Source organism: Prionailurus bengalensis, chromosome B1 (assembly GCF_016509475.1).
Source record: "Prionailurus bengalensis isolate Pbe53 chromosome B1, Fcat_Pben_1.1_paternal_pri, whole genome shotgun sequence".
Lineage (NCBI taxonomy): Eukaryota > Metazoa > Chordata > Mammalia > Carnivora > Felidae > Prionailurus > Prionailurus bengalensis.
In genome coordinates, this window is record NC_057344.1 from 117808312 (window position 1) to 117952490 (window position 144179).

At 37.4% G+C, this 144179-nt stretch overlaps 1 protein-coding gene and 1 non-coding gene across 3 annotated transcripts; one reads left to right on the forward strand and one right to left on the reverse strand.

Annotated features, from left to right (window-relative positions):
- The first annotated feature begins 1503 nt into the window (after nt 1–1503).
- PPA2 (inorganic pyrophosphatase 2) lies at nt 1504–93885 on the forward strand. 2 transcript variants are annotated; one of them, XM_043571260.1, is made up of 12 exons: nt 1504–1930; nt 18139–18203; nt 20092–20136; nt 24734–24787; nt 26220–26339; nt 34590–34676; nt 46096–46222; nt 64330–64457; nt 67289–67374; nt 74886–74955; nt 92316–92352; nt 93669–93885. In XM_043571260.1, exons 1-12 carry the CDS (start codon nt 1519–1521, stop codon nt 93701–93703), a joined length of 1266 nt encoding a protein of 421 aa, XP_043427195.1. In that variant the 5' UTR covers nt 1504–1518; the 3' UTR covers nt 93704–93885. The 2 variants fall into 2 exon arrangements, with proteins under 2 accessions (XP_043427195.1, XP_043427202.1); XM_043571267.1 differs by lacking the exon at nt 20092–20136.
- LOC122479247 lies at nt 63224–63327 on the reverse strand. Its single transcript, XR_006296308.1, has one exon. It is a non-coding gene; the product is annotated as a U6 spliceosomal RNA (small nuclear RNA).
- Nucleotides 93886–144179: the final 50294 nt, after the last annotated feature.

Genomic DNA, 144179 nt, shown 5'->3' on the forward strand with positions numbered 1-144179 from the left:
TTCTTACTAGGTGACATGAAGATGTGATGGCTGGAGCTGTAGTAGTCATTTTAAACTATTAGGGTGATCTTAGCAATGAAAATCAAACACAGAAGAGCAACGAAATAGAAGTAATTTGGCTCTCTAATATGGGAGAGCTCTGTTTCACCTACCTCCAGACATTTATGTTGATCATAATCCTGACCACCATCTAGATATAAGTATTATTCTCTCTCTATAAAGTTACATGATAGCTATAGAGCCATCTTGGTAACATTTCTGCCTACAGAATTTTGTAAGTAAAGGTTTGTTTCAGCCAATTTTTAAAAAATCTTGTCTATCTTGTTAACATCGAGAACCAGGGATGTACTTGTAGCTATAGAACAGAGGAAAAAAAAACTAGTTTAGACTGGAATCAGATCCATAATCATGACTTAATCAATGTAACTTAATTAACAATCTGTGCAAAGATGTTTGTCTTGTAAGAGGTGTGATTTTAAGTTAGAATTATATTTTTCATGAATTTATGTATTCATTGAGCACAGGAATAGTTCACTTAGAAGCCAATTTTTATTACAGTGCTTTAAGAGATGATTTTAAAAATGCCTTCTCTTTTCATTAAAACCATTTCACTTAGTTTTCGCAAAGATCTTAAATGCATTTTTTTGACTCTTTCTGTAAAATTGCTACTCTTTTTGCTTTCACTTTTAACTGAATAACAGATATTTAACATTAAGTTTTAATTTCTAATGAAAAAACCTTTTTTACTGCTTTCTTCTGGATTCTCTCTTTGATATGTGAGAATTGAACTTTATATTGACAAGGAGGACATTGATGATCTTAAGAAGGTGGAGGAAGCTCATCTGAATTGAGATGGGGAAAGAATGTGAAGTGGAGATACTACTTAGCAACAAGTGTTTTCACAAGTTTTTCTGGAAAGTGAATAACTAGAATTTCATATGCTAATAGAAAAATTTGGTAAAAAAGGACTTCCAGGAGCAATTTACCGCCACGACAAAGGAGCCATTATTTTATGCAGGGCATGCTGCCACAACCAGCAAGGATACTAAATCTTAATTCCTAAGTGTTTAGCACATTAACAATCCAGTGGGTTGGTCAGGGTGAGATATGTTTACAAAGACCTGGGTACAGTACCAAGTGCCACTGTAGAAGTGAAAATATACGAAAAAGAAAGGCTAAATCACCTTTAGTTTGGTTAAATAGGAAAGGCTTCATGGAGGAGATACCATTGATGATACAAACATCTTTGCACAGAAGTTAATGTTGTTTTTTGCTCCAGAAGTCAGTGTCAAGGTCAAATCTTCACAAGGAGGTCTGATCATTCTTACGATGTTTTTGTGTGTGTGATGCTTGTCTCCTACATTGGACAGGATCTAGAGCAGGGCCTGGCACATAATTATCATTCAATATATCATTATAATAAAGATAATATTATGACAGTAAATATTGACTGGATTGGTGAAGGCACGAACGCATATACACATTAATAAGTGACCATGAGCTCCTCAGGGGTGATGGATGTTGTCTTGTTTACCTTTGAACCCTGACCTCACTGCTCATATAACAGTGTACCTTACTGCAATTTGCTGGGCACTCCCATTTCTCCCGTTTCTCCAACCAGAGATTGGCTGGGGTGGGGGATCCAGATCCCGACCCGGGGCCAGAGTGTTGACTCCGGCCAGTAGGGGACGCCGGCGCGAGGCTCTGCCAGGACCCCAGCACCGCCCAGCGCAGAGCCGGACCGCCGTCTACGCCATGCGCGTGCTGCTGCCGCTCCTGCGCACGGGTTGGGGCTGGCGCGCGTGGGCCCCAGCTGCTGCCCGCTTGCCCCCGGGAACGAGTACAGGGCCCGGGCCGCACCGCGCCATGGCCCTCTACCGCACGGAGGAGCGCGGCCAGCCCTACACCCCCGATTACCGCCTTTTCTTCAGTAAGTAGCTCGCGGGGACTCCCGCGGACGGCGCGCCTAGAGGAGGCTCGGGCTGGAGCCTGTATGGTCCGCGCGGCCTCCTCCCTCCTTCCTTCGGGTGGCCGAGCGGCCCAGGCCGCCTGCCCGCACGCGGGGGCCCGCGCAGAGCCACGGAGCAGCCAGCGAAGGGGACGGCGAACCCAACCCCCAAATGCGGAGCGCAGAGACGCAGGGCAGCCGGCGGCGCCGCGCCGAGTCGCCCTGGGCGCTGCCAACCGCCCTCTCCGAGCCGGGCGCGGAGCGCGCAGGGGCGCCCGCGGTACCCCGCTGCGGCCGCGCAGCCTTAGGCGAGTCCCTGCCGCCATTCCGGGCTCAACGTAATTTAGTCGTGGGAGGGAAGCGCAGAATCCGCCCTCTGGACGGCTTCCTCGGGCGCGTAATCAAGCTCCTCCTCCCGGGGAGGGCCACCTGCAGTTGGAGAGGCAGGCAGAACTTTGGAGGTTCCTCGTCCCGTGGGTCTTTTTCTGGGGCGACTCTGGCCAAGGATCTTGTCTCAGAAGCATGAATTTATACTCAGAGGTTGGCACTTTGAATGCTGTGCTGCGTCAAGAGCCTAGTGGGCCTCAGGGTAGCCAGTGTCCTCCTCACATTGAACAAGCCCCAGAGAGCGACACGAATTGCAGGGCGCTGAGCTGGCCGGCCGAGTCGGAAAATGACCCGGGTTCCCGTTATTCTCATTTTTCTTTGCAGCCCCATGTTGCACCGTGTAGGTTAGCAATAACGTGAAAATAGCGAGGTTGGTCGAGTTGCTTTCATGCCTCATTGATTTCAGAGCCCTAAGGGGAGGAGTACTCTTTCTGTGAAGTCGGCCTTGCCTGATCGCCCATCTCGTAGGAGCACCAGCTTTGGAGGCTTTCAGATTTAAGCCCGAATCCTGGATTTTTCAGCTCTTGGCTCTGTGACCTCTGATGAGTTTCTGACTTTGCTACGCCTTGTTTTTTGTCTTATCTGTGAAACAGGGCTGTAAAGATTACAAGGTGAAGTGTATGTAGTGATTAGTCAGTGTATAGAATATAAATTATTAATAATACCTATCTCATTATTGATACCTGTAATTTATAAAATGTTTACACGTATCCTTAACTGAACTTAGCGTCGAAGGGTATTTTATGGAAGAGGAAACTGAATTTGTATACTCTTAGGATTATGATGCAACTGATAGTGAAATACCCATATTCTTCAAAATTGATTGCTTTTTTCCTCTTTGGTACATATTTTTTTTTACATCCTTGTTTAGTCAAGACTGATCAGGTGGAGAGGAACCCTTAACAAGAAGTCCCAAGGGGGCGCCTGGGTGGCGCAGTCGGTTAAGCATCCGACTTCAGCCAGGTCACGATCTCGCGGTCCGTGAGTTCGAGCCCCGCGTCAGGCTCTGGGCTGATGGCTCGGAGCCTGGAGCCTGTTTCCGATTCTGTGTCTCCCTCTCTCTCTGCCCCTCCCCCGTTCATGCTCTGTCTCTCTCTGTCCCAAAAATAAATAAAAAAACGTTGAAAAAAAAATTAAAAAAAAAAAAAAAAGAAGTCCCAAGTTTCTGAATGGATGTGTTACCAAAGGTTATGTATGATGTGATGACTTTGGGCACCATTTTCTATTGAAAGAGTGTTATGAAATGGCATTTAGGTTTTTGAGTAGATAAAAGCTTGTCTAACATACATGGCATGGTAAAATTATTCTAGATTTGCAAGAAGTACAGTTAATAGTAGACCAAAAACGTCAGTACGTATTTATGAAGTGTGCTGGACGCTGTTAGACATGGCACTGGGGAGATTTTCATTATGGGCCCTGCTCTCAAGAGAGTCATAATACCAATATATTATATTATTATATAGTAATTAAGGAAAATATAAAGACACTGAAAAATATTTTACTTGCATGTTGGCTGAGAAACAATATCTTGAGGAGCCTAGAGCATATGACATAGTTGACTGAGCACTGGCTTTGGAATGGAGAGTCCTTAATCCTGACTTTGCGGTATGAGCTCTCACTTCCTGTTATTTGGGCAGGTGATTGCTTCATTTCATACAGGGCCAATGTCTTTAGTTGTAAAATAATGCAGTTGACCTAGCATTTGATCTTCAAGGTCCTTGTTGGTGCTGCCATTCATTGATTGAAGGTGTTGGATCAATATTAGATATTCTGGCATTCTCTCTTGGACAGGGCCTCTATTAGGCCATCTCCAGGGCGGAATTGGCCACTCACCATGGTTGGTTTCTCTAGCTACAAGTGTATTTCAGACTCATGAGTTGTCCTTAACTAGAATGTCAGAGATATCTTTTTTACCCAGTTAGGATAAATGACAGAAAACAAGAAAAAAAAGGTTTCCTGAGGTAAATGTGCAAGAATTGGAAGGAAGGGTGGTTTGGGGGAGGGGCCAGGTGGTGAGGTTGTAATTGGAAGGTTATGTGGGGTTAAACAGTTCCTGAACCAAAACACCAGATGGCATCCTTGGCCCAGGACTGAGTACTGCTTGCTGGCAGGGGTAGGACAAAGTGAAAGGAAGCCCCTTCAGTGTGAGGGAGTGCGAGGAAAACAGTGAACACATTGCTCCTTTTAAAGATGGTCTCAGATTGGGTATTTTGAACTCTGGCAGTGTCTACATGCAGTAGTAGAGTGTAGTTGTACGTGACTTCAAAGAAAAATATGAGGGGCGCCTGGGTGGCTCATTCTGTTAAGTGTCTGACTTCGGCTCAGGTCATGATCTCGTGGTTCGTGGGTTCAAGCCCCGTGTCAGACTATGTGCTGACAGCTCAGAACCTGGAGCCTGCTTGGGATTCTGTGTCTCCCGCTCTCTCTCTGCGCCTCCCCAACTCATGCTCTGTCTCTCTCTCTCAAAAAAAAAATAAACAAGCATTAAAAAATATATACGAGTGTAGCACCACTTGGCTGAATAGTGTTATTCAGCATTATTAGAGTGGAATCATTTCTCACATTTCCAAATATATCCCAATTCCCTGAAATACTACTTCATTGGGAGGTAGACCATTTTTGAGCTTCGTATCTGCAAATGCTTTCTCTTTACTGCTATTCAGAAGAATCAGAATAAATGATAACTTTAATACTTTCTTTATTTTTCCTTTTTAATTAGTGTGGACTTTTTAGAAACAGTAGTGAAGTGAGACAGAATGATGTAGAGGAAAAGGGATCTTGCAGGGAATCACCAGGCCCCTTTGGTGCCAGCCCTGTCCCTTTATTAACTTTCTGTGTGGCCTTGAGTGAGTCATTTAACTTATCTGTAACTCATTTTTTTAAACCATAGAAAGAGGAAATTGGACTAGATGATCATTTCCCAAACTGTGCCGAGTTGAGCACAGATGTACCATAGTTTATTATTAGGTTTCTTTAAACAGAGGGCTTCATGGTTTAATAAATGAGCAGAACACTTCCCATTTTATCACCATCTTGGAGAGTCACAGTGTGTGTATTAAAGTTCTGGGAAATTCTGATGTGAAGTAACTTGTCCTAAAATTTTGACTCCTAGAGCCCTTATTTCTCATCACATTTGTTAATATTGTAGTGACTCCAGAGTTTTTGGAATTAAGTTGGGGAAGCACTGGGTGAGATGATTTCTGAAACTTCCCAAAGCATGTGTGTATCAAAGAAACAATTCTACACTAATAGGCATGTCTTAACGGTCTTGGGTCTCAGCTCAATTTCTCCATCAGCAAAATGGGGATAATGCTAATAATATTATAGAACTGCTGTGGTAGTTAAATGTGTAAATATGATCAGTGTCGCACACATGGCATATGGTAAATATTTAACTTATGTTATTTCCTTTTTTTTTTTTTTGAGTTCAAGATATAAGAACAAAATTCTTGTCATAGTCTGTGAAGGGTGAAAACAACAGGATGCGGATAAAATTGAATCTTTTGAATATGTCTCGATGTATTAATACCTAGGCCTCAGTTTTAATGGATACTGCCCTGCAGTCTTTTGAATTAATTGTGAAATCATGATGAAGTTAGACTTGTTTATATGGGACCAAAGATAAGCACTGCATGTCAATGTTCCTTTGATAGTCTGTATGTTTTTGTTTTGCTAATAACTTGAAAATTCATTATTTCAGGTTTTTTACATTTTCTCAAAAGATGAGTAGAAGTTATGCTTTTCATAGTTTGCACTTTTGTTACTATGGGATAGTAGGGAGCAAGTGACTGGTTTATTTAGAAAAACAATGCTGTAGGTAATTCATATTGCTTTTATTTAGCATGAGAATGAATCATGCAGTTCTTTAACAATGAATTTGTTTTATCATTTATAGTAACTATGTGCTTAAGTTAAAATTACTATTAGTTTTCTTTTAAGTACATCATTTCAATGGTAGGTGATAGAATCTGCAGTTGAATGTACCATACATTTGAACTTACTAAAATTTTCTGTGAATAATCCACACAATGTGTGTTTGAGTCTTAAATATATGAGTTTTGTAACCTTTTTTTTAAAGTTGGCTCATACCATGGAATTTGAACTCTGTGTAGAACATATAGAACATTATGGTTATTGTGTGAATATTGAAGAATTATTTGTACTTGGTATTCTTCATTGTTAAAGCTTCCAGTAAGTCTCTAGAAATGCTTTTAGTAATAATATGTAATAGTTTGTTGGTACTTGGCATCCATGTAGCTATTTTGTATATATATATATATAACCAAATACCGGTTTTGCATTCCATTCCATTTTCTCACTTACTTATACCATTAATAAACTTACTAATACCATTAATAAACTTTGATCCTGATACAACTTGGTGTTATGAGAGAAAAACATAGGTAATTTACAAAATAATAGAATAAAATTTCAGTTCAGTCTAGTTGAAGGGAAAGTTTTGACATTGGCCATGTCAAGTGTATGTATATTGATGGGCCTGAAAGAATTCATTAGTTTATGCTCAGGGATGCAGTCTGATTTTTGACAAAGTGAAATATCAAGACAGGATGGTAGGGTGACTACAGTTGTTTGTTGGATTTTCCCTCTAATAAATTTCCTATTGAATTGATAGTAAGTGAATAAAAAAGGATAACCCTAAAACAACAAATAAGAAGGACTCATCAGAGTGGGAGATTTCAAAATATTTATGGAACATGAAAAATAGATGTAACTGTGGTTATTGATGAAACAGCATGTATGAAATCCCAGCTTGTATATGTGTCAAGGGTCTGTAGTTTAAGAAGCCAGACTCCTTGCAGAACCTCAGAGTGGTTGTGGGTGGGATGTGGCACTTATCGAGGGGTCGATATGAGTTTTATTATGGAATAGCACACAGATGCTTACCATGCAGGTTTAGGACTTGTGGGATTGGCTGGCTTCCTCTACAGAAATTGAAGAAAGTGTTTGGAGGGAAGTAGAACAACCTGATGGTATTGCCCCAGCAGAGCCTTCTACATTCTAGCACTTAGGCTCCTACCGACCCCAACCCCCACCCAGTGCAATAGCCAGCATCTTAGGCATTAGGTGCCTCTCCTGGTTACACATCCGTTTTTCTAATCTCTTATTTTTTCAAAAAAAAATTTTTAACGTTTATTCATTTTTGACAGAGACAGAGCATGAGTGGGGGAGGGGCAGGGAGAGAGGGAGACACAGAATCTAAAGCAGGCTCCAGGCTCTGAGCTGTCAGCACAGAGCCCCAGATAGGGCCCGAACCCATCAACCGTGAGTCATGACCTGAGCCAAAGTTGGACACTTAGCCAACTGAGCCACCTAGGCACCCCTCTAGTCTCTTACTCTTAAATGTCAACGAAATTGTTAAGGATCACCCTCAGGCAGGCTTTCATCACTACTATTCTACCAAACTGCTTTTGTCAAAATGTGACTTCCATGTGGCAAATATAATGACCAGGTTTTTTTTTTTTTTTAATGTTTATTTATTTTTGAGAGGGTGAGTGAGTACAAGCTAGGGAGGGGCCGAGAGAGAGGGAGAGAGAATCCCAAGCAGGTTCCGTATTGTCAGTGCAGAGCCCAGCTCAGGACTCGATCTCACAAACCACGAGATCATGACCTGAGCTAAAACTGAGTTGGATGCTGAACTGACTGAGCCACCCAGGTGCTCTTATAATGATGTTTTAAGTTCTCATCTCACATGAATTATCAATAGAACTTTTCAGTTGATTACTTTGTCTTCCGTGAAACATTTTTTTTCTTTTATCTCTAGGATAACATTCTCTTTTATTTTGATGGCTTCTCCAGCAGTCTTCTTTTCTGGATCCTCATATTTCTGAACTCTAACTTTTGAAATGCTCCAGGATTCAGTACTTAGCTCACATCTCTCTCTCTAGGGCAAGGGTTGGCAAATATTCTGTAAAGGGCTGTGATAGTAAATAGTAGCCTATGCAGGCCATAAGGTCTCTGCCACAACTACTTAACCCTGCCTGTAGCACAGGAGCAGCCAGAGACAGTAAAAGTCTGAACATGGCTTTGTGTTCCAACGAACCTTTATTTATACAGACTGAAACAGGCCATGGGCCAAAGTTTGCTGACTATAACCATTGCTCTCTGTGATCCCTTTTGGTCCCTTAGCTTTAGATACCATCTGTGTTTCCCAGATGTGTAACAGCCTGAATTTCTCTTGAACTCATTTTTACACATCCAGTAAGCACACTCTGTATCTTGAAACATTTTTACACATCCAGTAAGTGCAGTCTGTATTTCCATTTCATTGTCTCAGAGACATCTCAAGGTTCATGTGTACAGGACTCCTGATCCCAGTCTCCACTCGGTTGTGTCTGTCCTCATATGTGTAACCAGCAATTTAGGAACCATTCTTGTTGCCTTTCTTACTCTTACCTCCCTTCTAGGTCAGTAGTTTCTCCCTTCATCTGTGCTTTTGAGATGTATCCAGGTGATGTTTACTTCTCTCCACTTGCACCCTTGCCACTCTATCCATCTTTCCCTTGACCGACTGCAGTCACCTGATTCTTCCCCTGCTGTCCCCTGTGCCCTCCTGTAGCTGCTTTCCATACAGAAGTCCCCTTGATCCTTTTGAAGTGGCAGTCACCTCATGTCCAGGCTCTGCTCAAAACCCCAGTGACTTTTCATTTCACTCTAAATAAATTTTAAATATTCACCACAGTCTACAAGGTCCCGTATGACCTACTGGGGCTCCTCTCTGAATTTGTCATTTACCACTCTTCCTTTAGATCATTCTGCTCTGGCCATTTTGGCCTCCTTGCTATTCCCGTAGCATTCCTCCATGGATGTCTGTTTGACCTGCTTCCTTACTTTATTTCTGTCTGTGCTGAAATGTTACCTACCGGTGAGATCTCCATTCTTTCAGTTTAGATTTTATCCCTTCCCTTACTCCTTTCTTGCCCTTGTTTGTTTTCCTTTGTGGTACTTATTGTATCCCGTATAGTTAGAACATACCTTTTCATTGCTTCCATACCTACGCCCCTACTTGAATATAAATTTCATAAGAACAAGGAATTTGTACACCTACGACCTAAAACTGCTTGGTATAGTATATGTGTTTGGTAAATATCCAATGAATCCATTTAAGGAAATCTTATGAATTAAATAGGAAAAAGAGAAAGTAGAAAGAAGAGAATTCGAATTTTAAGTAGTCCAACGGGTATCCCGTGAGATTTTAGAAACCTACCTCCTTTAAAAAGGAAGAGGAAGCTATGAAGAAAAGATAATCACGGATGTATTAAAATGCTGTGATTGTAGAAACAAAGGACTCTGTAGAAGGTGTAGTGGGACAAATGGTGTTCTGTTGTTTTAAGCCACCAACTTTGTGATCATTTGTTATGGCAGTCCTGGAAAACTAATACAGAAAAGTTAGAATATAAGGTAAAGAAATCTATGAGAAAGTAGAACAAAATGTCAGACAGAAAAATGAGGTAGAAAGAGGAGACATAGAGATTTAATCTAGGAAGTCCCAACATTTGACTAATACAAGTGGCAGAAGGAATGGAGAGGTAATTACAAAGGGATAGATAACAGAAGAGATCTAAGAATTTAAGGACCTAAGCATTCCTAGTCCCAGACGCATTATAAAATCTCAGAAAACCGAGGCTTTTATAAAGAAGATTCTGCAAGTCCTGGGGCTGGGGACAGAGGAGGGAGGGAGAACAGGTCACCTGCAAAGGAATGATAATCAAACTGGTATGTGACTTACCAGCATAAATGAATGCTTAAAGACTGGAGTAGTGCCTTAAAAATTCTGAGAGAAAAGAATTTTCCCCCTACAATTTATCCAGACAATATTAATCTAGACTGAAGACCAAATAAAGATATTTCAAACATTTAAGGACGTGGGAAATTTACCTTGTATGCATCCTTTCTTACAGGACACAAATTAGGGATATGCTCCAGCAAAACAAGTAAGTAAACCAAAAAAGATGGATGAGTGCATGGGGTCCAGAAAACAGAGCTGAGCTGGAGACCAAAGAAGCAAAATGTTAGGGTGCCAAAAAAGCATTCAGTCCGTGTTGCACCAAGAGGATAGCGATTTCAAAGGGAACTGTATAAAGAGAGAATTCCATAGTCTCTGTAGAATCTGTGAGGCATTTGAATAATTTATAGATATGATTGTGACTGACAATGGAAGAAACATAATTAGAAGCACAAGTCAAAATAGAAGCCAAACAGGAAAGGAAATTTAACTGTAACACTAGGCCAAAAATCAGCTCATAGACAATGCTTCTCAAACTTACTTCAGTGTAAGAATTATTTGCGGGTGCTTGCTAAAAATCTAGATATCCAGATCTCTTCTTAAGATTCTGATTCCCCGGGGCCACCTGGTTGGCTCAGTCGGTTAAGCGTTCAACTTCAGCTCAGGTCATGATCTAACAGTCTGTGAGTTCCATCCCCGCGTCGGGCTCTGTGCTGTCAGTTCAGAGCCTGGAGCCTTCTTTAGATTTTGTCTCCCTCTCTCTCTCTCTGCCCCTCCCCCACTCACGCGCTGTCTCTCAAAATATTAATAAACGTTAAAAAAAAAAAAAAGATTCTGATTCCCGGGTCTCCTGGGTGGCTCAGGTCAGTTAAGCCTCTGTCTTCAGCTCAGGTCATGATCTCACAGTATGTGGATTCAAGCTGCTCCGCATGTGGCACTGTGTTGACGGCTCAGAGCCTGGAGCCTGCTTTGGATTCTGTGTCTCCCTCTCTCTCTGCCCCCCCTTGCTTGCTCTCTGTCTTTCTCTCTCTCAAAAGAAATAAATAAAACATTAAAAAATTTTTTTGAAAAAAGATTCTGGTTCCCTAGGTATGGGGGGTCTAAAGACTTTTCTTTTTTTTTGACAAGCACTCCCAAGTTTTTCCTATGATTAGAAAAATTTTGGAAATACACTAATAGGAAAAGCACAGAAAAATTCAGTGTGATTGTAGAACATTTATCAACCTTGAAATGAAAAAAAAAATGAAAATGCAGAAGATAGAAATTAGGAGAGAGAAAGAAGAATGAGGAGAATGAGATAAAAAGCCAGTTAGTAGGGTCAAGAAATACTGTGTTTGGTGGAACATTGGAATCAAGCTATAGTGTGTTAAGATTGGTCAGTAGAGAATTTAAGAGGAATACGTTGGGGTCAAATGAAACAAAATTGTATCTTAGCATTGGAAACAGTAGATAATCTCTAAAATTGGTAAAGTAAAAAATTATCATACAAATATATTATTTAGGGAGATGTAGATAATCACTAGACCTAAGGTAAGTTTAAGAGGTGAAAGTAGGTTGTTCTAAAAGTGGATCTGAATTAGAGAGAGGTGGGTACTGATGTCATTTTTTTTTAATTTTAATTTTTTTATGTTTATTCATTTTTTGAAAGACAGAGACAGAGCACAAGCAGGGGTGGGGTGGAGAGAGAGGGGGACACAGAATCGGAAGCAGGCTCCAGGTTCTGAGCTGTCAGCACAGAGCCTGACGCGGGGCTCGAACTCACGAACCGCGAGATCATGACCCGAGCTGAAGTCCGATGCTCAAACGACTGAGCCGCCTGGCGCCCCCTGATGTCATTTTTTTAACCATGTACATGCATTGCTTTGTTTAAACAACAAAATAGGTATTTAAAAAGCAAACTGATAGCAACAACTTGGTTTTAAATCTAAAGAAACAACCAGTCTGAACTTCATATAATGAAGTTCTCACTCAAGATTTATTAACTAATTTATTATTCTGAGACTCTGAGAAAGGGCTGTCTGTACTGTGCCTCAGTTCTGTTACCTTTACAAAGTGCCATACATTGCCACAGTGCTTGCTGCATATACCACATCTCTCTGTCTATGGCTCGTATGTATAATATAGATTACCCTTTTTGTTGTATAGAGAGGATCAGGATAGATTCTACCTATGTTTAAGTCTACTTTTAGGGGCTCCTGGGTGGCTCAGTCAGTTGAGCTTCTGACTTCGGCTCAGGTCGTTGTCTCATGGTTCATGGCTTTGAGCCTTGCATCGGGCTCTGTGCTGACAGCTCAGAACCTGGAACCTGCTTTAGGTGTCTCCCTCTCTCTCTCTGCCTCTTCTCCACTTTGCTCTCTTGCCCTCTCAAAAATAAATAAATAAACTTAAAAAAAAAATAAATCTACCTTTAGAGATTCTTCATACTCTTTATATGGAGCACACTAACATACTCATAGCACTGACCTTAGAAAACTTTTAATGGGTTCTCGTTCCTTCCTTTGTGCATTAGGTCAGTGATTAGCTTTCTGATAATGATGCCAGGAGGACCTTTGTCTTTGCACTTACTGGATAATGCTTATGTAGATGATTTAGTGCATTCCCTTTCTTGGCTGTGGATATAGCTCACTTTTAGCACGTTTGTATTCCAGCATCTAGTACATTACCTTTTATGTACAAATTGTACATTGCTCAATTGAAAAAATTGAGAAAATTAAGTTTCAGAGAAATTGAGTGGCTTTATCAAGCTCAGTAACTAGAAGTCAGGCTCTTGATCTCTGTATTCATTGCTCTGTGTGAATTTACTGGTGTATTGCTCATCAAAGCATTATCATTATCTGACATTTAAAGCCATATTTTATTTTTATTTTAGTATGTGTAATTCTTTTATTCTTTTTTCTTCATTAGTACATTTTTATTTATACTGTTTCGTGATCCAGATGGCTTCCAGTAGGTATGGTTATCTGAGACCACTCATTCACTAATAACTCTTTTTACCTTCCAAGATGTCAATTAGATACCATTTAAACATATGTATTGGCATTACCATAGTGTTTGAATATGATGTTTGTTTTTAAAAGTTTATTTTTTTTTTAAATTTTTAATGCTTATTTTTGAGAGAGAGAGAGAGAGGGAGAGAGAGAGACAGAGACAGAGAATGAGTGGGAGAGGGGTAAAGAGAGAGGGAGATAGAATCCAAAGCAGGCTCTAAGCTCTGAGCTGTCAGCACAGAGCCTGATGCGAGGCTTGAACTCACAAGCTGTGAGATCATGACCTGAGCTGAAGTCGGACGCTTAACCAACTGACCCATCCAGGCATCCGTATTTTTTAATTTTTTGACAGCACACACGTGTGCTTGTGCAGGAGAGGGACAGAGAGAGAAGGAGAGAGAAAATCCCAACCAGGCTCTGTGCTCATAGTGCAGGACTTGATCTCTCGAACTGTGAGATCATGCATGACCTGAGCGGAATCCAGAGTTGGATGCTTAACCGACTGAGCCACTCAGGCACCCCCGAATATAACATTTAGATTGCAATTTAAAGAGATAGGGACCTAAGCACACTTCACAAATCTTTAGCTTTTAGCAATCACAGCTTAGGCTAGTCCCATTTTTCGCTCAGACTTGAGTAACATGCATTCATCTTAAATCTTAGTTTGTTGGGGCTTGTCCCCAGTTAACAAGAGCATTGGAGCTCTAGAGAAATTTAACACCAAATCAGTGTACTAGAGGTATTTTTCACTCTTAATTACAAAGGCAGCCCAGCTATTTTGTCAAGTTTCCTATACTTCCTTAATTTTAATAATGAAGTTCCCTGGTCTGTGCAACATCCTGAATTCTTAGAGCTGGGATTATTGTTAATTCCCATCACAGTGATAGGTCTCAAATGTAATTATTGATATAATCTGCTAAAGGATTGCATTTTTCTCAAAACTGCCTTACCTTTGTGACTTAAAGTGAAGAATTACAGACTGATTGCTCATTGGAACAAGAGCTTCCATTTATACTTTTTTTAAATTAAAAAAAAATAATTTTTTTAATACTTGTTTATTTTTGAGAGAGAGAGACAGCGCGCACATGAGCAGGAGAGGGGCAGAGAGAGAGGGAGACACAGCATCTGAAGCAGGCTCCAGGCTCTGAGCTGTCAGCACAGATGCGGGGCTCAAACTCACGAATGGTGGGATCAGACCTGAGCTGAAGTTGGATGCTTAACTGACTGAGCCACCCAGGCGCGCCTTTTATTTATACTTTAATACATACTTTCCTTAACTGATTTTTTTTTGCTCCATATTTATTTTTTAAATTGCATACATTAGTTCACTTTTTTGTGTGAACAGTTCTGAGTTTTGATAAAATATAGATTCATTTAAATACTGTCATAGTCAAGGCATAGAACAGTTCATTACCCCGAAATAGTTTCCTTGTGGTCTCTCGTTAGCCCCCTTACTCTGCACCCTCAAGCCCTGGCAGTCACTGATCTGCTCTTTATCCCTATATAGTTTTGCCTTTTCCAGAATGTCATGTAAATGGAATGGTTTGAGTCTAGCTTCTTTCACTTGGCAATAGTTCATTCTTTTTTATTTGGGACTAATATATCATTGAGTAAAACACCCATTAGATGGGTGTAGCAGAGTTTATCTGTTTACTATTTGTACATTTAGTTTGCTTCCAGTTTTGATTTTGAATAAAGCCACCTATAAACATTCACTTATAGGTTTTCATGTGAACATAAGTTTTCATTTCTCTCGGTCAAGTGCTTAACAGTAGGATTTCTGGGTCAAATATTTAACTTTATAAGAAATTGCCACACTGTTTTCCAAAGTGTCTGTATCATTTTCAGTTTTCACTGCCATAATTTATTTTAATGGAAAATAAAGGTGACCCATTTAAGTATCTGTGTTACTTATAGGAAAGTAAATAATCAGGCAGCAAACTGATAATTTCGTTTCTTGTGTTACTCATAGAGGATTTTAAATTCAGGCAGAGAATTTGACGTTTGATCTGGTATGGAAAAGCATTTTTTTAAGATGCATCTTTTTTAACTAATGAAAAGAGCTTTATAGGTCATGGCAAGATTTTTATATATTTTGTCACTTATGTACTCTTAGTCATCTTTATCCTACCTTGTACATGATCTTTCATGCACAACTCCCTTGTTCCTAGAGTGGGAAAAGAAAAATTACATGAACTTTTTGGACAGAAAAATGAAATTGTAATAGAGATGTATTTATTGAATGCCTACTAAGTGCTGGGTACTTTCTGGATGCTGGGGACTGAGGAGAGAGCATAACAGAACAAATGAAAACAAACAAAAGAAACTCCTTCCTGCAAGAACTTTAGTAATAAGTGCTAAGGAAAGCCTGTGAGGCAGAAGAAGAAGAAATGCAGTTTTGGTGGAGTGAGGGCCATTGTTAAATTCTATGCTTCTCACTTTAGTGGGCTGACGCCACAGCTTGTTTTTGTTTATTTAAATTTTATTGTGAAATAATTTCAGATTTGGCAGAGTTGCAAAGATAGTACAGAATTCCAGTATATCTCTTACCAACTTTCCCCAAGTGTTAATATCTTTCATTAACAGTGTACATTTTTTAAAACTAAGAAACCAACATTGGTACCAACTGTGAACTCCAGGTTTTATTTGGATATGACTAGTTTTCCCACTAATGTCATTTTTTTCTTACAGAATCCAGTTCAGGGTACCACATTATACTTAGTTATTGTATTTCCTTACATTCCCCCCAATCTAACAGTTTCTCAGTATTTCCTTATTTGTTTTATGAGTTTGAGACTCTTAAACAGTATTGGTTAATATTGTGTAAAACGTCCCTCAGTTTGGATGTATCTGCTGTCATTCTTGTGATGAGAGTGGGGTTATGGGTTTGGGGGAAAAATACAAGTGAAGTACATACCCTTCTCATCACAGCATATCAGGAGGTACATGTTATTAACATGACTTTTCACTGGTGATGTCAACTTTGATCACTTGGTTAAGGGTACTTCTTGCCAGGGTTCTCTACTGTAATGTTACTGTTTTTCCCTTTCTATGTTGAAGTGAGTCAGTCATTAAGTTTAGTCTGCACTCTGGGAGAGCAGGGTAAGCTTTCCTTCTTGGAGGGGTGACATCTATATGTATATATTTCTTGGAATTTTTTGTAAGAAATGTTTGTCTCTTCTCCCTCATTTATTTATTTAAACAATCATTTATTTGCGTTAGTGGGTCTCTTGTATTATTTATTTAATAATTTGGTTTGTGATCGAATACTCTGTTATTTGTTCCTCAGTTTGTTCCACCTTTGACCTTTGGGAGCTCTTGTAGATTGGCTCCATTTCCTTTTGACATACCGCCAACCTTTTGTTTCTTTGAGCACTTGGTTGGTTTCTGGTCCTACAGGATCCATTGGGTTCATCTTGTATACTTTTTGTCCCAGCCTTAGAATCCACCTCTTCTTTAAGAAGTCCTAGTTCTCGGGGCGCCTGGGTGGCGCAGTCGGTTAAGCGTCCGGCTTCAGCCAGGTCACGATCTCGCGGTCGGCGAGTTCGAGCCCCGCGTCGGGCTCTGGGCTGATGGCTCAGAGCCTGGAGCCTGTTTCCGATTCTGTGTCTCCCTCTCTCTCTGCCCCTCCCCCATTCATGCTCTGTCTCTCTCTGTCCCAAAAATAAATAAACGTTGAAAAAAAAAAATTAAAAAAAAAAAAAAAAAAAAAAAAAGAAGTCCTAGTTCTTTTTACTGGAGAATGGTATTTGGAAACCCAAGATTTGGGAGCTGAGTATTAGGCTGTCAGCCAGTTCATGTTTTATTTTGTTAAATTTTTTTTTTTAAAGTCTAAATTTGAAAATTATGCCAAAGAGGTAGCAGGCCAGAAATAAAACATACCCTGACTTAGGTAATTATAAACTGAAAAATTTTTATGGCTGTATTAAGCCCAGCTTTTAAAATATGCATTTTTATATGCAGTGAAGATAAGACAGTTTTTATTATTAAAGTTTGTTTTTGTTTTAAGCTTACCTTAATATAAACATTCTTATCACTGAATGGAAACAAATGGTTTGTTCTTTTCTTTTAATTGGGTAGGATCTTTACATCCTGTTCATAGGATAGTAGACAGAAATTGGGAATTCTGTTGTTAGATTACTCCTTGGAAAAGTGACATCAGTTTTAATCCAGTCACTTATTAATGAGTATCTGTTCACAAGTGAGATATTTCATATTTGGGGCTTTAGTCAATTTTAGACATTTTCTGCTTTGGATGTGTTAAGCTAGAGAGAGAAGTACAGTTGATCCTTGAACAATGCAGGGTTAGGGGCACCTGCCCACTTCACAGTTGAAAATCCATGTATAACTTTTGACTCTTCAAAAACTTAACTTCTTTTTTTTTTTTTTTAACGTTGATTTCTTTTTGAGACAGAGACCAGAGCATGAACGGGGGAGGGGCAGAGAGAGAGGGAGACACAGAATCGGAAGCAGGCTTCAGACTCTGAGTCATCAGCCCAGAGCCCGACGCGGGGCTTGGGCCCACGGACGGCGAGATCATGACCTGAGCCGAAGTCGTACGCTTAACCGACTGAACCACCCAGGCACCCCTCAAAAACTTAACTTCTAATAGCTTATATTGACTGGTAGCCTTACTCATTACATAAGTAGTAGATTAACACACATTTTGTATGTTACATGTATCATATACTGTATTCTTACAGTAAAGTAAGCTAGAGAAAAGAAAATGTTACTAAGAAAATCATAAAGGAGAGAAAATATATTTACAGTATTATATAAAAAAAAATCTGTACCTAAGCAGTTCAAACTTATGTTGTTCAAGGGTCAACTGTAAATTATTTCAGTAAACCAAATGTGGATTACTTGGTATGTATTCTCTGTGGTCATCATATTGGGGCAAGTTTTAAAAGTTGAATTAAACTTTAAATTGGGAGTTAAAGTTAATTTCAAAAAAACTTTAAAAACTCCTTTTAGGTTTAAAAGTGGATAAGGATATAATTGCTCTGAAGAACAGGATAGTCCATTGCTTTAATTCTGTATTTTTATTTTTGTTTTTTGTTTTTCCTTTGCAGAGAATGTAGCCGGTGACTACATTTCCCCCTTTCATGATATTCCTCTGAGGGTGGACTCTACAGAGGTATAGTTCTTAACTTGTTTTGGGGGTGACAACATGTACTTCTAGTATCACCACAAAATACTTTTTGGAAGCATTCTGAAAGGAAAGAATGTGGGTTGGAAGTCAAGAAGGATAACAGAGTTATCACAACAGGATTGTAAACCTCCCTCATGAATTAGAATTAGTGTGAGAATAGGATCATTCCAGGAGGAAGGTTATGGAACACTGATGTGGGATTGGTGCTGCCTTCCAGCCCTTCAGAGGCCTGGACTGTCAATAAGATGGCTGCAGGGAGAATAATAGTGAAGATTTATTGAATGCTCATAGTGCTTATCCAAGCACTGTGCTCAGAGCTTGAGTTGCATCTGAGTACAGCTAGGGCTGCTGTTTTTACCTTTATTTTGCTAATGAGGTTCAGAACCTTGCCCCTGGTCACAAATCTATCATCTGTTGTGGGAAGTGGGATATGAATTTAGGTGCTCTAACTCCAAAGGTTGTATTCTTAATTGCTCTTGTGCAATCATTCCAGCTCATTACTTCTAAGTAGTATTCAGCTGCAGGACAGGAGGTCATATAATCTGGAGAGAGAAAGAAGGCAAAGAGAGGGCAGAAAGAACTCCATTTTACTGTATGTGTGTCCGTGTGTTTTGTTTTGGCCGGTGAACAGTCCAACCCAAATATCTCCTGTCTCCCAACACCACTGCTTGCTTTTGGCCAAAAGTGCATGCATTTATTTATTCACTTACTAATTTCTTCTTTCAGTAAACAGTTCTTGCAGGCTTATTATGAGCTAGACGGCATTCCAGGCACTAGGGTTGCAGCAGTGAGTAAGATAGATAGGAGATACAATTCCCACTGGATGGAAGGAGGTGGACAACCAGGAAACAAGTCAATCAGAGAATGTTAAGTGCTGTAAAACTAGAACAGGATAATGAAAGGAGTGATTGGTGGGTGCTGCTTCATGTGTGGGTGTACCATGACAAAATCTGTTCACCTAACAAAAAATATTTTGTGGAATCAGGTAGTAGGTAGGGGTGGCGGTGGAACAAAGAGTGGACTAGAAACATTCCAGTGGGCATGATATTGTGCCTAAGGAGAATGGGTTTTGGGGAATATGAGAAAGTTGAGAATAGGGCAGGACTAACATAGAACAGGATATGCCTGTGAATTCTGGGCACGTGGGGATTGGTACACACAGTGGTTGTGTACATAAGTTTCTCCCATCCTCAACTATAATGATTAGAACTGTTGCACCTTGTACTTTGGGAGGTGGTTATTTTAGGAACAGAAATAATGTTTCAGGGCCTACTTGGGATAGTCATTTTTCTGTTTTGTTTCCTTCTTTGGTGTTTTTTGGTTTTGTTTTTTTGGTGTGTAAAGGTTACATGTAAGTGTGAGCATTTGTGAATGGAGTAATTTTTCTTCTCAACCCATCATATAGTCTTTTTTAATTTAAAAGTGCTTGATGGAGGCGTAGTAATCACACCTCTGTGGAATTTACAGGCAGGAGGTGTAGCCGAGTACTTTCATGGCTTGTTAGTCATGCTCCCTAGAGTTTCATTTCAATAATGAAATGACTGTTTTAAGTGTAATCACGGGAGACTGACAGTCTTTCCTTTAAGACCGAGCAGAGCCTTTGCTTATTTTTATAAAAACTAGGAAAATATACTTGAAAGAGATTTAGCTTTTCTAATAATTTATTTTATGAAACACCTTGATGCTCATGCACTGGGGATGCAAATGCTGAGAGAAAAGAAACTGGGCATTCGGTAGTTCTCTGTTGAACCCGGTGTCTGGACAGCTTCTGTAGTGGAATATTTCTGCAGTAGGCTTACTTGGATTGCTTTTCAGTGCAGTTGTATTCTTTGATGAGATATTACAATCACAAATACCATCTTTTCTTTTATAGGAAAATGGCATTCCTACAAAGAGAGCACGAAATGATGAATATGAGGTATATCTAAAGGTTTTTATTTTTGTGAATCACTTCTGTTGTCCGTTAAAGACCTCGATGATTGTTTGCATTTGTAAAGTGCTTCTAAAGTTTTCCCCTCTATGAAGATTTTTGTGTGCGTTCTGATGTTTTTATTCTTCCAATATGTGTGTATGGCAGCTAGGGATGATCTTACCATTTCATTTCTTTTTCTTGTTTATAAAATCAAATTTACCGTTTTCTTCATTGCACACTTTTTAAAGTGTACAGTTGAGTGTAATCAGGTACTTCCGCATGTGCAGCCATCACCACCGTTCATCTCCAGAATTTCTTCTCAAACTGAAACTCTGCCCACTGAACAGTGACTCTCCGTTCCCTCCTTCACCCAGCCCCTGGTAACTACTATTCCATTTTCTATTTATGAATCTGACTATTCTAGGAATCCCCTTAACATTTCATCTTATAAGTGAAAAACCAGAGAGAGTCAGGAACAGAACCCAGGTTTTAGTAGCAAGTTACTTATCATGGTAGATAGTCTAAAGTAAAGGTACTTTATGAAAATTGGTCACTTTGTCATTTTTTTATTATAAGGAAAAAGGTGGTTTGAGAGGCTGTTTTAGAATGCAGGGACAAATCTTTTTGGGGATAGAGGAGGAAAAAAGACCACCTATATACTAGAATAAACATGTTCTAAATATATCTTTTAAATATGTGACTGTCAAACCTTCAATAGTTGTTGACTTAGGCCCAGAACGTCTGACTGATGTCTGTCATCTCATCTCATGTTGTTGATGCCTTTTTATCTTACTGATGCCAGACAGCATTTCCTATCACTTTCCTCAGCCTTCTTTTCCCTTCACCTTTATTTCCATCTTTTTTTTTCTCTATTTCAACTGAAACTCATGACCCCAGCCTTTGAATCTACTTCCACAAATAGCTCTGGGTGTTGTTCAGTCCCCACCACCATTGCCTGCCATCCATCTTGTATTCTCTTAAACTGGTGTTTGTTAAAATGGTCCTTAAACCACATACATTGGAATAATGTAGAACACTCGTTAAAATTTCAGATCCAGGCCTTAATTACATATCTACTACACCAGAATCTCTGCTTGATGGAGACTAGTTAGTCCACATATTTAATGAGTGTTTCAGGGCATTTTACACGTACTGAAGTTTGAGAACTACTGCCCTAGATGTTGGGTGAATGGGCATTGAGCGGTTCGAGGCTTTATGGTTTCCTAGAGACTTTATGTATCAACCTGGAAATAGTTTTCTCATTGGGGAAAATGTATTCTGAGAGCATATAGCCAACTTAAAATTTAATTCTTAGAACATGGTTCATTTGTCAGAGACTGCCTGATTTGAGCCTGTTTGTGGTTTGTGTGTTTATTTATTTATAATTCTGAACGATTTTTCCCAACCCCAAGCCCTTGGCAGCCACTTTTCTACTCTCTGTTTCTATGAATTAGGCTGCCCCCCCCCCTTTTTTTTTAAAGAATTCCATATATAAGGTTCCATATATAAGAATTCCATATAAGTGGTAAAATGCAGTATTTGTCTTTCTCTGTCTGGCTTATGTCAATGAGCATAATGCCCTAACAGTCTACCCATTGTTGTCGCAAATGGCAGGTTTCCTTCTTTCCCATGGCTGAATAATATTCCACTGTATATATTAAGCACATCTTCTTTATCTGTTCATTCATTGATGGACACTTAGGTTGTTTCCTTATCTTGGCTATTGTAAGTAATGCTGCAGTGAATATGGGGGTGCAGGTATCTTTCTAATATCCTTTTTTCTTTTTTTTCTCTCAGATAAATACCCAGAAGTGGGATTGCTGGATCATACAATAGCTCTGTTTTAATTTTTTGGAAAACTGCCATACTGTTTTCTGTAGTGGCTGCAGCAATTTACATCCCACCAACAGTGCAGTGTGTTCCCCTTTTTCCACATTCTCGCCCACACTTGTTATTTCTTACCTTTTTGGTGACAGCCATTCCAGCAGGTGTGAGGTGATATCTCATTCTCTGATAATTGTGATGTTGAGCACCTTTTCATGTCCCTGTTGACTGTGTGTCTCTTGGAAAACTGTCCAATTCCTCTGCACATCTTTTAATCAGATTGGTCTTTTCCTGTTGTGTTGCAGGAGTTCTTTGTTTCAGATATTAATCCTTATCAGATACATGGTTTACAAATACGTATTTTCCCATTTCTAGATTGTCTTTTTATGTTGTTAATGGCTTTCTTTGCTATGAAGAAGTTTATTAGTCTGATGGTATCACTTGTTTATTTTTGCTTTTTTGCCTTTGCTTTTAGTATCAAAACGAAAATTTATTTGATCTTTTAAGAGTTGGAAAGAGAAAAGAAGGGTGATTTCCTCCCATTTTTCCCGAAGGCATATAAAATTTACTGACTTTTTTTCGTATCTTATTATCTTTTTGGTTTTTGCAACAAAAATAGCAGGGAAAAATGGAGGAGATAACTGAAGGAGGTAAATGGTCCTAGCTCATACCCAACTTTCTCGGAAATGTGTCCCCTTGTGTCTTTGTGATTTTGTACTAGATGTCAGTAGACTGTTACTGGTTTATAATTAACAGTAGTCTTAGGATAACCCTACTAACACTGGCTTTGAAAAATTATAGATTATATGCATTTTATCTGGAAAGAAGAAAAGCAGACTGGAAATTTGTTCTTTAGAGATCAGAACAAATGATGAGGGGAGATGGTTTGCCGGCTTAAGATTCAAACCTTATCTTTTGTTCTTTTGGCCTAATTCAAGTCTCTGAGTGGTTTTGGTAGGTGTCATTGTGTAAAACAATTGCCACTAGCCTGGTCTTCTCTATCACCTCTGAGTATTCATCTGTATGCCTTTGTCCTCTTATAGCCAGGCTTTCAAGGATGAATAAATTATGTGAACATCTGCCATTTACTTAGGTTTTTCTTTTTAACAGCTACTTGAGACATATTTAAACAGGTGCTGGGATACCTCATGAAAGAGCATAGAAAATGAAACATAACAGCAAGACTGTGTATGAGGTTGCTAAGATAGGTATGAGACATACTTCTAAGGAGCAATTGTTGAGAATTCATTCTTGGCTTTGTTCTTCATCTCATTATGGATATGCAGTTCTGTCATTGGTAAACTTTAGTCTTACCTAGAAAAATTGAACAACCATCATTATTTTTTGCGGCTCAATTTAAATTTATACTTAGTTGTGTAAATGGCATCCTTTGAATTAATAATAGCATTTGTGTTTCACTTGGAAAGCCCTCAGATATTGTTCAGCAATGCTGCAAACCAGAAGTTCTCCACTCTGACTACGTATTAAAATTGCTTGGAGAGCTTTGAAAAATAAGCAGTGCCCTGCCTCAAAACCATTGAATTCAAATAAGTGGGTATGTGGGGGGTGGGGCTCTAGGAAGCTTTTTTTTTTTAATTGATAAAATCTCTCCTGGTGATTTTGACGTGTGGCACAATTGAGAGTAAGTATATTTAATCACTGCTTTCTCAAATGATCTGTACTAAAGGGTTAGTTTTTTGGTTTATTTCTAATCTGTTGTGAACTGATACTTCTAAAAAATACAATTATTATTAGAAAAGTGTAATTAAAGAAAAGTGTAATTCAGGGTTCAACAGACCTAAAAATTACTGCATCAGATTGCTGTAAATGTTTCTAAGTGAACCTATAACAGTCAGCTTGCAGTTAGCTCTGGTTCTTGGCCACAGTTGGTGTAACACTGTTTTAAACCATTACTGTGCTATGGTAAGCTGTTAGTTACAGATATCAAAATGGCATGCAAGGCAACCTTACCCTTGAGACTTTCTCTTTATAAGGCCCAAACTGCAGGAAATTATAGCCTTGTATTCCTAAGTATTGTGGGAAATTATTTTTGCTAACCATTGACCTATAATCTGCTTTGCTTTAAACAGTGCAAAATTCAAACATGATAAAAAGAAGTAGTAGTCCTTTTGTAACTTTAGGGAACCAGAGATCACTAGATAAGCAAATTAAGTGTAGAAAGGCGTTAGTCTGTCTCTTTGTAAACTTGATACCTACCTACGCAGATATCCTTAATTTCACATTATGATCATAGTAACTTGAATTTAAATAGTGCTTTGTGATTTTCAAAATATTTTATAATTTTTTTTGTATTTTCATTTAAATTACATAATTGATCTTTATAACAACCTTACGTAGGTGGTGAGTAGGACAGAGTATTTACACTTACTTTGCAGATTGGAAAAGTGAGACATTCAGCTCACAGGATGGACCCTGTCTATCACTCCTGTTTTAGTGGGAAAATAAAACTTGAAACTGGTTTCCTGACCCCATTCTAGTTGTGTCACTATACTGTGAAGGTATTTCCAGAAATATAGCAACTTCTGACACTGCAGCACTGTTCAAGTGACATGATGGCTTAAATTCTGCTGTGTTTTAGACAGCTTCTCTAATTTTTCAGAAGAAATTTAAGGCATATGCAGATGTATGATACAGTCTGCACACATTTTTGTAGGGAAAGAAACTAAAGCATTGTCACACAAGAGGTGAGTGATAAAGGATAGGTAAAATTTAAAAAACGATCTCTTTGTTTTTTGTTGTTGTTTTTTTTTAACTGCAGACTTTGTTTAATATGGTTGTAGAAGTACCTCGGTGGACAAATGCTAAAATGGAGGTATGAATATTTTCTATTAATATCAAATGGAAATTATAAGTAATAATGATATAAAAACTTTGTTTCAAGTCGTTTGGCATAATATTTTTGAATTTCGCATGGTTGACAAACTACTTCATGATACAAACAATTGAAAACACTTTTGTGAACTTTGAATCTCATTTCTAAAAGCAAAATAGAGCTGAATTTTTACTTTGAAGCACGTGTTTTCTATTTTTGCCGTTCTAGTTTGTTATACACATATTTATTTAATTTTCTTTGACTCTTCTGTCTTTGAAAATAACAAATCTTTTCAAGGTTTATTTAAACAGATTCTGAGATATATTTTTGTTCATAGATACAGTTGAAATATACTTATTTGGGAATCATGGCAAGTTTAGTTTGTAAGGACTTAATTGTCCTTTAGATTTTACTCTACCAGGAACGAAAACATTTTATTGGCCAACTCTTGATCAATGAACACTAAGAGTGTCTGCTAATTCCCCTGGTTACCTTTTTTTTTTTTTTTTTTCTTTTCTATCTTTTCATGAGGCATGAACCTATCAAGAACTTCCCTTTTGCTTTTCAGAATTTTATTGTTCCATCTTCAGTTAGGTAAGATCCCTTAAAGTTCTGAGTGAAATTTAATTTGTGGCACTTAGTTTCTTTCATTATTTAAGTCTTTTCCTATAGCTTTGGATGCAATGGCAAATACTATAAAGTATTTTAATTAAAGATTATTATGTAGGTATGTATTTTTCAGAATTTATATTTAGAGAATTGTCACTAATTACTAGCATTGCTTTGGTTAATATTTTGATAGGGAAAAGTAAAAATAATAGATTCTTTTTTTGGTCTTCCTTCAGAATGTTTCCGAATTCTGGCTACTTTCTACTTCAGGTATAGGATCAAGAATCTGAGAATCTACCTAATTTAAGCAGTGTTTATTCACTAAAAAATGGCTTCAGTTATTCTTTATAGGATAGATTTTTTTTTTTTTACAAGGCAGTTTGAGTATGTTTGATAGAAATAAAACAAATGAAATTACTTGGTGAAAATTAAGTTAACCTTTTTATCATAAGATTGATGATAAGATGCCCAAAATTAGTATTTTCACTAATTTTTACTAATTAAAAAAACAAAAACAAAACAGCAAGTAGGTTAATCTTTATCCTCTTGCCATTTCAGTCATTCTGTTATTTGTATTAGAAATGAATGCATAAATAATAGAATACCTAAATCTATAATGGGATGTTTCCTTTCCAGATGTTTTTTTCTACACAACACTGTAAATTAGAAATAAGAGCTGGCTTAGCTTATTTTACAGTGTCTTTGACCAGTAAGTTAGAATATAAATATTTAACCTGATAATACCAGATTTAAAACATACAATTTGAATATAGGATTAATCATTTCTCATTCTCCTTCCCCCTTTTTTCCATGATCTGTGTAGATTGCCACGAAGGAGCCATTGAATCCCATTAAACAAGATACAAAGGATGGCAAGCTACGCTATGTGGCGAATGTCTTCCCTCACAAGGGTTATATATGGAATTATGGTGCCCTCCCTCAGGTAATGTTCTTGTAATAATGGTAAAACTTCTCTGTCTTCTGAAAAAATTTTCTTGTAAATCCTGCGGACTACTTGAAGTTAAATTGGTTCTGAGGATGTGTCAGTTTGACAGATTGGTAAATTTAAAAATTTTTAATGGGGAGTTTCATTATATCTATAAATTTTTTTCAAACTATATATATGTCTGTACTCAAGTTCTTGGAGTTAGGAATATAGAACACTCATATTTGGCATTTTGAACATATTTCCTTTTCTGGGCTTGGCTATTAACAGTCAGTGAAAAATGTTTTATCTGCTTTATCTTCAGTCATTTCTTTGAATGTGACAAATTATGCTTTTATATACCTTCATATGTGATAGCATCCTTTCTTATCCCATTTTGTTTTCTTTTCATGTTTCCTCACTCCTGGAAAATGATATCTCCTTCCAAATTGTTTAGTGAGTGAAACTCAGAGTATATAGAATGAAAATTTTGTCTAGGCTTAGTGGATATAGAGAAGTATTTGTATGATTATAAGCCATCTATATTAGACCATCTATCTGGATATTTAAGCTTTCTATTTTTATTTTATCTATTAATTTTAATATTTTACATGAAATTCCAAAATTATTTTGGAGAAATATCTGAAAAAAGGGAGACTTGCTTTATCCAACTCAAAAAACCAGCTGCCCTTGTAGAATAAATATTTACAGGGGAAGAAAAAAGAAAATTGTTTTCTAAAGAGTCAGCCTGCCTTTGATGCATTTAGACCACCCACATGGATATGTTCTTGGTTAAAACAAGCCTTTCTAAAATGATGTACTAAGAAAAAGAACGTCTGGCCTGTTGAAACCATGAAGGCAGGTGTTCTGACTCCCCAGGTGCCTAAGTAGACATTCGGTTTGACCCAGCAGTAAAAGGGTAAAAAAAAAAAAAAAAATTTGTTAAGCTTAGGGGATACTGTCTGTAGGAGAGGATGTATGGATGAGGGGAAGGCCAAAGAAGCATTTGAATTAGAGAAAGACAAAAACAGAGACAAAGTAAGCAGGGGATAAACTAAAGTTGATGTATTTGTTTATTTCATTAAACATTTATTAAGTATTCATGTGCTAAGCAGTGTATGGGTGTTGGGTATACAAAGAAAAATGATATATTAATATAAGGCAGCAAATATATATTAATGAAGGCAGCAAAATACGTGACTGAGAATGTGGGTTTTGGAGCCATACTGCCATGTAATAGTAATGTGATTTTGGGTAACTTACTGTGTCGTTTTGTGCCTCACTTTCTTTGCCTGTTAAATAGAGATGATAAAATACCTATTGCATATGGTCATGTTGAGGTTAAGTGAGTTATCGCACATTCATCTTAGAAGAGTGCCAGATGGATAGGGATCACATTATTACATCTACTGGTACTTTTATTATATGATCTTTCTTCTAAAGGAATTCAGTCTCATGGGGGTAATCAGCAACTGAACCACTGGTTCCCATAGAGCATAATAACTGCTACTAATCATCTACTAATTATGAGCTTTTGTAGTTTATCTAAAGTCCTGACAAATTTTTTTACTCCTCCAGATATGTTTGAATTTTCAAGATGCTCCTACCTTTGATTATGTTAGTCTGTTAGGTACAGTAGCTCTACTTTAATTATAACAGAATTAGACTGTGGCAGTCTCTTAATGCATCCTGAACTATTGCCTACTGAAATTTAATACTCCATCCAGCATCCAAGATAACATTTTAAAACTTAAATCTGCTAATGTTTTCCTCCTCTAAGAACCTTTTTGGTGGTTTCATATTGCCAAAAGGATAAAACGTGATATTCTTAACATGGCTCTTCCACCCTGCCTAATCAGTCTAGCCTCTGCTTTGTGCTCCAGCCTCGTTTTGCAACAGTTGTCTTTTCTTGCTTCCATTTTACCACAGCGACTCCTTCAGTGTTTCCAATTTCTCTTGTTTCTACACCAAGCCTTCACAGAGCTGTTCATTCATTCAGTACATGTTTTTTGAGCGCCTGATGTTGCGAGGCAGGGTTGTCAGTACTGGAGTTAAAGTAGTAATCAGAATGACAGAGATCCTTCTGGGTCTTTTATTCTGGACAGAGTGACAAGGCAAAAAAATAATAAAATGTACAGTGTGACAGATGGTGATAAGTGTGTTGGAGAATGATAAAGCCGGGAATGGGGCTATAATATATTGGGATTGTTGCAGTGTTAGATAGGGGGAAGGCCTCAGTGAGTAGGTGTTGAGTGAAGACCTCAAGGAAGTAAGGGGACAAGTAGCATGGACCCCTAGGGGAATCCAGCAAGAAGCAGCAAGTTGTAAAGGTCCCAAGGTAGGAGTAGGCCTACTGTGTTGAATAACAGGAAAAAAGGCCAGTGTGGCTAGAATGGAAGTGAGGAAGAATAGACCTGTATTACACTCTCTGCCATTTTTAACCGGAAATTTTTACTATCTTTTTAAACCCAAATCCAAAAGAGTGTGTTAGTCTTTAGCAAAAGAATATACTGTCTATCGCATTGAAGTTACTTACCAAACAAAAATAACTAAGTTGATTAATGTTTTTTTTTTTTTTTAAGTTTATTTTTCAGAGAGAGTGTGAGCGGGAGAGGGGCAGACAGAGGCAGGGGAGAGAGAGAGAGAATCCGAAGCAGGCTCCACATTGTCAGCACAGAGACCATTGGAGGGCTCGAACTCACTAACTGTGGGATCTTGACCTGAGCTGAAATGAAGAGTGAGACACTTAATTGACTGAGCCACGCAGGCACCCCTAAATTGATTATTGTTTATAGAAAATTGAAATTAGACCAAGTGTTGATGGGACAGGATAATTGTATCTAATATCTTTTTGCTTCATTGTCAGTGTCAAGACAGAATTAATCTTTTAAAATGATAGCCAGCCCCTCATCCCATTTACGTTTTTTATTTCATCTCCAGCTTCCCATCCTTCTCCTCCAGCTCCCTCACTCTTACACTGGCCTTTGCACAATTCCTCTTGTTCCCCAGGCACACTTGTGCCTCAGGCCTTCACATCTGTTGTGTCCTCCGGCTTGGAACACTCTTTCTCAGGTACACACATGGCTTACCTCCTTTTTTTTTTTTTTTTTTTTTTTTTTTTTATGTTTATTTTTTTGAGAGAGAGATTGACAGAGTGTGAGCAGGGGAGAGGCAGAGACAGAGAGAGAGGAAGACACAGAATCTGAAGCAGGCTCCAGGCTCCAAGCTGTCGGCACAGAGCCCGACGTGGGGCTCGAACCCATGAACCGTGAGATCATGACCTGAGCTGAAGTCAGATGCTCAACCGACTGAGCCACCCAGGCACCCCACATGGCTTACCTCCTTAAACGTTTGCTCATAAATGACCTTCATGATGTCTGCCCTGATGATCCTCTAGAATTTTAACCCTGCCTCCTGAATTTTTGTTCTGCTTCATACTTTATTTTTTCCCTTTTCTATAGAACCTACCAACTTCTAACACGTTCCATAATTTAGTTATTTATTATATTTGTTGTTAATTTCTTCCAGCTAGAATGCAGACTCCAGGAGGATAGGGATTCTTTCTGTGTTGTACATTGACATTTTCCAACTAACTGCTTAGCTTAGTGCCTGGCACAGAGTAGGTGATTAATAAATATTTGAGAAAAGGTAATGAATTCATTGTGTGTGTTGCGTTTGTTTCATAAGCTTGTATGGTATTGGATTTTGTCGTTTTCTTATGCTTTGTCTTGTAACAGCAGGATATGTGTTAAGAGCAGTTACCAAGCCAACCGTGCTTGGAAGAACATTAAGCTGTAGAGTATTGTTTAAGTAGGAGTCTCTCTCACTTACTGGTGATTCATCAGTGTGCTGTGTTTAGTTCAGATCTGTTGAACTTCTCCCTCGCTGGCAGTAGTGCCGTCCCCAGAGGTTGAGTTTGACCTGAGCAGAAGCTTGCTTTGTTTTCTCCCAGTTATATTTCCATGTATAATGGATTATTCCAATGTTATATCTTCTGAGTGAATATTTAGAAGACCTGTTAATGTTAGTGGACTGGGTAGTGTTAAAGGACTAGAATCATGAAATTTTAGCTTTCTGTAATTTTTTTTAATAAACAACAGTATTTTTTAGTTGAAGTATAGTTGATACACACTATTACGTTACTTTCCGCTGTACAGCACAGTGATTGGACAGCTCTAAGTTACGGTGTGCTCACCACAAGTGCAGCTACCGTCTGTCACCATATAATGCAGTTACAATACCACTGATCTATCCCTGTGCTCTACCTTTCATCTCTGTGACTTACTCATTGCATAACTGGAAACCTGTACCTCCCATTCCCCTTCACCCGTTTTGCCCACCCCTTCCCTCATCCCCAAGATTTCTTCAGTATTAATGTAATGCTGTTGTGTTTATTATTCATATTTCATTATGAATGTGGTTTATTGACCCCAAGTATCGATTAGTACCACCTATTAGTTTTATAACCTGGAACCAGTGACTCAATCTCTTTAGGCCTATTTGTACATCTCTGTCATCATACCACCCACCCCAGAAGGTTATTGTCAATATCGAATGGGATAATCAAAGCAAATGTTTTAGTTCCATAGTTAGTTTTCAAGAATATTATTTCAATGTTGACACTGTTGCTGCTGATAGTAGCTGCTAATAGTAAAACATCTCATAGAGGCTTTTGCTTCAGATCGAATCTATTAAAATAGATAGTGGCTAGGTAGATCTTACTTCCTTTGATCTGGTTATAGGAATCCTGATTAATCAGGAAGTAGCTCTCAAGAAGCACCTGTATATACAGCTCTGTACAAGTCAGTTATGTTTTGACCTAAGGCCCAGAGCATGGTGACTACAGATGTATTGATTAATATTTATAGATTGTAAGTAATGATACCAAACACCTGCACAAGGTTGAGAAAGATTTATTTTAGGCTAGATCAATAATCTTTGTGTTTTGATTTATTTATTTTCATAGCTTATAGTCATCTTTTTTATGAGATTAACATTATTTATATTTCTGCTGATAGTTTCTCATTTTTTTAATGTTTTTCTTGGGTCCATGCTAAAATTTTTCTATATAGGTGGTATACATACGTATGTACTGGTAGGTATATACCTATAAGTCAGATTGCCTACTATGCGTTGCACACTTATTTTACTAGGTATTGTCAACTGTTTACAAAAGACATTGTTACAGTGTACACACCCGTTAGCAGTATATGGGGTTCCAGGTGCCTTACATTCTTACCAGTACAGTTGACTCTTAAACAACATGAGTTTGAACTGCATGGCTTTGAATCCACTTATATACAGAGTTTTTATAGTACATTATTATAAATGTATTTTCTCTTTATTATGATTTTCTTGATAACACTTTCTTTTCTCTAGCTTACTTTAAGAATATGGTATATAATTCATATAAAATATAAAATGTATTAATTGTTTATGTAATTGGTAAGGTTTCTGATCAACAGTAGATTGTTAGTAGTTAAGTTTTGGGGAAGACAAAGGTTACAGTCAGATTTCCAGCTGTGCAGGGGTTTAGCATCCCTAACCCCTACGTTGTTCAAGGGTCAACTATATTTTGCATTATTAGATTTTTAAGTTTTTGACACAGTGTCATGTTAATGGTTTTAATTTTTATTTTTCTGATCAGACTAGGTATCTTTTCATATATTTATAAGTCATTCATGTTTTCTCTTTAAATTACCTATTCTTGTCTTTAGCCCATTTTGTATTGAGTTGCCCTTTTTCTTATTTAGTTGTGGAAGTTATTTCTACGTTCTGAATGCTAATCTTAACTTTTGGGAAGCAAATACTAAGATTTGGAATTTCCTCTTGTGGATATTGAGGGTTTTTTTAGTTGTTTCTCTGCCTAGTTATACAGTTAGGACTCCACAAGAGGGCGTCATCAAAGTTTTAAATTTGTCAAGATTTCTTCTCCTGGTGATTACTTAAAATTATACTATATATTAAAGTTAAGTTAGAAACCATTTAGTGTGAATCTCTTTTTGTAATAAAAACTGAGGCCTGTGCATATAAAGCATTAAAGACAGGACTGGAAATAGAATGAACCAGTCTAGTGTTTTGCTGTAAAGGAAATCACGAAGAACTTGCCTTAGAAGTGGCAAGATTGTAGAGCTTGCACTTACGTACTTATTTCCTCAACAGGAGGAATAAATTGATAGATAATATGGAAAGTTGAGTTCTGAGAGGAATATAGACCAACCAATTAACAAATGGAAAGACTTACTAAAACCATATAGAGTACAAACTTATGTGACGACTATTTTTGTCTCAGTTCATGGAGAGAATTTCTTAAAATTAAAGCTGATCAAAATGAGCTAAGTTATCTCATGAATTTGTGAACTTCCTATTCACTGGTAGTATTCATGTAGATTATGAATGACCACTAAACTAACAATCATAGAACTCAGGACTGAGATGTATCTAGCAGTTGTCTCTAGCCATTTTTTTAATAGGTGAGGAAACAGGTCTGGATGTTCTGGCCAAGGTAGTTTGTGACTGAAGTAGGACTAGAATCTAGGTCAGAGTGACTTTAGCTTATCACATTTGTTGCCTGAGAGTGGAAGTGAAGTTAAAGGAGGTTCAAGAGAGGATTCCTGCATTAGGAAGGAAGAACCTTTCAGATATTTTTCTGCTTCTGCTTCTGGCTTTTCTGATTTCAGTTATAGTTCAGTCCCATCTTGGTTTCTCCAGCACATTAAGATTAATTTTATAGCATTTATGACAAATGCTGTACCATTTATTAACATGACATTCTTCAGGGTATTGACTGTGTCCTATTCATCTCTGTTCCTAACTCCTGGCCCAGAGTAGGTACTCAGTAAATATTGACTGTGTGAATGGATGCCTACTTGGGAGATTCTGAGAGTAAGAACAGGTATTTAAAAGAAGAGAACCATGAAATAGAATAAGGTTTTATCTGAAAGTAATTGCTGATCAGTTGCCATTGAAACTTGGGCATCATAGCCTAATAATTAATACCTTGAGTCTCATCCCATTGCCACCATTTAGAAAATGTGAGCTTGGGAAACTTAAATTCTTTATGCTTCAGTTTACTTATCTGTAAAATGAAGTTAACGTGTGTGTGTGGGGGGGGGGGGGTGGTTGTGTGTATCATGCAGAAAGTGCCTCTCACCTAGAACCAATGTGTTTATGTCAGTTCTTATATTTTGCTAGTAATATTAGTATTTGGGGTAGTGACATCTTGGTTTACTGATTTTTTTTTTTTTTTGGTAAGGGTGGGTTCATTTTATTCCTAAATATAATTAGCACCAGAAGGAAAATATTGGAGTTTATCTATAGGGTTTAGCTATAAATAAGGGTATATTTTTAAAATTATCTTTATAAAATTAGAAGAACCAAGCTTGGATAATCTGAAATTACCTCTAGATAACAGTCCTGAGGTAACACAGTCTCTGCGTATCTTGTAATGTAAATCTGAGGAAAATAATTTTGGGGAGCTTCCACATTTCCATTTAGAATTAGGTAATTATGAGGCTTTTTGGGAAGGATTGTACCTAGGAGATACTTAAATTTGGTAACATTTCTGTTAGTGGTGTGCATTTATAAAAATGCCCATGTGTATATTTTGTAACCAACAAGGTATATCTTTTAAGTAAACTATAGAGTTGACAATTTTTTGTGTTTTTGTCAAGGTCTTGAGATTTGATGGCAAAATAGAGGATTTTTTTTAACTGAAATGAAATGAGACAAAAATAGATTTTTCTTTTATTTGGTGTAGATACTATCTTGTTCTTTAGTTTATGAAGGCAAAGCTGTTTTTTGTTTTTTGTTTTTTTCCTAGTAGAAGTCATTTAAAGAATAGGAAGTGTATTTTCAAACACGGAAAGCTAGACTCAGTGCTGTTACCATGTCAAAGGAAGCAGTGAATGATGGAAGCAACAGTTTAGGCAGCCAGTGGAAATGGCATAGACAGTGGAAATCTCTGAACTGAAACTTGAAAAGTGAGCATGAATTTACATGCTGACTCAACTTGGAAGAAGAGTATGTTTGTATTTTCAGATGTGATTACACAGAAAAATGAGAGGCAGGAGGGAGGAAATACTGTAAATTTGTCTTAATTATTATGATGTTTAAGGTTTTACTGGCATGTTGGCATGGAGCTTGTGTAGTTTCTGAAAATGTTTCCTTTGGATTACGACTGCAAAACTTTGATCGTGTGAAAAAACTGAGATACATTTTAATGAGTATTAACCTATATTTTTGCCTCACTTCTCCCTTTTTTTTTAGACTTGGGAAGATCCCTGTCGAAAGGATAATAGTACAGACTGCTGTGGAGATAATGACCCTATTGATGTTTGTGAAATAGGCTCAAAGGTTTGTTTTCTAGACAATGCTGTTCTAATATATGTTCTAGTTTATTCATGCTGTAGAATTTCAGTTCTCTTTAGTTCGTCAGCTCTTCTAAGTTCTAGCCTATTGATCCCTCTGATACGAGTCCCTTTTTGTATCTTTATTTCTTTCTCTTACACTAGGGGTTGGTCAACTGCAGCCATGGCAAGTCAAATATAGGGCACCACCTGTTTTTATTAGTAACACATTATGCCCATTCACTTACGTATTGTGTATGGCTGCTTTTGCACCAAAGTTGGGGAGTGGTAGCAGAGATCGTGCCATCCACAAAGTCTAAAAATAACGACTATCTGAGTTTTTACAGAAAATGTTTGCTGAGTCTTGTCTTTAGTTTCCTTACCATTATCCAGACAGGAAATGTAATACTGAGTAAAGCCAGCTGGTACTCTTGTTTTTGTGTCTGCTTCCAGGTTGCCAAGACCTACTGAAGGAGAATAAAACCTACAGTTTCATCGGTTGCTGCTACTTCTAGAATTCTGTGTGTTTTGGGTCTATTCTTCTATCGCATTTCTTGCTAATATTTGTTGTTCTCTGCAGACATTCAACGGCTAGCACTTAAAGGTTCTCACTTAAAGGCAGAACATTTTGTCTTTAAATTTTGTAGAGCCCCTAGAAACCAGCAGATAAGAGCTCCCTTACCCTTCTTAGACAGCCAAACTACCTGGGTCCACACACATTATTTCTTCCCTTTCTTCTCTTACTGTGAGAACTGTCTTTCTTATGTGAGACCTGGGCTTCTACCTGTGCTCTAGATCCTGCCCCTTCCTGCCTCTTGAGTAACAGTTTTCTTATCCCTTCTCTGTTCTGTATTCACAACTTCTCTTTCTTTATTGGCTTCTTCCCCCTCACATGAAGACTCATAAAAAGAGTTTTCAACACTCATCTTCATCTGCTACTTTCCACTTAATCTTTAGCCTGCTTCAGAATTGTTTCCATCCCCCATTATTTCTGTGAAACTACTCTCACAAAGGTCCCTGCTAACTTTCTTTTAGCCAAATCTAGCAGGCCTGTTTCATAGGTTTTGTCTATCTTGAATTTCCCTTAGCATTTTATACTGTTAACTTTGTCTTTCTTCTTGAAACAGCCTCCTCACTGGACTTTGTGTCATAATATCTTGGTTGTGCTCTAATTCTGTTTTCTTCTTGATTTCTTTTTCAAGCTCCTTAATTCTTAGGTATTGGTTGGCCTGAGGGTCATGCCTTTGTCCAGCTCTTTTCCTTTAATTGGATCTACCTTTATTTTCCTTCCAAGGGAACAGAATCTTTGTTTTTGCCTGGTTTTGTTTTTATCTTTGACCCAAATTCCTTCAACATTTAGGACTTTGTTTTTCCTTTGGTAATATTTATTGTTCAAGAAAATTGTAGTTATGTTAATGGAAATGAAATCAAGCATAAACCTTCCCTCACAATCCTGCTGTCCCAATAATTCATTTTGTTTTTTATCTTTTCCATGTTTTCTTCCTCTTGGGATAAACATATAAACATTTTGATTTTGTTAGACATTTTTTCCAGTTTATTTTCTGTTATACAGTTAATAAAGTTAAAGGCTTTCCTGAATATAGCTTTTCCTTTTTTCATTTCTTTTGGGACAACTGGATATGGGGGGCAGGTTTTTTAGACTGGCCTCTCAAAGCTGTCTGCCCTAATCCCTAGAATCTGTGAATATGGTAATATAGCACTCCCTTGATAATATTATTTTATGTAGCACAGTTTACTTTCAAGTAGGATTATCCTGGATTTCCCGTGCAGACCCAGTGTAATTAAATGAGCCCTTAAAAGTAAGGAGCTTTCTCTTACTGGTGGGAGAAGAACTCAGAGGTTCAAAGTGTGAGAAGTACTGATGTGCCATTGCTGGTTTGAACATGAAGAAGGGGGCACATGAAAAAGAATGCAGTTGGCTTCTAGTTGCAGTGAGTGGTCCCTAGTTGACATCCAACAAGTTAATGGGGTCCTCATTTGTACAACTACAAGGAACCAACTTTATGTGGATTCAGTTTTAGAACCTTCAGATCGGAGCTCAGCCTGTGCAGCACCTTGATTTCGTCTTTGTCAGGCAGTAAGCAGAGAATCTAGCCATGTTGTGCTTGGACTTCTAACTCATGAATACTGTGAGATAATAAATTTAAACTGTTTTAAACCTTTAGGTTTGTCATAATTCATTATACTACAGTAGAAACACAGGATAACAGGCTTTAAGCCGTTTTACTTGCCATGGTTTTCTTGTATTGATTGGGTCCAGCTGAAGTTTTACCTCCTTCAAATTTGGAATCAGCACAGAACTTTTGTGGTAGACCACTGTTATATCCTGCTCATACCAGGCCCTTGAGAAGTTAGCAGTTGACAAGTGTGAGCTGGTAAATACAGGTAGAGCCCAGAGAGAAAAAAATATTATCTGTAGAAGACTCTTACATTCTAGTTCATGAATGTGTTATATCTTTTGCTCTTTACTTCAAGGAATAAGTGATAGGATCTCCATTTCACTGTTGAGAAACCAAGTCCTAAAACATTATGTGAAGTAATTTGCCAAATACCTTTACGAATGATGGAGAAGGAGTTCAGCTTCATAGTATTTATGACTTAAAAATCCTATGTTTTGAAATCTTTCCATAAGAGCTAGAAAGGTTGATAATAATTCCCATCTGATTCTTCCTAAAAGCTTTGTGGCACACCTACATTGTTTGAGAATCTCAACTCATTTTTCAAGAATGAACTACAAGAACTGCAAGAATTAGTAACAGGCTCTTCTGGAGCCATTGATTTCCTTGGAAGGGTAGACTGATAGTTTTATAATGGAACTGGGAAAATAGGTTTTATCTTACAGCCAGTGCAGTGTATTCCTTTAATTAATGAGACCTGAAACAATAGTAAATATGAAGTAAGTGTTAATCACCATCTAAAGAATAGGTCTTGGGGCATCTGGGTGGCTCAGTCAGTTAGACATCTGACTCTTGATTTTGGCTCAGGTCCTGATCTCATGGTTTGTGAGTTCAAACCCTGCATCAGGCTCTGCACTGACAGCATGCAGCCTGCTTAGAATTCTCTCTATCCCTCTCTTTCTGCCCCTCCCCACCCATGCTGTTTCTCCCTCTCTCAAAATAAATAAATAAACACTTACAAAAAATGAAGACTAAGTCTATGTTGGTATGGTGCTCCTTTCTTTTGTGTCTGGGTATGCAAAGAGTCCTTAAATCATCTGTAAGGAACATCATAGTGGAAAGCATCTTTGAACACCACACTGTAAATGGACAAAAGGGAAGGGAGCAGAGTCCTGGAAGTTGATAATAGAGTTAGAGCCACAGGATACAGAACATTTTAAGGCTGTTGCAGTTCCTTGAGAGATCATGTATTATTCATTTGGTGTCTAACACTACTGCATAAATTTGTTGAATTGATTTAGAATGAATTGAGTTATGGAGGATTCATAAGAGTTTTACCATTTGTTCTTAAATATCTTATTCTCAGTTTTTGGTTTGATTGACAGTTTCCTTTCTAGTCTTTAAAGGTATTATAGCAAGGCAGTGGTTTGTCCAATCCCTTTCTGTTGCTTATGAGATTAGAGAGCATGTGTCTTTCTGATGAAACTTGATAATCCCAAGACATGTTTCCTGTTTGCTGGTGTAATCAGAAACATCTCAGATCTGCTCTTACATTATATGAAATTTCAAAGTAGATTAATTTTTGTGAATAAAAATAAAACAGTTTACAATGTGCTATCTTTAAATTTTTTTCCTAATCAATCAAGCTTATTTTCTTTCTTTCTTTCTTTCTTTCTTTCTTTCTTTCTTTCTTTCTTTCTTTCTTTCTTTCAAGAGAATTTATTGGCAAGTTAGCTAACATACAGTGTATACACTGTGCTCTTGGTTTTGGGGGTAGATTCCTGTGATTCATCATTTATATACAACACCCAGTGCTCATCCCAAGAAGTGCCCTTCTCAATGTCCATCACCCATTTTCCCCTTCCCCCTTACACACCCCCCATCAGCCCTCAGTTTGTTCTCTGTATTTAAGAGTCATTTATGGTTTGCCTTCCTCTCTGTTTGAAATTATTTTTTCCCCTTCCCTTCCCCCATGGTTTTCTGTTAAGTTTCTCAAATCCCACATAAGAGTGAAAACATATGCTATCTGTCTTTTCTCTGATTGACTTATTTCACTTAACATAATACCCTCCAGTTCCATCCACATTGTTGTGAATGGCAAGATTTCATTCTTTCTCATTGCCGAGTAGTATTCCATTGTATGTATAAAACCACATCTTCATTATCCATTCATCAGCCGATGGACATTTGGGCTCTTTCCATAATTTGGCTATTGTTGATAGCGCTGCTATAAACATTTGGGGTACATGTGCCCCTATGAATCAGCATTCCTGTATCCTTTGGGTAAATTCGAAGTAGTGCTGTTACTGGATCGTAGGGTAATTCTATTTTTTATTTTTTGAGGAACATGCACACTTTTCCAAAGTGGCTGTACCAGTTTCCATTCCCACCAACAATGCAAGAGGGTTCCCATTTCTCCACATCCTCGCCAACATCTATTGTTTCCTGAGTTGTTACTTTTAACCATTCTGACCTGTGTGGGGTGGTATCTCAGTATGGTTTTGATTTGTATTTCCCTGATGATGAGTGATGTTGAGCATTTTTTCATGTGTCTGTTGGCCATCTGGATGTCTTCTTTGGAAAAGCGTCTATTCAGGTCTTCTGCCCATTTCTTTACTAGATTATTGGTTTTTCCGGTGTTGAGTTTGGTAAATTCTTTATAGATTTTGGATACTAACCCTTTATCTGATATGTCATTTGTAAATATCTTTTCCTATTCCATTGGTTACCTTTTAGTTTTGTTGATTGTTTCCTTTGCAGTGCAGAAGCTTTTTATCTTGATGAGGTCCTAATAGTTTGTTTTGCTTTTATTTCCTTTGCCTTTGGAGACATGTCAAGTAAGAAGTTGCTGCAGGTGAGGTCAAAGACGTTGTTGCCTTTTTTCTCTTCCAGGATTTTGATGGTTTCCTGTCTCACATTTAGGTCTTTCATCCATTTTGAGTTTGTTTTTGTGTATGGCGTAAGAAAGTGGTTTAGGTTCATTCTTCTGCATGTTGCTGTCCAGCTATCTCAGCACCATTTACTAAAGAGACTGTCTTTTTTCCATTGGATACTCTTTCCTACTTTGTCGAAGATTAGTTATCCATACATTTATGGGTCCAATTCTGGGTTCTCTATTCTATTACGTTGCTCTATGTGTCTGTCTTGATACCACACTGTCTTGATGATTACAGCTTTGTAGTAGAGGCTAAAGTCTCGGATTGTGATGCCTCCAGCTTTGGTTTTGTTTTTCAACATTACTTTAGCTATTCATGTGGTCTTTTTGGTTCCATACAAATTTTAGGATTGTTTGTTTTAGCTCTGAGAAGAATGCTGGTGCTATTCTGATTGGGATTGCATTGAATGTATAGATTGCTTTGGGTGGTATTGACATTTTAACAGTATTTGTTATTCTAGTCCATGAGCATGGAATGCTTTTCCATTTCTTTGTGTCATCTTCAATTTCTTCACTAGGCTGTCTATAGTTTTCAGCATGCCAGATCTTTTATCTCTTTGGTTAGGTTTATTCCTAAGTATTTTATGGTTCTTTGTGCAATTGTATATGTGACTTTGCTGAATTGAGGTATCAGTTCTAGCAGTTTTTGGTGGAGCCTTTTGGGTTTTCCATATAGGGTATTATGTCATCTATGAAAAGTGAAAGTTTGACTTCTTTGCCAGTTTGGATGCCTTTTATTTCATTTTGTTGTCTGATTGCTGATGCTAGAACTTCCAACACTATGTTAAACAACAGTGGTGAGAGTGGATATCCCTGTTGTATTCCTGATCTCAGAGGGAAAGCTCTCAGTTTTTCCCCATTGAGGATGATATTCGCTGTGGGCCTTTTCATATATGGCTTTTATGGTAGTAAGGTATGTTCCTTCTATCTCAAATTTCTTGAGGGTTTTATTAAGAAAGGATGCTGTATTTTGTCAAATGCTTTTCTGCATCTGTTGACAGGATCATATGGTTCTTATCCTTTCTTCTGTTAATGTGATGTATCACGTTGATTGATTTGTGAATATTGAACCAGCCCTGCAGCCCAGGAATGAATCCCACTTGATCATAGTGAATAATTCTTTTAATATAGTGTTGAATTTGATTTTCTAGTATCTTGTTGAGAATTTTCATATTCATGTTCATCAGAGATATTGGCCTGTAATTCTCCTTTTTAGTGGGGTCTTTGTGCAGTTTGGGAATCAGGGTAATGCTGGCTTTGTAGAATGAGTCTGGAAGTGTTCCTTCTGTTTCTATTTTTGGAACAGCTTGTGAGAACTTAACTCTGCTTTAAATGTCTGGTAGAATTCCCCTGGAAAGCCATCTGGTGCAGGACCCTTATTTGGTTGGGAAATTTTTGATAATGGATTCGATTTCTTCACCGGTTATGGGTCTGTTCAAGTTTTCTGTTTCTTCCCATTTAAGTTGTGGTAGTGTGTGGGTATCTAGGAGTTTGTCCATTTCTTCCAGATTGTCCAGTTTGTTGGCATATAATTTTTCATAGTATTCTCTAATAATTGTTTGTTTCTCTGTGGTATTGGTTGTGATCCCTCCTCTTTCATTTGTGAGTTTATCTATTTGGGTCCTCTCTCTTTTCTTTTTGAGAAGTCTGGCCAGGGGTTTATCAGTTTTGTTTATTCTTTCAGAAAACCAGCTTTTAGATTCACTGATGTGTTGTACTGTTTTTTTGGATTCTGTGTTGTTTATTTCTGCTCTAATCATTATTTCTCTTCTTCTGCTGGCTTTGGGGTTTCTTTGCTGCTCTGTTTCTAGTTCCTTTAGGTGTGAGGTTAGATTCTGTATTGGGGATTTTTCTTGCTTCTTGAGATGGGCCTGGATTGCGATGTATTTTCCTCTTAGGACCTCTTTTGCTGCATCCCAAAGGGTTTGGACTGTTGTGTTTTCATTTTCATTTGCTTCCATATATTTTTTAAGTTCTTCTTAAATTCCTGGTTGACCCATTCATTATTTAGTAGGATGCTCTTTAACCTCTGTGTATTTGGAGGCTTTCCAAATTTTGTGTTTTGTTGATTTCAAGTTTCATAGCATTGTGATTAGAAAATATGCATAGTATGATCTCAGTCCTTTTATATTTGTTGAGGGCTGTTCTGTGACCCAGTATGTGATGTTTTGGAGAATGTTCCATGTGCACTTGAGAAGAATGTGTATTCTGCTGCTTTTGGATGAAAAGATCTGAATGTATCTGCTAAGTCTATCTGTTCCAGTGTGTCATTCAGAGCCATTGTTTTTTAACATTTTCTGCCTGGATGATCTATCCGTTGACGTAAATAGAGCAAATATAGTAAATAGTCCCCAGTAATCACGGTATTATTATCTGTAAATTTATTTATGTTTGTGATTAGTGGATTCATATATTTGGGTGCTTTCACATTGGGGGCATAAACATTTATAATTGATCCTCTTCTTTATGGATAGACACCTTAATTATGATATAATATAATTATATATTTAATATATAATTAAATATAATTAATATAATTCTTCATCTCTTGTTACAGTCTTTGTTTTGAAATCTAGTTTGTCTAATATAAGTATGGCTACTCTGGCTTTCTTTTGACATCCCGTAACATGATAGATGGTTTTCCATCCCTTCACTTTCAATCTGCAGGTGTCCTCAGGTCTAAAATGAGTCTTTTATAGGCAGCATATAGATGGATCTTGGTTTTTTATCCATTCTGATCCCTATGTCTTTTGATTTAGTATTTAGTCCATTTACATTCAGAGTGATTATTGAAAGATAGGGATTTAGTGTCATTATTCTATTTGTAGGTTTCATGCTTGTGATTATGTTTCTGCTGCTTTGTAGTCTTTGTTGCTTTGCTGCTTTCCACTCGCAGAGCACCCCTTCGGATCACTTTCAGGGCTGGCTTAGTGGTCATGAACTCCTTTAGTTTTTGTTAGTATGGGAAAGCCTTTATCTCTCCTTCTATTCTGAATGACAGCCTTGCTTGATAAAGGATTCTTTTTTTAAGCATTTTTAAAAATGTTTTTATTTATTTTTGAGGGAAAATGAGACAGTGTGTGAGTGGGGAAGAGCAGAAAGAGAGAGAGGGAGACACAGAGTCCAAAGCAAGCTCCAGGCTCTGAGCTGTCAGCACAGAGCCCGATGCGGGGCTTGAACCATGAGCTGTGAGATCATGACCTAAGCTGAGGTCAGATGCTTAACCGAGTGAGCCACCCAGGCGCCCCTGGATGAAGGATTCTTGGCTGCATATTTTTCCTGTTCAGCTCATTGAACATTCCCTGCCTTTCCTTTCTGGCCTGTCAAGTTTCATTGGACAGATCTGCTACTACCCTTATGTGTCTATGCTTGTAGGTTAAGGCCCATTTGTCCTTAACTGCTTTCAGAATTCTCTCTTTATCCTTGTTTTGCCAGTTTCACTATGATATGTCATGGTGTTGACCTGTTTTTATTGTTTTTAAAGAGAGTTCTCTGTGCCTCCTGGACTTGGATGCCTGTTTCCTTCCCCAGATTAGGGAAGTTCTCAGCTATAATTTGTTCATTTTTGTTTTTTTTTTTTTTATTTTTTAACGTTTATTTATTTTGGAGACAGAGAGAGACAGAGCATGAACGGGGGAGGGGCAGAGAGAGAGGGAGACACAGAATCTGAAGCAGTCTCCGGGCTCTGAGCCATCAGCCCAGAGCCCAACGCAGGGCTCGAACTCACGGACCGCGAGATCGTGACCTGAGTTAAAGTCAGACGCTTAACCGACCGAGCCACCCAGGCGCCCCATCAGCTATAATTTGTTCAAATACACCTTCTGTCCCTTTCTCTTTCTTCTTCTGGAACTCCTGTAATATGGATATTATTTCATTGCATTGAATCTCTTAGGTCTCTAATTCTCTTCTTGTGGTCTAGTAATTTCCTTCCTTTCCTTTTGTCAGCTTCCCCATTTTCCATAATTTTATCTTCTATTTCACCTATTCCTTCCTCTGCTTGTCCCATCCTTGCTGTGCCTGTGTCTAGTTTATTTCGCACCTCATTTACAGCATTTCTTAATTAATCGTGACTATTTCTTAGGTCCTTGATCCCTGCAGCAATAGATTCTCTGCTGTCTCTTGTGCTTTTTTCACACCCAGCTATTAGTTTTATGACTATTATTATAAATTCTTGATCAGATATATTGTATCTGTTTTGAGCAATTCTCTGGCTGTCAGTTCTTCCTGGAATTTCTTTTGAGAATTCTTTCATTTTGTCATTTTAGCTAGTTTTCTGTCCTTTACATGTTTTAATAGCTTGTAATGTGTCCTGTACCTGTGAGTACTACTGTATTAAAAAGGGGTCATACACTGTTCAGGGCCTGGCAGTTCAGAAGGGGTTTTTGGAGTGTGTTACGTGCACTCTGTTCCTGTGTCTTGGCTGCTTTGTCTCACTCCTTGTAGTGGTGGATTGGATCATCCACCAGGTGTGCTTTGATTGGTTTGTTGAAGTAAACTTCGAAATGAGAAGGATGGGGGGAAGAGAAACCATATCCCAAACAGAGAGAGATGATAGGAGTGGAGAAAAAAACCAGGCAGAGAATCAAAGAAACTATAGGGTTTAATCCACAAAGAGAAAGAGGAAAATAAAGAAGAAGGAGATACAGAAAAGGTGTAAAAAGAACAGAGTAAAAATGCCTGATTAAACAAACAACCAGAACAGAGAAAAAAAGAAAAAGAATATATATATATAATTAAGAATTGACCAAAAATCAAATCAGAAACTATAAGGCTCTGTCCCACCAAGCTGTCTCCGTATACCCCTGGACATGCCTCTGTCAGTTTGTAGCCTGGATTCCTGGAATTCCAAGTATTCTGACCTCAATACTACTGCCTTTGAGGGATGAGGGAAATTCTGGTATCCCTACTCCTCCACCATCTTGACTCCTCCCCTACAAGGTGCTTTTTAAAACTATATGATTCCTCAGAATTCCCCCTGCCACCAACGGCTTCTGCAGGGTCCTCTATTGGCACCATTGACATTTTGGATGGATAATTCTGTTACAGTGGACTGTCCTGTTCAGTATCCCTGGCTTCTTCCCATTAGATGCTAGTAATACCTCCCTGTTTTTGACAACGAAAATTGTCTCCAGACAATGTCAGATAGTCTCGAGAGGGCAAAATTACCTCTGGTTGAGAATCAATAATCTAATTTATAACTGAGCCAGCCTTACACTAGTAATTATGTGATAACTTCAAATTTGAACATTTTTGTTTTATAAAGATCTCCTGGCATGAGGTGTGTAAGTCTCCCCAGCAAGATCGGAAACCTTTGAGAACAGGGATTTTGTTAGATACATAGTGTTTAACATAGTGATGGGTACTTAATAGAGCTTAGACATATGAGAGTCTGGTTAATATAATTGTGCATATTGCCCTACAAGTGAGATTTCAGTTTACTTTATAAAATCGTGCTAATCTGTTGTGTGTAATTAGGTTGTAACTAATTATAAATTCCTGTAGATTTATATTAAGATTTTAGATTCATTTTGCAAATGTTCTGAAAGGACTTATTTGACTTTATGGTTTCAGATCTGGGTTTTTTTCCTTCTCAAATTTCAAGACACAAAAGTGACTTTCTTTTGCGTACCTTGCTTTCCAAATGTAAAGCTGCATTTTGAGTCATGAAGGAATTTGTTCTGAAGCATGTGTTCAAATTTTAGCTTGCAGTGAAATTCTGTAGGGCCAACAGGATATAGGAAGGATGCATGCATATAAACTTGGCATTGGCAACTTTGAAGGAACCACTGAAATAACTTTCTTTAATGCATGGAACATCTGCTTCAACATCATGCAATTTCTTGGTTTCCTTTAAAATCTTGTTAAGGCATTTTATGAAACCTGTTTTATCTGTATTTTTAACATATTAATTCTTCCAGTGTCATTCATTGTCTTAAGGCTGTATTCTAATATGTTAAAAATTTACTTTTCACTTGTAACTGATAAATGTGGTTTGCAAAACAGCATTTTAAGAGGATTCTCAGCTCTCTATTTTATCCCCAAACAGCAAAATCCAGGTTTATACTATGTAATGATATGCATGGGTTTATTTTCTGTTTAGTAGGAGTTTCTAGGCCTAGTACATTAAATTTCAAGATCTATAAATAACTTTAGTTTCTAAAAAGGAATCAAGATACTTAATTTTAAAAGGGATATAATAATAGGCTTTATAGACTATTTTTACATTATCTTTAATTATTAAAGCTTTATTAAATTTCATTCTGTAATGCTTTTAACCTTTCATATGTATTTTCTGATAGATGAGTAAATTTCTCCAAAGCCTTGAAAATGCTGAATTTCTTTTCTCTTTAAAGGTTCTTTCTTGTGGAGAGGTTATTCGTGTGAAGATCCTTGGAATTTTGGCTCTTATTGACCAGGGTGAAACAGACTGGAAAATAATTGCTATCAATGTGAATGACCCTGAAGCCTCAAAGTTTCATGGTAAGTCTGTAACTTCCCAGAAACAGAAGTAAATCAGTATGTCATTCGAATTCTTAGCATCTAAAGGGGGCTCATGTAAAACAGAATATGTATATTTGATTTTTTTATTCTCTTCATCCACAGATTATAAAGGAGAATCTATTATGATTGTATCTGAGTTGTGTCATATTGCTAGGAAGAACAAGAAAGAGAAAAGGCTAGATAGACAGGTGGTACCTCAGACTAAGAAAATACAGTCTGTAGGTTCCCTCCCTCCTTCCTTCCTTTTTTTTGCTTAAATTTCTCTTGTTCATCTGAATAAGTAGAAAACTAAGGAAGGCATGTTCATCAAGGACATACACTGTTTCTGTATCTAGTTTTTGTCCTGTGTTGCAAAAATGGAGGGAAAGATAACTGTCCTTTGACAAAATTTTGATGTCCTAGAAATTTAAGTTCTAGAAATAGCTTGGTATGATAAAGAGTGGACTTTCTTTGGAGTCACACACACCTCAGTTTGAGTTCTGGCTGTGCTACTTTCTGAGTGATTTTGGGTAGATCATCTAACATTTGTGAATTTCAGTTTGGTCACCCATTAAGGGAGATAATTATATCTACTTGTGAGCTTGTCCACAGTAAGAGATGATTCACTTAAAGCATCTGGCTGTCATATCAAGTGTTGAATATACGGCCACTGTTATTATTCTCTATTTTTCCCCCCTATTTTTCTAGCCTTTTTTCTTTCAGTTTCATTCTTTTCGCGTTCCTGGTTTCTTCTAGGCCTCAGTTAGAAAATATGCCATTTCTGAATGGATGGGAACTCATTAACACTTAAGTGTTAACCTCTCTTATTTTATGTGCATTTAAAACCTTTTCTTGCACATGGAACAGCAAGAGATTTTATGCCATTCTTGAGTGTAATTGAGAAAGGAAAGGATCTGATAAGGTGAAGTACAAATAACCTCAGGGGCAAAACTAAAACATAAAACTACAATTAAAATATGAGGCTTTAGTTCATAACCATATATATTTCTTGTCTGTCTTTTATTTTATCCTGGGTTTCTTTAGTATATTTCTCATATATATGTATGTAAGAGAAGCAAAATACACTGTTAAACATTCTTTAATGCATTAACTGCTCCTCAAATGAGAACTGATAAAATAATGGTGCAACAGCCAGTCAAAACAAATCACGTAACTAACTGATTGGTGATATGACACACTGAAGTTATGAAACTCTGCTAAGGGATGCCCCCTCTACACTGGAGAGGCTGAGTGCCTGAATGAAACTATGTGTTAGGTGGAATAAACTATTCTTTAGCCCAGTTCTGTTCCACATGTGATTTAACTTTGTGAACTCTCATCATATGCCAAGCACTTGTACCTGTTCTAGTACATATTATTATTCTTAATTTAAAAGGTGCTCTAAGGATTTAAATAATTGGCTCAAGTTTGCACATCCATTACATAGTAGAACTATGATTTGAACTCATTTCTGTCTGATTATAAAGTCCACTGTCTATCTATAATATTGTACTAAGCAGTTAATACTTGATTGTAGTAATTCGTGGTTTTTGTAACTAGCAGTATTATTGAAACAAGATTACATAAGGCTAATAACTACCTCATGTTTCTCTTGAGTTTGCTAAGGGTTAGAATGAAAAGTTCTCTTTCTTTACTTGAATTCTATTTGTTTCCTGAATGGAGATGACTTTGCACTTTGGCATCTTCTAAATTCTTTTTGTGTATGTTTGTACAAAAAGACACACCGGAAGGAATACTGAAGCTTATTTAGGTTGAGGTGACATCAGACCAGAATAATTACAAGAACTTGTTGAGTACTATTGACATATTTTGCTCTGAAATGATGTGCTGACATTGTGTTTTGTATTTATTTCCTGAATGAGTAAGGAATATGGGGGGAAATGGATATTATTTACTTTAAGGATATTTGCCTATTGTTCACTCTGGGTAGTACCTTAAGTAATCATATATGTAGATTTTGTAGAGTAAGTTATTCTATAGTTTTAAGAGTTTGAAATGTTTTATTCTTAATTCCTTTTGCCTTCACCTTATTGTGATATAGTCTACGTATCTGTATTGATTTTTTTCTCTCTTCTTTTTATAGTGACCCAAGAAAAAAATAGATACAGGCACAAAGGCTGAAGAAATCATAGTAGAAATTTTTTAAATTATAAATCATGGAATACTAGATGACTCTATGTGGCAGAGTCATAATAATTATTAATTATTTTTAATTTAAGCTCAAGTTTTTATTTATACTTGTTGTATCTCTCAAACATGATCCAGCTGTTCTCTCAACTATTTCAGACAAAAGACAGATTTTGTTGTCCTGCTGCTTGAGCAAATGTTAATTGACAGAAATCATTCTTTTTTTTTTTTTAAAGTTTTATTTATTTATTAGAGAGAAAGAGAAGTGGGGGGAAGGGACATAGAGAATCCCAAGTAGGCTCCACATGGTCAGCATGGAGCCCAATGTGGTGCTTGAACCCATGAACTAGAGATCATGACCTGATCCAAAACCAAGAGTTGGATGCTGAACCAACTGAGCCACTCAGGTGCCCCTGACAGAAGTCATTCTTAATTTTACTTTTTTTTCTTCATTATTTAGCCTGATGTGTTGTTTGTGTTTTCATTACCACCTACTAAAGTGGGGCATTAGAGGGGATGAGAACTGAGAGATGCTCCGTAATTGCAGGGGTGGAAAGCTTCCTAAATTTGTGAAGAAATTTAAAAAAAAAAAAACAAAACAGTTCATATGATTTGATTTTGATATTTAATAGTCTTCTATTATAATAACTTATCTTCTCAAGGTACCTACCATGTAGTTCAGTAAGAGCCTAAGTATTGTAACCATGTGGCTTATTTTATATGTTCCAGATTAAAAATTGACCTTTGGCAGGAGAGAGGAGACCTTACAAACAAATAAAGGAATCAATTTCTTGATTTCTAGATTAGATGAAATACCTATTATAACAACTTGTGATTTTATTGCAGTAAGATAAAAATGTATATTTGGACCCATATGATTAAATAAATGTTAGCTAACAGATAATCAAGTTTGTTGCTGTTCTCTCTACATCTTTGAAAATTAACAATATTTAATCATAAATTAAGCAACATTTAAACATTTTATTATGTGTCCATTCCACATCTAACCTTCCAGAATCACAAACACAGTGTTTTGGATGGCATTTTTAATTATAAAAATAATCATATGCTTGGAAATAAAAACTCAGAAGTGTAAAAATACAAAATAAAAAGTACAATTCTCCTTCCCACTTCTCACGCCAGTCTGACTTCTCCAGTCTGTATCTTCTTCCTTGTATGTTTTTAGTTCCCCTGCACAGTTGCTTCTCTACTCAAGCATTGTATTTCTTAATTTATATCTTTCCTTTTGACTCAAGTTGCTGCTCCAAAAACTTAGGAATTTAATTTCTTATACATTTTTAAATTGTTACTGTATTTCTTCTTCGATTATGTTAATAGCTCTAATTATTATACTTTGGGCATTATTTATCACTTCATTACTTTTGAACAATAAATTGTGGTTGCCCAGTACAAAACCAGGGCATGGAGGTTTCTGCACTACTTCTCTGTCCTTTTCAGACCAGTTTCTCTGACCTGTACAGTAGCTCCATAGTGGCTAATTTTATCATATTTAAATTCTGTTCTTTAACTGTTTTTCATATTTTGTCTCTTGAGTCTGAAAATTGAAAAATAACAAATAACATTTATAGTGTTTATGTGAATAATACTATTATTCACCTCCTTTATCATATTAATTATGGACACAAGAGAATAGCTTGCTGCACAGCGATCATCACGGGGTTTCTTTTCATTGCCCTGGGTTAATAGTTCTGTTTTTTCTTAGATTCTTTCATGTCCTCTTTTTCATTTTCATTGTTGGCTGGTGTACATTTTCCAAAAATTTTTACATGACGTGGTTGGGAGATTGATTCTGAGTCCATACATGTCAGAAATGTCTTTTTCGGGGTCACTTTCTACTTAAATAGCTTTAAAATACCTAATGCAATAACTTAAAAAAATTGCTGTGTATAATTTGGGATTTTTATCACAAAGGAGTGATTTTATAACAGTGTAAATATTTGTTGTCTTTACTTCTTGGAATTTTTATTAGATCAATAGGAAGAAAGGTTAAAATCATGTAGGGGAAGGGATAGCTATCTATAATTTTTTTTTAATTCGGTAGTTTTCTGAGCATGTGTGTAATACAGAAATTTATAAAGAAATTTTTGTTCATTTTCATTGTTGTTTAGACATTTAAAAAATAAATCCCTCATTAATTTCCACTATCTTAAGAAAAAAAGAAGCTGTTTTTTGACATGATCAGTACCTATGTTTTCTTTTTTGAAAAAAAGAAGTCTGTTTTAATTTACTGACAGTATGTCCTTCTTTATTTCCATACATATTTTTAAAATTTTTTGGAGAATTATTACAATTCTACAAGGAAGTTTTAGGGTTGTTGTATTATGAAATCACTTCTTTGATCCAGATGAACATATGTGCAGACTGTGGTAGGCTGTAATGACCTGTTCTAATATTTGTAGTTTTTAACTTTGACATGACTGAACTAAAACTAGCCATTGCATCAGAGAACGTATTTCAGTTAGAAACTGTGATTGCTGGCTGTATTTCTGTAATTTTAATCTTATTATTTAAATCTTCCAGGTTTTTCTTCTGAAGCAGAAATAGCCATGGTGAAACTCCAAAAAGAAAAGTCTAAATAACATTTAAAAACAAATTTCTTGTGTTCCTGGTAGAAAATCAGTCACTTTGGCTGGCTCATTAACACCTGGAGAGCACTAAGACCTTTTAATACCCTGTAATTAGGTTCCAGGCTCTAATGCTCTTAATGGTACCTTAATGGCCTGAAAGAGTTAATAAGACTCCCAGGGCTCCTAAATTGTTACTAGAGAATGCCTTGGCCATTAGGGATAATAGTGCTTGGTTATGAAATAACCAAGTTCAGAGCTTTTTAAGAAAATTGAAATGCGAGGGCATGTGTAATTTCTCCTTGGGTTAAATTAACCACCTTCTATAATGTAGAGCTTCACATACTCACCAGACAGATGTTTGAACCTCTTCAGAATGCCAGTGATGCCTGAGGACCTTATGTCAGGTGAAGTAACCTCATAGGAGGTAATTTAGGCCTACAAGCTACTTCAACTTGCAGACTGTTAAAGATTTTTTTGTTTGATCTTTAAATAAATGAAAACAATTGTCTGTTCTATTGCTTGTGCAGTGATTTTGCAGTTTTTAAAAACAAAAAATTAGAAAACAAAAATTGAAATCAGAACAATTATATTGGTTTAGATACATTCTGGGATGAATAAATTACATGAGTAAAAAGGGAATTATTGAAAATGAGGACTTTTGGGGACTTTTTCAAAGGCCAGCACTGTACTGATCTTAGAAGTATCAGAATTTATCTGTATTTCATATATGTAGAATTTCAGCTTACTTTTAGAGAAATTTAAAAGTCATGTAAAACTGTATAGTTCTTCAATGTCTTTCAAGGCAGTTATAAACCTGTGAAAACCAATGCTCTTTGACTCAAATTTTCATTAGCTGAATGAACACCTAGTGTCCATGCAATTATGATCTGAAGAATAAGGAAATTTACATGGTGTTTGATTTCCTTACTTTTTAAAACACAATTTAATACTGTTATTTAGGGAGAAAAAAATAGAGAATAGCATAGAAATCTTAAAGGAAAATATTTGTGTTATCCTTTAGAACCAGCAAGAATAGAGTTCAGTTTGCTTTTCTGTGCATGGACTCGTTGGCCCGGAAGGGGGCTGGTATATCACCACTGTCATCCTAAATGCTCTCACATTTCTGTAACAACTACTGCATGTTTAGTAATTATGCTGAGTGTTTCTTCTGGAATATCTGTTTAGCTTATTTACATAAGCTCAGGCAAAATGTGATAGTGTCTCCCCTACCTCTTTTTCAGATTAAGGAACTGAGGCACTGGGGGGGGGGGGGATTCTTGGTTAGTAACTTGTCTGAAGTCATACATGGAGCCACTGGAATCCAGTTGGTCTCCAGAGCCTGTGCCGTTCACTGCATCCCACCACTCCTCTGAAAAATACTGGGGTAGTTGAATGTATCTGTGGCCTTGGACAGTGTTACTTTCTGGGAGTGCTGACCCTTTGCTCTTAAATAATGTAGGCATCAGTGAGTTAATGATGATTAGAGGTCCCAGTAAAAGGATGGTTTTTTTGATCTTCATTCCTTTGATTTCACTAATAGGTACTTCAATAGGCACGGGTGTGTAGGGATGGGGTGTGGGAAGAGGTAGTTTGAGGAACAGGGACAAATTGAGTAAAATGTACTATAATTAAGAATAGAATTACATCACTGGGAATATTTTGCTTCTTTTTTAAACCTTGACCTCTTCCGGTGTCTTTTAGGTTTCAGTCATACTCTTGTGGTATGGTGGAGGGTAGGGGAGGTCTAAATTCTAAAATCCTCTCTTGTGTTTGTTAGTTAGCTGACCTTGGGAAAGTCTTATAAACTCTGGAAGCTTTACTGTCCCCAACTCTAAAGGTGCAGAATTTATCCTCTAATCGGTAAATGATCCCTAGCATTTTTCCCATCTCGTAAATTTTGTTCTAGGAACAAAAAATATTTGTTCTAGGAAATATTTTTATTTTTGCTTTAAATGTTTATTTATTTTGAGAGAGAATGAGAGGAAGGAGCAAAGAGAGAGAGGGAGAGAGAATTCCAAGCAGGCTCCACACTGTCAGTGCAGAGCCTGATGCGGGGTTTAACCTTACAAATCTGAGATCATGTCGTGTGATCACGTCCTGAGCAGAAACCTAGTCAGACTCTTAACCGACGGAGCCACCCAGGTGCCCCGGAAATATTTTTAATTCATTATTTTCAGCTTTCCTTTAAAGTGGAAAGACCTAAATAAATTGTCTTCAAAGATAGTGCTGAAGGAAACACAGTTTAAATTAAAGGATTACGAAGTAGATTTCTTGGAGACATGGCACATTTTTAAGTTTTCTAGGGTAGCTCTTAGATGATGGAGCTGGAACTTCATTGGAGGTCTTTCTGTCTGACCCCAAACCTGAGTTTTTATCCATTCTGTTAAATGCTTCCAGTTAAAATCAGGTTAGAAAAATTACTTGAATTTCTGCTGTGTTTAAGGCACCCGAATGATTTTCACTTTACTGATCATAAAGTTTCTTGTGAAATGGCAATGAATATTTGTATTTTGGGGGAAGAAAATCAACAAGGTCTTTTCCAGGAGGTTTTTCTGATACAATACAAATAGGCCTCTGTGTAGAATTACCTTGTTTGGTATTTCTTATTTTGTTGTGTGTTAATTTCCATTATTTTTCATGATATTAATGTATATTTTTAATACAGGTGTTGATAAGAGTAGAATTAGTAGAAAAGGGTAATGGAGAAGGAAAGGTCAATAAAATGAGGGTTACTAAGTTCATCAGACTGTACTATAAAGCATGGATGTGCAGACCAGTGTGGAAAACAAAATCTTTTAGAGATCTGAGTAAACTGAAAGTATTCAAACTATTAATTCTGAGCTAGAGCCTCTATTTGTGATGCAGAAAATATAATGAGTGTTGTGGAATGGAGCTGTTGTTTCTTGTGAATGCTTGTAAGATATCGTTAAAAACGTTATGTTCTTGCTTCCCACAGATTTTGTTTGAGGCCTGTTGTGCACATATTTAGCTCTGTGAGAGCAGCAGCTGTAGTGCTGGAGTGAGAGCTTTGTGCATTATTTCCTTTGGTTAAATCCCATAGAATTGGAAACTCTTTTTTTTTTTTACCTTTTCCTTTTTCTTTTTGCCGCCTTTGGACAAAATTTCACGCGTGTGGCCATTTTCTAGTATCTTCTTCCCTTTAAATAATATGAACAAAGAGATACGGCATTACATTTATGTTACTGGTTTTTATCTAAAAATAAAAACAAAAAATCCACACTGATGATATGCTTCCCTCCCTTTGTGTTGTAGTTTGGTGGAAATAATCCAGATAACAACAGCATTTTAATTTTTTTCTACAGATTACTAAGAAGATCTTGTTATATTCTATGTTAGGTTCGTGTCTAAGTTTTTAATACTAATTTTTCCATTACAATAGCTTATTTTAGAGGGAGAAAATATTTATACTTAAAATTCTGGAGTTTTTCAACAACTGCTATTCTGTTTCTTTAGAGTCGTGTGTACATTTCTGTTATGTGTACATATCTATTCTTTGCATAATGCTTTGGAGATTCCTGCATATTGTGTGTAATCACTATGCTTTGTTTCATTTGATTGCTGAATAGTGTTCAGTTGTATAGATAACACCACAGTTTATTGATGTACTGAATGAAAATTTGGGTTTCCTTCCAGTCGGGCTGATACAAATAAAGTTGCTGTGAACAGTTATATACAAGTTCTTGTGTGAACATAGGTTTTCATTTCTCTTAGGAATATATCTAGGAATAGGGTTACTGGGTCAGATGATAATTGTATGCTTAATATCATGAGAACCTGTGACACTGTTTACCAAAGTGGCTGTGTCACTTTGTGCTTCCACCGGCAGTTGTAGGAGAGAGCCAGTTGCTCCCAGAACCTCCATCCATTCTTTGTGCTTTTGTTTCATATTGTCTTAAATAATAAAATGTCTTCTAAAGAAATTACTAGAAGTGGGGCACCTGGGTGGCTCAGTTGGTTAAGCATCCGACTTCAGCTCAGGTCATGATCTCACAGTCCATGAGTTCGAGTCCCACGTGGGGCTCTGTGCTCACAGCTCAGAGCCTGGAGCCTGCTTGGGATTCTGTGTTTCCCTCTCTCTCTGCTCCTCCCCCGCTCATGCTCTCTTTCTCTCTCTCTCTCTCTCTCTCTCTCTCTCTCTGTCAAAAATAAATAAAAACATTAAAAAAAATTTTTTTTAAAGAAATCAGGAGAGGCGTGCGCGCACACACACGTATTCATTTACATTTACCCACATATTTGCCTTGTCCATACCCATAGATTTTATTACAGAAAACAGAAACAGAAGATCTGTAGTTGCCATTTGGTGTCCTTTACCTTCAACTTGAATGCTTTAGCATTTTTTTATAGCTTATTATTTTTTAAAAATTTTTAGAGAGAGAGACAGAGGGAGAGAATTTTAAGGAGGCTCTGTGCTGACCCCCAACGCGGGGCTCAGTCCCACAACCCTGGGATCATGACCTGAGCCAAAATCAAGAGTCGGGCTCTCAACCAGCTAAGCCACCCAGGCTCCCCGACTTCAGCATTTTTTGTAGTGTAGTTCTGCTGGTGATGAATTCTCTCCATTTCATTGATCCGATATTGTCTTTTCTGACCTGTTTTTTGGAAGTGTAGTTTCACTGGATATAGAATTTTGAGTTGAAGGGATCTTTACAAAGATGTTCCATTTTCTTTTGGTCTCCACTGTTTCTGAAGAGAAGTCAGTAGTTAATGTGTTGTTACCCAGGGTATATGTTGTTTTTCTGAGACTCTTTTAAAGATTTTCTCATTTTTGATTTTCAGCAATTTTTCTCTGATATACTAAGTAGTATCCTTTCTTTTATATTTATCCTGCTTAGAATATACTGAACTTTGTAGACCTGTACGTTCATGTTTTTACACATTTGCGTAATTATTTGCCATTATTTTTTTCATCCCATTCTCTCTCACCTTCATTCTGAGACTCCTAATACATATTTTTAAACACTTTTTATTGTCCCACAGTTCACTGAAGCTCTCTTTATGTCTTTTCAGTCTTTATTCCTTACTGTTCTTCAGACAGGATAATTTCTGTTGTTTTATTTTCTACTTCTGTGATTTTTTTTTTTTTTTTGCCATATCCAAATGCTGCTCTTAAACCCATCTGACTTTTCATTTACTTCCTCATTTGGTTCTTTTTTTCTGATAGTTTTGTAGGCTTTTTTTTCTTCCTTAACTGAGATTTCCACATGTTCATGAATCATAACCATATTTTTTAAAAGTCCTTGAACATATTTGTAACAACTGCTTTAAAATCCTCATTTGCATGGGTTGTCTCAGGATTGATTTCTGTTGGCTGTTTTTCCTCTTGATTAGGAGTCTCAGAAATATTCTAGTATGTGCAATAAATCATATGGCCATCTTGCTTTTGCCTAACAGGCATTTTTGTCCCATATTGAGTCTACAGGGTGCTTATCTTGTTTTTGAGTATTTTTGGTTTTCTCTTTTTATGTTCTTTATCTTGGTGTTGGTTAACCTGTATGTTGAAACACGAAATCAGTGCTTATCTTTGACAGAGGTTTCTGTTCTCTGTGAAGAGAAATGCTTCATAAAGTTGGGCATTGTTTTTAATTACTGATAATTTGGTTAATATACTTGAATTGAGTGAGTCTCATTTCAGAAATAAAGGAATTTTATTTATGTATTTGCTTCCTTTCTGTTCGAAATGTTTGTTTTTTTTTTTAATTTTTTTTTTCAACGTTTATTTATTTTTGGGACAGAGAGAGACAGAGCATGAATGGGGGAGGGGCAGAGAGAGAGGGAGACACAGAATCGGAAACAGGCTCCAGGCTCTGAGCCATCAGCCCAGAGCCTGACGCGGGGCTCGAACTTGCCGACCGCGAGATCGTGACCTGGCTGAAGCCGGACGCTTAACCAACTGCGCCACCCAGGCGCCCCCGAAATGTTTTTAAAAAGTGGTTATTTAAGTTTAATTTAAACACAATAGAAATGAAAACACTTTATGAGAACTAGAAAGAAAGGTAAATGCATTTGTCATAAGAAATTAATTACAAATGCATTTGAGGCCCCATCTTTACCGTAAGAATAGATGTGTTTATAGAAAACTGTTAGGATTAAGTATGCATGTGTATGTGTGTGCATGTATATCCACATCCCTTTCATGTTATTTTTAGTGCATATTTATATTGTGTATATCTGTGCCTGGCTGCATTGATTTCTCAGTAGAGTCATACACATTAAACATAAAATAACTGTCAGTATTAATGTAAGAATGTTCAGTAATTTTCTAAATTATTAATTCATGTTTATTTATTTATTTTTGAGAGATGAAAGCATGTAAGGCCCTAGGTTTGCCTGTGAATATAACTTTGTCTACATTCCATGGAAAAGGTTTTAGGGGATTGGAGGGATGACAATTAATATTTCTTAAGAATGATCCCTTATTTTTATTAAATGATTTTTAATATATTGCTTTATTTAATCCTTACAACAGCTTAGATTTTCTACATTTTATGGAAGAAAATATACAAAATAATGTCCTTTCCCAAGGTGATGCAGTATATGAATTCCAAAACTGGAATTTGAACTTAGTGCTGATTCCAAATGGGATGTTTTTCCTAATTTACCTAATTTCTTCTTATAAATTTTGAGTGTTCTTATTTTCATTGTTCTCTGAATATTCTTAGAGTTTTTATTTTCTTTTGGACCAAAAAGTTTTTTGTTAAATAAATAACAAAAGAGTATATTTTTCTTTTTTTTTTTCAATATTCTATTTTTAATTATACAAAAAGTTGAAGGGACTGGGTATGGTTGTTTCTTGGAAGGCAAGAGAGTTATTTAAAATGTTTTATTGTTAATCTGTAGATTTATTGTATTTGCTTACCAAGTGTGTTGTCATAATTTTCTCATGTTTAAAATTTCTTGATGTTTTGTTTGTTTTTAATTCACAATCATGTTTTAGGCCCATTAGTGCTTTAATGTATCTCTAGATTAAAAAGATCTCATACCTTAGGTATTTCTTTTTCATTCTTGATGGGCGGTATGTATAAAATGAACCTTACCAGTTTGAGTTTTTGCCTCTTTTATATCATTTATTTCTGAAGTCTGGGTAAAATAGAAGTGACTAGAGTCTCCCCCTGCTGTAAGAGTGTATCTTTAATTAAAAAAGAACAGGAGAAACTTTAATTCACAAACCACTTTCTTTTTCTTTTTTGCTTAATAGATCACAATTTGTGACATTCTTTTAGGTTTTAAAAACAAATGAATTGGTTTATATGGAGAAGAAACCTAATTACATGGAAGGTATACCACTGTCTCCGATGAAGGAAAAGCGAAGTCACAAAGATTGCTTTTAAAAAATGTAAAGTGTTATTATGATCCTCTAATGTTTACAGAGATGGAATGATAGGCTTTGACTAAGATATTTTTAGATTAATTTCTTTGCTTTTGTAAATTCCTAAATCAAAATTAGTCAAGGAAAACTAAATTAAACTGGAGAGTACTAGATTTGGAGAAGCCAAATTGAACTTTAAAATTTGTCATTATATTTTATCATTATTCTCTGTTTTTCCTTAAAGCTAATATTTAATAAATAAATTATAAATTTTCTAGTGAATTTGTATAGAACTATGATTGTTTATAAATTTTAAATCTCCAGTTTTAACATAAAAATTCTCTTAAGTAAACTCCATTTAATCTTTTCTAATTAAATTTTCAAGTTTGGAAACCACTTTGTTATAAAGTAAATAATGGCTGTACACTGTTTGTCGGCCATTTGACATCTTTTTATGAAACTTAAAAAAAAAACTACAGTGATAAATATTTAGGTGACTGCTTAATTGATTGTACTATAATTTAAATTGTTACTTAATGTTGCCAGCTATTCCTTTTTCATTCTTTGATACTTTAAATTTTATATAGGTCTGATCTTTACTGGGTTTTGTTTTTAACTTTTTTTCTTTGGTAATTCCTTTTAGTTCTGCTTTCTAAAAATATCCAAAATTGACCATTTGTCACTACCTCCATACAGCTACCATTTATCTCGGCCCTCATTGTATTTCATCTACAGAGACTGGATTTCCTGACTCCACTTCTTCCTTTATGATCTTTTCCCTACACAGCAGAAGGAGCAATCTTCCTAATCTGTACTGTTTGGCCCAGAACCCTCTAATGGCTTCTTATCTCAAAGTAAAAGGATGGCCCTTAGAGTCCCTTGTGACTGGCCTGTGGCTGCTTGCTTCTCTAATCTCATCTCCTAACATTCTTTCTTCACTCTGCTCTAAACACAGGGCTTTCTTACTGTCTTCCTTAACCATTTTAAGCACAATCATACCTCAGAATATTGACATTTCCTATCTTCTTCCCAGGACTTCTCCTCTTCTAGATATTTGAATGAGTTGCTCCCACACTTCATCCCAGAATTTACTAAAACTTGGGGTGCCTGGGTGGCTCAGTCGGTTAAGCATCCTTCTCTTGATTTGCGCTCAGGTCATGATCTCACAGTTGTGAGATTGAGCCCTGCATTGGGCTCCACAATGAGCATGGAGCCTGGTTGGGATTTTCTCTCCCTTTCTCTCTACCTCTGTCCCTGCTTGTGTTCTCTCTCTCTCTCTCTAAAAATAAGTAAACAAACATTAAAAAAATAACAATTTACTAAAGTTTTATCAGAGGCTGTCCCTGACCTTTCATATCTAAAATCCTCTTTCCTCACTATTCAGAGCAATCTACATGCATAATTGTAGATTTGTATGTTTTTTTTTCCTCATCTTTAACTATTTTTTTACTCAGGCCTAATTTGACCGCAGATATTTTTAGCAAACTGTTTTATTGAATTCTTTCAAAACATTGAAGTCAATTTTATAGAAATAATTTTTTATACTGGTAAAATCATTTCCTTATATAATATTTTATAAATCTCATAATTACAACCACCAATACGGTTGGCATAGGTGCTTTGGGAATAAACATACCTGATGCATGATAAAGCTAAAACTTAACTGGTAGAAGCAAAGTGTGGACTTCTTTCCAGAGTTTTCTGCCAGACTCAACATACAGACCACTATGGACAGCAGTTAAAATATTTTACGGAAGTGGGAAGTCTTTGTTAATCATTCAGGGAGTTGATACGGTAGATCTCAGTTTTTTAAAAGAGCTTGATTTGTAGTTAAAAACAAACTGAAATAAATTGATTGACTATATAATAGAACTCTTTTAGATTATTCTGATTTTATTGTTGGGTTAGTTCATCTTGAAAATACACTGTGGGGCACCTGGGTGGCTCTGTTGGTTAAGTGTTTGACTCTTCTTGGTTTTGACTTACGTCATGAACTCAGGTTCCTGACTTCAGGCCTGGTGTAGGGCTTCTCGCTATCAGGGATTCTCGCTCTCTGCCCCTCCCCCACTCACGTGCACCTGCGTGCATGTGCTCTCTCACTCAAATAAATAAATATTAAAAGAAAATGCATTGTATAATTATAGTAGAAACTTCCATAAGAAGTTAATTCCAAGAATGGGTATAAATCATTACTAGAGAATTCCTTTTCTTAATATATATTCTAAAAAAATATATCTAATGAAAATGGAATCTGGAAATGGAGAATAGTAATGGTTATACAATATTGTGGATGTACTTAATGCCACTGAATTGTACATTAAACAGCAAGTTTTACCTTATGTATATTTTACCACAATAAAGGAAAACTAAAGGGGCACCTGGGTGGCTCAGTCAGTTGAGCCTCCGACTTTGGCTCAGGTCATGATCTCACGGTTTGTGGGTTGGAGACCTGCATAGGGCTCTGTGCAACAGCTCAGAGCCTGGAGCTCGCTTCCAATTCTGTGTCTCCATCTCTCTCTGTCCTTCCCTCCCCCTCCCCGCCGTCTCTCTCTCAAAAATAAATAAACATTAAAAAAATTTAAAAAAAAGAAAACTAAAAAATACATCTACACTTTCATTCATTCATTCATTCATTTACTTATTTAATACATTTCAAATTTTTATTTAGATTCTAGTTAACATATATGGTAAAATTGGTTTCAGGAATTGAATTTAGTGATTCATCACTTACATAGAACACGAAGTACTCATCACAAGTGTCCCCCTTAATATCCATCACCCAGGGGTGCCTGGGTGGCTCAGTCGGTTAGGCTTCCGACTACCGCTCAGGTCATGATCTCGTGGTTTGTGCGTTCGAGCCCCGCATCGGGCTCTGTGCTGACAGCCTGGAGCCTGCTTCAGATTCTGTGTCTCCCTCTCTCTCCGACCCTCTTCTGTTTGCACTTTGTCTCTCAAAAATGAATACATGTTAAAAAATTTAAAAAAAAATATCCATCACCCATTTAGCCCATCTCCCACTCATCTCCCCTCCAACAACCCTGTTTGTTTTCTGTTGTTAAGTTTCTCAGGGTTTGCTTCCTTTTCTTTTAATATAAATAAAACCAGTGACAATATAGCTGTACAGTATAGAAGAAAAGAATTCATGGAAGACTTATATTTATAATACTAATTCTACCATGAGTGTGTTGGATAAATTTTGGCAAATCTTGTACATTTTCTTAGTTGTAGTTTCTTTATGTTTAATATGAATATACTTACTCTTCTTAGTTTTATAAAGAACAACTGAGTTTTTTATAGACTGTAAATCAGTTTCTAGATTATAGGTGTAATTTTTCATATTTTCAGAAGAGTAATTGAATTGACTATTGGTATTGATATAAGATTTTTGGCTTGAGGTATTTGCTGTTGATAGATTTTCTGAATGTTGCTTATTTTGATTTGTGTGTGTGTGTGTGTGTGTGTGTGTGTGTGTGAGAGAGAGAGAGAGAGAGAGAGAGAGAGAGAGAAAGAGAGAGAGAGAATACAGCTTTTATTCCAGGTTCTAATTGAGAATAGAAACATTTCGCTTATGTCTGCAGAGTTTTATTGGGCATTATTAAATTATTGGGGTTTTTGTTATTGGTGTCTTTACCAAGTTCGCTTCATAATATCTGAAGAGAAAGCCACCTAAGCCAAGATAGATACTGGCTTCTCCTTAAGCTTTTCCTCTAAAGTCACTGAGTTAAAAACATTTACCTTAAAAAAAAACACACAAAAAAGTCTATGCATTGGGACAGAGAACGGTAGATTTGGTAAGGTACAATGATAAAGTCATAAATCAAATTTAAGTAATAGAAAATGATTTATTTTGGACATTACATTGATTAAATTACATTTCTGGTTGTTCACCTTCAGTGAACTAAAAGATTTCCTTTCCCTTTAAGAAGACAATGCATTGGAAGAACTCAGTAGTAGTAGTTAATTTAGGAGAGATTTTGCAAAAATATAGAATGTAGGAAAATGATAATAGAAAGCTCACTTTAGAAAGAAGCACTTTTAATTAGATAAGTAGAAAGTCAGAATTTAAAGAGGAATCAATGTGCATTAGGTGAAATAAGTATCAAGTATTCTATTTTGGGCATGACAGAGAACTGTATGACTCAGGATACAATGTATACTACTAAAAATATCTTAATCTTTAGACTTCGTTATCCTAAACATCTTACACCACTTAATAAATATGTATTTACTGTGATTAATAGAGCAGGTGTGCCCTGTGTTCCGTTTCAAGTGATTATTTGTTCCCTTAGTTATAATATTTCTGCTGTTTGTCCCAGAATTACCCTAGATAGATGTGTGGCCCATTGACGTATTATAAAATTTTAAATTTGAATGCCTTAGGCAATATACGCAGTCTTTTGTTTGCCATGGTTTCTGCCATTTTTACATGCCTTACCACACTTACGTCACTTAGGCAAAACATCTGGCTTCTGGAGGCATATGTAACTCTTACCAAACCTTTTCAGAACAGGCAAAAGGCAGGCGTCCTGTCTACCTCATGCCTGCAAAATGCTTACTTTTCCCTATCATGCCTAGTGCTTGGGGATTCCCACAAGGTTGGATGAGCTAGTCTGAAACCAAGTGATCTTTAAATTATCCGAATGCATGGTGTCATCTTCTACTTTTAGTTATACCTTTCTAATTTCTCGAGTGCTACCATGTCATTTTATATTGTTTCCCGTAAGTCACAGTCTGGTGGTGAGTAAAGACTTCTTTCATTTAGTTATTTCCCATATTTTTTGAATTGGTATTTATTGGAACGGATACATTTCTTGGAGACCTGTTTTGGGGAGGAGTCTGTTATTAATATGGTACTGTTTCCAGTTATATTTAAATGAATATACTAAATATGCTCAGAATGTGATGGTTAAGTTTGTTTGTTTGTTTGTTTGTTTTTTAAATATAGAATGCTTCACGAATTTGTGTCACATCCTTGTGCAGGGCCCATGTTAATCTTTTCTTATCATTCCAATTTTTAAGCTGTTTTCAGTAGAACTAAAAATAAATTCTGAAAATCATTATAGAAAATGAATGTAAAAACTGAACCATCTAGATATCACTTTGTTTAAAATTGCCCTGTTTGCATTTTCTTTCATATTCTACTTTTTCATCAGACTTTTCATCACTTACCTTTGTATATTCTTTATTTGTTGTCTGTTTCTTCCTATTGTATAAACTGAGAGAAGGGGCTTATTTCTGTTTACTGTTATATTACACTGCTTAGAACAATGCCTGACACATAATGGGAAACTTACTGGAGCATCTGGGGGCTCAGTTGGTTAAGGGTCTGCCTCTTTATTTTGGCTCAGGTTATGATCTCACTTTTGTGAGAATGAGCCCCACGTTGGGCTCCACTCTAAGTGTGGAACCTATTTAAGATTCTCTCCTCCCTCTGCCCTTCTCCCCTGCTCGCGCTCTCTCAAAAAAAACAAAACAAAACTCAGTATTTGGGGTGTGTGTGTGTGTGTGTGTGTGTATGTGTGTGTGTGTGTGTGTTTGTGTGTGTGTGTGTGTGAGAAACCCTTCTCATGTGACTTTAGTATGTTTTCTTCTGGGGACTGCTCTCTCTTTATCTTCCGTATTCCTTTAGCTTAATATTTCTAAAACACAGATCCTGATGTAACTTACCTTACTCTAAACTCTCCATTGCTCACAGAATGACGTCAGTCCTTAAGTATATCTCACTTAATCTCGCTTCATTGCTATTTGTTGTCTGTTTCCTTTAATTGGAATCTCTGAGCTCCTTGAGGAAAATAACTTTGTTGTCTTCATCTGCTTATACCCTGTACCTAACATAGCATCTGGAGGTACTTAAGAAATGTTTGTAGAATGAAGGAGTAGTGTTTTACATATGAAAGAAACCCTCAAGTCCAGAGGCGGTTTGATACATGATGATTATGCTGCTAGCTAGCAACAAAGGTGGACTCCCTCAGTCCAGTGCTCTACCACTAATAGGAATGAATTTCAGTTTTTAACAAAGTATTTTGTTTCTTCACTTGCAGATATTGATGATGTTAAGAAGTACAAACCAGGTTACTTGGAAGCTACGCTTAATTGGCTCAGATTTTATAAGGTGCCAGAAGGAAAACCAGAAAACCAGTTTGCTTTTAATGGAGAATTCAAAAACAAGGTGAAGATGATCATCTTTATTTTAAAATATGCCTTGTGATACTTGTACAATACTTCTTTCACCTTTGGGGGTTTCTTATGTGAGTATTTGTATATAACATGATAATGCTTTATACTGACTCGAATACTTAAGGACATTATTTTGTCAAATTTATTTTAAAGGATTTTTTTCAGGAGGTCTCTAAGTGAAGCAGTAAGTCTTGATAAATATCTGGATTCATCTCTTTATCTGTTGATATCTCCTTCATCTCAGAAAATGAAGGGTTTCCAAGATCAGTCTCAGTCTGCATATTACGTATGACAAACCACCTTCCATTTACTATTGTGGAGAGGAGAAAGTTAACTTACCATGAATGTAAATCCCAAGAGGCTTCTCTTCTAAGTGTTCATTCTACCATGACTGACTTAAGCTGTTTAACAGTTAAGAAAGCACTTAAATTATCCTACTGTAATAGAATTTTTCTGTTGGAATACCACAAAGTTACCATGAAGTGTCTCTCATGTGATACAAATGGAGAAAATAGGCTAAGGATGTTAAGTCTAAGGCATGGAATATATATTTTTTTAAGTTTTTACCACCACTGGGGCGCCTGGGTGGCTCAGTCGGTTGAGCGTCCAACTTCAGCTCCGGTCATGATCTCACACTCCGTGAGTTTGAGCCCCATGTCAGGCTTTGTGCTGACAGCTCAGAGCCTGGAGCCTGCTTCAGATTCTGTGACTCCCCCTCTCTCTGCCCCTCCGCTGCTCATGCTCTGTCTCTCTCTGTCTCAAAAATAAATAAAGAACATTAAAAAAAATTTTTAAAAAATAAAGTTTTTACCACCATATAAATTACACACAGTACACACCAACAGTTAAGTGGATACTAATAAGTAAAACATGTTTTGTAAGTAAGGTAAGCCATGTTAATGGAAACTTACAGATTATAATAAATATCTTGTTATATAAGAATTTATTGCTTAACCTAGTATTTTTTAAAAGGGCACATCGAAAGAACCCTTAACATCTTGACGGCTTTGTCTAAGACTTATTAAATGTAGATATAAAACTATTATTTTCAATTAAATACTCTTAAAAATAAATATTTAAGATTTATAAGATAAATTAATTTTTGTCTTTTTCCTCTAAAAATATGTTATAATATGTTATAATTTATGTTTGAACTTTTTATGGCTCCTTATTGCCTCAGAGTATGGTTTGGGTGTTTTTTTTGTTTGTTTGTTTTTGGTTTTTTGCTTGATTTTGATAAATGTTAATTCTTTTCTGAATGAAGACTAGATTATTTATAAACCTGGTTTCAGAAAATAATCATTTTTAGGCATTGCTTTTTACCACTTCTGTTTAAAATGTAGTGCCTAACTCAGGAAAATTAAGTTGTATCTCCTTAACATGTTTGAAAAGGTGACTCCTGTGCTATCTAGATTTTTCCTGCTGACTCCTTTAAGCAAGTGCTGGAAAAGTGATTCTAAATAATCATAATTACCCAAATGATTTGGTTAAAAATCTTTCCTTGTGTTATCCTGACAACAAATTGGCTTTTTTGTACCATATGTTAAGGGGGACTCCCCATATCACCTCATTTAGCCATTCTCCTTCATGTCACATGACAATAGACCTGAGGAAACTTTTTTTTTCTTTTTCAGAAGATTTCTCATTATTATTACATCTTGGTTCCAAAGATTCTTTAATTTCTTCATTTCTTACTGTAATATGTTTAGTTGTAATTGAAGGAGAAAAGAGCTAGTAAAATTAGTTAATATCTAAGGACTCTCCTTAAGAAAAAATAGCAAGGAGAAAAAAATCAAAAGAATTTGCTGCTTTGGAATAACAGAACAAGTGTTCCTTTAGATGGTCTTGCTAGATAGATACCTAGCAAGAGGTGTGTGTGTTTCATTGGTTTTGCATTTTCAGACACCATATAAGTTTATACTAAGAAAAAAATAATTGAAAATGTTAAGGAGGTTTACCACCTCTAGACAGTAGATGTTCTTTAGAACATGTTAATGCAGTTAGACTATAGTTTTGATGATGATGAAGTTAATAGGTGTATGGTTACCTTATAAGCAAGGGACTAGACTAAGCACTTTGCATACAACTTATTTATCCTTTCAACAGCTAGGCCTTTTGGATTAGGTGTGGCATCTTGACTTTGTAGGCCATATGGTCTTTGTCACAAGTTCTTAACCTCTGCCATTGTGGTGCTAAGGCAGTCTTAAACCACGCACAGATGAATGATTGTGTTCAATAAAACTTCATTTACAGGGTGCCTGGGTGGCTCAGTTGGTTAAACTTCCGACTTCAGCTCAGGTCATGATCTTGCTGTTCATGAGTTCAAGTCCCATGTCAGGCTCTGTGTAGACAGCTCAGAACCTGGAGCCTGCTTTGGATTCTGTGTCTTCCTCTCTTTCTGCCCCTCCCCACACTCGCTCACTCATGCATGCTCTCTTTCTCTCTCTCTCTCTTTCTCCCTCCCTCCTTCCCTCCCTCCTTCTCTGTCTCAGAAGTAAAGTAAACATTAAAAACAAAAAACAAAAAAATCCTTCATTTATAAAAATGGTGTTTTGGTGAGCTAAATTTGGCCCATAGGCCCTAGTTTGCCAACCCTAAATTACAATATCTCTATTACCTTCCATTTATAAATGAAGTTAAGACTTAGTGAGATTATGTAACTTGCTCAAAAGTCACACAGCTGGTGAATAAGGATGCCAGTATTTATATTCAGGTTTGCTTGACTCCAGAGCTCATGTTCTTAGAAATTAGCTGTCATAGTGATAATAGTTCCATGTTAGTATGGTGATGTGATCTTTATATCTGTTTTTGGTTTGGAATTAGGCCTTTGCTCTTGAAGTTATTAAATCTACTCATGAATGTTGGAAAGCATTGCTTATGAAGAAGTGTGATGGAGGGGCTATAAATTGGTAAGGATTTGTCTCTTCTATGTAATGTTATTTTATTATTAATTGGTACTAAACAGCCATATAATACTATTCAATTTGATTTTTTTAAAAAGAGAATTACAGTTCTTTTTCATTTAAAGAATACTCATGAAACACCAATATGAAAGCATTACCAAGTGCTGGGTGGACAGCATGAAACTGGGAACTGACATGGTCCCTTTTCCCAAAAGATTTATAGTTTAGTGGGGGATATTGTTGAGTAAACAGGCATTTAATTATAATACGTTGTGATATGTGCAAAGAGGGAATAAATAGCGATTTTTCAATATGCAGACATGGTTGTTTATGTGTAAACACCACATCATTTCTTGATGAAATAGTACAAAGCCTTTTTATCCATCATGATCTGGGTCACTAGCTGATTGATTACAGGGAATCAAACAACAGTAACAGATGTAACTCAAACATTTTATTTTAAAACATTTAAATGTGTACTCACTCACCTTTGGATATAGGGCTAAGACCTTTTCTATATAAGTTCCATATAGATTATATATATAATCTAGTGTAATATAGAATAGAAAACCAAGATAAGATCCTCTAATTCTTAAACTCCTTACAGTTAAAAACCTTCATAGGTTTTTAAGGGTCTTTTTTCTAACCTTTTTACAGTTTTCTTACCCACATCTACTTTGACACCAAGTTATTATAGTGAGTCACCTTTATTGAGGCTTTTTAGCCTTACTAGTTTTTAGGGCCTGCATAGTATTCATAGAATCAGTTCTCTTTCCACATCCTCTTTTTCAATAAGCATAATTACTGCTTAAATTATGAAGTAGTAATAAAGACAGCTCTTATAAACAGGTTTAGAAACAAAAACAACTGACTTTTGGCAAGCCTAACTACAGAAAGCAAACACACGTATCATCCTGTAGAGTACCCAACTCCACTGTCCCCTTCTCCGAATCAGGAGAAATTGGGAAGCCATTCACTCAACAAACACTGATTTGAAGATCTGCGACCAGGGAGTGTGCTGGTTCCAGGACTATTACTGTGACTACAATAAATAGAGTCTCTGCCCTTTTGGAGCATGAAGTCTGGGAATCAAGAGAGACATTAAAGAAATCATTAGAATACAGTAATCACATGGAGTAAAGAATTAGTCTCAAGATATATTTTATCTATGTCATCAAGAGACTCATCTTGCCTATGACACGAATGCTTAGGCATTAACCTTCAGGTTGTGTTTCTTTGTAAGCTCGAGTAACATTGTCAACTCCTTGATTTTCTCCTTTCTTTCTTCTTAACCACTTAGGCAGATCACTCCTTTTTTTTTAGCAGAGTCTTAAAATCAAGTGATTATTTCTAATTTAAGTAGTACAATTTATTAACAAAACTGGGTATAAGTGAATGTCTTCTAGTCCTGACTATCCTAGTAATTAGTAGACTGAGCTATTCTTTATGATATTCTAAGTCATTCATTCATGTGGTGAGCTCCTGTAAAAAGGGTCTCTCACTGTCCGAAGAAGTATTTGCTCACTGTTTGCTTTCATCTTCTTCCTCATGGTACTTTTGGAAAAGTTTTTGCAGTCCTTTAAGGGCCTGTGTGTTTTCCAGGTTCCTCAGCTACACAGGTAGAGATTACCTCTGGTTAGTTTTTCTGTAGCTTGATGTCATTCCTTCTGTGCTGAGACTAATTACCTTTTCTCTGAGGGTAATTTTATTTCTACTCTCTGGAGTCATTTTGCTGTAGCCTCCTAGGTGATGATAAGGATTACCTTAACAACAGGAGTCGACATTTATTGAACTTTGTACTATTTTGCAAGTTCGAAGTGTTTAGTATGTGTTACCTAATACAACGATCCTGTAAGATGTGTATCATTGTTTCCATTTTATACATGACGAGATTGAAACCACATAGAGATTAAGTGATCTAAGGTCACGCTGAGTGGGAGAGCCACCATTTAAGCCAGATACCAGACTTAATGTTCTTGCCAGCTATATTCTACTTCTGTCTTTTCAGAGAATACAACAAAATAAATCTTTTTTTAGCTTAAAAATTTTCAGGGTATACATTTCTGGGTATAAATTTTATTCATGTAGGTAATTTAAAGTTAAAATCTTTAAATTTTAATTTATTTTGGCCATTTTTTTCTTATTTTTATCACCACTTGATTGTAAAAATGTATTCATAGTAGCTTTTATGTCCTGTCTTAATGAGTTGCTTCTTCCTCTTAATTCCTTAAAATGTACACTGTTACTGATTAGCAAGCTCCCCCTGTCTTTTACAGTATATTTTCCCTACTCAGTTGAGTGTAGGCCCACATTTTGTTACCCCAGCATTTCTGTCACTATATAGTGCGTAATAATTACCTAGGAAAACTTGGAAAATTCAGATGCATTCGTCTCCTTTAAACCTAGTGAATTAGGGTCTCTGAGGAGTAGTGTCTAAGAATCTGAATGTTTTAAAGCTTCCTACCTAGGTGCTTCTGATAAGCCTCTCTGCTTAAAAACCATAAAGTCTCAACTTCTCATAGAAGAGCAAACAAGGCCTAGTCTAGGATTTGGTCCCTGCTCTCTGTCTGGCCTCATTTTCTATCACTTCTTGCCTCTTATTTTCATGTTCCAACAACTTAGAACCACTTGTCACTCCACAGACACCATGCTCTGGTTGACCTCTAGGCCATTCCTCATGCTGTTACCTTTGCCATGATTATCTTCTCATTTCTTGAACTAGCTAACTTCCTCATCTTTTTAAGATTTAGTTTTGACTTCACTTTCTCTAGGAAGCTTTCCCTCGTAGCCAAGCTGCCATTATACTGTGCATTCCTTGCTTCCCTGTGTCCTTTTGTTATTACGCTTACCAGTTCTTAACTGCGTGGTTTATGAATTTGTCTCCTCCTTTAGCACGTAGCTTCCTCAAAAGCACACGAAGAAGGATACCTTATTCATCTTTCTCTTCCTAATGCCTGACATGTGCTAGCCACTCAGTGAATACCTCTTGGAGCAAATTGTTGACTAATATTTTAAAACCAACAGATGTTTGTTGTTTTTCAAATCTAGTGCTACTCTTCTGCTTCCAAGATCCCTGCATTTATTAAATTCTGTAATTGATACTCTGAGTAATCCTCTTCTTCACAAGAGGTTTGGTTGTTATTTTGGGGTTTTTTTTCCCCATTGCTTAATATTTACTCTGAAAGCTACACATTCTTTTAACACAGAGAAGTTCATTATTTCTGTTCTTCCCTAAAGTCACTTTCCACTGTGTTGCAGGAGAAATAAAGTTTTTTGCCGTTTGAGTTTTACTCTTCAGCCCCTCTTGCTCTTTCTTCAGCTGTGGCTTATTTGCCTTATTTTTAAGAAATCAGAAATGTACTGTTCATTTTGCCAGTTTATTTTATTTCATTAACCATTATCTATTCTGACCCATCTAAATTTTTCAAATTTTGGCTGATTCTCAGATGCTCTTCTAGAGCATCTGGGTTTCTTTAATTTAGTTTTTAATTTAATAATTAATTCAGTTTTACTTACTTGATTCAGTTACTTGTCCTTTATTTACTCAGTTGTTTTATATTGCAACTCCTTTCTTGTTTAATAAATCTTTGTGGTACTGTCAGAATTATATTTGAAAAATACAAATGTGGTTGTCATTGTTTGCTTAAAAACTTCTCATGGCTCCCTTTGATCATAGAATCCAATCCTACTCTTCTATGTATTAATATGTCTAGACCTACTTTTCCAGCCTCATGTTCTGTTTCCTCCTGTCTCCTGTTTTTCCTCCATGAATGCCTGCTCATTCTTCAAGGAGCAGTTTAGATGCTACCTCTACAAAGAGTTGTTATTTGTTTTGGGCAAGATTACCTGTACCCTCACATCACTGCTGTACACACCTCTGTGTAGAACCTGGAGTGTGTTATTATCTTTTTATGCTGTGAATTGAGGTTGTATCATGGCACTTAGTGTCAGGACTTGCCACTGGTGGTTTAAACATGCTTACTGAATGAATATATATATATATATATATATATATATATATATATATAATTTATATAAATATATATTATATATAAGTATATAAAAATAATATATAAATCTATATTATATATATACATATATATATATATAATATTTATATAGATTTGTTCTTCCAAATTGTTTAGGTCTTAAAATTGTTTCATTTTACTTTTCTAGAGGAAGGTGTACCTGATCTATATATGGGTAGCTATATATATAGCTTTGTATATAGATTTACTTCAATGTCAGTTTTCTTCTATAGACTCTGGAGGTTGTGGTTCAAAATCATTGTCATTCTTATCTCTTTAAATTAAATTTTCTCTCGGGGCGCCTGGGTGGCGCAGTCGGTTAAGCGTCCGACTTCAGCCAGGTCACGATCTCGCGGTCCGTGAGTTCGAGCCCCGCGTCGGGCTCTGGGCTGATGGCTCAGAGCCTGGAGCCTGTTTCTGATTCTGTGTCTCCCTCTCTCTCTGCCCCTTCCCCATTCATGCTCTGTCTCTCTCTGTCCCAAAAATAAATAAACGTTGAAAAAAAAAAAATTTAAAAAAAAAAAAAAATTAAATTTTCTCTTTTTTTTCTTGACTACTTTGCTTGAAAATGAAAGGCCTTGACAGATCTGTATCCTGGACTCTGTCTTTGGGGATTCTCATGAGTGTGTGCCTTTGTCTGCCTTGAAGAAAATCATTTTCTCTTTACTAAAAAGTTCCATATCTCTGGCCTTGTAAATTTCATCTTTATATGTCTGCTTATTATGTGCAGGTAATTTTCTGTTTCTGTATCTTTTTATGTAATCAGTTATTTTGCGCGATTATGTATCAGTACACCTTTTTATTATTTTTAAATGCAGTTTGATTTGTCATCCACAGCATTTTTGGTATTGCTGATCTTTTCTTCTAATGTCATGTCTGCTTGTTTTGGTCAGCAAGATTGCGTATAGGCTATACAATTTGTGTAAATTTACAACAAAATACTTAGTATCTTACTGTAAAAAGGAAAGCAGCACATTTTTCTCAGTCATTATTTTAAATCTCATTTATAATAGATACCTCTAGCTTAGTCATCCTTCAAGTGACTACACTGCTTCTCTTGCAGGCCACATTCATAGTTTTAAGACTAAAAAGAACCCTTAATGTTCTAACCTCCACGGGAGCTCGTTGGTTCAATACTGTATCCCCAGCATCTAGAAATGTCCCTAACACATAGTATAAAAAAAATTCTTTGAATCAATCAATAAATACGAATCAGTGTTAACTCTTTTTATAGAGGGGCCAATTTAGAGGAAATAAAAATAAAAATGTTTCTTGATAACATGCCTTCAAACATTCAAAGTATTTTAAATCCTGGGGGAAATCTATTACAACCCAGATTATATACTTTTTTAACTAAGAGAGTGTCCGTGAGGAAGTTGGCACTATTTTTAGCTAACCAAATGCTACTATAAGAGCCTGCTGGAGAAATAGTAACAAGAGGCATTATGGTCTCTCATCTTTATGTTGTCTTGTACGAATCTCTCAAGTCTGTTTGTGTACCTCCCATTTCATTATTGAGCAGTCATACTAACCATTTGCCCAAGGCGAAAATGGCAGAGCCTCTTGGCTTTCCTCAGCTCCGTTGGTTACTTGTCAAGATACTGTATGAGAGATATTTAGAAAGTTATTCAAAATTTTAAAAACTTACAGAGTTGGCTTTAATATTGTCTGCTTTTGCCGTTTCTGTTGATGATTTGCTTTGTTAAGTGGAGGGTTACTTTATTTATTTTTGTATTTTTCTAGATTCAGTTTTATTTAAATCCAAGTTAGTTAACATATAGTGTAATCATGATTTCAGCAGTAGAATTTAGTGACTCATCACTTACAACACTCAGTGCTCATCCCAGCAAGTGCTCTCCTTAATGCCCATGACCCATCTAGCCTTTCCCTCCACTCAATACCCCTCCAGCAGCCTTCAGTTTGTTCTCTTTATTTAAGAGTTAGAGGGTTTCTTTAGAAGTAGGTTAGGTTATCAAATTTAACATAAAATACCAGACACCCAGTTAAATCTAAATTTCAGAGCAATACATCTTTGTAATATAAATGTCTCATGCAATATTTGAGACATACTAAAAAATAGTTTGATGTTATCTGAAATTCAAATTTAATTGGGGATTCTGTATTTTATCTGGCAGCCCTATTTAGAGAAGTCTCCCCTGTTCTGTTACCATCATTTTTCAGAATTTCCAAAGGTATGTTTTACTTTGGCTTAGTGCTAACGTTAAAAACATCGTATATAGCATATTTAGAATACACCATGCTTCCTTCAGAGGACTAGCACTTAAGACTTCACAGTGTCTAATTTTTTGCCTTGTTCTTTTAAATTTAGTTTTGACATTCTTTAGGGAAATATCTGACTTATAACACCTTCCCTTTTTCATTTTTTAGCTTACTTAAATATGGGCTGTGGAGAACAGAATAAAAAATAGCCTTAAAGATAATGCAAACTTGCATCAAATTTTATTCATGCCAAGAATGAAAATAAATCCCACATTTTGAGTCTGGATAGAAAAGAGAACAACCACTTACCTGTAACTGCTATATACCCAATGTCTGATTACAGACATTATATAAATAAATAACTAGGCAGATCTTTTTATCATATATATCCCAATGTATTTTTCACAAAGCCATTATAAAAATGTATCCGATAATATATATCTCTTAGGTCCACTTGGGGGACAAGTGTGTGTATGTGTTTCCTCTTCTTTAGGGATCTGCTAATTACTTTTTCCTTTGGCTTTAACTCCCTTCTCTACTGCTTCTTTCTATATCCATTTTAATCTGATTTCTTTGATAAAATTTTAAACAATCAGTCTTAATATGTTTGAGAGGAATGATGCCTTTGCTTTCATCTAGGAAGTAGGAAATACACAATGGGCAGCATGCTTGTGGAGATAGCATGCATTCCCTGTTGTGTGGGAAGGCTTTGATTTCATAGAGCCTTTCCTGACCATGGAAGGGGCTCTTGTCTTATGCCCTGCTGATCTTCCCTCCCTGTACGAAAACCAAGTTTTCGTATCATGTGCCTTCCTGTCACGACTCTTAGCTTAGCCTTCCTCACCTCTCTGAGAAAGAGATTCCATAGCATTGTTCAGTAGCCGGTAACAGTGTTTATCACTTCAAAGGAAAATTCTTCCTTATAGTCATCATTTCATGGGTCAAGTTTGGTGTTTCTTTTCCTCACAAAAGGTAAAGTGTAGTTGTGATGTATAGTCTTTTATATTCAAGGAGATTATTTAGATCTGTGTACTATTTAAAATAAAAACATATTCTGGGATATGCAGTGCTGGGAGCACTATATTTATAACTCTGCCTGAAAGAATGTACAAACATCTCAGTTTATATTCATTCAGGTCCTTTATCACTGGCTGGAAATAAATAACTGGAGTTACACAGCCAGTGTGGGATATTTGGAGTTGGTTTTCTTGTCTGGTAATTGCTCATTTTTTATCCTGATTGATAATAACATTGTCTTTTCCTCACCAGCACAAACGTGCAGGTATGCGACAGCCCTTTCCATTGTACTCAAGAGGAAGCGAGATCAATAGTTGAACTGGTAAGGGGCAAAGCATCCTTTAATCTTACAAATGTCATGGGGAAGTCTAGCAGAAGTTCTGAAAACTCTAGCAATGAAGTGTATCAAGTCTTTTGGGAAATATGAAATTAAAAAATAACATTAGAATCCATCTTTTTTAATCCAGGGAATTTAAATAAAAAACCTGAAAATCTTTCAGCTTAGTTTTTAAATTGTTTTCTAAAGTACATTAACCACTTAGCCAATTTACTATGATGCTACTTTTCTTAATATCACCAATTTATTGCTTATATGTATTTGCTCTCCTTGTACCATTCTGTTCCCTTGAGTTACCCACCATCTAGTGTCTAAATTGCAACTGGCTGTTGGTACAGGTGCATTTTGGCTCAAGAAAGATGAAACAAGACTGTTTTTCCTTTATTTCCATTTAGTTAGGCCATCTTACAAGCTTTCCTTCTAGCTAAGGTGATATCTTGGATTTTTACATGTCTGTCTCATTGATAAGGCTGCCTGGAGGCAACTGAATTTATTAGGAAAATAACGGCTTGATTTAGAGACCACTAAATAAGAAAATTCATACTCAGATAATTAAGTAATATTGCTGTATAAAGTGTGTTCAGGAGTGGTTTATAAACTAAGCTTTTCTTTTTTTAATCTTAAACTACTTATGAGCTAGAAACTAGTGAATTTAGATCTTTACTTCAGGAACATCAAAAAATGTTTACCTACTGTGGCTGCTTTGAATTTTTTTCCCCACTAATTCATCCTATTTAATTAGTACCTGCTATGTGCAGTGAGATCCTAGGTACTGGGGATTCAGCATTAAAGAAAAGATGTGAAAACGTCTGCCCTTCTGTAGCTAATATTCTAGTTGAGGAAATGGATAATAGATAAATGCACAAGTAAAATACTTGTGTATTGATCCTGAACAATGATCCTGAACAGTATGGGAGTATTGGGAGTGCTGACCCCCCTGCATACTTGAGAATTCATGTATAACTTTCGACTCCCCAAAAAGTTAACTACTAAGAGCCTACTTTTGACCAGAAGCCTTACTGATAACATGATTAGTCTGTTAACGCGTTTTGTATGTTACATGAATTGTATACCGTATTCTTAGAATAAAGTAAGCCAGAGAAAAGAAAATATTACTAAGAAAATCATAAGGAAAATACATATGCATTTACAGTATTGTACTGAATTTATTGAAAAAAAAAATCTATGTGTAAGTGGACTTGAGCAGTTCAAACCCCTAATTGTTCAAGGATCAACTGTAGTGTGTCTGAATGTAGTAAATGCTATTATGAAAATGAGCAGGTCAGAGGGGATGAAGTTCCAGGAGCAGATTGGAGTTGGAGTTATTAAAAAGAGACAGGGACAGCCTCACTAGGAGAAGCCAGACATGAGTCAAGATTTGTAGAAGGTAAGAGAATGTGCTGAGTTACCATCCGAAGGAAGAGCATCACAGTCCATAGGCCCAAAGGTCATGAGACAAGAGGATGCCTGATATGTTTAAGAACTACTCAAGGAACCACAGTGACTACTGGAATAGAGTGAGTTCAGGGGAGATAGGAGGTGAGATCAGAAATGTTTACATCTGGGGGTGAAAGTGGTGGTAAATTATTATGAAAGACCCTGTAAAATAGTCTGTAAAGAGTATCTTAAGAAATTTGTTCCTTATTCTGAATGACATACGGAACCACTAGCTAGTTTTAAGCAGAGGAATAATGGGATCTGACTTAGCTTTTGACCAGATCACTTGGGCTGCATGGGTGAGAATAGATTGGAGTGAGGGAAGGGAAGATGAGGGAAGCCGTTGTAGTAATGCAGAACACAATATCAATTTATTTTCTCCAAGTTTTCAATTTTGTATATAAGCAGATTGCATTCTGAACTTAGTTCTCATCAGTATACTTCTTTAATGAGAAAAATAAAGGAAAACAAGAAACTTTTTATCTTTGTCCATGGAGTCTCCCTCACTCATCTCAGATTTTAGGGCACCTGTGTGGCTCAGTCGGAAGCATCTGACTTGATTTGGGATCAGGTCTTGACCAACTGAGGTCAATTAGGAGCCTGCTTGGGATTCTGTCTCTCCCTTGCTCTTTGCCTCTGTCCTGCTCACACTCAAGTGTACACTCTCTCTCAAAATAAATAAATTAACATTAAAACAAAGTCAATTGCATTTTAGTTTGGGATTTATAAATAATAGTTATAACAGATTCTTATCTTAAAATTAGCTGCAAGATTAAAGTTTCTATCTTACATCCTGTTTTTTAATTGTTTCCTATATTAGTAGGAAAACAATCCTTTTGGGGAAAAAAATTGGAGGATATGGATGTGATCTAGATAGTTAGGTCTGAGGAACAAGATTAGAATTCAGAAACATTAACATCCAGCTTTAATTACATGGTCTGGTAACTTTGTTGTGCTTCATAATAATGAAGAAAGAGAGTGCTATACTGATTTTTCACTGAGATCACCACAGTAGACAACCAAAATGCAAGAAATCAGTCTCTCTTCACTACCTCTAATGGAACGTATCATATATGGGATTTCACCATTAAAAACGTGGAAGTCAGGGGGCGCCTGGGTGGCTCAGTTGGTTGAGTGTCCAACTTCGGCTCAGGTCATGATCTCGCGGTCTATGAGTTCAAGCCCCGCATCGGGCTCTGTGCTGACAGCTCAGAGCCTGGATCCTGCTTCGGATTCTGTGTCTTCATTTCTCTCTGCCCCTCCCCCGCTCACGCTCTGTCTCTCTCTCTCTCTCTCTCTCTCTCTCTCTGTCAAAAATAAGTAAACATTAATTTTTTTTTTTTTTAATGTGGAAGTCAAAGAATTGCTCTATTAGCAGCATCTAGTGATTCAGGAGATTAGATAGTACTTTCTTGTGAAGATTTTATTAATTTGTAATAATGAAATTCTTTGTAGTCAAAGCATTTTGACTTGGCATTTCATCTCTTCAGAACCACACTGAAATGTTTGAATCATAATTATTCCGGTATATATTCCAAGATCTCTCTATTTTGCTATATACTGAACATTGCACTGATGTCAAACCAAGTGTTTCTTTGGTTGCTCAAAAAAATTAAGATGTTCGAGTTACCCATCAAACTTCATCATATTCTGACCACAGCAGTCCTGGAATTGTGTGGAATCAAATTGTAACTCCAGAGTTTATTGGTGGGCTCAGAATGAATGAACTCATTCTAACAAGCTTAATCAACAAGATCTATATTGATAGACTATTCAGGATCAGTTGATTAGGTGAGATTTTAGGATAAATTAACTGCTTTGGTGAATGGATAGTTTTAAAATACAAAAAAGAAAAAAATGGATTAAACTTTTGAGTGATTAACAGAACTGTTGCAGGAAGTATATACTTGTGAATATGTATTGAGCACAATTTAATGTAGTAGCATTGAGACCAAAAAAAAAAAAAATGACCATTAAGTAGTCACCTGACAATATGTACAGATCAGTTAGAAAAAATATTGTCATTATTACCAAGAAAAAATAAAAGCCAACAACCTGATGAGTATTATGTGGGAGCATTTGAAAAACAAATTGGAAAATATCTACAGCAGTCGTTTGCCATGCTTAGGGCAGAGATCTTAAGGGTAGTGGCTCTGAGGAAGATGAGAATAGAAATGATCAAAAGAATTATGGGATGTTGTTTACGAATATAGATGTTTGAATGTATTATAATCATGAAAGGCCAAGCTGTGTCAGAATGAGGATGTTGTGCAGATCTCAGTGCACTGGGGATCTTCAGAGGCAGAGAGCACTGCCCTCTTACTGGGTGTCCAGGCCACAACGTGGGTCTCTGACAACAGGACTAACGTCCTATCACAGTTCAACCACAAGACCATCCAGTTGTGTGTTTTGGAATATTGTGTCAAGCGTTTTTTAACATTTATGTGACTTTACAGCCAAAAAATACGGGATTCCTTCCCAATTCTTGAGGACCATGTGACTAGCAATTGGAGCTTCATTTCCAGGAGCAAGGTGCAGAACATTTATAGGGAACAGATGTGTGTTTGTATATGTATATGCATACATGATGTAATTTGTCTTTCATATCTAATATTAGTTGCTATTAATGACAGCTTATTTGACTACTGGGATTTAAGATACTGTTTTTAGGATCCTTTATGTAAATATTTTTTGAAAATATGTTGAGAAGATTGAAACAAAGTTTACAAGCTTAACCTAACAGACATATGTTATTACTCAGTCCATATATATAGTACATGTGGACACTTTTAAAAATTGAGTATTAGCCCACAAAGCAAGTTGCAAAAAATGACAACATTCTCTGTCTACAGTAAAGTTACCAATCAGCTATGAAAATATTAAAAGAAAAGAAATCCAAATCCATATGTTTGGAAACTAAAACCACTTCTGAATAAGTCATGCCTCAAAGAAATGAATTATAAGAAATTATAAAATACTTAAAGTTGAATGACAAATGGGTCAGTATATGCCAAAGCTTGTGCAATGCAGCAAAAATAGTTTTTGAGAGCAGTAAAATGATATAGCAGAAATGAAGAAAATTGAGAGACTAAACATTGAACTCAACAGTTACTCTGTTCTTTTTCTTATCTTTTAATATTATAAGAAAGGAAATTACAGAGTAGAGCAAATATTTAATGAAAAAAAACAGATAATGGCAAGGATCAGTTAAAAGCTGGGTTTCTTTCTTTAAGAATAATAATATAGGGGCACCTGGGTGGCTCAGTTGGTTGAGCATCTGACTTTGGCTCATGTCATGATTTCATGGTTCATGAGTTCAAGCCCCACATTGGCTCGCTGCCGTTGGCGAGGAACCCGCTTCAGATCCTCTGCCCCCCCCCACCTCAGCCCCTGCCTTGCTTGCACTCTCTCAAAAATAAACATTTTTAAAAGAATAATAATATAGATGTGGAGAAACGGGAACCCTCTTGCACTGTTGGTGGGAATGCAAATTGGTGCAGCCGCTCTGGAAAGCAGTGTGGAGGTTCCTCCGAAAATTAAAAATAGACCTACCCTATGACCCAGCAATAGCACTGCTAGGAATTTATCCAAGGGATACAGGAGCACTGATGCATAGGGCCACTTGTACACCAATGTTCATAGCAGCACTCTCAACAATAGCCAAATTATGGAAAGAGCCTAAATGTCCATCAACTGATGAATGGATAAAGAAATTGTGGTTTATATACACAATGGAATATTACATGGCAATGAGAAAAAATGAAATATGGCCTTTTGTAGCAACGTGGATGGAACTGGAGAGTGTGATGCTAAGTGAAATAAGCCATACAGAGAAAGACAGATACCATATGGTTTCACTCTTATGTGGATCCTGAGAAACTTAACAGGAACCCATGGGGGAGGGGAAGGAAAAAAAAAAAAAAAAAGAGGTTAGAATGGGAGAGAGCCAAAGCATAAGAGACTGTTAAAAACTGAGAACAAACTGAGGGTTGATGGGGGGTGGGAGGGAGGGGAGGGTGGGTGATGGGTATTGAGGAGGGCACCTTTTGGGATGAGCACTGGGTGTTGTATGGAAACCAATTTGTCAATAAATTTCAGAAAAAAAAAAACAAAAAAAACAAACAAAAAAAAAAAAGAATAATATAAACAAAACTATTATAGGAAGAATGATGAAAGAGAAGCACAAATAAATATATCAAGAATTACAGACAGAATTATGGACATAGGAGATACGTAAATAATCAGATGGGAATACTGTCAGATGCTTTTGGCAATACCTTTCTAAACAGATGAATTGACAGTTTTCTTGAAGATATAAATTACCGATATTAAATCAAGGTTCAATGGAAAAGTGCAAATAGAAAAGTATATGTAACGAGTTAAAAACTAGAAAACGAATACACTTATAACAGTTATAAAGAATAGTTAATTATGAAAATGGCAATTTCTCCCATATTAGTTAATGAAGTCAGTTTATTTTCAGTCAGAATCCTAATTGGGTTTTTAATTGAATTTGACAGGATGATACTGAAATTTATATGGAATAGTAAAGGGCCAGCAATAACGTGGAAGGGATTGATAAATTTAAATGAAGTTAAAAAAAAAACAAACCTGTAAACAGTTATAAGAGGCCATAAAATAAGTTAAAACATAAGCCATTGATTGGGAGAAGATATTTGCATATAAATGACAGAAGATTTAACAACTTGTTCAGATCAACAAGAAAAAACCTAGTCAGATAAAAATGGGCAAACAATATTAATGGACAGGTCACAAAAGAGGCTTCTTAAATGGCCAGTAAACCTGTGAAAATTTGCTGTATCTCACCAATAGTCAATGAGATGACGCTAAGACACAATACAATTTCATGGTTCTCAGGTTTGCAAACGTTTAGAAGTCTTATTTTCCAAGTGTTTTTAAACAAGTGAGGAAAGGAGACCTCTCATACCTGTTGATATGTTTGAAGGGAATATAAATTGGTACAGCCACTTTGAAGAGCAATTAAGTCATTGTAAGTAAAGTTGAAGATACTTATAATCCGCCATCAGAAATTACCCTTCTGTGTACACATTCTTTAGAGACACTAATATGATCAGATGTGGGAAAATTGGAAACTGAATAAATGTCTATGGATAAAAGCTGGGTAAATAAACTATAGTTTATTTCTGTGGTGCAATACCATGCCATAGGTGAAATAGGTAAATTAGAACCATGTGACTGCATGGATAAAACCTGAAAGTGCAGTGTTGGGCAGAGAAGCTTTTGCAGCAAGGCATACATAGTTCATAGTATGCAGAACACCCAAGGCAGTACCATATGTTTTTAATGAATACAGACAGATATGGTCTTCACATTTTAGAACCATAAATAAGAATAGTAAACACCAGTGTTAGCATGGTGGTTAGAAGTTACTTCTGAGAAGGAAAATAAATATCTTTATTTCTGATGAGTATGGAGAAAAAGACTTCAGTTGTAAAGTTTCTGAAATAATGTTACTATTTTAAAAGTGTAGGGAGTAGGTATGTGTTATGTCTTCATTTTTTGCATGTTTGAGGTGTTCATAGCTTTAAAAATTTGTATGCCTAGGAAAACAATAGAAAAAATTAATGAAACTAAAAGCTATTTTTTTAAATGATCAGTAAAATTGATACATCTTTGGCCAGAATGATCAGGAAAGAAAAGAGAGAAGACAAGTCTTCATTGTCAGGAATGAGCCAAGTGACATCACTGCTGATTGTGACAGTCATTAGGAGAATAAAAGGAAAATACTGTGAAAAACTTTACACCAGTAAATTTGACAACTTTGATGAAATGGACAGATTCCTCAAAATACACTGACTACCAAAATTCCCTGAAGAAGAAATAGGCATACACAAATTAAATGGGTACTTAAGAAACCTTTCCATAAACGTAACGCTTGGCCTAGTTAGCTCCCACTACTTTTATTCAGCATTATAGGTTCTAGCCAGTGCATTAAAAAGAAGGAAAAGGCATCCAACTTGTAAAGGAAGATGAGGTGAATGTCTCTGTAGAATGTTCAATAAAATCTACCTGAAAGCTACTAGAATAAGTGACTTTAGCAAGTTTGTTACAGGATACAAGATCACTATACAACAAACTATTATATTTGTATATGCTAGCAATGCACAACTGGAAACAAAATAAATACATTGTTTATAATGGCATCAAAAACATGAAACACTTAGGGAAAACACTGGAAAAAATATGTGAAGAACCTGTGACCTATAAAGCATTGCCAACAGAAATCGGAGAACTAAATAAATGGAAAGATATATTTATAGGTTGGAAGATGCAACATTGTTGTGTCAGTTCTCCTCAAATTTTGATCTATAAATTCAGTGCAACATCAATCAAATTCTAATACACTTTTTTTTTTTACAAATTAATAAACTCATATATATATATATAAATACCAGAGACCTTGAATAAACAACCTTATGAAGAAGAAAGTTGGAATAATTTCCTTTTTTCAAGATATTTTATAGGGGTGCCTGGGTGGTGCAGTCGGTTAAGCGTCTGACTTCAGCCAGGTCACGATCTCGCGGTCCGGGAGTTCGAGCCCCGCGTCAGGCTCTGGGCTGATGGCTCAGAGCCTGGAGCCAGTTTCCGATTCTGTGTCTCCCTCTCTCTCTGCCCCTCCCCTGTTCATGCTCTGTCTCTCTCTGTCCCAAAAATAAATAAACGTTGAAAAAAAAAATTAAAAAAAAAAGATATTTTATAAAACTACAATAATCAAGAGAGCTAAGTAATGGGGTAAAACTAGACAAAGAAATGAATGGAATTAAATACAGAAATAGACCTACATGTATGTGCACAACTGATTTTCAAAATGATAATCTTTTAAATAAGTAGGACTTGAACAGTTGGTTATTCCATAGGGTACCAAAGAAACCTCACTTCAGTCCATACCTTGCACTTTATATGATAATTGTCTAAAATGTATCCTAGTCCAAAATTTAAAACCTAAAACTATAAACCTATTTTGATCTTGGGTAGTTAGGCAAAGTTTTTTAGATATGGCACTAAAAGCATAACCTGTTTTTTAAAATGGTAAATTAGATTTCACCAAAATTAAAGTTTTCTGTTCTGTAAAAAATACTCTTAAGAGAATGAAAAGAAGCCACATACTATAAGAAAATATTTGAAAATCATATACCTGATAAAGGGACTTGTATTAGAATAAAGAACTCTCACAATTCATTAATAAGAAAATAAACCATCCCTTCACCTCCAAAGAAAATGTGCAAATGGTCACTTTACCAAAGAAGACATACTGAAAACACATGAGATGATCCTTAACTTGACTAATCATTAAGAAAATGCAACTTAAAAACCACAGTGACATGCTTATGCACACTTTTTAGAATAGCTAAAAATTTAAGAGATTGGCCATCCCAGTTGTTGGCATGAATGTGGAGGTACTTCATAGTCTGCTGGTTGGAATGAAAAATGATACAACCACTGTGGAAAATAGTTTGGCATTTTCTTGAGAAGTTAAATATCTACCTACCATATGATCTAGCCATTCCACTTTTAGATATTTACCCAAGAGAAATGGAAGTATATGTCCATACAAAAACACTTATACACAAATGTTTATATCAGCTTTATTTGTAATAGACAAAAACTCCTGGAAACAGCCCAAATGTCCATCAACAGATGAATGGATGGATGAATTGTGGTATATTCAGGGTGTATGTTAAGTATGGGAATACTGCTTATAAAAAGCAGTATAAAAAGATAAAATAAAAATAAAAAGAAGTGAATATTTGACCTGTGCTATAACATGGCTGAGTTTCAAAAAAAATGTTGAGTGAAAAAAGGCAGACATACACATATATATATATATATATATATATATATATATATATATATTATATCATACCATTTATATACAATTTTAGGAAATGTAAATGCTAATGTATGATGACACAAAACATCATTGGTTGGAGAGTTTGGGAGAGAGCCAGGAAGGAAAGATGTTACAATTTCTCTTACAGGGACAGGAAGAAATTGGGGATGATGGTGAATATATTTATTATCTTGATTGTGATAATGACTTTATGAGTGTGTACATGTGTCAGAACTACATGCTATAAATATAGTATGCACAGTTTGTTTCATGTCAGAGTTAGTCCAAGGAAATTTTTAACAGGAAAAAAAAAGGTTTGTTCTGGAGTCAGGCTGTCTAGGTCCAAATCCCAGGTCTTTCACTTATAACTTAAAGCAAATTATTTAACTTGTTTATGCCTGGTTTCTTTATTTATAAAATGGAGCTGCTAATAATATCTTTCTTACAAGAGTTAGTGTAGAGAACTGAATGAGATAATCCGGGTAAAATGTGAAACAGAAAATATTCAATAAACGTTGATTTCACTGTTACTTGGCATTAATGTTGTTGAGTTAAATTGACCACATAGAGAAAAATCCCTTCTATTCCAGCCTCTTGAGTATTTCCAGTGTTATACTCCCTCATGGGATAGCCCATTCCATTGTTGGGTATTGTAAAGGTCATTGTGACTAATATAAATTATTCAGTGAGAATTAGTCTTATATTCAGAGACTTAAACAGGAAGAAGAGGAGGGGGAAAGAGAAGAAATTAGTTTCCACAATATAACAACTTATTCTAATACTTAACTACTTTTCCCATCTGGGAATTTTTACCCAGAATTCTCCCACATGCTTTTATTTAAGCACTTTCCTTGTAATCTGCTCTCTGAGGAAATGGATTGGGGAATGTCTGAATTGGGTAATTTGTAAGGTTTTTAAATATTTGGTGACAGTAGTCATTTTACTGGGGGAATAAAAGAACTTTGTGAGGTGGCACATGCAAACTCAGTACATACATGTAGGGCGACAAAGAACCACACTCATTGTTAAAGAAATTCCTAGACCTGCCTCAGACCCTCTACACTCTGGTAGCCATGGGGATTAAAATTCTTAGAATCTAGGATTCAGGGCAAGGAGAATAAGCACACTCCTGCTCAGTTGCAGGGGCCCAGTCTCATGAGACTGTGAATCTTTAGCTCATAGGAGTGATGGAAAGCACTAGAAACTTCTGGAACTGGGATGAGAGAGTGCCTCTCAGAGAAGTCTTAGCAGCTGCAGTGTTTGTTTTTGCTTTCACATGGCCAGGTTCCCCCTAAAAGCAGTCTCAGGTAAAGCTGGAGCACACAAAGCTTAGAGATGGCAGTGGTGATGGTTCATGGATGCACAATGAGTAGTACTTGGAAGGAGAAGGAGAAAGGGGATTTTTCTATTTTACTTAAAAATATATTCTCTCTAGGGGCGCCTGGGTGGCGCAGTCGGTTAAGCATTCGACTTCAGCCAGGTCACGATCTCGCGGTCCGTGAGTTCGAGCCCTGCGTCGGGCTCTGGGCTGATGGCTCAGAGCCTGGAGCCTGTTTCCGATTCTGTGTCTCCCTCTCTCTCTGCCCCTCCCCCATTCATGCTCTGTCTCTCTCTGTCCCAAAATAAATAAAAAACGTTGAAAAAAAAATTAAAAATATATTCTCTCTAAAAAATAAAAGTGGGGCACTTGGATGGCTCAGTCAGTTGAGTGTTCAGCTCTTGATTCCGGCTCAGGTCATAATCCCAAGGTTGGATGCTCAACTGACTGAGCCACCTAGGTGCTCCTGGACAAGAGAAGTTAAAATAAAATCAACCATTTTGTTAGATTCTAGCCAATTACATACATTATTGAAAGGGAGAGGCAGTAGATTAAACTTACACGACTTAAAATACTTCTACATTTTGTCTCTGGATAACTAAGAATTGGTCATATTTTGCTGGATTTCTAAAGCAAAAATCACAAAAGGAATATAAAAGTAAAATTAATGTAGAGCAACTGCCCTATGAACTTTGGAAACATAATTCAACCAAAAACCCTGTTCTACCTGAATGAAAAACCAGGCACTTTTTTTCCCTTTAATTTTGAACCCTTATAATAATAAAGTGAAAGAATATCAACTCATACAGTAAAAGCACAATTTTATATTGTTTCAATCAGTGTATCGTGTTAGTCAGTTTGAACAAATGTAACCTGGAATGAAAGATGCTCGTAGGGACCTAGTGGGCTTTTTAGAAGGAGAAACACTAAGTACAGAGCAGTTTTATTAATGGTTCGTATCAACCCAAAATATAGTTTATGCGTGAATAGGGATAGAGGCTAGAGTGAGCTTTCTTTGATGGGTCAAAGAAAAAGACATACTTTGGTAATGCAAACTGTAGATTAGTTGGAAAGAAATCAAATATACTAATATTCATGAGGAAGTATTTTTGGAGTGGGAAAAGGGGAGAAGATAGTATTTTGAAATAAGAGTATAAAATAATACTCTTTTGTGGAGAATTTGTACTGGATTATTAGAGGGTGCCCACATTTTTCCAGTAAGTAACTGAAAATCCTTTGTATGTTTCTAACCATGAAAATGTAGTGATGGGGACACCTGACAGAATTGGGATTGGGTCAGTTTTAGGTGCTTCTCTTACTTACTCCACTTCCTGTAAGAAGGTGTAGTTTGTTGTCATGTTTATGAATCAGGAGGCCATTGACTATGTGAAGAATTAAATAGTAGTGGCTGTGTGTCATGCATCCCTTGTTGTTTTCAAACTTAAATATCCATCTCTCTTTTGGCATGAGTTAACAATGGAAAAAGGTTAAAAAAATGACCTTGAAACTATAATAGTTCTTATCTCTGAGTTCTAGACTTGGGATGTTCGTTTTCTTTTATACAAAGCTTTGTGCATACTGAATATTTTTACGGACCAAGAAATATATTTTAAGAATGAAGAAATAAGAGGGCACCTGGCTGGCTCAGTCGGTAGAGCATGCGGCTCTTGATCTTGGGTTTGTGATTTCAAGCCCCATGTTGGGTGTGGAGATTACTTAAAAGTAGAAATGATCTTTTGAAAAGAATGAAGTTATAAGAACATTCCAGAAATTATTTTTAAAATAAAATGGGATGATGTTCCTGCTAGAGTAGTTTGTCCATTTCTTTCCTGAGGCTAATGAGGAGTTACCCAAGTGTTCTATTTTGTACAGGCATACCTCCTTTTATTGCAGTTCACTTTATTGTGCTTCACAGATACTACATCATACTCATATTGAGGTTTGTGGTAACTGTGTTGAGCAAGTGTATTGGTGCCGTTTTTCTAAAAGCATTTGCTCACTTTGTGTCTGTGTCATATTTTGGTAATTCTCACAATATCTCAGACTTTTTTTTATTATTACATTTGTTATGGTGATCTGTGATTAGTGAACTCTGATATTACTCTTGTAATTGTTTTGGGGTGCCACAAACCACACTCATATGAAATGGTGAACTTAATGGATAAATGTTATATGTGTTCTGACTGTTCCACTGTCTGGCTGTTCCCATCTGGCCCATAGAGAGGCTTTTCTATTGCCTGAAACACAATATTGAAATTAGGCCAATTAATAACCCTACAGTGGCCTCCAAGTGTTCCAGTGAAAGGAAGAGTCTCACATCTTCCATTTTAAATCAGAAGTTAAAAACGATAAAGCTTCATGGAGAATGCACATGTTGAAAGCCAAGACAGGCCGAAAGGTAGGCCTCTTGCTTCATAAAATTAACCTAATTGCGAGCACAAAGGAAAAGTTCTTGAAGGCTACTCCCGTGAACAACCAAATGATAAAGCAAAACAGCCTTATTGATGAAACAGAAAGTTTGAGGGGTCTGGATAGAAGATCAAACCAGCCACAACATTCCCTTAAGCTAAAGCATGAACCAGGGCAAGGCCCTAACTTTTCTGAATTTTGTAAATTCAGAGCTGAGGAAGCTGCAGAAAAAAAGGTGGAAGCTAGCGGAGGTGGCTTCATGAGGTTTTAGGAAAGAAGCCTCTCCATAACACAGAAGTTAAAGGTAAAGGCAGCTGCAACATGTTACCCAGAAAGTCTAGCTAAAAAATGAGAATGGCTACACTAAACAACGGATTTTCAGTGTGGATTAAACAGCCTTCTTTTGGAAGGTGCTGCCATCTAAAACTGTCATAGCCAAAGAGGAGAAGTCAGTGCCTGGCTTTCAGAGTTTCAAAGAATAGGCTAATGGAGCTGGTGACTTTATTGCCATCCCCCACATCCTTCGGCCCTTCAGAATTAGGCTAAATCTACTCTGTCTGTGTTCTGTAAATGGGACAACAAAGCCTGAATGACAGCACGTCTGTGTACAATATGGTTTGCTGAATATTTTAAGCCCACTGTTGAGACCTGTTTAGAAAAAGACTTTTCAAAATATGATCACTCATTGACAATACACCTGGTTCCCCAAGAGTGCCAACAGCTATACAGTGAGATTCATGTTGTTTTCGTGTCTGCTGACACAACATGCACTCTGCAGTGCATGGATCAAAGGAGTAATTTCGACTTTCAAGTCTTAACATTTAAGAAGTACATTTCATGAGACCTGGGTGGCTCAGTCAGTTAAGTGTCCAACTCTTGGTTTCGGCTTGGGTCATGATTTCACAGTTTCATGAGTTTGAGCCCCACATCTGGCTCTGCACTGGCAGCCCGGGAACTGCTTGGGATTCTGTCTTTCTGCCCCTCCTCCACTCAGGCTGTCTCTCTCTCAAAATAAAAATAAAACTTAAAAAAAAAAATTTCATAAGGCTGTAGCTGCCATAGATAAGTGGTTCCTCTGACGGATCTGGGCAAAGTAAATTGAAAACCTGGAAAGGATTCACCCTTCTAGACATCATTAAATACATTATGATTCATAGGAAGAAGTCATAATTTGGAAGAAGTCGATTCCAACCCTCATGGATGACTTTGAGGGCTCAAGACTTCAGTGGAGGAAGTAACTACAGATGTGGTAGAAATAGCAAGAGAGCTAGAATTATAAGTGGAGTTTGAAGATGTGACTGAATTGCTACAATCTCATGATGAAAGTTGAATGGATGAGTTGCTTTTTATGGATGAGCCAAGAAAGTGTTTTCTTGAAATGGAATCTGTTCCTGCTGAAGATGCTTTAAAGATGGTTGAAATGACAATAAAGGATTTAGAATATTACATATATTCAGTTGGTAAAGCCAGGGGCAGGGTTTGAGAATACTGACTCCTGTTTTGAAAGAAGTTCTACTGTAGGTAATATGCTATCCAAACAGCATCACATGCTACAGAGAACTTATTCATGAACGGAGGAGTCAATCAATGTGGCAAACTTCGTTGTTGTCTTAGTTTTAAAAATTGCTACAGCCACCCAAACCTGCAGCAACCACCACCATGATCAGTCAGCAGCCAGCAATGTGAGGGCAGGTCCTTCCACCAACAAAAAGACTGACTCGCTGAAAGCCTAGGTGATAGTTAGCATTTTTTCTCAGTAATTTTTAAATTAAGGTATGTACATTGTTATTTTAGATACGCTATTGCACACTGTATTTTAATAGACTATAGTGCAAACATACTTTCTTACGTACTAGGAAATCAAAAAATTCATTTGACTCACTTCACTGCAGTATTTGCTTTATTGCAGTGGTTTGGAACCCAACTCTCCATGTCTCTGATGTACATATGTATACCATACGTTTTCTTCCCCTGAAATGTTTGGCAGCTCCAGCAAGAAACAGCTGCCCATTCTAAACAGGAAATCTAAACAGCTAACTTTCCAACAAACTTTGTGATAGATGTCCTGCACTGTTGATTGAGCATACCAATTTCCAAGAAATAAACAGGTTACTCTGTTTTATAATCTGTGTAGTAAAACAGAGCCATCAAATCCCAAGGGCCTACTCTCAGTATAATTTTTATACTGTGGTGGTTTTTACATAAGTTTTTACATAAGTTCTGTCATCCTCAAAACCAACCATGATTAAGCATTTTCTCTGTGCTAGGAAGGTGAATAGAATTTTTGTTTTTTTGAAGTACTTGGGAATCTCAAGGAGGTTTTACATGACATTATACAGAGGTCTTCTTTATTTATTTACATTGTTACCTGATTTTTCTGTGACCGAAAATAAAGCATATTTGATTGGCCTTTTTCGTAAAGAGTAGAGAGAAAAATAACTTGAAACCATTTATGATTCGGAGAATATATTAAGGTTCTCCAAAGAAACAATAGGATATGTAGATACATGTAAAAAGTGAGTATGGAGGCTTAACAAGTCCAAAATCTGAGTAGGCCAGCAAGCTGGAGACAAGAGGGGAGCCAGTGATGCAGGGGAAGTCCAAAGGCAGTTCGCTGGAAAATTTCCTCTTGCTTGGGAGGCTGGTCTTTTTGTTCTCTTCACACCTTCAACTGATTAGTTGAGGCCCACCCACATTACAGAGGGCAGTCTGCTTCACTGAGAGTTTACCAATTTAAATGTTAATCTCAGCTAAAAACACCCTCCAAGGTAACACATTAATCATTACAGGGACTATTTTAATATTGCTGAAATTTAAGTTTTTCTTCCTTACTGACTTGATCTTAGTAGTACCCTTATACCTAAGCAAGGAGAGCCCTACTTTGCATTCTGCTTTGTAGAGGGTCCTGCTTTGGCCTTCATCCAGTTACATCCCTCCCCACAAGACCAGGGGACCATAGTTGTGCATTCACCAGGAGCCAAGCGCCCCTGTTCCATACCACCCTCTAGCTACTCAAGACCCTGGAATTCTTTGCCCAGGTTGCTACAAGCCTGTTCCTACAGCCTCTGTGGGCATTTCCCCAGGTCTGTGCTCATTCCTGTGTGAATCATTTGCTTGCATCATTTCTGCAGGGGCCAGTGGGTGGCTGTTTGGAGGAAGGGAGTGTGTAGGTTTGTGGCCTGGAGTTTCTGCCCTTGCACAAATGAGGCCCTCAATACAGACTGGAGCCTGAGGAAAGAGAGAAGTGGGGTAGGTTGAGGGCCCTGTGCCTCTCTTCCTTACTCGGCTATGTTCAGGCAGTCTCTGAGGTGTCTAGAATGCCAAGCAAGGCTTCCAAGTCATCACAAAAGTATATTTATCAAGATAATAGAATGGAACATACTTTATGTTCAATTTATCATTCTGTTAGCTTGATTTAGAACTTTTAAGTATTACCATGTGTGGTATGGGGTCTTCCATTCGTACCTTTGCCCCAGACCTCAAGTGTTAGAGGCAGATCTTTCCTACTTAGGATGAGCAAATTCAGAGAATTAGAATTAGAAGTTGATTGTTAAATTTGAAATCTGAAATGTGTTACAAAATTTGGGTAGTGATTATCCCTAGGGGAAAAGAGGTTATGACTGGGGGAGGGCCTGGCCTATTCCATTTCTCGACTTGGGTGGTGACTGCATAGATGTTTATCCTTGGGCTTTGTGCATTCCTCTGTGTGGATGAGGGAATCTCTCAATAAAACAAGATGGAAGAAAAAAAAAACTAAAAAATGTATTGTTCTTAATTATGAAAAAAATCTGGTATCTCAGAAAAGCTTTTCTTTCAAACTTGTCTATCACAGATTATACTGCATCTGTTCTAAAAATCTTGGCCCAGTCATGGAAATGAACAGAAAAATTAATTTAAATGCTCTGGAAGACAGCTAAATAAATTCCACAATGTGTGTTTGTGTGCCTGACGTATCCATGAATGTGTGTGTTGGGTTTGCGTCCCCTAGTCCTCGGCCAAAGAAACAACTGAAAGGAAACCTCTCTCTCTTCTCTTCACATTCTCAGTAGTTCCCATGGGTTAATGAGAAAAATATTTTCGAGCATGCTTTTTCTGTTTGACTCTGAGTCTGTGGTTTGTTTATCCAAAAGAAGAAGCAGTGATAATTAAAGGCAAAGAGAAGTACTTCCTTTTTTCAGGTTAGAGAACCGTTGCTTGTAAACTTTGTTGTATAGTTCCATAAAAATACAAAACAAAACAAACGTCCTGGGCGTAGTTTCCACATCTAAATATTCATAACAGGGATTCATCTCTGTCTTTATCTTTCAGGTGTCCTCGTCACTGAATAAGGAACGTAATGAAGAAGGTATGGTATATTTTGGTTCTTGAGCTAGATGTGTTTATAGTGGTGGAAACCAGACAAAAAAGCACAATAGATTAATTAAAGTTATATAAGCCAAGTAAAATAACTTTTTTAAATAGTCACTAAAATTTTCAAATGAAATCATTTATTTTGTAATTTAAAAAAATGAAAAGGAGCACATTTACTGCTTTTAGGCTAGACAGTAGTTTGATTATGTTAGCGACTTTTGGTGAAGTACTGAAAGTTTTCAGGTAATTCTGATAAATTTAATGAGACTCCAGGTAATCTGAATTTGGAAGATTCTTTTAATTATCTTGTCACCTTAATGAATCATTCATTTTATTTATTTTTTTTTTAATTTTTTTTTTTCAACGTTTATTTATTTTTGGGACAGAGAGAGATAGAGCATGAACGGGGGAGGGGCAGAGAGAGAGGGAGACACAGAATCGGAAACAGGCTCCAGGCTCCGAGCCATCAGCCCAGAGCCCGATGCGGGGCTCGAACTCACGGACCGTGAGATCATGACCTAGCTGAAGTCGGACGCTTAACCGACTGCGCCACCCAGGCGCCCCATGAATCATTCATTTTAAATAAATATCTTAAAATCACAGTTTATCGTAGGATGGAAAATAACTTTATTTTTTCTTGCCATTATCTGAAGCTGTTTTGAGAAACAAGTAAAAATGTTCTGTAGTAAAAATTTCAAAATACAAGCATAGACACATATCATTTGTCTTTGAAACTTTGCAAAATTTTTGGCCCTTTGTTTTAATATAAAACATTAGAAGAGCATTCAGCTCGCAAAATTGGAGGAAAAATGAGAACTGTTTACTCTGTCAAGTTCTATGGTGTTTAGAAAAGAACAAGTCCATAGACATTTCATGGGAAAGCAAGCTATATTCCTTATATGGGAAACTAACAGATTGTTTCTCTGCAATACTATTCCATTTTTTGGATATTTGACAAGCAGTCAAATTTTACCATACAGGGCTTTTTCCCTAGACCTTTCATGCTGACGCTAGGGCACTAACTTCTGTGTTATTCAGTAGAGACTAAAATGATCCAGGAAAATGTAGGAAATAAAATGGGAAGGCTCCGGAGTGTTTAGCCCAGTTTTATATAAGGCTTGAGCCAAATGAGAGAACTTGGGATTTAAAGGGGAGTAACTTTAAATAGGGAAGTGTGTCATAGCAAGCTCATGATTGTTTTTATCTGCCTAAATACTTCCTCAAGGTGTAACTGAAATCTCTCTTCCCTCCATCTCTCCCTCTCTCCCTTGCTGTTTACCCCTTCCCTGACACCCCCTTCCACCATTTCAGACACAGAGCAAGTATGGCACTTCCTTGGCAAGTGACTGGAACATTTGAAGTTCTGTCATCAAGATTCCAATCTCCGAGGACTCCACGACTCCCTCTCCCCAAATGCTAGAGACCAGCAGAGCTATGAGAATTCACTGACTTCCTGTTAAAACTTCATTTTTTTCCCCAACTTCTTTTGAGATATACAATATGTAAATAAACTGAAATTTTTGAATTATTTGGGATATTTATTGGTATGAAAAGAAGATTTTGTTTAATTTCATAGCAGAAATTTAGAAGCAGTGAGTTTTGACTATACTAATTTCTGGGTTCCAAAGGAACCCAACCATTTTATTAGCTTTATTTCTATGGGTTAATGTAGAATTTATAAATTTAGTAAGTTAATAGATTTGTATAGATATTATTCTCATTTTCACACCATATTATCTTTTTGCAAGTTGCTGGTGGAACCTTTCTTTAGCCAACCTGTGTCCTCTTACTAGTCCTGTGTACGTGTTTACATTTATGAAAGCTCTTTCCTGTAACTTAATATTTTGGAGGGCCTAAACTCTCTGAATCTCAGGCCCCTTAGTTTCAATTCTCATCCCTCTGGTGATGACACCCAAATCTACAAAAGAAGCCCAGGTCTGTCATCTGGGGTCTCTGTTGGATGTCTCCTCAAATTCCTTCAACCCCTCTGGTCCGGAACTGTACTCTTATCTTCCCGGGGCCTTCAGCAGTGGAATTAACATTCTCCTAGCCCCCCACTCAAACCCTTGGAATCATATTGAACCTCCCTTCTCCTGTCTTTGTTGATAAAGATCATCTAAATGTTGCTTTTCCCTCTCCATTCCTTTGTACCCACACTGTGCTGGATTTCCTATCAGGTCACTTGGCTCCATTTACCAGCTTCCCGGCTCTTCTCCATGCATCCCAGACCGAGCCCTCTGCCTCGGCCTCACTGGCCTAGCTCCACTTCATGCCCTGTTGTCTCCTCAACATGTTGTTCTGCCTCTGGCTTTTCTCCTTTTCATACCATCCTCCACATTTCCAGTTATTTTCCTAAAGCATAGGTCTTGCCCAGTTATATTTTTCTCGGAATGCCTTCAATGGGGTTTCCATGTTCTGGAGAATAAAAACCAGACTGACTTCCTCAGGAGTCCCACCCTCCAACCACGCCATGCCACTCACTCCTCCCCAAGCACATCTACTGTGTTCACACACTCCCTGTTCTGTACTTCCCTTGCTGATCCTGGTCACATCTTTTCTCCCCCTTCCTGTTATCATTATGAGCATGCTGTATTTGCACAATGTGCTTTGAGGTTTACAAAGCACTGTTCTAATAGCTACCATTTCTTGAGCGTCTGTTGTGTATCAGGTGCTGTTTTAGGGGCCCTGTGTGCGTATGCCCTTGTACGGTGGAGAGTGCTCACTTCATACTGAGGCTCTGAGAAGTTCTATAACTTGCTTGAGGTCACACAGTAAGGTTCACAGCCAGAATTAGAACTCTTGACTACATGGCTCTAAATCCTGTGTTTTCCCGGGGCACCTGGGTGGCTCAGTCGGTTAAGTGGCCGACTTCGGCTCAGGTCATGATCTCGGGGTCCGTGAGTTCGAGCCCCACGTCGGGCTCTGTGCTAACAGCTCAGAGCCTGGAGCCTGCTTCGGATTCTGTGGCTCCCTCTTTCTCTCTCCTCCCCTGCTCATGCTCTCTCTTCTCAAAAATAAATAAACGTTAAAAAATTAAATCCTGTTTTCCCACCCTGCGTGCATGCTGCTTCTCACATACAGCCACCGTGGGATGTAGGCGAAGCCCAGAGTATGCCTGTCACAGATGAGGAAACAGGTGTGGACAGTTTAAGTGATTAGCCCAGGTGACATAGTAATGTTCACCTGAGACATCTTTGGGAATGTGTAAACTCCTTCGGAGGACATCAAAAAATGTGAGGGAATCTGTTGTTTTTAATTTTATTTATTGACACATTGATTTTCTATGTTGTGGAAATAATAAAACACCAAAAGGGAAAATAAGGAACAACTATTACTGCAGTAGTTGTAAACAATAAGCCAAATTATCAAAGGATAAATTACTGGGCTCTTGGCATACGGCATATTAATCTCCCAAGAGTTGGAAGAGAGAGGCCATGTCTGGTGGGGTAGCTCACACCTGCTTTACTCCTCTCCTCCTGGAAGTCCATGACTCTTAGATGATGCCGGATTAGTGAGCCTGGCTCACTGCAGTATGGTTGATCAAAATTGTCTTCATAGTGTATGATTTTGCATAGTTATGGTCTTAAAAAATACATAATGTTAGGGGCGTCTGGGTGACTCAGTCGGTTGGGCGTCTGACTTCGGCTCGGGTTGTGATCTCACGATCCATGAGTTCAAGCCCCGCGTCGGGCTCTGTGCTGATAGCTCAGAGCCTGGAGCCTGCTTCTGATTCTGTGTCTCCCTCTCTCTGCCCCTCCTTCATGTTCTCTCTCTCTTTCTCACTCAAAAATAAATAAACGTTAAAAAACTTAAAAAAAAATACATAATGTTAAATTTTAATTTTTCTTATAAATGTCTGCATTGCTACATGGTCATCATTATAATGGTGACAGTTATATTTAATTGAATGGCTATTTCATAGTGTCTCCCAAATGAGCTAATCTGATCTTCGCCAGCCCTTTCCCAGAGAACAACTAAATTGAATAGATGTTATACTGTATAGTTACAAAGGAAAACTCCTGGGAAAAAATAGAGTGAATCATTGTTAAAATTGCCTAAAACTAATTAGGAAACCAAAAGTGATCCATGGATGGGTTAGGTAACACCCACAACCAGTTCCCGTGGCTATGAAAAAGTGGGTAGACTATCGATTCATTGTTCTCAAACTTACTGTTATTACAAATGCCTAAAATTGAAATTTTTATGAGGTTTTTTTTTAAATACAGAATTATTTTATACATGGTATATTTAATATCACACCACTGTTCTACAGAAGGAGTGCATTGAATTTCATAAAATCCATTTCTCCATCAAGAACTACATGTATTTTTAGCAGTTTGTGTACTCATTAATAGCCCCCGGAAGAGGGCTCATTGCATTGTCATAGGTAAAGATATGTCTTTTTTTAATGTTTATTTATTTTTGAGAGAGAGAGAGTGCAAGTGGAAGAGGGGCAGAGAGACAGGGAGACACAGAATCTGAAGCAGGCTCCAGGCTCTCAGCTGTCAGAACAGAGCCCAACATGGGGCTTGAACCCACAAACTGAGATCATGACCTGAGCTGAAGTCAGATGCTTAACCGACTGAGCTACCCAGGCATCCTGATAAAGGTATGTCTTGTGACTGCTCATTTATCTTTATTACTTATTAGCATCTTATACAGTGGATCACACCTATAATTTCTGAGTAGAATCTTTTTTCATCATCTTTGTACTTTTTTTTTTAATGTTTGTTTATTTTTTAGTGAGAGTGAGTGTGAACAGGGGAGGGGCAGAAAAAGGGGGAACAGAGGATCCAAGCAGCCTCTGTGCTGACAGCAGAGAGCCCAATGCCCTAAGACTTGGACACCCCACCAGCCCCACACCTGCCGTCTGTCTTCCTGAGGCACAGTGAGAGATGAGCCACTGCTTCTGATGGGACGGCCTCTGAGGAGTTGAAACCGTCAACAGGTGGCTGTGCTCTGACAGGAGCAGCAGAAGACCATGGTGGCATCAAGACACAAGAGCTTTATAAAACGTGTGAGCCCCAGCCGAGGTCAGGGCTGCTGCAGCTGACCTGATATTTGGATGACCTGTTGAGAACAGACTCCACTTCTCAGGTTATTCCCCAACTTAAAAGGAGCTAGCAGCCCAGGGCAGCTAGAGAGGAAGGCTTAACTGTTCTTTCCTTCAGTCAAAAAATATTTATTGAGCTCTCTTTGTGTCGGGACTAACAATGCATCCATCAGTCAGACCCTGAGTGCCGTGACTCTAAAGGTATCTTGGTACACCCCGAGAGGAAAGCTGTCAGAGCGTCTCTTCTCTCTTCAGAATGCCCAATACATCAAGGGCTCTTTCCCCTTGTAAAATACCTGGTTCCTAAGGGTTGAATCGCACAGAAAGATTAGAGGGGGGTTAATTACTCCAGTCCTGAGCGCATCCCACTACAATGATTTTTAATTAGCCAACCCTCTGTTTCTAGAAATGCTTCCTCATTTTTTGCTATTTTAAAATTCAACCATTATTTATTGACTACCTGTATATGGGCCAGATACTGTCCCAAGTTCTTAGGATATGTCAGTGCAAAACATAAATACAGAAATCCCTGCCCCTGTGGGCCTTGCATTTATGTGGGGAAGACAGATCAGGAACATTGTAGTAATTTATATCATATGTAGAAGAGAAAGAACAGGGTAAGGGGAATTGGCAATCCAGTTTGTGTTCGGGGGTAGGAGGGTGAATTGAACTATTAACTTGAGTAGGTCAGGGCAGGCCACACTGGGAAGGTGGCAGCCTGGCAAAAGGTTGAAGAGAAGCAGAAGTGGGCCCACGTGGGGTCTGGGGGAAGAGCACTGAGGCAGAGGGAATACCAAGAACAAAAGCCCTTGTGCAGGTGCACAGCAGGCTTGCAGGAGGGACAGCACGAGTAGCAGAGATGAGGACCCAGAGGTGACAGAGTATACAGGCTCTTGTACGTCAATGTAAGGACTTGGCCTCATACTCTGATAAAATCAGGAGCCATGAAGGGTCCTCCAGAGAAGTGGGTCACTACTCACTGTGTTGAAAGTAGACTGTGCTGGAAGTGAGGGGGCGGGGGCAGTGCAGGGCAAGGATAGAAACAGGAAGATCGCTTAGGTTTCTACAGTAATCCAGTAAACTGGCAAGCAGATTGTCCCTGTTTGAGATCATTTTCTTCGTATGAGTTCCATAAGATAGAATCGCAGAATAACAACATTTTGGGACCAGATAGATTTTCATAAGTGTTGTTCCACGTTATATCGCCACCGGCAATATATGAGATTTCTAATTTCTTTTTTCCTACCTTCCTATGATAGGATATTTTGTTGTTGTTGTATTTGTTGTGATTCAAAATAGGTTTAAATTTTTTCCTACATATTTACTAGTAATAGTGTCATCGATGTTCTGTTTATTTTCTTTACCTATTTTATCTACTGGATCTTAATGTTTTTATCAACTTATATGATATCTTTAGTCTTAGGCACAAAAATTGGATCCTGAATACTGCATCCAAGTTTAAAGAGATAAAAACATCTAAACCTGGGCCCTAAAAATATTTATGCTGAGTGAACTGGGGAAGCAGGGGTGAAATCTACTAACTTTCCTTGTTTCAAGCAGGACTAACTATAGGACTATCGGACTATCTTCATTATGTTATTGCTTCTTGATCTCTGTTACCCAAAGTTAAAAATGAAAAGTAAGATAAATATTTGTTTTTTTTTAACTTATTTATTTATTTTGAGAGAGAAGGTGAGCAACCGGGGGCGGGGGGTGGGGGGAGGCACAGACAGGGAGAGAGAGAATCCCAAGCAGGCTCCGCACTCTCTGCAGAGCCCAATGCAAGGCTCAAACCCATGAACCCGTGAGATCATGACTTGAGCCAAAATAAAGAGCCCGCCGCTTAACCAACTGAACCACCCAGGCACCCCGGTAAAATAAATGTTTTAAGACTAACACTCTACATTAAAAATGGATAAAATCTAGTAGGACCAGTACAGTTTTAAAAGAAATCATGAAAAAGTGCCAGTGAGACTCATCCACTCAAAGCAGCTAACACCTGATGGCAGACGTGCCTCTGCGGTCCTCCACCAGAATTTAGCAGTTGGCAAGATCAGGGATTACCATCCTTCAGTAAGCGTTCTCCCCACCTGGGGAGAAGAACGTAAGTACTAGGAATCAGGGCAGAATCTCATACATCAGGAGCCTTGCTATGTACGGGTGGATAAAAATCACAGAGTCCACAGTTAAATCAGAAAGTAGACTTTGCTGTTCCCTCCTGTCCCCACCAGCAGGGACGTGGGCAAAGGCACCTGCTCAGGGCCCCATCTGTGCGGGAGATTCCCGCAAGCTTCCGGTGCCAGGGCAGGCGCAAGTGCAACAGGGCTTGGGCTCTTGGCTCTGAGACAGCGTGATGTCCTTTCCGTCATATTGCGATGCTTCTTGAGCCCACTCTTACCCTCTCAGCCCAGCTTAAATGCTGCCTTTCCTGTGAAACCTTCCCCAACCCTCGTGTTGAAATCAATCATTTTCTCCTCTGTGAGGGGAGACTAGCACTATTGATTTATTCCTCCTTCCCAGTATTTGGGTCATTCCAGCTTCTATCAGAATTGTTCATACTGTCTCTACTACTGGATTACAAACTCGGGGCAGAGATTGTATCATGACAATTTTGGCATTTTTGTTTTGCACATTAACAATTCATGTCTGTTGTATTATTATGACACAGCATCTTTCCATTATACTTATTACACTAAGTAAATTTAGAGGTTAAGTGGATGCCTGGAAATCACAGGCCTTTAGCATCTGCACTCAGTGTTCCATTACTGCAGTTGAAAGCATTTTGAGAGATATATCTGCTGTGTTCTGAAACCCCACGTAATATCTTTGAAATATAAGAATCTATTCCTTTGAGGGATCTCCAAAAGAGGAGATTTAACATATCTACCCTAACAGTGCTTTTGATTTAGCTTGATTTATTTTTTTTATTAAAAAAGGTTTTTTTAATGTTTGTTTATTTTTGAGAGAGAGACACACACACACAGAGAATGAGCAGAGGAGGGGAGGGAGGGGGGACACACAGAATCCAAAACTGGGTCCAGGCTCTGAGCTGGACCCATTTGGGGCTTGAATTCAAAAACTGCAAAATCATGACCTGAGTCAAAGTTGGACGCTTAACCAAGTCACCCAGGTGCCCCAGCTTGTTTTACTTTTGATAGATATGATCCTGATCACTGTACTTTGAGAAGTCCTCATAAATCTCAGGTATGAAGTTAAGTATTAAATTTATTTTTTCCAAGTTGTACAATTCTTGGTTCCTAGATTTGTACTCTTCATTGAGAGTTTTCTCGAAATTCTTTCCAAATTATATATTTTTTTATTTTTTTTTTTGGCTGTGGAGCCCCCAAATGAATATAGTGAACATCTGCCTAGTGTAAAAAATAAAAAGAAAAGAAAAGAAAAACAAAAAAATGGATCCTTCATTTTTTATGCATTCCATATACTTTTTTTTTTTTACTAAAATTTTAAAAACTTATATCCAAGTTAGCTAGCATATAGTGCAATAATGATTTCAGGAATACAATCCAGTGATTCGTCCCCTACGTATAATACCTAGTGCTCATCCCAAGTGTTTTCCTCAATGCCCCTGCCCATTTAGCCATCCCCCCAACCCACAACCCCTCCAGCAACCCGCGGTTTGTTCTCTATATTTAAGTCTCTTATGTTTTGTACCCCTCCCTGTTTTTATATTATTTTTGCTTCCCTTCCCCTATGTTCATCTGTTTTGTATCTTAAATTCCACATACGAGTGAAGTCATGTGATATTTGTCTTTCTCTGATTAATTTTGCTTAGCGTAATACCCTCTAGTTCCATCCATGTTGTTGCAAATAGCAAGATTTCATTCTTTTTCATTGCCAAGTATAATCCATTGTACATATATACCACATCTTCTTTATCCATTCATCAGTCGATGGACATTTGGACTCTTTCCATACTTTGGCTGTTGTCAATTGCGCTGCTATAACCATTGGGTTGCATGTGCCCCTCTGAAAGAGCACACCTGTATTGGATAAAAACCTTGTAGTGCAATTGCTGGGTTGTAGGATAGCTCTGTATTAAAATTTTTGAGGAACCTCCATACTGTTTTCCAGAGTGGCTGCACCAGTTTGCATTCCCACCAGCAGTGCAAAAGAAATCCTCTTTTTCTGCATCCTCGCCAACGTCTGTTGTTGCCTGAGTTGTTAATTTTAGCCATTCTGATTGATGTGAGGTGCTATATACATTTTTAATGCAGCCTAGAATATTTTGTGGTTTCAGAAGCAACGATTGGTGTTACTTATTTTTTTCCCTCCCAAATGAATAAATGATATCCAGAAAGAAAGATTCTCTGAAAGGGATCTTACCTATTATTACTTTTTAAGTCATTTTGAGAATTTTTACATAAGATTCCTCTAATACTCTGGGAAAAAAATTTTAACTTACATAAAAACAATACGTTAATTGTGGAAATACTAAAGGCTGATCATCACATGTTTACTGCTGCTCTTTTTGTGGAGTAGACAAAAATAAACATAAAACACTTAAAAATAAAAATAGGCTCAGGGCCCCAAGGCCAAACTTCTTGTTCCTTTCTACATGGGTTTCAGTGTAATTGTTGATAATAGCATCCATGTTTGAAACATCCCAAACTTGCAAGTAGAAGTAACACATTTTGATTTTCAAAATAGAAGTGTTATGAGGAATACAGTGGTTGAAGATCTGAATAATCTTGAGAGGGATAGAACAAATGAGAAAACTATATAGTGAGAAATTAGAAAAATGCAATCCATGTGGGTCTAATATAAATAGTTTCACTGAGGAACTCTCATGAAAAATGGTTTTAAAGGGCATCTGTCACACTTAAAACTCCACTTACCCTAAACCGTATTTCAGGGAGTGATTTTCTCACAGAAAATTTAGCTTTCCCTTTTCTTTCTCCGATATCAAATGTTGCTCCTCTAATATCTCCTTTACTTTTTTAAAGCAGTTTAAAATTGCTAATTTATTCATGAAGATTTTAGAAGATCCTGGTAGGTTCTCAGACCACAATTTGATTTTCATCAATACCCACCCCAGCCTCTATCCTCCTGGCCCTCAAAACAAGTACTATGCATGGAGGTTTCAGTAGTATTAGTATTGTCTCTAGAATATACTTAACCATTCACAGATAGATTTCATGTAATTCGGCAATCTGCCAAAAGCATGACAGCTATTGGCTCTAGGTTGCTTTTCTGAATCCAAAGGAGGATTTACAACATGGAAAGTTTGGAACTGGAGAGAATCTTGCATGTAAGATGAGGTAAGTAGAGTCCAGAGGGGTTAGTTGCCTGCAGCCATCTAGCTGGCCAGGTGGGGAGACTGACCCGAAACTAGACTTCTGCATCCAAGCTGGTGTTTTGATTTAGCTTTTAGTATTTGTCATAGTTTCCGGTGAACTTTGCCACCTTTAAAGTAGAAAGGTATTCACTCGCCCCTTCATGAGGTATGTGTTTAAAAATAATCGTCATGACTGTGGAAATGAACATATGCAACATTTTGCCACTCTTGGCTGTAAATCTGTTCCCAGCTAATGGTTATTTAAAATGTTTGTGGTTTTAATACAAACCATTATTCTTCATATGGCGATTTCTTTTTTGTAATAAGAACTTCCTGGTTGGCTCTCAAACCCTAATTTGATTTTTAGCACAGCCCAAATTGTTATTGAAAATTGGAAAATAGCACTTGTGATTGACTCACAGCCACTTTTTCAGGCAAAATTATGTTTAGTTTTTCTGTAGGAGTCTGACAATAAGCTCTTTGCTCATCTTTGGCATGTTTCTGGCCAGTGGCTCCCAGTATCCCATACTAGGAACAGGAAAGAGGTGAATGCAAATCTATAGCTATTTTCCCCTTAACGTTTACACTGGGCCATGAAACTGTGGGCCCATCTTAGGTTTTTCACAATGTGTCAGTACTTTGAGCAAATGGCAGGAAGAGTAACCGGCCGCGCCACCAAAAATACTGTCTTTATATTAGCATCTGTTTGGGTGGATGTTTTCCCATGGCATAAAACAAAAAGTGCAACAAATCGGGTTTGCCGCTCCTTCCTGCTTTTTTCCAGTGTGCGTTGAATGAAAGATTTAAAACAGAATTCCAGAGAAAACAGGTGGCGTGGGAGCTGGAATTGATGTTGGCCAAATACTCTCTGGTGCAGATTCATCCTTTCTAACCAATTGTCCATCCCATGAAAGCTCTTTGCAATTTATTACAAGAAACATATTATGTGAGGAATGTGAAGGGCTAGCCTCAGGGTTGGACAGTTAGAGGGCTGTGACAAACAATTATTTGCTGATACTGACATGCATATAAAAGTGGCCGGCTTAGAATGCAATTTCAGTTTAGATGAGTACCAATTTCTTTGAGAAAGGAGATACTTTGTACATGCAAATGGAATTTGGCTTCTTACCCCCCCCCCTTTCCTCCACTTGAATGGGCAAACATTATTATAACATATATTACTATATGTTATTACAACATATTATTATGTTATTACAACTTGTATTTGACTGTTTTGGTGTGTGTACCCATACGTGTGGTGTAGGTACCTCTTGGACTAAAAAAGGGAGAAACAATGAATCTGTGTTTATTTTCTCCACAAACAGAAATCTGACTGTTGCTTTAATAGGACATAAACCTTTGATGACAGGATCAGCATAAAAATTCTGCTCTCAGGAAAATAATTCACAAAAACAATTATCTTCCTGTACTTGGTGCAAAGAGGAGTACAATAACTTCACGTTCAGCCCCTACTGAACTGAGGGAGGGGCTACCCTTTTTTGCTCTTTACTGTCACAGAGAACATGGTCGTTAACACCAATGCTGTGACAACATCATAAGAAGGGGTTGATAACTTTAATTTCTTCACTGCAACTGGTAATTTGGTGATGTGGCAGCCTGATTTGCACTAACTCTGGGATTACTATTAGAATCATTTCATATTTTAAAAAGAATCTTTCCTGCTACTCTTACTTATTCAAGACCTCTGAAGTAAATGCTCTATTTTTACACTTTGAAATGTAAATTGTCAGTGTGTGGGACTTCGGCAAAAGAATATTACATCAAAAAGTTGGTGGAGAGGGGCGCCTGGGTGGCGCAGTCGGTTAAGCGTCCGACTTCAGCCAGGTCACGATCTCGCGGTCCGTGAGTTCGAGCCCCGCGTCGGGCTCTGGGCTGATGGCTCGGAGCCTGGAGCCTGTTTCCCATTCTGTGTCTCCCTCTCTCTCTGTCCCTCCCCCATTCATGCTCTGTCTCTCTGTCCCAAAAATAAATAAACGTTGAAAAAAAAAATTAAAAAAAAAAAAAAGTTGGTGGAGAAAGAATGTTAGCTGAGTGACCATGGCAAGAAGTCATATTGAAAGACTCACATGAGATAACAATCATGAGATTACTTTTAGATTGAGGTGTCCCGTGACTGTGCTCGGGGTGTGCCTTCTCCCATTTCCTGAATGGTGGAGCATGACAGGGGAAAAACAGCCTCAGATTTGCATTTTGATTCTTCCTCTGTTTCTGGCAAAGCAAACTGAGAGCCGTTGGCTGCAAACACTCTGAGAATGAACAAAAATAGCCCTGTTGTTACCTTACTGATCTGTTTCTGCATAATAAACTATCACAACATTTAGTAGAATGTAACAACACGCATCTCACAGCTTCTGTGGGTCAGGAACGCAGGCAGGGCTTAACTGGGCCCTCTAGTTCAGGGTCATCTTAAGGATTGACTGGGGAAGGATTTGCTTCTAAGCTCACGTGATTGTTAGGAGGCTCACGTGATTGTTAGGAGGTGCTTGCTGGCTATTGTTTGGAGGCCACGTTCAGTCCCCTGCCATGGGGGCCTCTCCAACATGGCAGCTTGCTTCTTCCATGTACAAACCAGGAAGGACATAGTGCTCCAGCAAGCTGGTTGTCACAGTCTTTTGTAACCTAATCATGGAAGTGACATCACATCACCATGCCGTATCCTATTGGTTAGAAGCAAGTCACTGGGTTCAGCCTACACTTGAGGAAGAGGATTAAACAAGAGAGTAGATACTAGGAGGCAAGGATCATTGGGCACCATTTTAAAGTCTGCCTACCATAACCACTACAACCACTGACCATAACCAGTGGAAGTTCAACATAGGCCCACAGAAGGTTGTGCATGACAGGAGTTCAATACCGCCACGTCCCAAGAGAAAATGGACTCCGGCAAAGAATTTGTGAGGTTTGCCTGAGTTGAATTTCCAGAAAAGTATTATTCTCGAAAATTAAGGCACATTGTGGGAAAAGATTTTCTTAGAAATAGTAGTAGGAGTCTCAAAGTGAGGGACAGCCAGTCAAGGAAAAGGTAAAATCTGTCACATAGGTCAGCAATCAATAATGTCCAACTAAAGCATTTTATGCTTTGGGATTTTTGTAAGGTTCCTGGTAAGTCATGAAAAACACGGAGGATACGAGGAATAAATGGTTTAAAGGGAAGATAGAACAAGTAATACATTTAACTGCTTAAAAAAAATTAAAACAAACTTTGGACAGCTATTAGAGATTTTAACATGCAACTGTCAAGGAACATAACACTGTAACTGCTGATGGTCTGGGCATCTCATATTTGACTCCATGCTCCCAGGTGTAGGGGAATGGAAGTGCCAAGGCTATTTGTGTAGATGCACAAGGTGATTGGAGAGGGATCTGTAGGGTATGAGATATCAGAAATATTAAGTAACAAGCATGTTTCAGAAGCAATGAGATAGTATGGCATGGTTGTTAAAAGCTTTGGTTCTGAAGTCTAACTAATTTAAATGTGCTTGTTAGCACCATTACTTAGTAGCTGTCTGATCTTGGGCAAGTTGTTTAATTTTTTTTTCTTTTGAGCCTCAGTCTCCTTTCTTTGTAAAATAGTTTTATCAATAGTATCTATCTTGTGGGTTTGCTTTGAGAATTAAATGCAATAATGTATGCACACAGTAAATGTCCACTCAATATTAGCTATTACTATTATGTGGACAGATGTCTGTACCAGAGAGGAAAGAGACAGAGATGGGACAGGATGATTCAAGGTTTTGGCCACGGACGTGGGAAGAATACTGGTGCTCTTCACTGATGAAGAGAGAGGGTGGGGGCAAGGGTGGCATATTGTTTGGGTGAGGAATGATGAGGTCCCTTTCGGGCTTGTGAAATTTGAAGTGTTAGCACGTGACAATATCCAGCAATTCTTTATGTGTTCAGGTAGGAGCTTAAGTCCGGAGGTGACGGTTAGAGATACCATGTTCTTATGACCACTCAGTCATAGTTGACCCATCCAAGCAAGCACCCAGGCCTTTCTATGATGGAATCCCTGCTAAAATAGATTTATTCAAGACCTATCCTCAAGCTGAGCCAATCATTATCTTTCCTTAGAGATTTGGAATTGAGACTAAGACATTACAGCCCAGTCTTCCTGTTCTGTGTAACAAAAGAAATGTAAATCCAGACTGCATGGTGGAAAATGAAAATGACATACAGAAAAAGAAGACAAAATAGGTAATAAAGGCTACGTGTTTTAAGTCCCTGATCCGAGGTGTTCCTAAGGCTCAGTTCGTTCTTGTTCGCTCAGTTTGTATCCTTTAGTTAAATATCTTTAAAACTTTTATGCTGGTTCAGGTTAGATTACTTGCAACTCCCAACTAATACCAAGAAGCCATGTGTAGGTGATAATTGCAAGTATTTGGAGTGTTGAACCTCCTGAAGGAATGGGAAGAAACCGGGAAGGGAACAGAAGACATGTGTGAGAATGAGAGCAAAACTAAGCCAGTGTGGTGGGTGCCATGGGGCCCGTGGCCAGGCTGGAGGGGTAGGTGGCCAGCCGTGTGAATGCCGGAGTCGTCAGGGAGAATGAGGTGGGGGAGAGCCCACTGAACTTAGTTTTTACTTTCAATTAAAGCTCTTTATTAAAATTAACCTTTTTGATGTTGCCACTGGTAACTTGAAACATATCTACCATTGTCAACAGATCACTTGTAATGAGATGTCTTTCTAAAACTTTTTGGAACTTGGCAAATAGTGTCTCCTCCTTTATGACTTCTTAGCACACATGTTCTGTGTGTCTATATTAAATTAGAATTGTTGGGTAAAGGGATTGACTGCATTAAATCCACATTGGTTATGGCTCAAATAGTCTGATCTTTTAATTGCAAGGTTACTGATCCAGGCTGAGTCACTTAGTCTTGAGCTTAGGAACCAGCTCAGAAACAGCTGGAAGGGACATCATCGTGGCCACTACCAAAAGGCAGGGAAAGAGGGGCATTTCAGGCTGCTTCAGGAAGACAAGAATGGAGACCTTCAGTGAATGTAGTGGCTCCAGGTCAGAAAGAAGTATGACTCAGAAGACTGGAGCTGATCAGAGACAAGCCTCTCTGAAGATGAAGAAAGACAGAACAGGTTAATTGAGCACATTGCAGCTTGCAGCAACAGACTAACAAAGTAGCAAATTGTTTAGCTTTTTAAACACTGAGTCTTGATGTAAAATAAGAGTGAATCCCCTTATAGAGGTAAAGCTGAGTAATGATCAGCAAACACACATCAAGAAACAGAGGATACTTCTTATTCCCTGCCCTACCCCTTTTTGTTATTATTGCGTGGATCCAAGTATTTGTGTTTGATAAGGAAATGAATTGATTTGTTTTGAAAAGTGTGTGTGTGTGTGTGTGTGTGTGTATTTTAGGATAAACACTAGGTTTTTTTTCTTGCCTAGATTTACATTTCTCTAGGCCTAAATCACTGTGTCTTTTCTACTAGCCAAAAGAGGCACACAGGCTTTCTAGAAGCACTGACTGAGGGTCTAGATGAAAAAAATTAAAATGTCCACTAATAGTACTAGAGACACCTCAAGTCCTTCTGAGTCTTAGCTGTGATCAGAAGGGAGAAACCTTCCTAGATTTCTCTGTAACATATTTGGGACCTATTTGGACAGAAGGTGGAGGCACACAACTTTAAATGCTCATGGAAAATATGAATTTCAATTAGAAATGCATACCCACTCCTGAACTGCGTTGCCCTTAGGACAAAAGGCATCAGTGCCATGATCCCCCAGCTTCTTTTTCTGTTGCTTTTGGACTCTAAGTTAATTATGAAGGAAACTCTCAAAATCTTCTGCCAAGATTACTGCCAACAAAGTGATAGTCCTATATTTACCCCCTTCCAGGCAAATGATTAACTGAGTATCCTGGGATCAACTCCCCTGTTGCCATTTTGGCTTCTGTTTGCATATGGTCAATGCCTGACAATGCTCATGGTAAGGAGAATGACGGTGAACCTGTTACCTAAAAAGTTAGGTAGTTACCAGATTTAGAATTATTTAAAGAAGTAACTGGAAGCATGAAGTGTTTAACATCTAACATTGGTGGATGTGGCCATTCAAATGATAATTTTAAATATTAGCAGTACAGAAAAGTGCTTCCTGACAAGTTGGGTGAAGGGAAGATAAATACAAAGAAGCATCTGTTATGGTTAAAAGTGGGCAAAAAGTGTATATTTATGCAAACAGAACACAAAAGAATGTAGATGAACTGAGGAAGGTGATTTATTAGCATGGTGGGCATCTGGATACTTTTTAAAAATTCTTGTTGATGCTATAGTATTATGAGTGTAACAAATTTAAAGTAACGAAAGTTGATGGATTTATAGCAAGTGATGGTTTTTTGCTTGAACTACAATAAAAACATCTTAACCTAAACCATGTACAAAATCACTGAATCAGAGTGGCCCACATCCAGATTCTTGTGAGCCAAGCAGTTATATGGGGTGATAGATTGGTGAGGCCTCACATCCTAGGATAAGAGCCAAGAGAGCTCAGAAAGGGTAATAGGATCACTTGAGTGAGCTTTCTTTCTCCATAAAGGAGAGCTAATAGCTAGATTCTGAAGCTGGGCTGTTCAGAAGTTATATGAGTAACTGGGTTCATGGCTAGTTACAAAGAGAAAAAATATATATGCCAGTTTCTTTCGGGAAACAATCCATGAAGATAAACAATAAGGATGGTCTAGTGATGATAAATTGTGCATAGAAAATTGACCAGAAGAAAATGAAATTTGTTCATGGGAGAAGATGGGTCTAACTTACTGGAGGTATGCGCATTCTGCAAAAGCAATTAGAATTGGGGTCCTTGAAAGAAGGCCAACTCAGCTAGAAAGCAGGAAGTTTCACTTCCCTTGACTTAATGATGTAGATAAAAATACGGACACTCTATGCCTGTCTGTTTCCAATGAACATTTGTTTTGCATATTAAACTTCAAGAAGACACAGCAATAACTTCTGAAAATCACAAAGGCTCTAGTTTAGTAGATTTAGACGGCTTTAACAGTCCTCAGTGTATGCTGAAATTTTGAGATCTGAATTAATCTAGTGGTGAAAAGCACAGACTTAAGAGTCCTACAGACTTGGGCTTGAATTCTGCTTGTTACCATCTGCACGATTGTGGGCAATGTGCTTAAACTCTCTGAGTCTTTTTCCTCATCATCAAAGTGGGGTAGGAATACTCTCTTTGAGACCACTGTGTTGCATTGAATGAAATCTACTCAAGGTAATTTAAGAAAAGGAGAAATAATTGTAAGGATATGGGGTGTCTTATGAACCCCCAAGGATAGGAAGTTGGCGGGCTTCATAAGCAAATGAATCTAGGAACTTAAATGCAGTCTGGCACCAATGTGACTTCTGAGTCAATTAAGACCAAATGGTCTTTGTATCATTCTTCATTTCCCCCAAAGACTTGCAAATGTACTCAACATGGCCTCTCTGGTAGGACATTTATTGGTTCTAATGTTCAGCAGAGATTACGCTGGTTTTATCCATATACAACTGCAAATTCCTACCAATATGCATTTGATTGGCACGGATCACCTGATGTCAGGTGTCCACCTCTGGTCTAGTCAATTGCGACCTGGTGGATCAGGATCTTGTCATATGAAGGTCAACCCCTTCCTGGAACATAATAATAAAGGTGTGGAAGCAAAGAGAAAATGATAGGCTTCTCTATAACTGAAACTTAACTTTCTAGGGACAATATAAGGATCCAATGAGATAATGTAGTGAAGTATCTAAAATAGTGCCTGGCACATAGCTTAATAAATGGAGCCCATGAGATAACTGCTGACAGGCAAGCACCGTAAAATCTCATCCACTTAATCTTTGAAATCATATTTTCCTGTACTTGTCATCAGAGAAGGAAGCTCACAGAAACATTGTCGTGTGATGTCTATGAAAAATGTCTTTCTTGAACAAAGTGGCCACTACGAGGAGGAGCTACCTCAGTAGCTGATGCTTCTCCGATCAAGTTCTGCCAACCCAGCAAACACTCACATCCTGCCGTTCATCTGTGTCTCACTTGAACTTCCCATATATGTTTACTGATAGTAGATAGCTATTTGAAAAGCTACCAATCAGAATGACTAAATTATATGGACATTTTCCTCACATTTATATTAAAGACATGTGACTCTTGACTAAGTTTTTTTGTTAAATAGCATTTTCTTTCTTCATTGATTTTGATGAGATTATAGAATACCAGAAGGAAGACATTGGGTCCAAATGCAAGCGCCTTGTTTTAACATTGAAATAGTATTTACTCTTTACAAGCCCCTCTTCTTGGGCTATGAGAAAGTATCATCCAAGGAGAAAGAAGCAGTCAGTCCCCTAAAAAGCCAAGCTCATGGGGCGCCTGGGTGGCGCAGTCGGTTAAGCGTCCGACTTCAGCCAGGTCACGATCTCACGGTCCGTGAGTTCGAGCCCGGAGTCAGGCTCTGGGCTGATGGCTCAGAGCCTGGAGCCTGTTTCCGATTCTGTGTCTCCCTCTCTCTCTGCCCCTCCCCCGTTCATGCTCTGTCTCTCTCTGTCCCAAAAATAAATAAAAAACGGAGAAAAAAAAATTAAAAAAAAAAAAAAAAGCCAAGCTCAGCTGAACCAAACACAAACTAGGACCCAAGATGTGCTGTTTCATTCCTGCTTAAATCGACTGTCTATTTTTAGAATTTAAATATCCCTTAATTAAAGAAACATTATGAAATAGGTATGAATGCACTTTTTCTCCTGCACATGCAGCAGTTGGGTTGTCTCAAGGTGGTGCTGTCTATAAAAGAAATAGTATCCCAACAAACTTGTGTCCATAATTGGTACTGTTATAGCAGGTAACTTTTTGAAAAATTCAATAACCCAAACACGCTGGGTAGTTTCTCTTTGAGATGATTTGAGTGTATTGTTGTACCAAATTAAAGAAATGCCTTCACTTGCTGGACTGTCAGATTTTAAAAACCAAAAAAAAAAAAAAAAAAAATGTAAGTAAAGGCAAAAAGTTAATTTTTCTCTGAAAGATTTTTTAATGAGTACATAGCAGGAGACATTACCTAATACATTTCTGTCTGTTCTCACTTGCAACTTTCCAGACTTGACCCCACGAGGCTAAGTTCCACTTTAGGTCACTTTAGGTTCCACTAAGGTCAATATTTATTTTAGAAGCAAGGGTGCCAGTGCAGTTGTCAGGGGGCATCTCATAGAAAACCATGGCCCACAAGTTATGAAAAGGAATGCACATCTTGAGCACGTCACTGAAGTGGCTATGGCTACCTCTGGGTTTAGGCTGGAGAACTTGGGGTAGGAGTCCAGTCTTCAGTCTGGATAATATCGGGAACCTATATTTGTCCTTCTTGGACCCAGGCCACCTCTGGTGCAGACTTCCTGAAACCTGCCTCAATGGCCTTGATCAGGTGGACTTAGAAGACCCTCACCCACCGCTGGGGAGTAAAGACATAGGGTTTCATGGTGGGTACATCACATCTCACCAACATGTTCAGGATTGCATGGACATTGTAGAGAACATCAGAGGTGCCCTTGTTACTAAATGGCTAGGGTTGAGAATAGATGGAGGGAAGGAACCAGACCTTAATCCTGATGCTGGACAAGACTGCCCTAGGCCTTGCACCAGTGGGCCACCATCTTGTCAACTCCAACTTCTTCCCTGAGCCTGACCTGTGTATCTAGCTGCTTTGTAGGCATCTCCAGTTGGAAGATCCACAGGCATCAGCATATCCCAAAATTGAACTCATGGTTTCTTCCTTCCAAACTTACACCTTCCATTCGTGACTGGGTTTCAGCCTCTACCCACATGCTTAAGCCAGAAACCCAGGAGTTACTCCTAGTAATTCCTCTTCCATTTGCCTCCATATCTAGTTTCACCCAATTAGATCGATTCTGCCTCCCAGGAAATCTGTGATCTCGTGGTTTGCACTATTCTTGGGCTCTTTTTTAAGTAAATCATTTAGAGTAATCTCTTCCCTCAATTAAGTGATGGTTAGTGAGTCATTTTTAAAAAATACAAATAAATGAATTTTCTGTCAGGAAATCAGGAGCATCAGAGGTATATATTCAAGTAGTTAGACTAGCCATATTGTAGTAATGTAAATAATAAAAAATTAATGTATCAAGTATTTTTTTAATGAAAAATGTTAATGACAGTGCCCCAACAAGCCACCAAATCAAGCTTCATTATCCTCAAACTCTAATGCACTTAAAGTCCTCCGGTGATCTTGATGAAATGTAGATTCTGATCTAGTTGGTGGGATAGAGCCTGAGTCTGAGCTCCACAGTGAAGCTTGTGTTGCTGATTAGAAGCCACTTACAGTAGCAGGACCTTAGTCTGTCAACGCTGAGTTATATTCACTTGCATTTCAAGGCATTCTCGCCCCAAATCATCTCCATCTTACTGGGGTGGGGGGGTCAGACTTGGCTGTTACAGATTGGTGATGCTGTGCTGATACTTTCCCTCTGGTGAAGAAGTCCCTCAGAGAGATGACCCATTCAGATTTTTTCATGGTAGGTGATAACCTCTATTTTTTACACCGGAGGTAAAAACTTCAATTTGCATGAATCTCAGTGGCATTAAATGACATTTTACAGACATGTAAACTCTTAAAAGATTAAAAAAGAAGAAAAACAACACTGAGAATACATGTATTCATGGCATATGAACGTAAAACCCCTCAACAACAACTGAGACATCACTTTCCATCGTCCTTAGCCACTCTCAGTGTGAGAGCTTCTGTTGCCAGCAAAAGACTCCAAAAATGTTGTCAGGCAATATAAACCATGTTATCCTGGAAGTAACACATGAGTATTTTCCCTATAACAATTGCGAAGTTTTTCATCACTTTATTTTGAAAATAAAAAGAAATACTTTAAGAGCTGTAGAATTTGATATTTTCCTGAATATATATATGTATATATATATTTATATTACATATATATACATACAATATATATTATATATATAAATATGTATTTATATTACATAGATAAGATCGTGCCATACATGTATCTCCAGCTTGCACTTTTTTTCACTTAGTGATGATCTTGGCATCCTAGTGTACCGGTATATGTAGTTTTTAGCATATGCTTTTTGATACTTGAGTAACCCTTTATTTTGTAGATTTCTATGTATTCTGAAATTGTACTTAAAGTCCTTTTGGCCTGAGGTGGAGGGTTCATATTCATTAGCTGAAAAATTAATCAAGTGCATGACTTGAATTACATTATATTGCTGACACTTTCTGAATGCTTCCTCTATACCAGATACTCTACCAAGTGCTTCACAAGCATTATTTCCTTACATCCTGAAGCCGAATTTAATGTCAGGCTAAAATGTAGAAGCAAACCACTGCTCTGAGCTGTTCCCCCAAACCATCCTGCCTCTTGCTTGTGGTTGTCATTTGTCCCAGCATTTACAGTGACAAAAACAAAACTTTACTTCCTGTGAAATATTATTCCATATAGAACTTAATACTTAACTACTTATTGCTAATGACAGAAATGAAGAGAAGACAGACAATGTAAGAAAATCATTTGGATAGATTAATTAGTGGCATGTCATATTTGGCAGTGGTTCAGATCAGCACCATAACCAACTTTATCATTGTGAAAGAATTTCAATGGGCTTTCCAGTTTAAGTGCAAAACTACTCAAGTGGAAAAGAAAGATTTAATGAAAAATTAAAATTATTAAATTTATGGTCTTTAGACAGGTACAGCATAGGAAGCTCTAAATGGAAATGGAAAGTTATTTGGGAGAAAGCCAGGCACTTCTATAGACACTGACGTGATCATCAGATCGGGGATTTATAAGGACAAATCCCTTGTGAATGTCAAAGGCCTACTGTACCAGACCTTTAAAAAAATTTTTTTTAATGTTCATTTATTTTTGACAGAGAGATAGGGAGTGTGAGCTGGAGAAGGGCAGAGAGAGAGAGAGGGAGACACAGAATCCTAAAAAGGCTCCAGGCTCCGAGCTGTCAGCATAGAGCCCAACAGGGGGCTTGAACTCACTAACCACGAGATCATGACCTGAGCCAAAGTCGGACACTTAACTGACTGAGCCACCCAAGCGCCCCTGTACTAGACCTTTTGAATTGGTCTTCTCTCTGTCTCCTCTGACACTCACCTGGTTCAAGTTTTTATTTCTCATCTGAGCTATTACAGTAAACTCTCATTTGGTCTCACTGCCCACACCTGGTCTGACCCAACTCATGTTCCACACTAGTGACCAAATCACCTTTAAAACTGCAAGGACTATCTGTTTCACTTACTGCCTATTCTCAGAATTAGCACAACACAATATGTGTGGAATAAACGCCCCTTTATTTCTTCTCCTACCTCCTCTGTGTAACTACTATACCTAGAACATACCTCAGGTTATTTTTTCCATCATATTGCAAGTTTTTATGTCCCTGTCTTCCCCCACTAGACCCTGAAGGGGTTGATGTTTGCAACTGAAGGCAATTTCCCATTCATCTCTGTGGGGTAAGTATTTCGCACAGAGCCAGACAGGGCTCGGTAGTTTGTTTTTTTACATAAATTTCAGTATATGCCTCTTTCTTCTATTTATTTATTCATTTTCATAAATTCTTCGAGGTGGGATCCCTCGGCCAAAAGGTATAAACATATTTTTGGTTCTTAATACATGTTACCAGATTGCTCTCGGGGTGTCATCAGTTAAGTGTTTCACTACTTTAGGATGCCAGCCATACCATATGAATGCATTCAATGTTACCACAACTTCATTTATATCCGTTGGATGGTTTTAATATTTATTAGTTTTCAAAATGATCTGGGAGGATTATGTGCGTGGCAAATGGTGTGGCAGATTGTTTTTAGATATATTTCTTCAGTTTTTCTAAGCTGCTTACTTCAAAAAGAGAAAGGAAGAATCTGGAAGTGTGCAAAGAAGGACCCTCCAGGGTCGGCTGGGATCGTCTCCAGGAATTTCAGTACGTCTTTCTTCAGTGTTCCCCACTTCCATTATATTGACTTATTTTGAGCGTTAAAAGTCCAACCCTAGGCATGCGTAGAACAGGTCACCACTCCAAAATGAGCCAAACTTTCATTATATATGAGATTAATCTAGAGAATATGTCATTCTTTATTAGGATGAGTAATTGAGGCAAACCTCTTTTTTGACTTTTCCAAATCTCATGAAGCAGCTCTCCATAGTTTTCTCATGTTCATGGATGATTTCTGACTTTTAGACATTTGAGTTTGCTTCAGTGATATTTATTTAGCAACACTGAAGTCCCCAGTGTCTATTTTCCTCACTGTCCTTTTCAACTTTGTGAACCATTTGGGGTAGGGAATATATTTGAGTGACTTAATCGCACATGCACCCTGACAGCATACCAACTGAGTGACTGAATGAGGTTTGCATCTTTACGAACAGAATCTGCAGTGGAGCCCTCTTGCTGTTTACATGTATACGAATCCTGGGACGGTAATAAAGTGATTCGGGGGCGCTTGGGTGGCTCAGTCCCTTACATGTCTGATTCTTGGTTTCCAGCTCAGGTCATTATCTCAAGGTTCGTGAGTTGGAACCCCGCCTGGGGCTCTGTGCTGACAGCAATGAGTCTGCTTGGGATTCTCTCCTTTCTCTCTACCTGTCCCTGGCTTCCTCACTGGCTCTCTCTCTCTCTCAAAATAAATAAATAAATAAACTTAAAAAAGTAATGACCAAAAAAATAAATCAAATAATGTGTATGGGAGGTGGGTGGAAAAAAAGCACAGAGAAGTGAAAAGGAGGGGCACATGGCAGCTACTGCAGTTGTCTTCATACTTTCTGTTTGGATAGCACATCGCATTCGGCTGGAGCTGAGAAGCAAAATCCTATATTTAATGAGCCAATAAAATGCCTGGAGCACCAGTGGGCTTGGGGAGGCTTGACTTTCCACTAAGCTAAAAGCCGATAATTGAGCCCGTGCGCCAGCTGGGACCTGGAGGTTTCTACTCAAAGAGCCGTGGCTTTCACATTTTTTTTTTCTTCTTCCCCTCTCATGTACAGCCAGTTCCTGAGGAGGACTCAGATTCTCCTGAGAGTTAACTGCTATCACCTCAATTATTTTGATTAACCCTTAACTCTGAGAGTCTCAATTTACTGACATGCCACATTAACGGCAATACTCCCGCGTAAACGCCTGCGGGGGGACGTGATAAACCAGGTCCAATGCCAGGAGGATGAGGTTGAGCCTTTTTAGTTTTTTAAGCTTGAAATAGAATTGTAACTGTTTCTGCTTCAGAAACACACAAGGGAGAGAAAAAGGTTAGCAGGAACGACCATTTTATATAATTTTAACTAATCTCCCCCTCCAAGTGACAAGTTCAGCTGGAAGATTGCTTTTAGTGGGGATATTTTTAAAAGTTCCATTGTGTGTTTAAACAATTTCATAATATTTCTGACCCCTCATTCCCAAAGCCCTCACTATGTATGCCCTCAGAGTTGATTCTGCGGGGAGTTTTACATGAATGCTTTCTTGAGATTTGGGAGCTGGTGGTGGAGAATTGTCTTGGGCATTTAAGAAACTGAAACATGAGCAAAACAAAACATTTTTGTCTTAGTCCATTCAGGGTGTTCTAACAGAATGCCACAGATGGGGTGCCTGTAAACAACAGAAATTTATTTCAGAGACCTGGAGGCTGGGAAGGTTGAGATCAAGGTACCAGCAAATTCAGTGTCTGATGAGAGCCAGAGTCCTGTTTCGTAGATGACTGTCTTCTCAGTGCTTTCACGTTTGGGGGTCTCTTTTATGAGGATAAAAATCCAATTCATGAGGGCTCTACCCTTGTGACCTAGTACTTCCCAAAGTCTCCACCTTCTAAGACCATGATATTGGGCATTAGGGATTAATATTACAAATCTTGGGGTTAAACAAACCTTCAGTCTCCGGCAAGTGTAACAGAGTAGCTCAACTACAATCATGGACTTAGAAGGCTAATGTTGTGGCTTTTGACCTTGATTCAGAACCTGGACCTATGGTGTGAGATATGGTAAAAGAAAACAATTTTATGTTTAGAGTCCACTGAAGTTTTGGTAGATTTTTCAAGGTGTACAGAAAGAAGTTCAAGGAAACATTCTATAATGATTTATATGTCAAGTTTAATACATACTGTGACTGCACACCCCAAATATTATAGACAATAAGCAAATTTAAGTGAAAATGAGTCATTAAAATTTAGGCAAGTGTATTATATTATAGGCTAGAGCAGCGAGTCAATCTTTTGCCATTTCATTTGCAAGGATGTTTTATGCCACATTCTTCTTTCATTTAAACATGTCTTTACAGCATTTAATATAACTTTAATATAGTTATATTGGATAAAAGGGTTTGTTTAGCATATTCTAGGAAGTAATTCCTCTTTGGCCTACATTTGCAAATTGTAAGTGCAATCTGGCCAATTGAGAAACCAACTTGGAGACTCATTTTTCTAGAGAGGGCATTTTGTGTTTTTTCCTCCTGTTGCCCCTTGCACCCCATTTCTTCTGCATCAATCTCATTTCGTCTGAGAATTGGAACTGATATTTCAGAAGAAGTTAAGAAGAAATAGTAAAGGGGTTGCTAGGCTCCTGTATGGGGTTCCTCATGTGTTCTTAATTACGTATTATCCTCATGCTTAAGGACTTTCCTCCATAAATCACACTCTTATAAGCAGGTATACGCAAACAATTTTTTTTTGTTTGGGGAAATAAAAATTTCATTTGTATCCATTAAAACTTAAATTGAGATCCACCACTATTGAATAAAACTGGAATCAGTAGTAGGTGATATAATTAATATGGCCATGTATTCTAAAATAATTTATTAAAGTAAGTTCCAGAGATTCACTTTAAAATTGAGAACAGATTTTCTTGGCTTTAAGATTTGAAATCAAACCATGTGCTTTAACCCTTCCACTTATCTCAATAGTTCTCAAATGTTGGTGTGCATGAATCAGAAGCAGCTGAAGGGCTTGTTAAAACCCAGATTGGTGGATCCCACTCTGAGAGTTCCTGATTCAGTAAGGCTGGGTTGGAGCCAGAGAATTTGAATTTCTAAAAGTTCCCAGGTGGGGTGGCACAACTCTAAAGATGTCCCACCAGGAATCCCATCCCCTGGTTATTCAATCAAATACCAGTCTGGGAACTGCTGGGAATGGTCTTTGCAGATGGGATCCAGGTTGCTAATCAACTGACTGTAAAATAGGAGATTATCTTGGTTTATCTGGGCGGACCCAAGGTAATCACATGAGCCCTTAAAAGTGAAAGGGGAGGTCAGAGAAAGTTCAAGCATGAGAAACATTCGCACCATCCTTACTTGCTTTGAGGAAGAAGGAAGGGGGCTGCAAGCCAAGGATGTGGTTGGCTTCTGGAAACGGAGAACAGCCCCAAACACCTAAGGAAACAGAGACTTCCATCTTACATGGAACTGAATTCTGGCAATGACTTGAATGAGCTGGAAAGTGGATTCATTCCCAGAACTTCTAGAAAGAAGTTCCGTCCTGATGACACCTTGATTTTGGCCTTGTGAGACTAAACAGAGAACCAGCTGAGCCACACTATGTCGACATCAGACCTTCAGAAACTGTGAGATAATAAATTTCTGTTATTTTGACCATTAAATTTGTGATAATTTGTTATAATGGCAATCGAGTAGAAAATAGATACACAGGGTAATACTGATGCTGCTGGTTCCAGAAACACAATTGGAAAATCACTGGGCTTCTCTTTTGTAAGTCTTATTACCAACTTACAGACTTCTGAAAAAGTTTAAACATCCCCCCCCCCCTTTTTTTTTTTTCGGAGAATGAATTACTAAAGAAAAGTTGCTATTTTTGTTATTTAAAATGAAATAACATGTAAAAAAATTAGAAGAGTGTTAGCCCTTGCTGAGTATTCAATAATGAGTAGCTATGATAACAGCTTACGTGAGTAGGTAGCGTTTACTACAATGCTCTTTGCCAGGCATTGTACTAATTATTTACTATGAATGTGCCTGACCTGTCCTCCTATTAACTCTATGACGTAGATGCTGTCATTGTTCTTATTTTATAGACATGCCAATTGAGGTTCAGAGGAAACTTGCCCAGAATCAGGCAGTCAGTAAAAAATGGAGGTGATATGTAAACATAGACAGTTTGACTGTGGAGCCTAAACTCCTAATTGTTATTGATTTCTTATATTTCTTCACATCTGATTTGCATTTATATCTTGTTTACCACTCAAGTTAAGCATTCCTACATAGTTTTACAAAGGAATAAAGTTTAAGCTATTTAATTTTGTCTTTATCAAACTTTGCTAACATAATAAGGCGTAGCATTCATTGAGCGAGAATCTATTGAACAGCTACTACATGGCAGGCTTTGTCCTGGGACTGAGTTTACAGATTTGTGAGTGGTCCCTACCCGTGCTGAGTTTATAAAATCAGCAATCATTAAAGTACTTAGAGAAATACTATAGAGTATTCCTGGGAAAATCAGAAAAAGTGCATCAATGCTATAATCACTATGATTGGCATGATTCTTGTGCTAGCAATGCAACTATATTGGTTAGATGTAGCAAATGAAAGTAAAGAGTATCCAGTTAAATGTGAATTTTAGAAAAACAAAGATAATTTTTTAGTATTGATATTTCTAAAATATTGGATGGGAGATAATTGAGAGCTATCTGTTGTTTAACTGAGCAAATGATTTTTAGTCCTTTATTTTATCTGGTTGCCCTAACTGCAGTTATGTAAGAAGACTAAAGATGTAAGACTATTATTTGAAACTAATCAACTGAAAAACTATTAGTACCAATAGAAGATAAGTTAAAAGACTGGCTATAAAATATATAGAAGTCAACAGCTTTTGTCTACATCAACCATAATTGGAAAATGTAATGAATAATCGTTTTTTAACTTATTTGTTAAATTGAGATATAATTGGCACATTACACTGTATTAGTTTGAGGTATACAACATAATGATTTGATGTATGTATATATTATGATATGATTACCATAATAAGTTTAATTAACATCCATCACCACACATAGTTACAATTATTTTCTTGTGATGAGAACGTTTAAGATCTACTCTCTTGGCAACTTTTTTTTTTAACTTTTAATTTCTTAATGTTTTATTTATTTTTGAGAGAGTGAGATAGAGCATGAGCAGGGGAGGGGCAGACAGAGACGGAGACAGAGAATCTGAAGCAGGCTCCAGGCTCCATGCTGTCAGCACAGAGCCTGATGTAGGGCTCATTCCCACCAACAATGCAAAAGAGATCCTCTTTCTCCACATCCTCGCCAACATCTGTTGTTGCCTGAGTTTTTTTTTTTTTTTTATTCTGTCCATGACATTTATTTATTTTTTTATTTTTATTTTTTTACTTTTTTTTTCCAATATATGAAATTTATTGTCAAATTGGTTTCCATACAGCACCCAGTGCTCATCCCAAAAGGTGCCCTCCTCAATACCCATCACCCACCTTCCCCTCCCTCCCACCCCCCAGCAACCCTCAGTTTGTTCTCAGTTTTTAAGAGTCTCTTATGCTTTGGCTCTCTCCCACTCTAACCTCTTTTTTTTTTTTTCCTTCCCCTCCCCCATGGGTTTCTGTTAAGTTTCTCAGGATCCACATAAGAGTGAAAACATATGGTATCTGTCTTTCTCTGTATGGCTTATTTCACTTAGCATCACACTCTCCAGTTCCATCCACGTTGCTACAAAGGGCCATATTTTGTTCTTTCTCATTGCCATGGAGTACTCCATTGTGTATATAAACCACAATTTCTTGATCCATTCATCAGTTGATGGACATTTAGGCTCTTTCCATAATTTGGCTATTGTTGACAGTGCTGCTATAAACATTGGGGTACAAGTGCCCCTATGCATCAGTACTCCTGTATCCCTTGGATAAATTCCTAGCAGTGCTATTGCTGGGTCATAGGGTAGGTCTATTTTTAATTTTTTGAGGAACCTCCACACTGTTTTCCAGAGTGGCTGCACCAGTTTGCATTCCCACCAATAGTGCAAGAGGGTTCCTGTTTCTCCACATCCTCTCCAGCATCTATAGTCTCCTGATTTGTTCATTTTGGCCACTCTGACTGGCGTGAGGTGATATCTGAGTGTGTTTTTTTTTTTTTTTTCAACGTTTATTTATTTTTGGGACAGAGAGAGACAGAGCATGAATGGGGGAGGGGCAGAGAGAGAGGGAGACACAGAATCGGAAACAGGCTCCAGGCTCCGAGCCATCAGCCCAGAGCCCGACGCGGGGCTCGAACCCACGGACCGCAAGATCGTGACCTGGCTGAAGTCGGATGCTCAACCGACTGCGCCACCCAGGCGCCCCCTGAGTGTGGTTTTGATTTGTATTTCCCTGATAAGGAGCGACGTTGAGCATCTCTTCATGTGCCTGTTGGCCATCTGGATGTCTTCTTTAGAGAAGTGTCTATTCATGTTTTCTGCTCATTTCTTCACTGGGTTATTTGTTTTTCAGGTGTGGAGTTTGGTGAGTTCTTTATAGATTTTGGATACTAGCCCTTTGTCCGATATGTCATTTGCAAATATCTTTTCCCATTCTGTTGGTTGCCTTTTAGTTTTGTTGGTTGTTTCCTTTGCTGTGCAGAAGCTTTTAATCTTCATAAGGTCCCAGTAATTCATTTTTGCTTTTAATTCTCTTGCCTTTGGGGATGTGTCGAGTAAGAGATTGCTACGGCTGAGGTCAGAGAGGTCTTTTCCTGCTTTCTCCTCTAGGGTTTGGATGGTTTCCTGTCTCACATTCAGGTCCTTTATCCATTTTGAGTTTATTTTTGTGAATGGTGTGAGAAAGTGGTCTAGTTTCAACCTTCTGCATGTTGCTGTCCAGTTCTCCCAGCACCATTTGTTAAAGAGACTGTCTTTTTTCCATTGGATGTTCTTTCCTGTTTTGTCAAAGATGAGTTGGCCATACGTTTGTGGGTCTAGTTCTGGGGTTTCTATTCTATTCCATTGGTCTATGTGTCTGTTTTTGTGCCAATACCATGCTGTCTTGATGATGACAGCTTTGTAGTAGAGGCTAAAGTCTGGGATTGTGAGGCCTCCTGCTTTGGTCTTCTTCAAAATTCCTTTGGCTATTCAGGGCCTTTTGTGGTTCCATATGAATTTTAGGATTGCTTGTTCTAGTTTCGAGAAGAATGCTGGTGCAATTTTGATTGGGATTGCATTGAATGTGTAGATAGCTTTGGGTAGTGTTGACATTTTGACAATATTATTCTTCCAATCCATGAGCAGGGAATGTCTTTCCATTTCTTTATATCTTCTTCAATTACCTTCATAAGCTTTCTATAGTTTTCAGCATACAGATCTTTTACATCTTTGGTTAGATTTATTCCTAGGTATTTTATGCTTCTTGGTGCAATTGTGAATGGGATCAGTTTCTTTATTTGCTTTTCTGTTGCATTCATTGTTAGTGTATAAGAATGCAACTGATTTCTGTACATTGATTTTGTATCCTGCAACTTTGCTGAATTCATGTATCAGTTCTAGCAGACTTTTGGTGAAGTCTATCGGATTTTCCATGTATAATATCATGTCATCTGCAAAAAGCGAAAGCTTGACTTCATCTTTGCCAATTTGGATGCCTTTGATTTCCTTTTGTTGGTGATTGCTGGTGCTACAACTTCCAACACTATGTTAAACAACAGCGGTGAGAGTGGGCATCCCTGTCGTGTTCCTGTTCTCAGGGAAAAAGCTGTCAATTTTTCCCCATTGAGGATGATGTTAGCTATGGGCTTTTCATAAATGGCTTTTATGATGTTTAAGTGTGTTCCTTCTATCCCGACTTTCTCAAGGGTTTTTATTAAGAAATGGTGCTGGATTTTGTCAAAGGCCTTTTCTGCATCGATTGACAGTTGCCTGAGTTTTTTAATCAAAGTACAATTAACATGCAATGGTGTATTAGTTTCAGATATATAATATAATGATTCAGTAATTCTATATGTTACTCAGTGCTCATCACAATGAATGTACTCTTTTTTAAAAAAATTATTTATTTAATGTTTATTTACTTTTGAGAAACAGAGACAGAGCATGAGTGGGAAGGGGCAGACACAGAATCCAAAGCAGGCTCCAGGCTCTGAGCTGCCAGCACAGAGCCTGATGCAGGGCTCGAACTCACCAACCCCGCGATCATGACCTGATCCGAAGCCAGACACTCAACCAACTGAGCCACACAGGCACCTCACAATGAGTGTATTCTTAATCCCTTTTATCTATTTTATCCATCCCCCCAGCATACCTTCCCTTTGGCAATCATCAGTTTGTTCTCTGTATTTAAGAATCTGTTTTTCTTTGTTTTCTTTCTTAAATTCAACATATAAGTGAAATCATATGCTATTTGCTTTTCTTTGTCTGACTTATGTCACTTAGCATTATGTCCTCCAGGTTTATCTATGTTATTGCAAATGGCAAGATCTCAATCTTTTCTATGGCTGAGTAATATTCCATTGTATATATTTACCATGCCTTCCTTAACCATTCATTTATGAATGGACACTGGGTTGTTTCCATATCTTAGCTATTGTAAGTAATGATGCAATAAATATAGAGGGGCATATATCTTTTCAAATTAGTTTGTTCATTTTCTTTGGGTTTATATCCAGTAGTGGAATTACTGGATGATATGGTATGTCTTTAATTTTTTGAGGAACCTCCATACTGTTTTCCACAGTGGCTGTACCAATTTGCATTCCCACCAACAGTGCATGAGTGTTCCTTTTTTTTTTTTTTTAACATCTTCACCAACACTTATCTCTTGTCTTTTTTTATTTTAGCCATTCTGACAGATGTGAAGTGATATCTCATTGTGATTTTGATTTACATTTCCTTGTTGATTAATGATGTTGAGAATCTTCTCATGTGTCTGCCATTGTATATCTTCTTTGGGAAAATGTCTATTAAGGTCTTTTGCCCATTTTTAATTGGATTATTTGGGGTTGTGTGTGTGTATGTTTGTGTGTTAAGTAGTACAATTCCACATATATTTTGAATATTAAGCCCTTATCAGATATATTATTTGCAAATATCTTCCATTCAGTGGGTTGCCTTTTGGTTTTGTTGAAGGATTCAACTATACAAAAGTTTTTCATTTTGGTGTCGTCCCAATAGTTTAATTTTGCTTTTGTTTCCCCTAGTTGAGGAGACATCTATAAAAATGTTTCTATAACCAATATCAAATTGTTGCCTATATTTTCTTCTAGGAATTTCATTATTTCAGGTCTCACATATATGTCTTTAATCCATATTGAATTTATTTTGGTGTATAGTGTAAGAAAGGGGTCCAATTTTATTATTTTATATGTAGCTTTCTAGTTTTCTCAGCACCATTTGTTGAAGAGACCATCTTTCATTTGTTAATACACATTGTGCTACACCTTGATTAATTTGCATCCCTGGAAGAAATCCCACGTGGTCATGCTTGTGTGATCTTTTCAATATATTATTGAATTCAGCTAGCTAATACATTGTTGAGGATTTTTGCCTCAAGTGTTTGGGCCTGCAGTTTTCTTTTCTTGTAGTGTCCTTGTCTGTTTTTGGAATCCGAATAATGCCTTGTAAAATGACTTTCTATTTTTTTTTTTCCTTAAGATTTTGGGAACAATTGGTGTTAATTCTTCATGTTTGGTAGAATTCACCTGTGAAGGCATCTGTTCTTGGACTTTTATTTGTTGGGTTTTTTCATTACGGATTCAATCTCTTTACTAGTAATTGGTCTGTTCAGATTTTCTATTTCTTTATGATTCTGTTTTTGTAGGGGTATGTTTCTAGAAATTTATCTACTTCTAGGTTGTCCAATTTTTGGCATAAAATTGTTTATAGTAGTCTCTTACAATCAATCCCTTGTTGTGGTATCAGTTGTAATCTCTTTCCTTTTGTAATATATGTATTTGAGTCATTTTTCCTTGGTGAGTCTAATTAAAGGTTTGTCCATTTTATTTAGTTTTTCAAAAATCAGCTCTTAGCTTCATCTTGTCTATTGTCCTTTTAAATCTCTACTTTGTTTATTTTCCCTCTGTTATTTGATATTTCCTTTCTATTAACTTTGGGCTTCTACCTCCTTGTGGTATAGAGTTATTTTTCTACCTCCTTGTGGTATAAAGTTAGATTGCTCATTTGAGATCTTTTTTTTTTCTTTCTTAGTGTAGGTATTTATTATTATGAACTTTCCTCTTAGAGCTGCTTTTGCTGAATCCCACAAATTTTGGTATATTTCCGAGTATCTCAAGATATATATATATATTTTTAATTTCTCTTTTGGTTTCTTTGCTCCATTGGTTGTTCAGGAACATGCTTTGTATTGTTCATTTATTTGTGAGAATTTTCCTTTTTTTTCCCTTTGTAATTGATTTCTAGTTTTATACCATCATGATTAGAAAAGATGGTTGGTATGGTTTTAGTATTCTTATTTATTGAGACTTGTTTTGAGCCGAAGATATAATCTTAGAGAATGTTCCATGTGCACTTGAGAAGAATGTATATTCATCTGCTTTTGGATGGAATGTTCTGGAAATGTCTGTTAAGTCCATCTGGTCTAATGTAGCATTTAAGTCTGATGTTTCCTTATTGCTTTTCAGTCTGGATGATCTATCCATTGATGAAAGTGGTGTGTTGAAGTCCCCTATATTATTGTATTACTATCTGTTTCTTCCTTTAGGTCTGTTGATATTTTTTTTTATATGTATATAGGTGCTCCTCTGGTGGGCAAATACATATTTACATTTTTATATCCTCTCCTGGGATTGATTCTATTGTGGGATTGACCCCTTTATCATTATATAATACTATTTTTTCTCTCTTATTAGAGTGTTTAAGGCCTATATTGCCTGATATAAGCATAACCACCCCCTGCCTGCTTTCTTTTGGCTTCCATTTGCATGGAAAATGTTTTTTCATCCTTTCACTTCCAGTCTGTGTCCTTTGAGCTGAAATGTCTCTTGTAGGCAGCAAATAGTTGGGTCCTGCTTTTTAACCCATTCATTCACTCTGTTTTGATTGGGGAATTTAGTGTATGTACATTTAACATAATTATTAATAAGTATGTAAGTATTGCCAGTTTGTTTCTTGTAATTCATTTTTTTCTCTCGCTCTCTTCCTTGGTGATTTGATGATTTTTCTCTAGTGGTATGCTTAGATCCCTTACTTGTTATCTTTTGTGTATCTATCATAAGTTTTTGCTTTGTGGTTATCATGAAGCTTACATAAAACATATTTATATGTCTATTTGAAGTTGATAACAGCTTAAGTTTGAATACATTCTAAATTTCTACATTTTTCTCTCCTTTCCCATCTTTTTATGTTTTTGATTTTACCATTACCTTTTTATCTTGTTTATGCATTAAAAAAATTGTTATTCTTACTACTTCTGTATTTTACCCTTCATACTAAATTTATAAGTAATTAACTCACCACCATTACATTAGAGTATTCTTTTTTTTTTAATTTTTTTTTCAACGTTTATTTATTTTTGGGACAGAGAGAGACAGAACATGAACGGGGGAGGGGCAGAGAGAGAGGGAGACACAGAATGGGAAACAGGCTCCAGGCTCTGAGTCATCAGCCCAGAGCCTGACGCGGGGCTCGAACTCACGGACCGCGAGATCGTGACCTGGCTGAAGTCGGACGCTTAACCGACTGCGCCACCCAGGCGCCCCTAGAGTATTCTAAATTTAAGTATATATTTACCTTTATTGTTAAGATTTATACTTTCAGATATTTTCCTGTTATTAATTGGTGCCCTATCGTTTCATCTTGTAGAGATCCCTTTAATATTTCTTGTAAGACTGGTCTACTGGTGATGAATTCTCTCAGCTTCTATTTGTATGAAAAACTCTTTATCCAATTCTACAGAACAAATTTCCAGGTAGACTATTCTTGGTTGGTAATTGTTTTCTCTCCGTACTTTGGTTCTGCTGAATAATTTTTCTGCTAGAAAAATCTGCTGATAGTCCTATGAGGGTTTCCTTGTACATAACAAGTTGATTTTCCCTTGCCACTTTTAAGATTCTCTTGTTGTCTTTAACTTTTGACAATTTAATTAAAATGTGTCTTGGTGTGGATCTCTTTAGGTTTGGGTTATTTGGAACTCTAGGTTTCCCAGACCTGAGGTCACTGCCTCCTACAGGTTAGGGAAGTTTTCTTCTATTTTTCCTTCAAATGAGTTTTTTACTCTTTCTTCTTTTTCTGGGAGCTCTATAATGTGAATATTGGTCTGATTTGATGGTATCCCATGAGTCTCTTAAGCTATCTTCATTTGTTTCTTCATTATTTTTCCTTTTTGCTTCTCTGATTGGATGAATTCCACTACCCTTTCTTTGAGTTCACCAGTCTTTTCTTCTGCTTCATCTAGTCTGTTATTGAACCCCTCTATTGAATTTTTCAGTTGTCTTTATATTCTTAGATCTGTGATTTTTGTTTAGTACTTTCTCATGTTTTCTTTGTTGAAACTCTCACTTTGTTCACACATTGTTCTCTTGACTTCATTGTGAACATTGTTTTGAACGCTTTTTTAGAAAAATCACTCCTCTCCATTTTATTAAGGTCTTTTTCTGTAGTTTTATCTTGCTCATTTATTTGGAACATACTTCTCTAATCTCTTCATGTTCTTTGACTCTTTGTGTTGGTCTCTATGCATTTCATAAAGCAATCACCTCTCCTAGTCTTCAAAAAGTTATTTTGTGTAGGAGATGAATCTTACTGTTCAACCCAGCCCGAGCTCTTAGTTGTCCCTCAAATATTTTGAGTGTCCAAGCAGGCTTCTTTGTTTAAATTTTTTTTTTAATATTTATCTATCTTTGAGAGACAGAGAGCAGGCTCAGGGGACGGGCAGAGCGAGAGGGAGACACAGAATCTGAAGCAGGCTCCAGGCCTGAGCTGCCAGCACAGAGCCCAATGCAAGCCTTGAACTCACAAACCGTGAGATCATGACTGCTGAAGCTGGACGCTTAACTGACTGAGCCACCCAGATGCCCCTAGGCTTCTTTGTTTTTAGTGGCTCCCAGTAGCTGAGGGTGTGCCAAGACCTGTCAGTGTCCCAAGGTGGAGGATCTCGATCAGTGCCTAGATTCATGCTGATTGGAAGCCAGACTCACAGGCAGGACTTTTAAAATAAGCAAGTATACCTCTTTCAGGGAGACTGGGAGAATGAGTGTTTCCGTCTGTTCCTTCTGCACTGAGCCCTGCGGGGGGGGGGGGGGGGGGATAGTCAGTTAAAAACTTTGTTGGTTTATTTATTTGCTACTGTCCTGTTAAAACTTTGAACTTAAACCCTGCTGGCCATCAGATCCAGGCAACAAGGGATGCATCCTCTTGGTGGCAGCCACAAAAATCAGGGTGCCAGTCATGTGTACAAGTTCATTTTCAGGAGATACTGGCAACCAGGTAGAGGGAGAGCATGAAAATGGCAACTGCCAACCTCCATGGTCTGTGGAGATTATTAAAGCTGCCCCTAATGTGTGCTAAAGTGGAAGCCTGCCCCTCAGACTAAAGCTTATGAGATAAGCAAATAGGCCTCTTTCATAGAATGACTAGGCCCACTTTAGACTCTTGCCTCTGCCTTGTGCCCTGGGGAGATAGCCAGAGTGAGTCCATGTGAGCTTGTTAAGGACTACTTTACAGTAACCTTGTGGACCTCATTGACTCAAGTCCCACTGACTTTCAAAGCTAGATATTTTGGGGGTCCTTCTCTCAATGCAAAGTCTGAAACACTGGGTACCAGATGTGAGGTCCAAACACTTCACTCCTCAGGGAGAAGCTGGGAGTAGTGACCTTCCTCCTGGATGTGTGTTGCTGCACTAGAGGTGAGGTTTATGAAGAGATTGTGTGTCACTCTCCTAACCTATTTTAATGTGAGTGTTTGCTTATTTACCAATATGTAGGAGTCTTTCATTTAGTTTCTAGATTTCTTTTACAGGTATTTGTTCTATATATAGCTGTAGATTTGGTGTGTTCATGGGAGGAGGTAAGTTCAGGAGCTTCCTATGTTACCATCTTGACCCAGAACCACTTAAATTAGGAGTCAACAATAAAAAAATAAATAAATAAAGATCAAAGTTATCCAGACATGTATAGGATAATATGGAGAAAATTGTAAAATGTAAGGGGCATGAAAGGATTCTTGAAAAAATATGCATAGCCATACACAATTGATTCAGATGCTATTTTTTTCTTAAAATAGTATATTTAATGCAATCATAATTAAAATCTTCGTGGCATTAGGGGTTGGGAGTGAAATGGAGAAGTTTGAAAAATGAATCTAAAATTTTCTGGATGTGAGTGGTTGGGTGGCTCCTTTGGTTAAGTGTCTGACTCTTGATTTTGGTTCAGGTCATGATCTCACAGTTCGTGAGTTCAAGCCCCACATTGGGCTCTGCTCTGGCTGTGTGAAGTCTGCTTGGGATTCTCTCTCTCTCTCCCTCTCTCTCTCTGTTCCTACCCCACATTCTCACTCTCAAAATAAATAAGCATTTAAAATAATTAAAATTTCCTGGACAAGTAAAAGTGTGAGGCTAGTTTAAGTCTGTGAAAGAGGATTAGAATGAATGAAAATGTGGCTAAACTGAATTTTGGTGCAAGAGAGCTGGGTCTTGGTAAATTTAATTAAGTTCAGGAGTTGTTTAGTAAGTCTTCCTGAATCGGGATGTAAGTTCCAAGTATAAAAGGACTGTGGCATAGCGTGGTAGCCCCAGCATAGACAGAATAGTGTCACTGGGCTCCCTATCATTAACATATTGGGGTGTGGGCCAACGACCTATAATTGAGATATGAAACCTTTGCTTCTGCTTTGTACAGCCACCTCACTTTCACCAAATTTGATGAATAAATCAGGAAATGTGTGTGTGTCTGTGTGTGTGTCGGGCACACTCCTTGCTAATCTGTGGCTCACTTGAATTTCTACACAGGCAGAAGTCAATGTTCACGTATTTGGAAGAGGGGAGGACATGACACAGATGAAAACCCCCCAAACAAAAGATGTTTAGATTTGATTTAAAAATAAAACACAGGGGCGCCTGGGTGGCGCAGTCGGTTGGGCGTCCGACTTCAGCCAGGTCACGATCTCACGGTCCGTGAGTTCGAGCCCCGCGTCGGGCTCTGGGCTGATGGCTCAGAGCCTGGAGCCTGTTTCCCATTCTGTGTCTCCCTCTCTCTCTGCCCCTCCCCCGTTCATGCTCTGTCTCTCTCTGTCCCAAAAATAAATAAACGTTGAAAAAAAATAAATAAAACACACATTTAAATATGTATACACTAGTTTCTCTCAGCCTCTCAGACAAAATGCCAATATTCCTCATGGGCGAGGAATTCTTTCAATTTTATACAAACACATGACACATAATAGAAAAATGAGTATTTACCAAAAGTGATAGGAATGCCCAATAAACCCATAAAAATTAGAAATAAAACAAGATTCTATTGTTTTAAAACTATTACCCATATGAGGTTTTTGAGGTAGAGAACACCCTACCTTGGCAAGGATAATGGGTGCTCTCAAAACTTGTGGTAACAATGGGTCAAGAGTGGGCAAGCATCTGAGATCTTATATTATCGGCAAAACCAACAAGTTAGGCTGTCACATTTCACAAATGCCTGGGTCAGAAACAGAAGACTGTATTATTGACACCAATGACAATAGCCAGAATAGCAGCATCTTCGGTACCAATTTCCTAAGCCTCAATTTCCACCATGGGACTTTTACCTGAAATTTATTGTAAGATAATTGTTGGAAGGGTGCAAACATACATCCACATACACGTGTTTTCATTGCAGCAGTTTTTACAACATCGACAAAAAGAACAAACACAAATATGTAATTGTTTAAATGATAGTGCATCCAAAAAAGGGACTATTAGGAAACCATTAAAATGATCATATAAATCCATATTTATTGATGTGAATTTAAACGTTTTTAAAATTACTATGGGGATGTGATAGACTGAATAGTGTCTTCCCAAAATTCATATGTTGAAGCCTTAACCCCCCGATGTGACTGTATTTGGAGACAGGGCCTTTATGGGGATAATTAAAATTAAACGAGGTAATTAGGGTTGGTCCCTAACCTGATAGGACTAGTGTTCTTTAGGAAGTGGAACACACACCAGAGCTCTCTTGGCATGCATAGAGGAAAAGCCATGTGAGGGCACAGTGAGAAGGCAGTAGGCTACAATCCAGAAAGCGAGATCTCCCCTGAAGCCAGCCTTGCTCTCCCCTTGATCTTGGACTTCTACTAGCCTCCATGCCTGTGAGAAAATAAATTTCTGTTGTTTGAGCCACCCAGTCTGCGATATTTTGTCATAGTAGCCTGAGCAGACCAATAAAGGGAGAACGTAGCTCGTATGAATTTGAACTTATTTATATATAATTTTACAATTATGTCTTTGCATAAAGAGATGCTTAAAAGGGTATTCACTTACTGGTGCCAACAATGGTTATCTCTGGTATGTTTGGGTTGACATTTAAGCCTTCTTACTCATTCCTCTACATTGCTTAACTTTCTACAGTAAATGTGTTGTCTTTTATATTCCAGGGGGAAAAAAGTTTTAAAAGCTAATGTCCTCATAAGTCAGTTAAAAAAAAATTCTGGCTTGTCACCTCCCAGCCACTTCTATGATTTTACCCTTTGTTCAAGTGGTGATTTCACTGAGAAGTCAAGTGCATCCTGAGATGGACAATCTTAGATGTTCTGATAAGTGGCTCCTGATAAAAAAGAGTGGTTAGAAGTATGAGACAGGGCTAATACCAAAGGGAATTATGTTAGATCTCCTTTTGAATGTGAACTTGTACAAGTTGGAAACTGCCCAGTAATTAGACGGGTGAACATCTTTTGCTTCAATCTCTCCACTCCTCAAAATAATGATGACCTGTGTAAGCGGTTCTTTTATGGTTTCCTCTTATTGACAGCTTTGGTTCAGTTGTTATTGGTATGATAAAAATTTAAAAGGCGGAGATCCAGAGTTGATTTTTTTAAAAAATTTTAGTTAGTATTTTGGGGTAGGTATAAAAGCAAATGCTGTCTCACTTACCAAGGTAAGGCAACATCTTTTTTAGTCAGTGGATAGAGGAGGCTTGTCATTAGGAACTCTGCCTTACTCAATAGAAATGTTTCCATTGTAATTGGTGTTGGTAGAATTACAACATCATGCCTTTTGTATATATTTTTGATATATTAGCTCCTTATAAGTCATCACATTTTTAAATAGAGAACCAGGGATGCATTTGTACCCATTTGGAAAATGAAATTAATGTATAACCCAGATGTCAGTTAGGGCTCTGGTTCCTGAAGAATTAGGTAAGTTTGATCCAAACCCTCAATATCTGCTATTCTATATACAGACTTTTCCACAAAATTTCTGTTACTTCCCATATTTATTTCTAATGGTCACTCCTATTTATCACCAATCCTAGCATATGTATGCCATAATAGTCTAGCCTACACAAGTCAATAGGAAGATCTTCATCATTTCATTTTATTGTCCATGAAAAATATCCTATATGTTATGATTTTGTGGATTAAGCAGCACTATTGAAAACTTGAAGGGCTACTAGGAGAGATCACATCACATACTCTGATCAGTTTTCTTACCTCACTTGTCAGGCTCTGCCTCCTTCTAAATGTCCATGCCCCTGACAAAAGACCTTTCTCATGATTTTTAGATCTCTGAAAAACATAAACTATTCCTATCAGTTTGACTCCTTCTTTAATGGGGAACATTCTCTTTAGTTTATTCTGCCTACCTCTGACACCTGGAATTATGGAAAATACACTTTTTTTATTTCATTAGATTTCATTTTTTCTATTTTACTATAATGATGCCATGAAAATGTAATGTTGCTGACACATCACAAATAAGTGGCAGGGGTGATACCCTCATTCAATAAACAGGAATTTATTAGAAAGTTATGGAACTTTACAACTAGGAAGGTGCTTGGTGGTCACCTGTTTGAACTATATCCTTACACAGGTTGGAAAACTAAGGAATAAGAGTGTATAACTCGTTGATGACAAAACTAGGACTGGTAGCTGTGTCTTCTGTCTGTTGGTGTAGTTCTTTGTCCTGGACATCTTGGATTATGGGGGATTTTGACCAAGTGAGAATATATAGGTGAGGTGTGTTGGAGAAACACCAAGGGGGAAAATGTAAGAGGTGTATAGGGAAAAAAGAAATGACACAAGCTGGGCCTCATGATGAGAAAAAGTGAGAGAGGATATGCCAAGCCACAGGTAGCACTGGGCTCATTTGAATAGAAGTGGTTCACCAGCAAAGTGAGGTGTGTTGAAAAGGGAGTGACTTTGGTTTAGGTCATCATCTCCAGGCTCATGGGTTCAAGCCCCACATTGGAGTGGGTTCAAGCCCCAGACCCTGCTTGGGATTCTGTCTCTCTCCCTCTCTCTCTGCCCCTCCCCCACTTATGCTTTACTCTAAAAACACATAAACTTTAAAGAAAAAGGAATGAATATAGGTACATGTTCAAACAAACAAACATTAGTAGGTAGGTTAAGATACATTAGTAGGTAGGAAAAGAAGAGAGAAATGTAAAACCAGTGCTTCCTGAAACTTGCTGATATTTCCTATCATTTATTCAGACTGTCTGATTGTACCGAAAATTTCCTCTGATGTCACTTTTTTTTATGTGGGCAGAGTAGGAGTTAGTAAATTTTTGAAAAATCAGTCCATCTTTGTGGGATTCTCAAGGGTTGAGAAAATAAACTGAATGATGTTTTAAAAAGGAAAAGAAACTCTTCTCTTTCTCAAAAGATTTGTTGGGATCACTAAAGTAGACTGAATAGCTCCAAATAGTAAAATTAAACGCGACTGTGTTAACCGAAGAACCTTAGACCAGATGCATGGTTTCTATGGTCCAGAAGCTACACAACACCAGACTGCTTGCAAGTGGTGATAGGGAGAGGATAGAAATACTGCTGGGCATGCTTGGGTGGCTCAGTCAGTTGAGCATCCGACTTCGGCTCAGGTCATGATCTCACAGCTGATGAGTTCAAGCCCTGTGTCAGGCTCTATGCTGACAGCTCAGAGCCTGGAGGCTGCTTCGGATTCTGTGTCTTTCTTTCTCGCTGCCCCTTCCCCACTCGTGCTCGCTTTCTCTCTCTCTCAAATATAATAAAAATTTTTTAAAAAGTACTGCTGAAGACTTGTTGGTTCCCAAGTGCATTGAAAAGGGAAGCACCATTATGCTAAGGAATGCTTTTCCTGTACCTCTCTGTTGTGTAGTATTTTCATTCTCAATCAGTATACACTTTGACCTTGCATGTAAATTGGTAAACTGGGCCAGTTATAACCCTAATTTTTAAAAGTTTACTGTGTACAAAACTAAACACCCACTTATGCTAGAACATAAATATATAAGCAGTAGAGTAGAACATAACATTTAAGTAGAACATAAACATTTAAGAATAGAAAACCAAGTAGAGCAAGGCCATGCAGAAACTAGAACTGGAAATTCAACAAGCAAGGTGCTTCCTCTGTCATTTAAGTGTGCATTTTCTTTTTATTCCTGCTTTTGAACATCTCTTTGAATACTTACATGGTTTTATCAACACCTGGCCCAATGCAATTTCCCTGGCTGAATTCTACCTGATGATTCTTAATCATTCTATATGATCATTCTTGTATCCATGATCCATTGATCATTACTTGTGTTTCATAGCTCAAATTTATTTTTTTATTGAAGTATAGTTGACATACAATACTAGTTTCTGGTGTACAACACAGTGATTTGACACTTATTTACCTTATAAAATGCTCACCACAAGAACTCTAGGTCCCAACTGTCAGCATTCAAAGTTATTACAATATTACTGACTATATTTCCTATGCTGTACTTTACATCCCTGTGACTTATTTATTTTACAGCTAGAAGTTTATGCCTCTTAAACCCCTTCACCTATTTCACCCACCCACCTACTCTCCTACCACTAGTTTGATTTTTGTATTTATATGTCTTTCTGTTTTGTTCATTTTTTTTTAGATGCCAATATAAGTGAGATAATGTGGGATTTGTCTTTCTCTGATTCATCTCACTGACTATAATACCCTCTGGGTCCATCTATGTTGTCATCAATGACAGATTTCATTCCTTTTTTATGGCTAATTAAATTTTCCACTGTGTATATACCATATTTCTTTATCCATTTATCTATTGATGGACACTTAATTGCTTTTGTATTTTGGCTATTCTAGATAGTTTTGCAGTGAACATAGAGGTGCATATATCTTTTTAGATTAGTGTTTCTATTTGGATAGATACCCAGAAGTGACATTTCTATTTTTTATTTTTTTGAAGAACATCTATACCGTTTTCCAAAGTAACTGCACCAATTTGTATCCCCATCAATGGTGCATGAGGGTTCCATCTTCTCCATCCTCACCAACACTTGTTGCTTCTTGCCTTTTTGATTCTAGGTATTCTGACTATGAGGTTGTATCTCATCGTGATATCTCAAAACCTTTTTGTGAGGTTTTGATTTGCATTTCCCTGGTGATTAGCGATGTTGAGCATCTTTTCATGTATCTGTTATGGCATCTATGTATCTTTTTTTGAAAAATGTCTATTCAGGTCCTCTGCCCATTTTTGAAAATTGGATTGTTTGTAGAGTTTGTTTGTTTGTTTGTTTGTTTGTTTTGAGCCATATAGTTTCTTTATATATTTTGGATATTAACCCCTATTGGATGTATCATTTGCAAATATCTTTTCCCATTTAGTAGATTGCTTTTTTGTTTTGTTGATGGTTTTCTTCACCGTGAAAAACTTCTTATATTTATTTTTATAAAGCTTATTTTTGAGAGAGAGCATGCACAAGAGTGGGAGAGGGAGAGGGAGAGGGACAGAGAGAGGGACAGAGAGAGAGAGAGAGAGAGAGAGAGAGAGAATATCCCAGGCAGGCTCCGCACTGCTAGGGTGGAGTTCAATCCCTCAAACCATGAGGTGAAATCAAGAGTAGGACACTTAACTGACTGAGCCACCTAGGCACTCTGGTGCAAAACCTTTTTAATTTGATATAGTCCCAGTTGTTTGTTTCTGCTTTTATTTTCCTTGCCTGGGGAGACAGATCCATAAAAATATCATTAAGACTGATCCCCAAAGATTACTGCCTATATTTTCTTCTAGAAGTTTTATAACTTCAGGTCTTACATCTAGGTCTTAAATCTGTTTTGAGTTTCTTTTTGTGTATAGTGTAAGAAAGTGGTCCTTTTCATTCTTTTGTATGTAGTTGTCCAGTTTTCCCAACACTTTTTATTGAAGAGACTATCTTTTCCCCATTGTCTATTCTTGCCTCCTCTATTGTAGATTGACTATATATATAATATATATATATACTATATATTATATATATAGTATATATGTTTATATACTATATATATAATATATATATAGTATTATATATATAGTATATTATATATATAGTATATATGTTTGTTTCTGGCTCTCTATTCTGTTATATATTTTTTTTTTAAATTTTTTTTTTCAACGTTTATTTATTTTTGGGACAGAGAGAGACAGAGCAGGAACGGGGGAGGGGCAGAGAGAGAGGGAGACACAGAATCGGAAACAGGCTCCAGGCTCTGAGCCGTCAGCCCAGAGCCTGACGCGGGGCTCGAACTCACGGACCGCGAGATCGTGACCTGGCTGAAGTCGGACGCTTAACCGTCTGCGCCACCCAGGTGCCCCTCTATTCTGTTATATTAATATATGTGTATGTTTTGTACTGGTGCCATAGTGTGGTTTGAAATCTGGGAGCATGATACATTTAGCTTTGTTCTTTCCCTATTGGCTATTCTAGGTCTTTTGTGGTTCCATACAAATTTTAGGATTATTTGTTCTAGTTCTATGAAAAAAAAATGCCATTGGTATTTTGATAGAGATTGCCTTGAATCTGTATATTGCTTTAAATAGTTTGGCCATTTTTAACAATATCATTTTTTCTGATTCATGAGCACGATACATGAAACCTTGGATTATGAGTAACTTACTCTATGAGTGTTCTGCAAGACAAGCCAACATTTCTAATAAATGTTAACATGATAAACAAGAAATGTCTTACAAGTCGTACGTGATGCTAAATGTCACATGATCACAACTGAGCCAATGGTTCTTGAAATTCACTTTGATATATGAGTGCTTTGGATTATAAGCATGTTTACAGAATGAATTATGCTCACAAACCAAGGTTTTACTGTATATATTTCTGTTTATTTGTGTCCTCCTCAATTTCTTTCATCAATTTCTTACAGTTTTTAGAGTACAGCTCTTTTCCTTCTTGGTTAAATATTTTTCTAGGTATTTTTTGATATAATTGTAAATGGGACTGTTTTCTTAATTTCTCTTTCAGATAGCTTGTAATTAATATATAGAAATGCAACTGATTTCTATATGTTAATTTTGTATTCTTCAGCTTCACTGAATTAATTTAAATGTTTTAATAATTTTTTGGTGGAGTGTTTAGGGTTTTCTATATATAGTATCATGTCATTAGCAAACAGTGACAGTTTTACTTCTTTGTTACCAATTTGGATGCTTTTTATTTATTTTTCTTTGATTGCTGTGGCTAGGACTTCCAGTACTCTGTTGAACAAAAGTGGCAAGAGTGGCATTCTTGTCTTGTTCCAGATCTTAGAGGAAAAGTTGAAGTTTTCATCATTGAATATGATGTTAGCTGTGGATTTATCACATATGGTCTTTACTATATTGAGGTATGTTTACCTTATAGTCACTTTTGTTCACTCTGTACCTACTTTGTTGAAAGTTTTCACAATATGGAGATTGTATTTTGTCAAATGTTTTTTTCTGAATCTATTGAGATGATCATATGATTTCTTACCCTTCATTTTGTTAATTTGTTATATCAAATTATTGACTAGTAAATATTGAACTATTTTTGCATATCTGATTAAATCCCACTTGATCATGTTGTATGATCCTTTTAATGTGTTTTTGAATTTGGTTTGTTATTTTGTTGAGGATTTTTGTATCTATGTTCCTCACAGATATGAGTCTGTAATTTTATTTTTGTAGTGTTTTTGGCTGGCTTTGGTTCAGGATAATGCTGGCTTCATAGAATGAATTTGGAACCATTTCTTCCTCTTCAATGTTTTGAAATGGTTTGAAAAGGATAGGTATTAATTATTTTTTAAATGTTTGGTAGAATCCAGTGAAGCCATCTGGTCCCGGACTTTTGTTTGTTGGGAATTTTTATTGTAGATTCAATTTCATGACCTGTAAGCAGTCTGTGCAGATTTTCTGTTTCTTCTTGATTTGCGCTTAGAAGATTGTATGTTTCCAGGAAATTATCCATTTCTTCTAAGTTATGCCATTTATTGGTATATAATTGATTATAGTAATCTCTTGTAATCCTTTGTATTTCTGTGGTGTCAGTTGTGACTTCTCTTTCATTTCTGATTTTATTTGTTTTTTCTCTTCTTGATGGGTCTAGCTAAAGATTCATCAATTTTGCTTTTTTTTTTTTTAAAGAGAGAGAGAGAGTGGGCACAAGTGAGCAAGAGGCAGAGAGAGAGAGAGAGAGAGAAAGAGAGAGATAGAGAATTCCAGGAAGGGCAGAGAGAGAAAGAAAGAGAAGTGGGACTTGAACTCATGAACCGTGAGATCATGACCTGAGCCAATGTCAGATGCTTAACAACTGAGCCATACAGGCACTCTTGCTTACCTTTTCGAAGAAACAGCTATTCATTTTATTAATGTTATTCTTTTATCCTTAATATTATTCTTTTTTCTTTTTTAACCTTTATTTTATTTCCACTCTGATTTTTATTATTTCCTTTTTTACTAATTTGGGGCTTTGTTTATTTATTTATGTATTTACTTATTTATTTTTAATTTCCTTTAGGTATAAGATTAGATTGAGATTTTCTTGGTTTTTTGTTTGTTTGTTTGTTTGTTTGTTTGAGGTAGGCCTATAGTGCCATAGGATTTTTACTCTTCTTCATTTCTGAATGATACCCTTGCTGGGTAGAGTATTCTTGGTTGTAGACTTTTTTCCTCTTAGTGCTTTGAATATATTGTGCTCTCCCTTTTGGCCTGCAGTTTCTGCTGAAAAAAAACAGCTGATTGCCTTATGGGTATTCCCTTATGTAACCAATTGCTTTTCTCTTGCTGGTTTTAAGATTGTATCATACTTAAATTTTGACATTTTAATTATTACATGTATTGGTGTGGACATCTTTGTGTTCATCGTGTTTGGGGCTCTCTTTGCATCCTGGACCTAATGTCTCTTTCCTTTCTCAGGTTAGGGAAGTTTACTGCTATATTATTTCTTCAAATTTTTTTGCCACTTTCTCTCTCTCTCTCTCTCCTCCTTCTGGGAACACTTGCACTATGAATACTGGTGTGCTTGATGTTGTCCCAGAGGTCCCTTAAACTATCCTTATTTTTTAAAATTCTGTTTTCTGTTTGCTACTCAGATTGGGTGATTTCCACTACCCTTTCAGATTGCTGATCTATTCTTTTGCATCATCTAATCTAATTCCCTCTAGTGTACTTTTTATTTCAGTTATTGAATTATTCAGCCCTAAGTGGTTCTTTTTTATATTTTCTCTTTGGTGACATGTTAACTTTGGTTGTCCATTCTTCCAAGTTTGTTAGACATTTTTGTGAAAATTTGAGCAGGTAGATTGATAATCTCCATTTAGTTTTTTTTTTCTTATATTTTGTCTTCTTTGGTTTGGAACATATTCCTCTGTCTTCTCATTTTACCTGAGTCTGTTTGCTTGTTTCTATGTATTAAATAGATCAGCTATATCTTCTGGTCTTGAAGGAGTGGTCTTATGTAGAAAGGCTTAATCTCCCACCCCTAGTCACTAGAACTAGTCATTCCACAGATGTCAGCTGTGCGAGTTGTGTGAACTCTCCTGTTGTGGCCAGGCCATGACTGCTACAGGCATACTGGTGAACAGGGCTAGCCCTGTGTGCCTGCTCTGGGTGGGAGTACTGGTCTGAGCTGAGACTTCCTGCTGGGCATGGTGCAGTGGGAGCTGCTTTGAAGGGGTGCCCCTGGGCCAAGTGGATTGGGCAAGATGTGTCTGCTCATAGCTCAAATTCTTGAGAGAGAATCTAGTTCAATGTGCTCAGCTTACATCTTGTTTTTCTTCTGAAAAATGTCCACTTTTGGCCAACTCAACTAAGGATAGAGATTAAGGAGTGATGAACGCCCCTTTCTTCAGCAAGGTAATATGGTTTTCTGTTTTTAGAGAAAGCCCATATGCTTGGCCCTGTGATATAAATTATTTTTTTCAAGCTTATAGTTTTGAAGAACAAACAAATCGCAGTTTTCATTACACATTTTTCAGTGGTCTTTTGGTCTGAGATTCAAGTTTTCTTAGAGAACATTTACGAAGTTTTGAATTAGGATTTAAGATCTCATAAGGGAAGGTAAGAAAAAGTTAAAGGCATGGGAAATGTGGCGCTTTGTTTCCTTAAGCTGTGAATGTCAATAATTACAATGGAGTACAGTTTTCTCTCTGTTCCTGATTCTTTCACATGACCTAAATTTAAAACAAAAACAGGGTAGGTTTTTAAAGAAATACATGTTTGAGGGCGCCTGGGTGGCGCAGTCGGTTAGGCATCCGACTTCAGCCAGGTCACGATCTCACGGTCCGTGAGTTCGAGCCCCGCATCAGGCTCTGGGCTGATGGCTCGGAGCCTGGAGCCTGTTTCTGATTCTGTGTCTCCCTCTCTCTCTGCCCCTCTCCCGTTCATGCTCTGTCTCTCTCTGTCCCAAAAAATAAATAAAAACGTTGAAAAAAAAATTAAAAAAAAAAAAAGAAATACATGTTTGATATGGTGGCACAACCAAAAATAAAAATCAATTTGAGAGATTAAATAAAATTGGGTTGTAGTGGGCAGATTGGGGATAAGGGTGGATTTTCTTCTTTTTCTTATCCATAGATTTAGATAAGTGGTGAAATCATAGAATTCCATCTGCTCTTTTGTAAAGATCTGGGAACCTAATGCAAGTCATCATTCATATCTCCTAGTAATGTGTGCAGGATTTGGTGGGTCACAATGAAGCACTTTATTGATTACATTATGAAAAATCAATTCAAAAGTCACCTAGAACTTTAGCTCCAAGATGCATTCTGTACATGCAGTGACAGAAGCTGGTTGTTCATCATTGTGGCTAAAACTGAAAATTGTGGGGATGCCCAATTACAGGCCTGGCAAGAGGATCTTCAGGGAAGTAATTGTGGTTTCTTTTATTGCCTTCATGCAGCCTCTGAGTGAGGAGCCTCATGATTCTTTTCCAGTCTGGAACAGCGAGAGAACGAATATGGCTCTCTGTAATTTTGATTTCCTCTGTCCACTAGGTCAAATCAATTCTCCCCCATCCCTTTAATAAAACCATTTCCTACATATGCTGAGCAGCTGTTCTTGCCTGAAGATGCTCTGAGAAAGAAAAGCAAGGGCTATAAACCCTTCATTTCCTGCGTTGATAATAAACAGATTTGTTTATTGAAAACTGAACTTTCCCCTAGGAAGGAGGAGAGCAGGAAGACATGGGTAAAAGAGTGAGCCAGAGAGTATGGAGGAGTGTAAAGGAGGAGTTGTCAGAAGACTTCCTATGAAGTCCATATTCTTAAGGTCATCTACCTTCCTTGTGCATGCAAAAATTGAAAATGGTTAATAAAGTGTTCTGGATCAAATAAGTTACTTAGGACATAGGCATTATGGCTGTTAGAATTGAAGCCATCTGCCAAAAAAGAAAAAAAAAATTATCAGAGCTCTTTGGGCAGTTTCTAATGTGTCTTACCTACCACACATTGAGTTATTTTGATTATTATTATTTTTTGGTTTCACATATAGAGACTCCATGTATAGAGAATGAAGTATAAGTACCATGGGTATATGATAAAAGGGAACCATGTTACTCTATCAAGAAAAGATTTAGTTTTCTCTTATTTTCCCAATCTTCTTCCTTAGTCTGGAATGAAACATAGCAAGAGAAGAACAATAGGCAATAATGTCAAGAAGTTGGGGTTGGATAGGGACAGTAGGAGACTCAGAGTCCAAGATGGGCTGCCAATGGGTTCAGTCTCCTGAAGTACAGTGGATGGGTAGATCTGTTACCTTAGGAATTTGATAGACAAAATCTAGTAGTGTCTATGATTAGATTTTTATTAAATGTTTCCAGTTTTGGCTAATTCTCTAGATTTTGAGTTTTTGTGGTGAAAGAGATCTTCTCAATGCCTGAGTCCTAAATATTTTTGTCCTACTCAAAAGAAATAGTTAGGCTTTCTTAGTGAATCTGCATGGGAATAATTTCTGTAATGCAGTCAACACATCTTCTGCATTAAAATAAACTAGTATCCAAGTTCCTGACAGTGGGAATAGAGGAAAGCTGATGAAAACAAGGTGGTATGCACAAGTAAGCTATGAGAAATTATTTGTCTCTGTTGTCGAAAGCAAACCTTTCTAGACTCATTTTTTCTTTTATTGAAATACAGTGCACACACGTGCGCGCACACACACACACACACACACACACTAAGGGGAAAGGCTGCTATCTTAAAAGTAGAAAAAAATTTACATTATCTTAGCTGCATTGAGTTTTGGTGGTGACTGATGGGGACAATTGTGTCAGCTTTGTTTCTTCAAGAACAAATTGTCAATCTAAACTATGGAAGAAAAAATTGTCAGCTCTGTCTCTGGATGAGCAAAATTATTGGTTGCGTCTCTGGAAGGTGAAAGTTCTTGGGAGTAAGAGAAAATTGTCAGATGCATATTTTCAAGACAGAATCGTTGGCCATGTCAGTTAAATAACAGGTTACTATTATTTTACTGCTGAACTGTGAAATTTACCATTTTTATCCTCTTTGACATTTGAATTGACAAAATGAACTCCACCCAAATTGTCATGTGCATTGGTACTTAGCAAGGACATATGTGCCACATGTGCTTTTGTGTTATGGCTAGAAAGATAGATATATATGGGCAACCAACCAGATAGTATATGATAAAATGTTGCCTGTATAAATGGAGAAAGAGTCATTCTTGATTTCTTTAATGGGTACTTCAATTCAAAATGAAAGGCAGCTAGGTCAGTGGGGGGTGGGACAAAGACACAGGGAGTGGGGCCGTCATTACGAGAGCACTATATTTAATAACACAGCTGGTGACAGGTTGGTTGTAAGTCAATAATTCTTTTTTGAGTCTCAGTTGGTTCTGGGGTGTGTGTGCTGGGGGGGGGTGGTGAAGACAGGGGGTAGAGATGGGTTGGGGGTAGATGGAGTATGAGACTGACTATATTTCTACAGTGGCTCCCATTCAACTGGCAAGAGGTGTTTCTGACAGAGGAAGGTAACCTTAAGAATAAGGAACAAATAGATGAGAATATCTTGTGTATACCTATATAACAAGAGTTCTCAAATTCATATTTGAAAAGCTGGCCTGAATGATACTATAAAAATGAGGTAGATTAAACTATTATTA

Bases quoted from the DNA above. Each gene is read 5' to 3' on its own strand.
- PPA2 (XM_043571260.1), top strand. From the start codon at position 1,519: ATGTTGTCTTGTTTACCTTTGAACCCTGACCTCACTGCTCATATAACA. The intron at 18,204-20,091 runs GTATAGTTCTTA...TTTCTTTTATAG, and splicing joins TGAGGGTGGACTCTACAGAG to GAAAATGGCATTCCTACAAA. The intron at 64,458-67,288 runs GTGAAGATGATC...GTTTGGAATTAG, and splicing joins ATGGAGAATTCAAAAACAAG to GCCTTTGCTCTTGAAGTTAT.